Source organism: Sus scrofa, chromosome 16 (genome assembly GCF_000003025.6).
Source record: "Sus scrofa isolate TJ Tabasco breed Duroc chromosome 16, Sscrofa11.1, whole genome shotgun sequence".
NCBI lineage: Eukaryota > Metazoa > Chordata > Mammalia > Artiodactyla > Suidae > Sus > Sus scrofa.
In genome coordinates, this window is record NC_010458.4 from 7,403,514 (window position 1) to 7,547,692 (window position 144,179).

Consider the following 144,179-nt stretch of genomic DNA (forward strand, 5'->3'; position numbering starts at 1 on the left):
TATATGTACCACTTCTTTCTTAATCCATTCATCTGTTGATGGATATTTAGTTTTTTTTCCAGGTCTTGGCTGTTGTGAATAGTGCTGCAATGAATATAGGGGTGCATGCATCTCTTTCAAGAAATGTTTTGTCCAAATATTTGCTCAAGAGGGGGATTTCTGGGTAATTCGGTAGTTCTATATTTAGTTTTCTGAGGTACCTCCATACTGGTTTCCATGTGGTTGTATCAATTTACATTCCCACCAACAGTGTAAGAGAGTTCCCTTTTCTTCACACCCTCTCCAGCACTGGTTCTTTGTAGACTGAATAATGATAGCCATTCTGATTGATGTGAGGTGGTACCTCATTGTAGTTTTGATTTGCATTTCTCTAATAATTAGTGATGTTGAGCATTTTTTCATGTGCTTTTTGGCCATTTGTATGTCTTTTTTGGAAAAAAAATGTCTATTTAGGTCTTCTGCTCACTTTTCAGTTGGTTTTTTTTTTTTTTTGTTTGTTTTTTTTTGTTTTTTTTTTTTTGCTGTTGTGCTGTATGAGTCGTTTGTATATTTTGGAGATTAAGCCCTTGTCAGTTGCATCACTGGCAACTATTTTCTCCCATTCCATAGGTTGTCTTTTTTTTATGGTTTCATTTTTGAACATCATACCAATGCTCAAGTTGGAGATAATTGCATTTAATGAATAAATCCAAAATTAGTTAGTTTTGTGTCTACAAAATTCCAGGCACTCTTTTTTGAGATGATGTTTAAAGTGGCTGGGGCATTCATAAATTCTTATGGGCTCTCCAGCAGAGTTCTCTGTTGTATTTCTAACTGGGTCAATGTGACATCATTGGTTTCCAATTGATCGTATTACTGCTAAAATGAACTGGTTTACTCGATTCTTCTAAAAGTTTGAATTGAAGATTAAATTAAGTATAAAGAGAACCCAACACAAGTTACGTGTCTTGTAAGTGATCAGTAAGCCTTAATTTTCTCTCTTTATTAAATACAGATATAGAGATATACATATATCTGGTTAGTTTTTAGCAGAAATATCTGGTTGGACTCTAGATTAGACTTTAGTTCTTGAGTTACTGCTTTTAAAACTAGTCATAAACACAATGGGAAAACATTAGATGAAGTCAAGAAGTGGTTGACGCTAAAGCTCAAGAATTTTATCTAGATAGTTACATCTGTCAAAGTTTCCAATGTTCTTTTTCCCTAGCTTGTCTAGTTTTTGTTCTTTTTTGAAAGTGGACCATTGGTTTGCAAAGTATCCCTGTGATTATTCCTTTTCTGTTAACCCCCTCTTGTTTTTTAGATGGAACTTCAGATCTTGCAGTGACAAAATTTCTTTAGAATTTCTAAAAATTTAGAGAAAGACTAATACTTTGTAAATGAACCAGATTCGAAAAGTGATATTTTAGGCCCATTGTCCAATATGTGTCCAATAAGTAAGTTTTCTAGTATTTATTTTTAAAAAAGGAAAAAAGAAATAAGTGATGTTAATAATATATTTACCTCTGTATATCAAGTTTTGATTATTTGACAACATAATCAATCTTAAAACTATTAAAAGGATAATCTACATTTTCTTGGCCATGCCTATGGCATGCAGAAATTCCTGCATTCTTGCAATGGCAAGACCAGATCCTTAACCCATTAAGCCACACAGGAACTCCATGGATACTTTCCACTTTATTTCATATTATTTTTCAAAGTCCAGCATGTATATTTCAAATAAAACTACCTAAATTATGGTACTCAAAAGCCACATATGGCTAAAGGCCTCCATACTGCTTATTTCTTGCAGATGAAAAATATCTGAGATCTGTTGCTTCTATTTAATTTTATCTATTTTGTTTTATTTTATATATTTTAATGGGAGTTCATTGGAAGATGTGTGTTTACACAGCATAGCCACATCTCCGGAAATTCTCTGGGGCATAGACAGTATTCATTACTATTTGATATCTTGAATAAACATTTAAATACCTCTATTTAGGTATGTCAATTGTGTACCTCATTATTTAAAATTTTGCATTTATTTTACATTTTAATTTAAATTTAACTGGAATCAGAGAAGCATAAAAGAGTTGTTAAATAATTGGGAGATGAGTTCCCGTCATGGCTCAGTGGTTAACAAATCCAACTAGGAACCATGAGGTTGCGGGTTCAATCCCTGGCCTCACTCAGTGGGTTAAGGATCCAGCGTTGCTGTGAACTGTGGTGTAGGTCACTGACGCTGCTTGGATCCCGTGTTGATGTGGCTCTGGGGAAGGCCGGTGGCTATAGCTCCGATTAGACACCTAGCCTGGGAACTTCCATATGCCATGGGTGCAGCCCTAGAAAATACGTTAATAATAATAATAATAATAATAATAATAATAATTGGAAGAGATGTGGTTGTTTCTACATCTCCTCTAACAACTATGACTAAGTGGGATCCTAGGGCAAGTATTAGGCAAAAGAAGATTCTCTTTTCTATAATTTTAGTTTTTGGCACAAGCAAGGTCATAGTTACCATAACATTATACCAGCTTGGATCAAATCACATCTTATAAAAACTAATGTTATATTAGATCCTTGTGTTCCCCAGTTTTCTCACCTTTCACATGTCAACTATTTTCAATTCATAAGTGAGTTGAGAGTCAGTTCCTGGTATTAATTTTTACTTCATATTTTACCCATAAATCCTTGACTCACAACAAAATACACAGACTCTGGTATCATCATAATTAGAATTGTTCTTTGAAAAAAATCCTGATTATGTAACTTTCAAAAATTGGAGATGAGGAATTCCCATTGTGGCTCAGCAGGATAAGAACCTGACATAGTGTCCGTGAAGATGTGGGTTCAATCCCTGGCCTCACTCAGCATTGCCTCAGGCTGCAGTGTAGGTCTCAGATGAAGCTTGGATCACACCCCTGGCTGTGGCATAGTATGGCAGCTGCAGCTCCGATTCAACCCTTAGCATGAGAATTTCCACCTACTACAGGTGTGAATCTAAAAAGGGAAAAAAAAAAAAAAAAAAAGTGGAGATGAGCCTTGCTTACTTTCTTTTTTAAAAACTCTAAACCATATTAGAACAATAATAGCCAATAGCCTCCCTACATTCACTAGCCATGTTATCTCCCTGTGTTCACATGAGCTTTTTCAAAAATATCTAGAACAATCCCACTGTCTAACCATCCCTTTTCTCTGTAATGTTGCTTTATAAATTTCAAAGAAAGTATACGCTGGAAATTGAGAATATTCTCAACTTCCTGCATCCAACAGGAGAACAAAGATTTTTTTTCCTGCATATTCTTTCTTGTATCACTCCTTTATCATTAGATCAAGAGACTATAAAGTCTCTAAGGTGATTTAATGTTTCTTGTATTTTGGATTTAGTGAGCATTAGCTCTTTCAGAAATTGTATTCACTCAATCATCCTCCAAAACCTCCAAATTTCCAAGTGGTTATTGCTTCCATTTTTAAAGTTTGCTTAAGGGTCTCATATCCTCCTATAAATTAATCAGACTTGAATTCATTTCATCACTTTTTACATCCACTCACTTTTCATTTTATTAATCTATGACTCACCCAGTATTAAAATAAAGCTTCTTGGAATGACATCTCAAACTCTTTATAGTTAAAGTTAACTGAGTATTTTTATCCACTCGGCATGTTGAAAATATGGGTACTCTGCCACTCTATTATTATTATTATTATTATTATTATTATTATTATAGTCTTTTTAGGGCCACACCTGCAGTATATGGAAGTTCCCAGGCTATAGGTTGAATTGCAGCCTTAGCTGCTGGCCTACACCACAGCCACAACAACACAGGTTCCTTTGTGCTGTATATTAGATTCCAGCTATAAGTGATATCATATGGCATGTGTCTTTCTCTTTATGACTTACTTCACTCAGTATGAGAGTCTCTAGTTCCAGCCATGTTGTTGCAAATGGCATTATTTTATTCTTTTTCATGTCTGAGTAGTATTCCATTGTGTATATATACAATGTCTTCCTAATCCAGTCATCTGTCAATGGACATTTGGCTTGTTTCCATGTTTTGCATATTGGGAATGCTGCTGCAATGAATATGTGGGTACATGTGTCTTTTTTAAGAAAGTTTTGTCTGGATATATGCCCAAGACTGAGGTTGCTGGGTCATATGGTAGTTCTATGTATAGTTTTCTAAGGTACCACCATATTGTTCTCCACAGTGGTTGCACCAGCTTACATTCCCACCAACAGTGCAGAAGAGTTCCCTTTTCTCCACACCCCCTCCAGCATTTGTTATTTGGGGACTTAATGATGACCATTCTGACTGGTGTGAGGTGGAACTTATACCCATCCTCCTTAAACTTTTTCAAAAGTTTCAAGAAGAAGGAACACTTCCAAAAACATTCTATGATGCCACCATCACCCTAATTCCAAAGCCAGACAAAGATGCCACCAAAAAAGAACTATAGGCCAATATCATTGATGAATATAGATGCAAAAATTCTCAACAAAATTTTGGCCAACCGAATCCAACAACATATAAAAAAGATTGTACACCATGACCAGGTGAGATTCATCCCAGGTTCACAAGGATGGTTCAACATATGAAAATCAATCAATGTCATACACCACATTCATGAAATAGAACTCAAAAACCACATGATCATCTCAATAGATGCAGAGAAAGAATTTGACAAAGTCCAGCATCCATTCATGATCAAAACTCTTACAAAAGTGTGTATAGAGGGAAAATACATTAACATAATCAAAGCCATTTATGACAAACCCACAGCAAATATAATATTTAATGGAGAAAAGCTGAAAGCCTTCCCACTAAAATCTTGAACAAGACAAGGATGCCTACTCTCACCACTGTTATTCAACATAGTACTGGAAGTCCTAGCCATAGCAATCAGAAAAACAAAAGAGATAAAAAGCATTCAAATATGAAGAGGCAAAACTGTCACTGTATGCAGATGACATGATACTATCTACAGAAAACCCCAAGGACTTAGCCCCAAAACTACTTGAACTGATCAACAAATTCAGCAAAGTAGCAGGATATAAAATTAACATTCAGAAGTCAGTTGCATTTCTGTATACCAGCAATGAAATATTAGAAAAGGAATACAAAAATACAATACCTTTTAAAATTGCACCTCAAAAAATCAAATACCTCAGAATACACCTGACCAAGGAGGTAAAGGACTTATATGCCGAGAACTATGAAACATTAATCAAGGAAATTAAAGAAGATGTAAAGAAATGAAAAGATATTTCATGTTCCTGGATTGGAAAAACTAATACTGTAAAAATGGACATACTACCCAAAGCAACCTACCGATTCAATGCAATCCCTATCAAGTTACCCATGACGTTTTTCACAGAACTAGAACAAACAATCCAAAAATTCATATGGAACCACAAAAGACCCAGAATTGCCAAAGCAATTCTGAAGAACAAAAACCAAGAGGAAGCATAACTCTTCCAGACTTCTGGCAATATTAAAAAGCCAGAGTCATCAAGACAGTGTGGTACTGGTATCAAAACAGACACACAGACCAATGGAACAGAATAGAGAACCCAGATACCTTTGGTCAATTAATCTTTGACAAAGGAGGCAAGAACATAAAATGGGAAAAAGACAGTCTTTTCAGCAAGCATTGCTGGGAAATCTGGACAGCTGCATGCAAAGCAATGAAACTAGAACACACCCTCACACCATGCACAAAAATAAACTCAAAATGGCTGAAAGACTTAAATATAAGACAAGACACCATTAAACTCTTGGAAGAGAACACAGGCAAAATGTTCTCTGACATCCACCTTAAAAGTATTTTCTCAGGTCAGCCTCCCAAAGCAACAGAAATAAGAGCAAAAATAAACCAATGGGACCTAATCAAACTGAAAAATTTTGCACAGCAAAGCAAACCAAAAAAACCCCAAAAAACCCAAAAAGACAACTTAGAGAATGGGAGAAAAATAATTTCAAATGGTGCAAATGACAAGGGCTTAATCTCTAAAATATGCAAGCAACTTATACAACTCAACAGCAAAAAAGACAACAACCTAATTGAAAGATGGACAAAGGACCTGAATAGACATTTCTCCAAGGAAGATAAGCGGAGGTCCAAAAAGCACATGAAAAAATGCTCAAAATCCCTGATTATTAGAGAAATGCAAATCAAAACTATCTTTTATTTTGATTTAATCTCCATGGTGCAAACACACTTAGCTAAGATAAACATTGATAAGATATTCCCTTTATCTGCATAACTTCAATAGTTTGGACCCACTTCCTCAAATAACTGGGAGGTTCTGAGCCTCAGTGCCATTTTGCTTAAGCATTAGGGCCAGTGTAATTTGTTTTGCATCTTCAGTTTATATAAGGAAGGTAGATCAAGGTTATGTCACTATTGCCCCCTGAAGATCAGGCCTCTATAACATGCTTTTCTCACTCAGCAATATTACCAGCAGTCCTTTTGTCAGATTTAGGCTTTCTAACCCACATCTCAGTTAATGATTCCCTTGACCTACTTAGGGGTGAATTCTTAGCTAATATCCTGTTTCTCAAGTACCAATTTGTACCTCTTGAGAGAGTAATAAGACTTTTAAAATACCTCTTCTGTTAGAATAAATAAGTTTATTCTATGGGGGAAGAAATATGCATTTCATGACCCCTCTCTGCTTATGCAATTGAGCATCCAATAATGCAGAGGTTAGGGGCACTGCCCGTGTGGTGGAATATCTGCTTACTATTTATACTGGTCCTCAGTATCCTAGTTTTTTCATATCTGCTATTCTGTAGCCACAGGTTCAACAAACCTTGGATAGTACAGAATACAGTGCTCATTTAATAAAAAAAAAAAAATCTCCTTAGCAGTGGACTTGCACAGTTCAAACCCATGTTGTTCAAGGGTCTGCTGTGTACAACACACTACAATTTCACCCCATGTTGACATGGAGATACTCAATAAATACCTCTCTACCAGAGCTCCATGTGGAAAGTGGAACACAAATAATTTTCTATTTATTTTTAATTACAATCTAATTGAATAAACTTTTTCTCAAATTATTTTCATCCACCATAAGTATTTTTCTTTCCAGGTGGAAGACTTTCTTATGAAAGTCTTTGAGTTGTGAGCACCTTACTTTATATCATCTCCTCTTTTTTTGGTGTAATATTTGTTTACATCATGTTCCTTGACACTTCTGAATATGCTGTCAAAATGAAAGTACCAGACAAAGTTAAAGAGCCAAGGAACATTTTATCCAAGGTTATTGCAATAGGAGTAAAAGGCCAGAGTTCAGCCTGGGCTTGGTCTGAAAAAAAGGACTGGAAAATTTTTAAGAGCTAGGATGGAGAAGGATCATAGGCCATCTGAGTTTGCTAATTTGCTAACTGCCACCCTCCAAAAAATTAAAAAAAAAAAAAACTCTTTCTCTTATCTTCTTGATGGAAGGCAGTTTTACAACTTGGAGCAAGATATCCAGAAAAGTTAGCTCCTATCCTCTAATAGAAACTGGGAAAATAGGGTACCATCTTCCTTGATAATTACATTTCAAAGGGAGAGTTACTTTGGGAAAGACATTCCTGCACTATAAAAGTTCGGTAAGGTTTTTACCAAGATTTATATAGCAAAGGGGAAGAAAAATTATTTATTTATTTATTCATTTACTTTTTTTTAGGACCACACCCACAGCATATGGAAGTTTCCAGGCTAGGTCAAATGGGAGCTGTAGCTGCTAGCCTACACCATAGTCACAGGAGCGTGAGATTCAAGCCATATCTGCCCCCCAACACAACAGCTCACAGTAACAGCAAATCCTTAACCTACTGAGCAGGGCCAGGGATTGAACCCACATCCTCATGGATACTAATCGGGTTCATTAACCTTTATTGGAAAGAAAAATATTTTATGATTACAAGTTTTCTGAAGTAAATGCTCTAAAAGAGAGCCTAGATTTATGAAGAAGCCCATCTACAGTTTAGTCTGACTGAAGGGAGCAAGAAAACCTTCTTGGTCAACATTGGTCATGGCTCTTTCTATATAAGAAAAAGGGGAATTTAGAAAGTAAGTTTTTCTTTGAACAAATATTTCCTTTCATATCTTGTAGTGAATTAAGTAAAAAAAAAAAAAGTATTTTCTTTTCATTGTTGTCCTGTATTACCAATGTAATTTCAATGAAAATTGGCAGATGGAGGGTGAGAAATTATATAAAATTGAGCAAAAAAAATGTATAGATTAAAATTATTATTTATTTATAAATGTCAAGTTGTTTCTATGCTACTTATTGTAATTACTTGTTCAGTAATCTCTCTTCTAATTCTTTTTTTTTTTTGTCTTTTGTATTTTTTGTAGTTGCACCATGGCATATGGGGGTTCCCAGGCTAGGGGTCTAATCGGAGCTGTAGCTACTGGCCTATGCCAGGGCCACGGCAACATGGGATCTGAGCCACGTCTGTCTGCAACCTATACCACAGCTCAAGGCAATGTGGGATCCTTAACCCACTGAGCAAGGACAGGGCAACCTCATGGTTCTTAGTCAGATTCATTAACCACTGAGCCACAACAGGAACTTCTCTTCTAATTCTAATGGTAAATTCTGTAAGGTCCAAACCCATCATGTCCATTATTTTTCAACTAACCCAGTGTCTTAAATAGAGTAGCTATTTCAGAAATATTAATTAATGAGTAGATGAATAAATCAGTGAATAGATAGAGAACTCCCAAGGGAGGATTCAATGTTAGATACCCATTTTGAACATATTTATACTCAAAAGATTGCCCTTCCACCCACTTTTTCTCAATGCTGTTGAAAACTAGGTTTCATTTTGATTAATATTTTGTTTCTAAAACACCAGAACCCTGGAAGCTTCATCCATTTATTTTCAAATTGTAATTTCTTCTTAGTACCCATTTCATGACAGATTGTTTGACAATATTTTTGACAAAGTAGAAGAACCTAACAATCTCACAGCTCCAAACACCTGTACTCTTGGGAATAGTGTCTTTCTTACCTCTCTATTTTAAATACCTCATAGCTCATTTATAAAGTTACAACAGAAGAAAACCTAACTTGTTCTGCCTTGAATGGCTGACTCCGAGATAGCATCCTGAGGAAAAAAAAATTAACAGGTGTCCTATGACAAACACGGAATATTCTAATTAGACATCATTAAGAGATTATATTGTTCCTATAGAGAATGTCCATGCAAATACTTATCAATTCTAAACATTCTTTTAGGATTAGGACTGTACATAACAAATAAAAACTGGGGACACCTATTACATCTATTTTTCAGATGAGCAACAAATAATATGTCAATGTAAGTACATTCCATGAAATATTTGGAATACTTATATTTCTTGGGTTGCTCCTTTTTTGTTGTTTAATCCTAAATTCAAATTTGCCTGGACGTCCTGTATTTTATCTGGCAACTCTACTTATGATGGATATTCAGTTAACCAGTTTTATGTGAAGTGATTTAAGTAGATGAGTAAAATTTTGAGAGTAAGATTCATACAGGACACTTTGATCCAGTAAATGGAAAATAATCAACTTGTTGATTTACAGAAGAAACATAAGAATTTTTTAAAATATCGTTTATTTTTATAAAAAAAACATTTCCAGGAATGCTGCTTATCCATCATTCTTCTGTTTGTACTGAATTCAGCTTAAGAAGAGGTATTGGGTTGTACTGAATAGGCTTGAAATCACTGCTGTTTTATTTCTATCTGTGCAAAATACAACTGATCAGTCCTCTATAAGAAATGAATCCCCCAATATCTTTTTTTATCCCTTTTCCATTTACCATTGTATTTCATATATATATATATTTATTATTATTATTATTATTATTATTATTATTATTAGGGCTGTACCAGTGGCATATTGAGGTTCCCAGGCTAGGGGTTGAATCCAGACCTGTAGCTGCCAGCCTATGCCACAGCCACAGCAATGCCAAATCCAAGCTGCACCTGCGACCTACAACAGAGACCACAGCAATGCCAGATCCTTAATCCACTGAGCGAGGCCAGGGATCGAACTCGCTTCCTCAGGGATCCTAGTCAGGTTCGTTAACCACTGAGCCAAGACAGGAACTCCTCAATATATTCTTGAGATAAGTAATATTTAATGGTAAAAAAAATATTTACTTCATAGAAATGTCCATAGTTTCATTAGCTGTAGAAGAGCAAAACATATAACAGCTATTAAAAGTAAACTATTCTATATAGCAGAAATTGACACAATACTGTAAAACAACAATTCTCTAAAAAACCAACAAAATACAAACTTTCAATAATTTACTACAAATTTTTTCTTTATTTTTAACTCAATTCAAAATCTTCATGTTAGTAACTGAGAGCATCAGAGATATAATGACACCTAATACTAAAGACAATGATCATATTCATTTAAATGTTGAGGTGTGTGTATGTATGTGGATGTGTGTTATGTGAACCTAAGACAGTGGACTAAATGTCAGAATAGTTTAATACTATCCACTTATATAGAATATAAACTTCTTTTATCTGTGTACCAAAGGCAAGTAACAATTTTTTTTGTGTGTTGTATATATATCATCCATTTTTAAAACTTCAATTTTGGAGTTCCCGTCGTGGCGCAGTGGTTAACGAATCCGACTAGGAACCATGAGGTTGCGGGTTCGGTCCCTGCCCTCGCTCAGTGGGTTAACGATCCGGCGTTGCTGTGAGCTGTGGTGTAGGTTGTAGACGTGGCTCGGATCCCGCGTTGCTGTGGCTCTGGTGTAGGCCGGTGGCTACAGCTCCGATTGGACCCCTAGCCTGGGAACCTCCATATGCCGCGGGAGCGGCCCAAGAAATAGCAAAAAGCCAAAAAAATAAATAAATAAATAAAATAAAACTTCAATTTTTTAAACATCCTTACTCTGCAACATGGACAGATGAGGCTTACTAATACCATGTAACAGAGTAAATTAACCAATCCTTTAAAATAAATTTAGCTAATTTTACCTCCTTTTGCTCTTGAGAACAAATAACCTTTAGATTTTCTTTCAAACTCAGGAAAGTATGAGCTATGATGCACTCCAGGATTAGAAGGTGGCACATTTTCCCCACAGAGTTAGATAATATTTATGGACATTTTTTTTCAATGAAGTGATATGCTCCCATTTATTGCCAGGTCAAGTAGTGCACAAAGCCCTGAGAAGTTACCCCGAAATTAATGTATGATTATATATATCCACTTAAGCATTATTTCCTCAATGATACCAGAAAATCTCCCTTCCACAAAAGAGCTTTCTGTTGTCTAGTATGGCACCATTAATTCTTTTGTGCTGAAAATATCTCCCTGGAGAAAATTTTATTTCAGAATATATGTACCTTCAACCCTACCACTCTATGCTCTAATACACTGCCAAGAACTATGAATTCTTACATCTTTGGAGAATTTGAGGTAATTCTCCTCAGGACTTGCTTAAAAAAAAAGAAGAAGAGGAAGAAGAAAAAGAAAAGACACAAGAGTAACACCAGGAGTTATTATTTAAGCAGCTATGATATATTGATGGCATTTGAAGATAAGAAGATGGGGAAAAGCATATTTAAAGACAAATAGAATCAGACATTCTGTTTTAGCAACGTTACTTTTGAGATATCTATTAAACATCTGGTATGGTTTATTTTTTCATTTTTGCTTGATCTTCAACAAGAGCTTAATTAAATTTCCTCCCACCCACACTGGAATAAATGCTTCAAATTTTTTAATCTGCTCCTTGGCAAAGATACCTTGGCAAAGATACTTTGCACTTTTGTTTGTTACTCTCACTGAATAATTTAGATTTTCCTACATTGATTATTTACAAGGTATTCCTATGGAGGGCAGGATTCCAAAGAGATTTTTCCAGTCTATCTGGGTTTCCCAACAAAAGATTTTCTTCTTTACAGTGGCCTCAAAGATAAAATGATCTTCAAGTGTCTTTTCTCTGTGAATATCAGCATAGGCTTGCCTTCTCTTTATCTGCCAATTTAATCAAGGGATTAGGATCAGAAAAATAGTCTTACTGTTATTTCCTAACATTGGATTCTCCACACTGAAATTTCTCTAAGGCTTCTCTCCTCTTCCTGACTACTTCTATGCAAAAGCAATTGCCTTTTACAATTCTAATATATATTTTACGGTATGTTTCTTAATCTTGTCCACAATGGAGTTTCTAGTTGGTAAAGTATGGCATTTTTTTTTGAGGGGAGAAAAGGGAAAATGCTTTGGTACAGAGTTTGCTTATGGTGAAAGTATGCATAATCATCTCTAAGTGAATAATATTGTGAATAAAAAAATGCAGCCTCTGTGCATATTTTACCAATCAATATGTTCTAAATGCCATTTAATGTTTAAAAATATATATGATATGGATTTTAAAAGCTATAATATTATACATTTAAAAAGACAATAAAGTATAAAAATCCTTCAAGATTTCTTTCTTGAAGCGATACTCTGCACAATTTTGACTTACTCTCATCTTTACAAGTCATTGTGGGTTTCTCTTGATAGCAAATCAGATTTTCATGTAATTCAAGAGAAGATGATACACAGTAAATACAAACTTCCAATTAAGAAACTGTAAATAAAATGCACATGCATATATGCACGCAATAAAAATATTAATAGTATGATATTATTTCAGCACATGGTTTGTATTCTGGCTTGTGATTTTTAACAGTTGTTTGACATTGAGCAAGTAACAGATTGAAATGTTAAAATGGTCTTAACACAGCATATGTTCTATAATAGAGAAAATAATGAATTTAAATGTAGGATAATTCCACATGTTATTACAGGTATAGAAAATGACACCTTTATGAAATAATCAACATTATCTATCTAAACTTCAAAAGTATATTCCTTCATGGATTCTTCCCAAGGGAAACAACCAAGACAAACATGTGATGGTAGCAATAATAGTAAGAATGATACATTTGAAGCAAATTTTCAGTAAGGCAATGACCAAATTATCTACCATACTATGGAATATCATACAATTATGAAAAAGACACTAAAGTTATATATATGTATAATATATATACAAATAATTTCATATAGTGTATCAATGTCAATGTAAAGCAAATTGTTAAGCATTGATCATTTTTTAAAAATAATACATTTGGAATTCCCAATGTGGCTCAGCAGTAACAAGCCTGACTAGTATCCATGAGGACACTGGTTTGATCTCCGGCCCTGCTCAGTAGGTTAAGGATCCGGCTTTGCTGTGAGTTGCAATATAGTTTGTAGACATGGCTTGGATCTGGTGTTTCTGTGGCTGTGGTGTAGGCTGGCAGCTGCAGCTCATGTTCGACCCCTAGCCTGTGAACTTCCATGTGTCGTGGGTAAAGCCCTCAAAAAATATAATAAGAATAATAAATCTGTTACGTTTAGAATGGATAGACAATGGGGTCCTGTTCTATACTCACGTAAGTATGTCCAATCATTTGCGATGACGAAAGATAATATGAGAAAAAGGGTGTGTATAGATGTATGACTGGGTCACTTTGCTATACAGAAGAAATTGACAGAACAATGTAAGTCAACTATAATAAAAATTTTTAAAGAGTTTTATGAAAATATAAGTAAATCTAAGTCATGTTTTGTGTTTTTTATATATACCATTATGTTTACAGAGGTATACAAAATGTCTGGAAATACACACTGTAAAATGACCTTTATTTCCTCTAATGTGGTTGAAAGCTCAGGATCAATGGGGATGTTTGTCTTACCTTGAATAGCAAGCTTATTTAAAGACAATGATATATTTATTACTTTAATTAAAAGCTGTTTTTAATACATGCAAAAATATTTATTTGAAGATCATATTTCATTGAATATGGGTGAAGATTGAAAGATATTTTGAATGCAAACCAACACATAAAGGCATTATAGCAATTTAAATACATGTAACTTAAAATTGTGTTAAATATCCTCTATATCTGTAACATAATCTTTTGATTTAATAGGAAATACTTCATGTCTTCAAAGTGCAAGCAAAATAAAAACAATGATTTGAGTTGAAGAGGAAACTCTTAGCCAATGGTATTTTGTGAAAGTTATTTAACAGCAGTAGTTTTCAGCCCTAATTATCAGAATTTTTGTTTTTATCTTTTCAATAAATTTAGTCATTATATGATGAGGAAATGACATCTAATATTCTACAGGATTTATGAGAGTCAATTTTCATTTGTAGAATAATAGCTTGTTTTCTATTTGGGGAGGAAAATGTCACCTAATTGTTTCAGTGTATTTTGTTTGTTTTCTGTTTTAGAAAAAACTCCCTTAAGCAAAGTGTTTCTGACTTGAGGTAAAATTATATCAACAGTAACCAACAGCCTGTGAGACCACCCAAAGGAAAGTGACCTCAGAATGAATCCTTTCTTGGTAGTGATGGATACTGGGCATACCCTATATGAGTCATGCTGCTCTTTAGCCATGGCTCCAGATATGTGTAGGGTAGGTTCCACATCACTGTTGGTTTTAGTTATTTTCTTTAGACTTTTCAGATACATTATTTAATTAATACCTTCCACACACTTATTTAAACATTATTATTAAAAACACCTAATATGTCATGCAAAATTTCTGGTACAGCCAGAATGTTTGTAAACACAGCTGCATAAGGGGCGGGGCTTCCCATTTGTCTAGTCAACAGAATAACAGAATAACAGTACACAACATATTGTAAATAGATCCTTATGAAACTCTGAGATGCATCAGGTGGACTGTGCACTTAAATAAACTGTTGCATTTAGAATGGGTAAGCAATGAGACCCTACTCTATATCACAGGGAATTATATCCAGTATCTTGGGATAGAACATGATGGAAGATAATATGAGAAAAACGATATATGTATGTATATGCCTGAGTCACTTTGCTGTATAGCAGAAACTGGCACAACATCATAAATCAACTATATTTCAATTAAAAAAATAGCACTTAGTAACAAAAAATTGTTTTCAATAAAGGTAAGACTTTTTGTATTTTTTTTTCTGAATTGATATTTGCACTGATGGTATGAAGTAATTGTAGGCAAAATGACTACTGCTTTAGCATGAATCACAAGGCTGAAACTATAATGAGTTAGTGGTCACTGGATGCTTCACTGGATACATCTGCACAGAAGGAGAAGAAAAAGAGGAAGTAGAGGATGCAATAGTAGCAACAGCAACACTGACACAGCGGATTACAACAGGGGATGTCTTTTTGTAGTAGGAGAAAAACCTTCAACTCGTGTAGACATACCTTTAATTTAGTGAGTGATGAAATGAAATGTACTATTAAGCACTCCTACAGCATTCGAAAGGTACAACTGTCTCTCAAGAAAAATGCATTTCTGTAATTGTCTTGATTGCAAACTGAAATAGCTGGATATATTTTTTTAAAATATTATTGAAACACATTTTGTTTGAAAGAATGACTCACAAACCATGCTTATTCATATTTTATATCTGGTTGTAGTTTCTTGAAAATAAACCCAGTGAGCATGTCAATTGTAAGAAAACAAGACAGTTCTTGCTGTCAATGATAAAATTTGAGCTTTCAAGTACAAACAGATTTTTGCAAACCTTATATTTGCCACCATGTGTTTGACAGCTTATCAAAAGAAAGAATTTTCTGATCAAATCAGTACAGAGAAGAAGGTTTTGATTTTTTAACTAAATAGATCAACATTTGGAAGTTCTGTAGAATTCATTGAACCATTACTTTCAAAACGACCTATGTACAATTTAAAATCCATTAAATTGCAAGAAAAAATATTTTTCAAATTGTAATTGGAAGGAATTCTCTGGGACAGAGGGTTAAGAATCCTGTGTTATCACTGCAGTGACTCAGGTTGCTTCTGTGGCATGGGTTTGATCCCTGGCCCGGGAACTTTCTCATGCCTTTGCTGTGGCCAAGTAAATAAATAAGTACTAAAATTATAATCTAGAAAGTCTCTTGATTTTTTTTCAGATTCCACGCTAAAACTAAAATTTAATACATTAACACGTTGAGTTTGGGTATAGTGTCAAAGTAATTCTCCGTAATTATCTGGTAAGGTTTTTAAAATCCTCCAACCTTTTACAGCTACCTATCTGTATAAGGTTGGGTTGTCTTTGTGTTCTACAAATCAGATAAGAAAAGTGCTCTTTTTTTTTTTTTTTTTTTTGTATTTTTAAGTTTGCACCCGCACATATGGAAGTTTCTAGGCTAGGGATCAAATTGGAGCCATAGCTGCTGGCCTATACCATAACCACAACATAGTGGGATCCAAGCCACATCTGCAAACTATACCACAGCTCACAGCAATTCCAGATCTCTAACCCACTGAGCAAGGCCAGGGATCAAACCTGTATCCTCATGGATACTAGCTGGGTTTGTTACTGCTGAGCCACAACAGGAACTCCAAGAAATGCAATATATTAGAACAAAAGTAGACATGGAACTCCAGCTGTCATGCATTAAGTCAAACATGAAAGAGATTTGAGAAAAATTACAGTTTGACCTAGAGATTTGACACAGTCAATTCTAACTGCTAGTTATAAATATTAAGTTCAGAACCAGCTGCTTAGATATTTCTGTATGCCTAAAATCCCCAGCCTGAACTGCATGAATTTTGGAGGGCTACTTCTGTGAGTCATACATTTCCCTTTGTTCCTATCTCAAATGAATTAATTTTATTTCGGAAACATGTGTTCAGCTACAAAGACCTCATAATTTATTTCTGTATGTTAATCAGTAGTACAATGTAAAATAAGGGCTAGAGATTGAGAAGGTGTGCTCTTTTAAGCTAGATGGACAGAAACTGCTTCTTCGAATAGGTGACAGTCGTGTGAACATCCTATGAAAACACCTGGGGGAGAACTCACCTGGAAAGGGAAGGCCAGTCCATGTTTGGCATGTTTGATGAAGAACAAGGAGGCTCAACTGCATATGCCAAAGTTAATTAAACAGATGGTTAGGAGAGGTTGTCAAGCAAGACATCATGAAAGTCCTCCTGTGGGCATGAAGGAAAATAGAAATAGAAATGTGATTAAAGTTAAGACCCAAGCCAAATTTCTTTTACTCAAATCCTAGCTATTATTGGGGTCCTAGGACCGGGTCTTCAATCAACCACATCTCCATCTTCTCATGTGTACTCCTGGGGATATCATCATTCTTAGAGAAAGAATATTGGCAATCAGTCAGTTAACATAACATATAGTTAATGTGTATATAATGATATAATGTGTATAATGATAGACACATTAGCTATAATTATTCTTATTGAATGTAATGGAGATTATTTGCTATTTTACTATTAATGAACATGATCTAGCACCATTAAAGAGTTTTAAACAGCAAAGTGTCATTACCTGATTTGCACTTTTAAATAAAGATCACTTGCTGGCTGTCATGCAGAGACAAGATGATGGGGAGAGGATAAGCGGTAAAGAGGATAAAGGGATAAAGAGAATGATGGGGAGAGGATAAGAGGATAAGGGACAAAGTTGGGAAGACACTTAAGACCACTATTGGAGCAATCCTTGTGGATGATGAAGGGAGTCCCACAGATGGTAGCTAGTGAGGGTGGTTGGGTGGTTAGATTCAGTAAATACATTTGAATATATAACCTCCCATTGAGGGGAAAAAAAGCACAATTTTACATGTGCTTGTTTGTTTGCTTGTTTTATTTTCTTTACCTTGCTGAATTCTATCTCAATTTGTTGGCCTACTTTTTTTTTAATGACAATTGACTTTAAACACACTATTTATATTTCAAAAAAAATGAATGTTTATATCTTATATTGAAATATCTTTTTTTTTTTTTTTTTTTTGTCATTTCTCGGGCCACTCTCACAGCATATGGAGGTTCCCAGGCTAGGGGTCGAATCGGAGCTGTAGCCACAGGCCTACGCCAGAGCCACAGCAACGCGGGATCCGAGCTGCATCTGCAACCTACACCACAGCTCACGGCAATGCCGGATCGTTAACCCACTGAGCAAGGGCAGGGACCGAACCCGCAACCTCATGGTTCCTAGTCGGATTCGTTAACCACTGCACCAAGATGGGAACTCCATATTGGAATATCTAATTGATCATATTTAACTTTTATGGTTGCTAAACTTTTGTTTCCAAATATTTGGTACTTGAGTAACTAATAATTCCCCAAATCACATGTGCTTCTCCTCATCATCAGTTGTATGTTTATTTCCCGTGAAATAAACTGACTTCCTCAGCTAGTATATGCTCTAGCTTTATATTATATAGGATCACATTTCCTGCTAAATACTATACAGTCCTTTAGAGGCTATACTCATCTGCTTCATCTGCTTAATACTTTTTTTTTTCACATTTTATGTACATATGAAACACCTGGAGATCGTGTTCAACTGCAGATTCTGGGGAGGGCCTGAAATTTTGCGTTACTAACAAGCTCCTGATTTACAGAACCCATTTTGGGTGGCAATGCTCTAAAAGGCTCCTGAATTTTTAATGACTTCCTAAAATATCAAAGTTCTCCATGCTGGTTTCATTTGTATAGGTTTTCACCTATGTACTCAAAGTTAGCTAATCATTACACAAGTCTTTCCTAATATAAATATGGAAGCCCAGGACAGCAAAATTCTGTTCTAGTTTATGCATCCATAGGATTTGTATTTCTTAAGTTGATTTTTAATGCTTCTCTTTGTTAATAAAAGATTCTTGGCTTTACATATTTAGTATTGGTAATAAAGGAACAGAGTGTTTAAATAGAATAGTAAAATTATTTTTGAAGACTGATCTTTGAGAATTTCATTGACTTTCCTGAGAATCAGACCCAGACATATATCAATCTGATAATAAAAAAGTGTCGATTCATTTGAAAACACTTGAAACAATAGCAGCATATTGAAATGAGAATGTAATATGGGATAAACTAAAAAATTTCAGATTTTGTTTCTTCTGCATTTTACTTTTTTTAATATTAGCAACCTTTTGAATATAACATACATACACACACCAGAAAGTATCATATACACATGTACTTGACTTCAGGTTAATCAGGAATGTTTTCATTGTTTTAAAAAAATTAAATGACTACTGTTTCTTCAGTGACTCACAGTAGTAAAATACATTTTAATGAGTAAGTTCTTAAATAGTTTCAGTACATGTTCCAGTTATGTTATAGGATTCAAGTCCCCTTCAAGGAGATTATACCCAAAAGCCTCTGGCCGTGTCTTACTGTAATGCCCCTTTCCCCACCTTGAACAACCTGGGCTGCTCACTCCCTGCTGGGGAAGAAAGGTCACCCATTCCTCACCTGCCTCTATGTAACCTGTTCTCCATGCAAATAAGCTATCCTGCCCCAAACCAGTCAGAAGATCAAATATGCCCCAAACAACAGTCAGCCTTTTAAGCATGGTGTAGGGGGCTGGGGCAGGAGAAATCGGGTCTTTACTCAGGTCTGGGCATGGGGTTATAAAAACAATTGTAAAGCGAAGCAGGCATCTTTTTTCCACCCCACCCTCTGAAAATGTACTTTCACTTTAATAAATTTGTAAAAAGCCTGCCATTTTAATGGTTTGCTATGACAGGGCAGAGACCGAGGAAACTACGATTCCATCGTTCTGGAAAAATTCTGTCATTTATACCTTTACACTTGGGCAGAAACCAATATTTCCTATGAAACTTGTCTTCCATTCTCTTCATTGCATTCAAACATGGACTCCAGCTTGGCCGTTTTGGTGTGTTTTAAATGCACACGTTTTATGATGCTACTAGTGCCTTGGAATATCTATAGAATCGCAGTGGGCATCACCATCTCCATCACCATAACCAATAAAAATAGCAGAAGAAAAAATAAAACCAAGAAAAATGTAATATTAAAGGTGAATCTAAAGACATAAGCTTCAGAGTTCCTGTCATGGCTCAGGGGTAACAGACTAGTCTAGCAAACATGGGGATGGGGGTTCCATCCCTGGCCTCGCTCGGTGGGTTAAGGATCCTGTGTTGCTGTAGCTGTGGTGTAGGTCGCAAATGCAGCTTGGATCTGGCATCTCTGTGGCTGTGGCATAGGCTGGCAGCTATGGTTCTGATTTGACCACTAGCCTGGGAAACTCCACATGCTGCGGGCGTGGCCCTAAAAATACAATAAATAAATAAAATAAAGATGTTAAGTTTCATACAGCAGTAATGAAGTCAAATTGGCATAACCACAGTGTTTTATTAGTTGCTACTAAACCCTTTACTTTTAGGTACATGAAAGCTAAATAATACAAAGGAGAAATAACATAATTAAAGTGATTCATTTAGTATGTTTAAATTTACCATCTGTTTTCCGGTTAAGATTAAGAACAAAAATTTAATTACATGCAATTATAAATACTTTTTGTTTTCTACTGTAATGGTTATGAGCTTGTCTGTTTTCACACTATCATCATTATAAATAGAAACTGAATGTGAAATATTTTAAATATTGCAAATACAACAAAATACTTATTTCTAAATATCTAGCATTTTAATGTTGATAATAGTTAAAGATTGGTCAATTTATTATTTTAAATGTCAAAAATATGAATTGTGTTAACAAATGCTAGTGTAATCAAGCATTTTGGAATGGGTGCAATGCAAGAACATATATTTGTATTATGCACATGTATGGGGAACATGCACATAACACAGCATTTGGAAAATTTATATAGGTTTTACATTATGCCCCAAATAACTATACTGCAGTAATTTAATAATATCAAACAGCACCTCTCTCATGGCTATAATGCGGAGATCTGTCAGAGCGGTGCAATGGAGCTGTGTTTAAAAGCACTAACTAGCAAAAGACCCACAATGAAAAATTGGAAAAAAAAAGAAAAAAAAAAAAGAAACCCTCTGGCCTGAAAGGTAAAACATAATTGAGATTAAAAAAAAAAAAATAGAAAGGGGACGGTAAAGTTACCACGTTTTGCTTAGAAAATTAGTGAGTAAATGGTTTAAAAGAGTCAAGCCAAAGATACATTCACAATTAGAGTTTGAAACTTCAAAACAGCCCTGTGAGATACACATGTTTAAACTAGTAGACCAAAAATCAGCAGAAAATAATTCCGATCAACGCAGTCAATGTAATTTACGTAGATATACAAAAAACAGAGATATACCCCCTTTTCAAGAGTCTATAGATTGTTAAATGACGTAAACCATAGCTTGGTGATAAAACAAAACTAAGCATTTCAAAAGAACTAGAATCATGCAGATTCTTATTTGATCATAATAGACCCACAGCAGAAATTAAAACCAGAGAAACAAGAGAAAAATATCTAAATAATTGAATTCAATAAATTCATTAAAGAAGAATTAACCAGTCTCACACACTCTCTTCCAGAAAATGGAATAGAAGAGAACACTTCTGTTATGAAGCCAGTATTGTCCTAATATCAAATAAGACAAAGAGTGTCAAAAATAAGAAAGATAAAATCCAAAATAAAAAAATGTCAAAACCAAAAGTTATAAAGCACACCTATAAGAATGGCAAAAACAAACACAATGACAATGCAAATGATGGTTCAAATGTAGAAAAGAAGAAGGATTCATACATTTCTGATGGTAGAACAACACTGGAAAAAATTTTGGAAGTTCTCTATTAAAACTAAATGTGAAATTTACCATTGAACCCAACAAATTCACCCTGGGACATTTGTATTTGATTATTTCTTTTTTTTTCTTTTTATGGCTGCACCTGCAGCATATGGTAGTTCCCAGGCTAGGAGTCAAATCTGAGATGCAGCTGCCTGCCTACGCCACAGCCACAGAGAAGCCAGTTCCAAGCCACTGCTGTAACCTACATCACAGCTTGTGACCACACTGGATCCTTAACCCACTTAGTGAGGCTAGGGATCAAAACCACATCCTCATGGATACTAGTCAGGCTCTTAACCCACTGAGCCATGGTGGGAACTCCCACCATTTGTATTCTTTCTTTCTTTTAATATTATTTCTTAATATTGCATGTGATTCTACAATTATAAAATTCTCAAAATGAATAAGGTAATAAAGATTGGAAATTTCCCCCCAAAAAGGAGAAACATGTGCTATAAAATTTATGATGATATATTAAAAATAAAATAAATTTGTTTAGAAGCGAACCTATAGCTAAATATTTATTCGTTATGTTAAAGATTACCATGTGATACATGAACAAACTTCAAATGATGCCAAAAAATAAGCCTTGGGATATAATAGACCTCTTCATTTTATATAGGTCACTGGATTTGGAAGCATAACATTTAAAAAAAAACAATTAACAAATACAATTTTTAAAAAGTAGGTGCTCTTAATGGAATATACCAGGGGACTGATGTAGTAGAGATACACAAGAGGGCTTTGTTTGCTCTGACTCCTCATTTAAGAAGAAACCTCAGGTCTCACTATAAGAATATGCCAATAACATTAAGATCTAGTCAGGCAGCAGGATTATTAAATATAAAGTTTACAAGCAGAGGAGTTCATAATAAACTTGGCAAATAGCAAAGCAAAGAGTGTGTATAGAGTTTAGAGGAGATTTAGATTTGATATTCTGATTTAAGCTTGAAGTTCAAATTTTAATGTGAATCTCAGTTATATGTTGGCAGAGAATTGAGAATGACATCACCGAGTGATAGATCACAGAGCAAAGAGAGAAGAGAAGCATGTGTGATCCCCAGGAGAGCGTCTTACTGTGATAAAGGAGAACAGACTAAAAAGTAAACTAAGAAGCAACTGGCAGAGTGGGGGGGGGGACCAAAAAACAGAAAAATCATGTGTCAATTGAAATGATAGTTTCTTAGATGGAACCTCCAATAGTGTCAAATTCAGTTAATACATAAAATACAATAAAACAGGCCATGTTCCAAATTTAGATATTATATATCATTGCTTTCCTCATAAAGCATTTTTTCTTAGGTGATAAGAACGTCTTTCAGAATAAAATAGGTTGAGATAATAGAGATGGGACAAATGGACAGAAAGCTTTGGAAGTGGATTGTGATAGAAAGAGTTTGATTTTTAGCTAGAAGTATGTGAGGAATTAAACGAGAGCATTTCTGTTATTTTTGCATTTTTTATATGGAAACATATTTAAAATTTACTGAGAAATACTCAGTGGAGAAGGAGTGATGGACTATTCAAGTGAGGAAGTGAGCTAATGGTAGTTGCTTCTTCACAAGGCAGGGGAAAAGAGATTGAAAACACTGGTGGAGAGATTTAGATTATGTAAGAAAGGAAGGGTGCTCCATATTGTAATAAAAGAAAAGAATTATTGGATGGCTTCAATTATGACTGGATGCTCAGAATATGAAGCATTTGTCATGGGATGTTAATATTTTCTAAATGAAAGTACTAGGTCAGATCGAAGGCTGAAAATAAAGAATTTGGGATTTGAAGACATTGGAACATAGTGCATAATTGTGTACACAACTGAATGGGAAAGAAATAGTGGATATGTCAGAATGGTACATGTTTGGTTATGTGCCCCGAATTTATAGAATTAAATTACCCTGCTGGGAAACTTGTTCTGATTGAGCCCAGCTTCTTTGTGATAGCTGTATGGAGTGTAGTGAGTTACACTCAGGATTGGATTATTTTAATGAATCAAATGAAAAGTTAAATGTGCAAAAAATGTAGTGGATGATTTGATTCAATATTCATTTTCTCAATAAATAATTAAGCAGCCAGTATGTGCCGGGAACACTTCTAGGAGACATTGATAAAGCAGTTAAAGTATAGAATTTTCTTATAAAACATATTCTGATGAATTGGTCCAAAGATACATGATAGTCCTATTATTTTAGTTGGTAAAAATTTCTGTAAAAAATAGGATAAGAAATAATGGATAGTTAGAATCATTTTATAGTATTCATGTGATGTTTGAGCAGAAAATTTAATTAAGCATGGGAACAATGATGATAAATGATGATAAAATAAATGATGACTGATAATAAAAGAAGGAGGAGGAAGATCAGGAGAACTAGTGAAAAGGTTTTAGTATTAGACGTGATGTGTTCAAAAGAAAACAGGGAAACAGTGTGACTTCAGGGAAGGAGTCAGAGAGAGGAAAGAAAGATTAAATGATTAATTGAGAAGTGGATCTTTTAGAATCTACTAGAAAATTAAAATAATTTTGGATTTTAATCAGAAGGAAATGGAAGGTCTTTTGGACAGTTTTAAGCTGATGGTTGACCTGTTGTATGTATATCTAGTGTCTCATTCCAGGTTTTATGTGCAACAGACATTTCACGGCCAAGAATGTATATAGAAAGACAAGTTGGAAGGCCATTACTGCAGTATTTAAGTCAAGACTAATTTGGTAGTGACAAGGAACATGTTAAAAAGATGGTCACTAGGAGTTTCCTGTGTTGCACAGCAGGTTAAGGATTCAGAACTGGGTTAGATCCCCAGCCAGGTGCAGTGGAATAAGGATCTGACATGGCTGCAGATGTGGTTTAGGTTGCACCTGGGACTCAGATTAGATTTCTGGCCCAGTAACTTCCACATGCTGCAAGTGCAGGAAAAAAAAAAGAAAAAAAGATGGTCACTAGACTATAAAAAATGGACATAATGGATGTAAAGAAAGGTAAGTAGAGAGCTTAATATTGGTGACTCAGAAGTTTCCCTGGATAGAAGTCTCAGCTTTCTTGATTCATAATTGCTGTGGAATCTTTTCCATTCTCTGTCTCTGTTGTTCATGTGTAAAAGTATATAAAGTAGAGTTTTACTTTACATAAGTAAGTAAAGGGCCATTAAGTATATAAACCTTATATTCTGTTGTGAAAATTAAATGGATTATTACCCATGAAAGACATTGAACAATAGTTGGCATATAATACATACTTAGTATATGTTTTATTATTTATGTTATTATTATGAGAGAAAAGACTGGTTAATTAGCTGGAGGTCCTGATGAGATCAAACACTGGGTGAAGTGTGGGTGATTCTAAAAGCCATCTTGATGGAGACATAAGGTTATTGTTAGGAGGTGGGATGCTTGCACTACAGAGGTTTGGAATGGGAGCTTGTTCACAGAGGTAGAAGCACCGTGGTGTTTCTGGTTCTAGATTCGGGCTTCTTTCCACATCTCTACACAGAGCTTCTTGCACCCTTCCAGGGGTGATAGTGCTAGCCTGACTGCATAGCCTCCTCAGAGGTCAGAGTGCCAGTCTTTGGAGTGTCTTCCTCCAAATATTAGAATAACTACAGTTTTATGCCCCCAAACTAGTGGTAGTTTCTTCCTGTGGTTACTAATACCGGATGATCTCAACATTCCTTTTTTGTTGTTTAGCCCTTCAATTTCTGTGTAAGCAATTCCTTATATTAAAACCTTCCTGTGAAATACCAATTGTTCTATTTTCCTGACAAGGCTTTTTGGTATATAGCATGTTTTCTTTCTCATTTATTTATACATATACGTAGATATCTATGTGACTAAAACCTTATATACATGAAATCATCATAATCCTGCATCTTTTTTTTTTTTTTTTTTGTCTTTTTTAGGGCCTCACCCATGGCATATGGAGGTTGATAGGCGAGGGGTCCAATCGGAGCTGCAGCCGCTGGCCTACACAACAGACACAGCAACATAGGATCTGAGCCACGTCTGACCTACACCACAGCTCACGGCAATGCTGGATCCTTAACCCACTGAGCCAGATCAGGGATCCACCCCATGTCCTCATGGATGCTAGTCAGGTTCATTTCCACTGAGCCATGACAGGAACTCCCCTGGAACTTTTTGTGCAGTTTTGATTTTCCTTTTACTTTTTGCTTGAATATTCAATTCAGTTCATGTTTTCTTTCTTCCAAATCACCTACCCAAATCCTAACACACATATGCAAACATAACTTATGGTAATATCTTAGAATTCATTCTTCCACAGTAGCCTATATTCATAAAATCATATTGTCTAGAGAGAACTAAAATGTATACATTTGGTCAAGTTTCAAGGACCAAATTAGGAAAGCAGTATTTCCTACTGAAAAATTACTGCATACTAGGTGTTACAGGTATTTGGAATTCAATTCAGGTAAAGAGACGGAATACTTTTCTTTTCTTTGGGAATATAAATATTAGCGGAAGATATTCATTCAAATCAATGTTATATCCCCCTTATAAATGTTCACAAGGAACACAACTGAACTTCAAGTACTTTGTTACAAGTGTGGACAAGATAGAGTTCCTGCTATAGTGCAATGGGTTAAGGATCTGGTGTTGCTACAACTATGGTGTAAGTCCCAGCTATGGTTTGGATTTGATCCCTTGCCCTGGAACTTCCATATGCCGTGAGTGCAGTGAAAAATAAAACAAACAAACAAAACCCAAAAAACAAAACAATACACGCGAAAAAGTTTTAATGGGCCTAAGAAACTAAAATCTTATATAATAATAAATATTGTTTATATTAACACTGGTAGATTATTACTATACTATAATAAACCATTGGCAATGATGAATGATAATTTATATAATTTGATTTATATTCCAGCAACTTGAAAGAAATAAGATATTGAATCAACACACTGAAATCATTGTTATCTTCTTCCTTCTCACACTATTGAGATCATGGTTTCATAATAGTTTCAGTTTGCCTTATCATTCTTGCAAGAGCATATCTAAAACAAGATGAAAGCATGAAGAATACTTTAAGAAGTAGAATAAAACTTGAAGGTTGAAAGTTGAGTGATATCCTTGGTAAGAAGGAGAATATATAAATTTGAAAGGTGACAGAATGGTGGTTAAAATAAATTTATGAAAATCAAGATTCCAGGTTGCTAGGATATATTATACTGTTTAGAATTGAAGTTCTGTGTCTGCCCTTGATAAAAATGTCTGGTAATTGGACATGAATATTTAAAATACCGTAAGGAAGTATTAGTATTACAAATCTTATAAAGAATTTCCGTTATGATTGATATAAAATAATGCTTTAAAAATTATGAGGGGGAGTTCCTGTCATGGCTCAAAGGAAATGAATCTGAGTAGTAGCCATAAGGATTCAGATTCAATCCCTGGCCTCACTTAGTTGGTCAGGGATCCAGCGTTGCTGTGAGCCATGATATAGGTCTCAGATGTGGCTGAGATCCTGTGTTGCAGGCCGGCAGGTAGCGCCGATTTGACCCAGACCCTGGAAGCTTCCAAATGCTGTGGGTGAAGCCCTAAAAAAAAAAAAAAAAAAAGGTTATGCGGTACAAACATTTAAAGACATATACTGGAAATTGTGCACAAAGTAACTATGACTGCATTTTCTTAGAATGAAGTCTCAATAATAATGGATGTAATAAACACTGGATGACCATGTTGAAATATTATGGAGTTCATCATGAGGCAGTATGCCTGATATCTGATCTTACCACTTTTCAATACTTACATTTTCATCTGTAATGATATTGACTTCTATATCTCCAGCATAGATCTGTGCACTTTAAGTATTTACCTGCATTTAAGATCAATTTTACACAACCTTTATTCTGATTTTCTTGAAAGCTGTATTTATTTTATGTTCATTATCTCCCTGAAATGGTACTGCCAGCTAAACATTCCCATGTTTGAAATCTAAGAAGTTTGTTTGACCTTCTCTCTTCTGTCACCCTATTGGGTAATCAAGCCCTTTATATTTTGCCTCCTAATTATACTAGTACCATGAATTTCTCTGTTTCTTTCTTGACACACTCCTCATCATGGCATTCTCCTCTATTACCAGGATCACCTACCAGTCCAATGTCTGGTATATGTGGATCCATAAGTATACTTTCCTCAATCCATTAGCCAGTGTGCTCAGAATTATCTTTCTTAAAGAAAAAAAAAGTGATATTGCCATTATGTTACTTAGTAGCTTTTCATAGTCAAACCTCTTCAACATATATCATGGGTTGAACTGCATCCCCTAAAAATTATATGTTGAAGTCTTAACTCTAAGGACCTCAGAATGTGATTCTGTTTGGAAGTAGGGCTTTTAAAGACATTAATTAGTTAAAACAAGGTCATTGGATTGGGCCCTAATCCAATCTGACTTGTATCCTTACAAGAAGAGAAGATTAGGAATTCCCCTCGTGGCTCAGCCAAAACAAATCCAACTAGTATCTGTGAGGATGCAGGTTCGATTCCTGGCCCTGCTCAGTGGGTTAAGGATACAGCATTGCCATGAACTGTGGTGTAGGTGGCAGACACAGCTCAGATCTGGCATTGCTGTGGTGGCTCTGATTCAACCCCTAGCCTGGGAACTTCCATATGCCACAACTTCAGCCCTGGGGAAAAAAAAAATAAAGAAGAAAAGGCGATTAGAAACACTGGGGGAGGGAGCTTACAGAGGGAAGACCCTGTGAGGACATAGGGAGAAGGCAACTCTCTATCAACCAAGGAAGGAGGAAACCAAACCCACCAGCATCTTGACCTTAGACCTCTATCCTACAGAACTGTGAGAACATAGATTTATGCTGTTTGAGACACCTAATGCAACATATATGTCAGGGACCTTTATCCTTTAGGAACTGCATTCTGCTTGCCTATTCAGTCCAGTGTTTGTTTTTTTTTTTTTTTTTCCCCTGCAGCATACGGAAGTTCCCAAGCCAGAGATCAAACCCACACTACAGCAGTGACAAGGCCATATTTAACCTGCTGAGCCATCAGGGAGCGCCTCTTCAGTCTCATTTTTACACCACCAGTAACAAGCTTCTTTAATGACTTTAGGGCCGCAAAAACTTTCTCTGGCCTTTCCCAGGTGGATTTACACTGTCTAGTAAATCATCACCTTGTTGACTCCACTGCTGTCATCAATTTACCAGGCAAATTTCTACATGCTCTTTTCTTAGCTCAAATGTCACTTCCTCCAGAAAACCTTTTATTACACCTTATATAAGGGCCTTCCCAGAGTTTCCATAGTTCTCTCTATTTTGCTTCTTGTTTTATGTTCGACTTTATTGTTATTATTTTTGGATCCCACTTCCTTGGTGGTTGACCTTTTTCTCTCTCTTGTTCATCAGAACACTATTTCTTAGATTTTGAACAGTGTGAGCTACTTTGTAGATAAAGTGTCAATTGAACAGGTAAGTAGGTACATCCATGCTTGGTTTTTCATGAATAAATACCCATCTAACTGAGTGTTTATTTCATAAAGAGTAAGAATATCACTATTGATATCAACATGTTATATTCTTTTGGGAAAAAAAAAAAATGACCAGGAGTTCCCTTTGAGGCTCAGTGGTTAATGAACCCAGCTAGGATCCATGAGGATGCAGGTCTGATCCCTGGCCTTGCTCAGTGAGTTAAGGATCTGGCGTCCGTGAGCTGTGGTATAGGTAGCAGACACGTCTCAGATCCCAAGTTACTCTGGGTGTGGCATAGGCCAGTGGCTGTAGATCCAGTTTCACCCCTAGCTGCTGGTATAGCCCTAAAAAAGCAAAGACAAAAAAAAAAAAAAAGACAAAAAATGACTAAATATGGCAAAATTGTTGAAAATGTGAACCGTTTAGTTTTTTAATACTCTATTATCTTGTTCTTTTTATTCCAAGTTTCTATCATCAACCCTCTACAGAGGACTATTATGTGATAATATAGCTTTATAAATATTCACCTTGTCAGCTATGTTATGTGCAATTTATGTTCCAAATAAACATAAATTGAGCTAATCAGATATATTTGGCCAACTAATGTCATAAGATGTTCTACATTAGATTTCTTGCCTTGAAATATTAAACAGAGCATGCCCATGTCAGGTAAATGTTCAACACAGGGTATTGTTGATCAAAGGGCAACAAAAATATCCCAAAGTTAAAATATAAAATTATTCAACTTTGTCTTGCATTTCTGAAATTAAGTGAAGGGGAATATAGTGAAAATGAAAATTGTTTTTCCCTCTGGAGGCGTCACATCAGAAAGTATGGCTGTTTGCTAAAGCACATCAGAGCTATTGTTTAGGAATTATTTCGATTGTTCCAAGAATTCCTACAGAAACTTGGTCTTGTTTTTTGATTGTTTGTTTTGCTTATTTCATTCCCCATAAGCAGGGTATTGAAATGTCATGCATCTAAGTAAATTTGAAGATTAGCTTAATTTTATCATATCCAAAAAAATATGATATTTGCTTTAGAGCAACTTACAACCCCAAAAATCTTTTATTTAGTATTTTCCCAAATTTAGAATAAAAGAAATGGTGAGGGAAATAGGGAACACACAATGCTTTTGATTTTAACTATAGTTTCTTTATTTATGGGGTCCAGCCTGAAAGCTTACAAATTTAAATGAACACAAAAAAGTGAATTTCACATATGTTGGGAAAATTAAGAGCTATAATTTTTCATTCAGCCATTCAGATGAAACCAGAAGCCAATCTAGAAAGTGATTTACATTTGAAAATTCACTTTTGTTGTCATTCTCTCTGTATGCAGAGACAGTCCTGATTGAATGAGACCTTCTTTTGAAGTAGACTACACCCGCAGTTACTTCTTTTCTTTATTCCGTTCCTATGATTTGGAAGCACTAATTCTGGAATGACTCCTAGAGAAAAATATACTCTTAATTCCTATCATTTAGAGAAAAATAAAATGTACTATGTATGGTGTTTTCATCTTATTCCATGTATAAAGTTTTCCTTTTTTTTTTTTTTTTTTTTTTTTTTTGTCTTTTTGCTATTTCTTGGGCGGCTCCCGCGGCAGATGGAGATTCCCAGGCTAGGGGTCGAATCGGCTAGTGGCCACAGCAACGCGGGATCCGAGCCGCGTCTGCAACCTACACCACAGCTCAAGGCAACGCAGAATCGGTAACCCACTGAGCAAGGCCAGGGATCAAACCCGCAATCTCATGGTTCCTAGTTGGATTCGCTAACCACTGCGCCGCGACGGGAACTCCAGTTTTCTTAAATATGATTGTAAAATTACAAACTACTTTTCATTGGAATTTCAGCTTTTAAATGATCAGTTAACTATTTCTTTAGGTGTAAATTATTATATGCCCAAATAAATTTACACTATTTTCCTTCAATTATTAGGTTGAAAATAATACACACTGAGTTCTTAAGAAATTCCTATTGCTTTTTAAATTTATTCAAAATATAAAAACATTTAATAGTTATTTATTTATAATTGTCCTTGTAGGTTAAACTACAGAATATGTCTCCCTTTGAGGTTTTGTACAGTTTCTTTTTTTTCCACTTTTCAGTGTTCAAGCCATAGTAACAGAGAGGAGTGTCATATATTTCTTAGTATCATAACCTGATTTTTTAAAAAGAAATAAATATAACTTCCTTCCTGAAAGTTAAGCTGAAATGCTGATTTCATCAGTACTTCTTATCAATAAATTTTGTCTATAATATTTTGGCATTTTTGTTGGAGTACAATTGACCTACCATAAAATTCATCAATTTTAAGTGTACAATTCATTTTTGTAATTTTAGAAAAAATTAGATTTTTGGTATATTTATAGAATTATGCAGTCATCACCATGATCCCATTTTAGAAGATTTCCATAAACACAAACATTCCATCATGCTTGTTTGCTGTTACTCTCTACTACCTCCTTTAGGATTAGGCAATTCTGATCTGCTTTCGATTTCTAAAATTTTGCATCTTTAGTACATTTTATACAAATGAAATCATATAATATGTAGTCCTTTTTGTTTGTTTTCTTTCACCTCAGCATTTTTTCATATCATGGCATGCATTTTATTCCTCCATAATGCTACATTATATTCAATAGTCTGGATACGCCAAACAATTGTTTATCTAGACAAAAGTTGATGGACATATAAATTGTTTCCAGTTTGGAGCTATCATGAACAACACTATTATAAACATTCGTGTACATGTCTTTTTGTGAATATATGTCTTTATTTCTTGAGTAGGTTTCTAGGAGTGGGATTAGTGGTCATATGATAAATTTATGTTTAAATTTTAAGGCAACTACAGAACTGATTTCCAGATTAGCTGTGCCATTTTTATCTTCTATCAGCAAAATTTTAGCATTCCTGTTTCTTTATTCTTTGTCAACACAATATTGTCTTTTTTTATCTAGTCATTTAAATTGGTGTGTATTGGCTCCTCATTGTGTTCTTAAGTTATCAATAGAAAAAGATATTGAATCTTTTCATGAGCTTTTAGTTATTTTTGTATTTTATTTAGTCACATGATTATTGAAATATTTGTCCATTTTAAAATTATATTGCTTACTTCTCATAAAGTTGTAATGATACTTGATACATTATTGTTTCAATATTTATCAGATACTTTAATACTGAACTTGCTAATTTGTGTTTTCTCTCTTTTTTTCTTGGCCAAGATAGCTATGATTTGGCAATTTTTTTGAACTTTAAAAGAACCAGTTTTTGTTGTTATTAATTTTCTGTATTGTTTTCCAATTTTTTTTTTTTTTTTGCGTTTTCTAGGGCCGCTCCTGTGGCATATGGAGGTTCCCAGGCTAGGGGTCGAATCGGAGCTGTAGCCGCCAGCCTTCGCCAGAGCCACAGCAACGCAGGATCTGAGCTGCGTCTGTGACCTACACCACAGCTCATGGAAATGCCAGATCCTTAACCCACTGAGCAGGGCCAGGGATCGAACCCACAAACTCATGGTTCCTAGTCAGATTCGTTAACCACTGCGCCACGACGGGAACTCCCCAATTTTTTTATTTCATTGATTTCTTCTTTAATCTTTATTATTTTCTATTTGTACATGCTTTGGGTTTAGATATGCTTTTATTTCCACTTTTATAAGATGAGAACTTAGGTTATTGATATGAAACATTTCTTCTTTTCTGATATGAGCACTTAAAGTTCTAAATCATTCTCAAAGGCTGCATTAGAGGCATCTCATCAATTGTGATTTGCTCTGTTTTTATTTCCATTTAGTTGATAGTTTTTTCTAATTTATTTTGAGGTATTTTCTTTGAATTATGGATTATGTAGAATTGTGCAGGTTTATTTCTAAGTATCTGGAGATTTCTTTTCACTTTTGGTTTATAATTTCATTTTATTGTGGTCAGTCCTTTTAAATCTCTTGAGACTTGTCTTCCCTAAAATAACATCTATTCAAACAATATTTCCAAATGCTCTTGCTAAGAATATACATTCTATATTCCTTGGATATAGTGCTCTATATTTCAGTTTGGTTGATTTGATTACTACTGTTCAAACTTTCTATATCCTTTCTGATTTTCCCATCTAGGTATGCTATCAATTATTTAAAGTGAAATATTAATATATCTAACTACTAATGTTGAATTATTTGTTTCTCCTTTTAAAACCGTCAGCTTTTGCGCTATTTCTTTGTGGATCTACTTCACAGGTTGATACTTTATTATTGTAAAATATCACTCTGGTTACAAATATTTTGTGATTTAAGGTCGATTTTGTCTGATCTTAACATATAATAATATATTTACTGTTTACATTATTTTGTCATTATTTTACTTCAAATGATTGTTTTTTTAGAGTGTGTGTGTACATATATATAGCCACCCAACTGTTGTGAAATGATAATGCAGAATCATCACTTTGCATTACCCTGATGATTTCTGATATTGAGTATCTAGTCATACATCTATAGGCCATTTGCAAGTCCTTTTCCCAGTTTTCAAGTGGGTTGAGATTATTTTTGTTCATCTGGCTACTAAGCTGTAGGAGTTCCTTATATGTTTTGGATATTAAGCTCATTTGGTAGATCTGGTTTTAGGCTTTTCTTTGATGGGAGGGTTATAATTACAGATTCATTTCATTACTTGTTATTGTTCTAGTCAGTCTTCTATTTGTTTTCATTATTCAGTGTTATAGTTTGTATGTTTTTAGGAATTTATCCATCTTCTCTAGATTGTTCAATTTTTAGGATATAATTATTTACAGTACCTCTTAGGATCCTACTTATTTCTGTGGCATCAGTTGCAATACCCACTCTTTTATTTCTGATTCTGTTTATTTAGTCATTGAATCTTTGCTCATTTTTTTTCTTAGTCTAAATAAAGATTTGTAAATTTTGTTGCTCATTTCTGAAAACTTACTCTCATTTTCAATGTGGGATCTTTTGTAGTTTTTCCTATTCCCTTTTTCTTAAAGTTTCTGCTCTAGTCTGTGGTTTTCCTTTCTCCTGCTAATATAGGGATTTGTTTGCTCTACTTTTTCGAGTTCTTGAGGTGTAAAATTAGGTTGTCTGTGATCCTTTTTAATGCACTATCACTATAAACTTTCTTCTTAACCCTGCTTTTATAAAAATACTGCTATTTCCCATAAGTTTGGGTACACTGTATTTTCATTTTCATTTATTTAAGATATTTTCTAATTTCTCTTTGCATTTTTTTCTTTAAAAATGGTATGCATAAACACACCTCTGCTCTTGTCAACAGCAAACATTTTGATTACAATGGAACTTAATTGAGTTATCTTCATTTGGTCTGTGAAGGGAGGTCCAATGTTGTATGTATTAAATAACTTGAAATGCTGGAAAGTCATAGAAGAGCACACACTGAATATTTCATAAATATTCTACTAGTATAATTTGAATTGTTGATTTAAATGTAGTTATAAGTCATGAAGTCATCTGGTTTTCAGCAGACCATTTTTTGTTTTGTTTTGTTTTGTTTTTTTCTTTTTTGGCTGCAAGTGGCCTGTGGAAGTTCCTGGGCCAGAGATTGAATCTGAGTCACAGCTGCAACCTACACGACAGCTGCAGCAATGCTGCATCCATAACCCACCTCTGAGACAATGCTGGATCCTTAACCCACAGTGCCACAGTGGGAATTCCATCAGGATATTTTTTATAGTGAAGCAAGTCTTATCTTCTGCATATGGAATTGAAGGATATACTGTTAACCATCTTTCTACCAGGCAGCATAAACAAACAAATTAGATAATTTGTTGTGAGTTAAGAAATCACCTGTGTACAGACACATGGGTAGTGTCTGGAGATCACCATTTGATGGTGCAGTACTTTAATTGAAAGGGAAGAAATCTACTAATGCAGCCTGTTCATAAAACTCAGAACAAAGAAGGATAAATGTTGGGTCCGAGGGACCAATCAAAGATAACTAGCACCGATGTCTACTAAGATTTTTACTTTTTAGCTTAGATAAATATTGTCTTATTAATTCCTATTTTAGCTAAGCAATTATACTCTGATCATAAGTAAATTTATTCCCCTTCAGAATTTCTTTGTAGTTTTATCAATATCTAGTGAAGAAACTACTCATGTTACCAAATTGCTTTTAAAAACAGTTCTTTAGATATGTATTGTAATCAGGCATTTTGGCACTGCAGGTTTACAGGTATCAAAATAAAAGCAGTAAGTGGAAAATGACATAATTAATAAGTTATTTTTATATCAGGATAAAGGATAAATCCAATTATCCTCAACCCACAGAGAGAAAAAAAAAACTATAATGAACAAATTCTAAAATATGCAATAAACTGTCCTAGAGGAAAGAAAATTTTTCTCCACAGCACTATGCGATGTAACAAATGTTACTGAAAAACATTGCATGTGTTTTAGGTATTTATTTTCAAATTCACTGTCATATGTTTTGCTTTCATAAGTGTACCCCAGAAATATTACATGTGAAATGTGTCTGGCTAAAATTTAAGCTTGATATATCATTGTGTGTTTTTTTTAATATTATATTTGCTTATTTATCTACTATTTTTTTTCCACAAATATTTAGCAAGTGATTTCTATGAGTCCAAAATTTTTTAGGTGCTCTTAAAAACAAAGTTCTCACCTTCAAGGAATTCATTTATTTTCAAGTTTTTCAAAGGTAAGGAGTTATCTGAGTATCAGTTTAATAAACCTTTACTTCCTAGCGCTTCAATTGTTAAACATTCCTGTGTGCGTGTGTGTGGGTGTGGGTGTGGGTGTGGGTAGGTGGGTGGGTGTGGGGGTGGGTGCATGTGTCTGTGAGAGAAATTGAAAGACAGAGAGTGAACTCAAGAACCCATCAATGGATATGTTCCTTATGGTGTTTTGCTGAATGATTTTCACTAAGGTTTCAGGTAATTTTATCAATACATATTTTGTAACATAATTAATTTGTAACTGCTTAAATTGACCATCTTTATTGCCTATAGAGCCCATTACTTTGTGACCTATTAAGCCCAAGGATTATGTTTTTAAATCAATTTGACTCATCGTATAATATGCCACTAAATAGGTTAATTTCAAGGATATATGTTAAAATGATTACAAAAGTTTTTATTCAAAATGTCATAATCAACAAAAATAGTTCTCTAAAAGTTATTTAATTCATAATTTATCAAAGATGTTAAACTTCCCTGTTCCTCCATTGTTTCTGATATTACTAGATGACCATCTCTTATAGTACACTGATCACCTGTTCTATATATATATCTATGTTTTTGCATATATAATTATTTTATTATATACAAAAGAGTTAAGAATAAATTAAATATTAAAACATTAAAGTCATTTACTTAATTATAATTAATAATAAATTAAAAAGTAATCATGCATAAAACTAAAGAATGTTTTTGGAAACTCCTAGTTGTTTAAAAACTTGAGAAATTTGATACTGATTCTAGGTAACATGTGGCTTACAAATGAGTTTACTCAGCATTATGTACACATGATGTTGCATCTATTCATCCTTCAAGTTAGAAGAGACTCAGAATTATGGAGCAATTGGTAATGACCAGAAGGAAGAAGACAAAGCGTTATTTAAGAAAACTTGTTCAAAAGAAATGCTTGTTCTCACTTTCTCCAAAGGATTTTTTTTTTTTTTCCTCCAAAATCTGGCTAAGGGGCATTGTAATATCAGCAGTCCATTTTAATTCAAAAATAAATAGTGGGAGTTCTCTCTGTGGCTCAGTGGTTAGGAACCCGGCTAGTATTCATGAGGACGTGGGTTCGATCTCTGGCCTTGCTCAGTGGGTTAAGGATCCAGTGGTGCCCTGAGCTGTGGTGTAGGTCCACAGATGAGGCTCGGATCTGGTGTTTCTGTGGCGTAGGCCAGCAGCTGTGGCTCCAATTCAACCTCTAGCGTGGGAACTTCCGTATGCCAAGGGTGCAGCTTTAAAAAGCAAAAATAAATAAATAAATAAATAAATAAATAAATAAAAATAAATAACAACACACCTTTCTGGTAGATTTCCACCTTGGGGTACTTCAGTCTTTTCTAAACAGGGTTCAGTTTCCTTGAGATGCTTTCAGAATGGGATCTGAAGGTTGAAATAATCTTGCAAGTCTACAAGAAAAATTATACAAGACACAATTATAGCAAATTCTATTCTGTGTTGTTATGCCTTTAATAACAAATTGTCTGCTATAGAGAAACATGTTTTAAAATAAACATATGATATAAATATGTTAGGAAGCTCTAGACATATCTATATTTTACTTTCAGAACTCTAATGAGTTCTGAAACTCATTATGTAATGTTTCTTCATTAAGTAATGTTTCTTCTGAATCCCTTTCTTATATAGCCCAACTCTGAGGAAAATAATTATTGCTATAAGATGATCATATTCATAAACAAATTGATGAGAACACTTCTGTTAATAGAGTACACATATGTTTTCTTTGGAACGCCCACTCACCTGAGAAAGCTTTTGTCGATTCTGAATGGGTTAAAACTTGTCAAACGCTTATGGTAGTCCCTAGTAAATGAAAAAAAATCTATGTCCATGTTTTTAAGTTACTTACATTGTTATTGTTTGGATAGTTATTGAGACATTCAAGAGGGCTTCCAAAGTGTTCTGTTTAGTTTAGTAGAATTTTCCTTCTGGAATTGAATCCAAAATTTTAGCTAATTACAAATTATTGCTTTCTCTTAATATGTTCTTGTGCTTTCATTTTCCTCTAGATCTTAGCATAATTTGAATAACTTAATATAATGATCCATCAATCATATAAATTGAGACCTAAGGAAAATAAAAACATTCTTCATTCTCATGGAGGTATACAATTTCAGATTACATTGTTAAGTCATATATAACTTTTAGGATAATTGCAAATTCTTTCTACATTAGGAAAATGTCTTTATTTACATTTTTTTAATATATTAGATTCTAACACTTAGGATTCCTATTACCTAATATATACAATCTTTTACAATTTGGTCTTAAATACAACTGGCATACAGAAGAGTGCACATATTACAGTTATTTTCAAAATCTGAATATGCTGTGATACCTGAAACTAAATAAAAAAACTGAAGATTAACAAAACTGAGATGCCCCACTCTCCCTTTATTTTTCCTTCTAGTCATTAGACCCACGAGGAGAGAAACCATTGTCCTGATATCTTATAGGATACATCAGTTTCAACTGATTTTATATATAGTCAACACATACTGTTTATTCTCTGTAAGTAGAATCTTTAAGGACGTACTTTTATGAGTCAATGATACCTCTGAGTTTCATACACATTTCTGCATGCAGTTATGGTTTATTTTTTCTTATTGTTCTGGACTCAGTGAAGGGCTTTTACAATAGAAAACATGTTGTAAACATTTTAGCACACATTGGTATGTGGAATATTCCTCGGAAAGGAATTATTACAGGATTTCTCAGTCTTGGCATTACGGGTATTTTGGGCTGTATAACTCTTTGTTTTAGGGTTCTCTCCACTGTTACATAAAATGGTCAACAGCATCCCTGACCTCTACCCAATAAATTGTAGTAGCACCCCTCTATTCTGGTACAACAAGAAAATGTCCTCTGATGGGAAAATTATCCCCAGTTGTAAACTTTGAATCACTGGATTGTAGGATGTGCATAAATTTAGATTTAGTGGACACTGTTAAATCATTCTCCAAAGTTAAGGTACTGATTTACAACCCTACTAAGGGTATATGACAGTCCTATGTGAAATACAATCTTGCTATAATCCAATATTTTCCATTTCTTTTTATATAATTTTAGCTGCACAAGTTGCATATGTAGTAGTGTGGTAATTTTTTTAATGACTGACAATAGTGAGTGCCTTTAGGGATTGGATTTATTAGTCATTTGATTAAACAATTCTGTGAAGTGTCTTTTTGAAGGTTTTACCTCTTTTCATGTTGAAAAATTTGCCATTTTTAATGAATTTTTAAGAATTATTAATGCATTTTGGAAATGAAGTAATTGTTAGGAGTTTGTATTATGAATATGCATACATATCTCAGTCTTTGATATGCCCTTTTAAGTTCTCAATAGAGTACTTGTTGAGCACATATTCTTACTTTTAATAAAGGTTAATCAATTTTTCTGTAATGATTAAAACATTTTATGTCATTTAAGTTATTCTGCCCTTAAAAGTGACAAAGCTATTCGATTACTTCTTCTAAAATCATAATGGTTTTACTTTTCAAATTTAGATTCCAGATCTGTCTGGAATTTATTGTTCATAGTTGGGAAAAGGGTGTTTAGATAATTTTTTCTTCCATTTGGATATCTAATTAAACAAACATCATTTATTAGAAAGATTATGCTTTTATTACAGTGCTTAAGTATTGGCTTTGTCATAAATCAGGCAATCTTATAGTTCTTTATGTGGACTCTATTCTGTTCCTTTGGTATGAAATTTCACAAATATCACACTGCAATAATAATTTAGCTAATAAAGTAGGGTAAACTCTCCATAGTTATGCCTCAAGATGAAATTTAATATTTTTGTATCTTTTAATTTATAAGAATTATAGAATAAGATTCTTAACTTTTAATGGGCATTTTGGTTGGGACTGTATTGAAATTATAGCTGGGTTAATGGAGAACTGATAAAAGAGAGTTAATCCACAAATAAAACATGTACATCCATTTTTGGTCTGCTTACCTTTTTCAATAACATATTGTAATTTTAAGTGAAGAGTTATTATTTTAAGGTTTTTTAATGTATTCTTTTTTTTTTTTTTTGTCTTTTTTGCCATTTCTTGGGTCGCTCCCCCGGCATATGGAGGTTCCCAGGCTAGGGGTCGAATCGGAGCTGCAGCCACCGGCCTATGCCAGAGCCACAGCAACGTGGGATCCGAGCCGCGTCTGCAACCTACACCACAGCTCACCACAACACCAGATGGTTAACCCACTGAGCAAGGGCAGGGATCAAACCTGCAACCTCATGGTTCCTAGTTGGATTTGCCAACCACTGCACCATGATGGGAACTCCCTAATGTATTCTTGATTCTGTTGAAAATTATTTATTTACATATGTGTATGTATCTATTTACTCATATTTACTTTTGTACTTATGTTAATGTTTGTTATTGTCAGGTAAGATAATTTTATACCTAACAGTCCACCTGAATTAATTTGTTAAGCAAAAACCTTCTATCTGAGATCAACATACTAGATCTAATGGAGATTTTGCTGCATATCTACTGTTTCAGTTCTGAAAACACATTTTTTAGTTCTGAATATTTAGTTCTGGCAATTGTTTGACACTATACACTTTCTAGACTAATTATTATTAGTTTCTATTCCTTTTTCTCAAGGAATGGATTTCTTGTAGTTTATTCTAGTTCCTTAATAGAGATATAAGCTTTGAATGTATCAAGATCTTTCTCCTCTCAGTTATCCTTGTTTATAACAGCATTTGTTATCCTCTAAGTTCTGCTGGGAGCTCTCTTCATCACTAGAAAACTAATGTTGTTTGGGGACTAAAATTCTCTAATATTTTAATATCTGAAACTTTAAGGGATTTTCTTAAATATACTTAAGAATTCCTCAAATTCTAAATGAAACAGAATTGTAACGTAGGTAGTTATATATCTTGGCACTCACAGTTAGTACGTTTATTAATTTTTTTAGTATATTGTGACAACCGTTAAAGTTTATGAGTGTCAGGTTCAGTTTTATAGCAAAAAATTATACTTTAGCTTTTATTCAAATACAATAAAGATTTCCTGTGAAAGCAAGTCTTGAAAAATTAGTTCTATATTTACTTACTAAATTTCTCTGCACTTGTTTACTTTTTTAAAAGAATTTTTATTAAAATATAGTTGATTTACAATGTTATATTAGTTTCAGTGCAGCAAAGCGATTCAATTTTATATAAAATATATATAACTTTTCTTGAAAAATTGGTCCTAAGAGTTCCCATCGTTGTGCAGCGGAAACGAATCCCACTAGAAACCATGAGGTTGTGTGTTCGATCCCTGGCTTCACTCAGTGGGTTAAGGATCCGGCTTTGCCATGAGCTGTGGTGTAGGTCACAGACGTGGCTTGGATCTGGGGTTGCTGTGGCTCTGGCGTAGGCCGGCAGCTACAGCTCAGATTGGACTCCTAGTCTGGGAACCTCCATATGTGGTAGGTGTGGCCTTAAAAAAAAAATTAGTCCTATATTTACTTACTAGATTTCTCTGCACTTGTTTACTTTTTAAAAAAGAATTGTTATTGAAATATAGTTGATTTACAGTGTTATGTTAGTTTCAGGTGTACAGCAAAATGATTCCATCATTATAATATATGTAACTATATATTTTATATATACTTTAAAAATACATATACATTTTACACATACTATATATATTCATTTTAAACTATTTTCCTTCATAGCTTATTACAAAATACTGAGTGCAGTTTCCTGTGCTATACAGTAAGTCTTTGTTTATTTTATACATACAAGTATGTATATTTTACTCACACACAAGTATGTGTATTTTAATTTACCACTCTCTTCCCTTTTGGTAACCATAAATTTGTTTTCTATGTCTGTGAGTCTACTTCTGTTTTGTTCATTTATAACATTTTTTAGATTCCAAACATAAGCAATGTCATATGATAGCTGTCTTTGTCTGACTTACTTCATTTGGTATGATAAACTATAGCTTCATCCAAGTTACTGAAAATAGCATTATTTAATTCTTTTTTATGGATGAGTAATATTCCACTGTGTATATATACCATATATTCTTTATCCATTCACCTGCTGATGGACACTTTGAGACTGCTCCCATGTCTTGACCATTGTAAATAGTGTTGCTGTGAACATTGTGGTCCATGTATCTTTTCAAATTAGAGGTTTTTTCCAGATATATGTCCAGGAGCGGGATCACTGGGTCATTTGCTAACTCTATTTTTTTGTTTTTTGAGGAAGCTCTATACTTCATAATGTCTGCACCAGTTTCTATCCCCACCAACAGTTTAGGAGGGCTCTCTTTTCTCCACACCCTCTCCAGCATTTATTATTGTAGACTTTTTGATGATGGCCATGACCAGGGTCAGGAGATATCTTACTGTAGTTTTGATTTGAATTTCTCTAATAATTAGTGATTTTGAGTATCTTTTCATGTACCTGTTGGCCATCTATATGTCTTTTTTGGAGAAATGTCTGCATTTTTTTAATTATACGAGTAGAGTTTGTAAACCATGAAATGTTTCTTAAGTACAATAAACACATTATAAATTATATATTGTTTAAATAGGTCAGTCTTCCATATTTCATATTTAAACATGGGTGCAATTGTATCTAAGCCACCTTAACATTTACAATAAAGATACTTTTAATAACATATATTAAATCACAAATTAGTATCTTACTGGTCTTTGTAAATTCTCATATTTTTTACATATCTTAGTGCTACTAGTTGTTCAATACATGGACACATCTAACACTGTGACAGGTAGGGCCCTCCAGCTTGCTTAAATTATTTTGCTGGTAACTGTCTTTTATCCATGGCATTGCTCTTGCTTGTGATTTTATATTTTCTTTTATATGTGAGCTGTGAAGTTTTTCAATAAAAAGTTCAAAGCTCGCACAACATAAAAAACATGAACATACATCCTTTTAAGAATTTTTAAGAGTTTATATCCAAAGGTACTTTATAATATCATTTTTTCCTACAGACTACCTTAATTTATCAAACATTTCAACTGATTTTTAAAATATTACTGTATAACAGCATCTCATTGTTTTTTGCTTCAGGAATCGACCACTTATGACCAATAATTTTATATATAAACATAAATGTATATCATAATACCTTTCAGAGTTGAAGGCAGAAAGCACCTAAACTAAAAAAGGATAGTGAGAATATAAAAATTGCTTTTTTTTTTCTTCAAAATGAGAAGATACACATCTTTGGTTTTACTTTAAATAAACTTGTTATTGCTTCCGAATAATATATCTTTCTTCAAACATGATTTAGACCTCGATAGGAAGAAATGAAAATTGACATGGAACAAGCGCTGGGAACTATGTCTAGTCACTTATGATGGAGCACGATAATGTACAAAAATAGAATGTATACATGTATGTGTAAATGGGTCACCATGCTGTACAGTAAAAGAAAAAAATTTTATTTGGGAAATAAATATTCAAACTATATCTATGTGTATATATCTATGTATGTAATATTATTTCAAACCTCGGGAGTTCCCGTCGTGGCGCAGTGGTTAACGAATCCGACTAGGAACCATGAGGTTGCGGGTTCGGTCCCTGCCCTTGCTCAGTGGGTTAACGATCCGGCGTTGCCGTGAGCTGTGGTGTAGGGTGCAGACGCGGCTCAGATCCCGCGTTGCTGTGGCTCTGGCGTAGGCTGGCGGCTACAGCTCCGATTCAACCCCTAGCCTGGGAACCTCCATATGCCGCAGGAGCGGCCCAAGAAATAGCAAAAAAAAAAAAAAGACAAACCTCATGATAATAGTTTATATAAACTTAAATAGAACCTATATCCTATCTTAGGTGTGACTCATATTTTCTATGAATCAAATATAATTTCCAGGATGTTCTTTTGTCTTCTAATTATGACACATTACTTAGTCAATCTTCTATTTATTTTATAATAAGATATTTATAAATTATATACCTCATACATGATACTAAACTTTTAGTTTTTTTGAGTAAATATCTATTTATTTATCTATTATAGAAAAGATTTTTTTCCTAAATTATGTATTGAAGATTGTTTAAAATATCTTTTTAAAGATGTCTGATGTAAAGAAAGTTTTGAATGATCCTAAGGTTCAGCAATACATTAGGGTGTTTCATTCATATAGCACAATGTTTACGTTTTGGAAACAGAGACCAGCCTTTTAATTGAGTCAGTTAGTGAAATGCCATTCTGATTCTTATTTGACTTGTTTCTTTGTCTGATATTTCAGCCAATTAACTCCATTAAAATATACTCTGAGGAAAGTTTTCTTTGTTTTCACCAAAAATAAGTATCAAGTGATAGTCATTTAAATGTACAATAACTCAGTCAATTAAAAATATGTTTTAAGGAGTTCCTGTAGTGGCTCAGTGATTAACAAATCTAACGAGGAAGCATGAGGTTGCAGGTTCGATCCCTGGCCTTGCTCAGTGGGTTAAGGATCCAGCGTTGCCGTGAGCTGTGGTGTAGGTTGTAGATGCAGCTCGGATCTGGTGTTGCTGTGGCTGTGGTGTAGGCTGACGGCTATAGCTCTGATTCGATCCCTAGCCTGGGAACCTCCATATGCCGTGGGAGCGGCCCTAGAAAAGGCAAAAAGACAAAAACATATATATATATTTGTTAGTAGAACAAGAGACAATAATTTTTTTTTTCTTCTAACAGTATTATATCTTTTAAATATGTGGAAAGTACTGTAGAAAGTTATTTTCCAAAGATGCTTATAATTTTGGCTGTTGGTGAAATTCTTTATTTGATTTACTTGTATAGAGTACTTCTATAGCTCACTCACTAATTTTTTAATTCAGGAGTAATTAATATATAACACTATCTTAATTTCAAGTGTACAACAAATCATTTTATGTATGAACATATTGTGATATGGTCACCACCATGAGTCCAGTTAGCCACATATATTTCAACCTTTTGTTTATTGTGATGATAAAGTTTTGGTTATTAACATATACTTAAGATAATTAGAAATTTTATTTTGCTGCTACCTCATAGTTTGAACTACCTCATTTAGCGAATTCTTCAGTATGCTCCGTAATTTTAGTTTGTGATAGGATAAAATCAAATCTATTATATGCTCAGCTCTACGTATACAGTTTTACTGGCATATATTTTGCTGCAGTAAGGGAAAGTCAAAATAATACACTGAAAGACAGTCTCAGTTTGAATATTTATATGGCCAACATTTTTAGCTTTATTGAGGTGTAATTAACAAATAGAATTTGCAAGCACAAATTGCATGCCATTGCACAACTTGTTGTATTGATACATGTATACATTATGAAATGATCAGCATAATCAAGCTAATTACCATATCCATCACCTCACATAGTTACCATTTTCTTTCTTCTTTCTTTTTGTAGTGAGAACACGTAAGATCTACCCTTTCAGTAAAAATCAAGTATACAACAAAGTACTGTTAGCTGTAATCGCATTGCTATATATTAGATCTCTAGAACGTATTCATCTTGCATAACAGAAACTATATGCCTTTGACCAACAGCTATTCATTTCTCCCTCTCCTTAGCCCCTGGAAACCACCATTTTATTATCTGCTTTCCAGGACTTTGGTTACTTCAGATTCTACATGTAGGGGAAGTCATTCAGTCTTTCTGAGTTTGGTTTTTTTAACTTAGTGTAATATCCTCCAGGTTAATACAGATTGATACAGATGGCAGGATTTCTTTTTTCTTTATTTTTATTTTTTGCTTTTTAGGGCCACAGGGACAGCACACAGAAGTTCCCAGGATAGGTGGCAAATCGGAGCTGCAGCTGCTGGCCTGCACCTTAGCCATAGCAATGCCAGATCCTAGCCGTGTCTGTGACCTACACCACAGCTCATGTCAATGCCAATCCTTAACCCACTGAACTAGGCCAGGAATCGAACACATATCGTCATGGATACAAGTCAGGTTCATGACCTCCTAAGGCACAACTGGAATTCCAGGATTTCCTTCTTTAAGGCTGAATAATGGAATAATATTTATATATATTCCATTTATATATATATATACACACACATACATAAACACACACGTAATAACATTTAATCATGGAAACTTAGGCAAGTGCTATTACTACAGGCTGTGCTATATTTTTCATGTTTGTTTAATGATAGTAATGCTTAAGTCAAATAGCATTATATATAGAAAGTTTCCCCATATATTGTGCTATTTGACTTAAGCAAAAAAAATATATAAATTGCAAGTTAAATGAAATGAGTATTACCTAGGTTTTACTTGTGACTATGTTGAATCATCTCAATATTCTTAAGTGGCATCTCAATTAAAAAAAAAAAGTTATGGTGAATACACACTGAGTGGCATATAGAGATCTGATTATCCATGCATTTATCTTCTGCAATTAACTGACTAGGAGTATCATGAAGCATCTCTAAGGACCCTGTGACTGAAAAGAATAATTTAAAATTCACAATTACAACACACTTACATTCATTAAATTCTGGGCACATGCCATTATGCCAGTAAGGAAGTAATTGCAGTTAAAAGGGTATGTCTTGTGATTAACAGCATGATATAGCCTCATTCTAAGTACATGGAAACCATTAAGAGGAAAAAAATGAAATAGCAGAATTGAGGGTACAAATAAAAGTGCGCAAAACATTCCTTTATGATTTGTCTATATACAAAATGGTGTGTATTATAGGATTCCATTTTTATAAATTTCAAGAACTATTGAAACAAATCTGTGGTGTTGGATTACGAATAATGATCTTTCTGAAGATAGTTGACTAGAAGGGAGGTAAGAGTGTATATTGACTTCTGGTTAATTGTACTTATCTTTACAGTTACCCCTTTGACAACTCAGTGGTTAAAGGCAACAACCCTCCACATATTTGAAAATCTGCGTATAACTTTACAGTTGGTCCTCAATATCCTCAATTCTGCATTTGCAGATTCAATTAACCACAGATTGTGTACTTGTGTATTATTTATTGAAAATAACAATCTACGTATAAGTGGATCTTCACAGTGCAAACCCCTGTGGTTCAGTGGCCAACTGCATGTGGGCTCTATTCATATGTATATGAACACTCTGTGAAAATACATTCTTCTTTATTTTAATTTGCTCCTTTTAGAGTACAGTATAATTGAAAAAAACTATATAAACACTAAGTAAATCACCTATTTTCAAAGTAGGGAAGATTTTGGTTTTTTTTTTTTTTGTTTTTCTTTTTTTTTTTTTTTTTTTTTTTTTTGCTAAAGCGTAGTTGATTTACAATGTTTCTTTGATTTCTGTTGCACAGCAAAGTACCCCAATCTCACATAGTTCCCTGTGCTATACACTAGGACCCATTGCCCATCCATTCCAAATATGTCAGTTTGCACCCAAAAATCCCAAACTGCCCTCTATCCCATTCCCTTTCCCCTCCCCACTGGGAACCACAAGTCTGTTCTCCTTGGCCATGATCTCTTTCTATTTTTTTAGATAGGATCGTCTGTTCCATACTATAGATTCCACAAATAAATGATATCATACGGTATTTATCTTTTTCTTTCTGGCTTATTTTATTTAGTATGAAAATCTCTAGTTCCATCAATGTTTCTGCAAATGGCACTAGTTTGTCTTTTTTATGGCTAAATAGTATTCTGTTGTATATATGTACCACATCTTCTTGATCCATTCATCTGTTGAAAGAGTTAGGGTGTTTCTATGTCTTGGCTTTATGAATAGTGTTGCAATGAACATAAGGGTAAATTTATCATTTTCAATGAATGTTTTATCTGGATATATTGCCAGGAGTGGGATTGCTGGATCATATGGTAGTTCTATATTTAGTTTTCTGAGGTACCGCCATACTGTTTTCCATAGTGGTTGTATTAGTTTACATTCCCACCAACAGTGAAGGAAGGTGTTCTTTTCTCCAAATCCTCTCCAGCATTTGTCATTTGTTGACTTGTTAATGATGGCCATTCTGATTGGTGTGAGTTGGTATCTCATTGTAGTTTTCATTTGCATTTCTCTAATACTTAGTGATGTTGAGCTTTTTTTCATGTGCATATTGGCCATCTGTATGCCTTCTTTGGAAAAATCTCCATTTAGGTCTTCTGCCCATTTTTCAATTGGGGTTGATTTTGTTGTTGTTGAGTTGTATGAGCTGTTTGCATATTTTGGAGATTAAACCCTTGTATGTTGCATTGTTTGCAAAGGTTTTCTCCCATTGTGTGTTGTCTCTTCATTTTTTTAATGGCTTCCTTTTCTGTCCACTTTCACCACTATTCAACCTAGTTTTGGAAGCCCTAGCCATGGCAATCAGAAAAGAAAAATAAATAAAAGCAATCCAGATTGGAAAAAAAGAAGTATAATGATCACTGTTTGCAGAATGCATGAGACTATACCTAGAAAACCCTAAAGACAGTGCCAGAAAAATTGTAGAACTCATCAATAAATTTGGCAAATTTGCAGGATACAAAATTAATACACAGAAACTGATTGTATTTCTATATACTAACAATGAAAGAGCAGAAAGAGAAATAAGAGAAACCATCCCATTTAACATCACTTCAAAAAGAATAAAATACCTAGTAATAAACCTGCCTAAGAGACAAAACACCTATACTCTGAAAACTATGTGATGCTAATGAAAGAAATCAAAGATGACATAAGTAGAAGGAAAGATAAACCATGCTCTTAGATTGGAAGAATCAATATTGTCAAAAATGACTTTACTACCCAAGGCAATCTACAGATTCAATGCAATCCCTATCAAATTACAAAGGACATTCTTCTCAGAACTGGAACAGACTATTTTAAAATTTTTATGGAAACCCAAGAGACTCAGAATAGCCAAAGCAATATTGAAAGAGGAAAACAGAAATGGAGGAAAGAAGCTTTCTGACTTCAGATAATACTACAATGCTACAGTTAGCAAAAGAACATGGTACTGGCACAAAAACAGAAATATAGATCAATGGAACAGGATAGAAAGCCTAGAAATAAACTGAAGCACCTATGGTCAACTAATCTATGACAAAGGAGGACAGAACGTACAGTGGAGGAAAGATAGTCTCTTCAATAAGTTGTTCTGGGAAAACTGGAAAGCTACATGTAAAAGAATGAAGCTAGAACACTATCTGACACTATACACAAAAGTAAATTAAAAATGGATTATAGACTTAAATATAAATCCAGATAGTATAAAAAACCTAGAGAAAAACAAAAGCAGAATGCTCATTTACAGAAATCACAGATAAAACACAAATAAAACAATGGGACCTAATTAAACTCAAAAGCTTTTTCATAGTAAGGGAAGATTTTCTTAATAAGACAAAAATTACAAAACTGGAGGAAAAAAACAATCTTTATGACATCAAAATTTAATCTTTCAGTATAAATATACACAGTAAAGAAAACAAACATAACTATTATACTTTGTAAGAGATATGCTCTCAGAATAGATAAAACGTATATAGTATGTGATCTATCTCTCTCTGTCTCTCTCTTTATGTATATGTGTACACACACACACGTATAAACTCAATAAGAAAAATGTGAAAATGGGGAAACATTCCTCAGGGAATTATGTAAATTCTATGAATGGGTAACTCACAAAAGTAAATACCTAAATGCAAAAGAAGATTACGGAAAATATAAAGATGAGATTAACAAGTGAAAAAAAATCCTAAATTATTGACTTCATTGTCAGGATGATGTGTGCATATAGTATAACTCTTTCTTTATATGTCACATACCTACGACCAATTACTAAAATAAATTTGTCCTAAATAATTTCATGTACTTTAGAGTATCTCCTAGAGGTAAGTGATGATAGAAAATTAATTTCTTCCATCAATGATTTTCTTTTAATTTGAACTAAAAAATTCTTCTTCTCAGAAACTGCACTCTTCATTTCTATAATTTCCACTTCATTCTTGTTATTAATATATTAAGATTCTTGCTGACATTATCATTTTACTTGGCTTCTTTAATATATTAATCACAGTTACACTAAATTATGTGCTAATTTACTCTTGCTATGAAGTATATTCTCTCAAATGTAGCTTCTAGAAATAATACCGACTAATTTCATACTTCTATAGGTCAGAAGTCCAGACACAGTGTGTCTGTGTCCTCTGCTCAGGGACTCAAAAGGAAAAGTCAAGATGTCAGCCGGCCTGCATTCTCATCTGAAACATGGAGCTCTCTTTTAAGCTCATGTAGTTATGGAAGATTTTGGATCTTGCAGTTTTAATGTGAGGTCCCCATTTTCTTGCTAGCTCTCACCTACTGGCTAGTGCTCCCAGAGGCCACTCAAATTTCTTGTTACATGTATTCCTCCATCTTCCCAACCAGAAAGAGATAAATTATATCCCACTGGGAATCTATCTCAGATTCAAAAGCTATTCTATCAAAAGTAGCCTTGTCCTAGGGTTCACTCAATTAAGACAGTCATTTCAAGAATAATTTTAATATCTTATGGTCAATTTTGGGTCTCATATACATCTGCAAAATCCCTTCACAGCAGTGCCAAAATTAATGTCAACGAATAAGTAAGAGAAGTTTGTTTAAACTGGAGCAGGGACATTGTGGATCATCTTAGAATGTTGAATACCACAAAGTTACTTTAAACTAACTCCCATATCTGGAGCATGTATGGAAGTCTTATTACAATCAAGCTTTTGTCACCTCACCATCATCTTTGGGCATGGTATTATGTTTTCTGACCTGCCTAGTAATTTTTTCTTTTTTTCTTTTTAAAGGCCATAGTTGAGGCGTATGAAGGTTCCCAGGCTAGAGGTTGAATCAGAGCTGCAGCTGCCAGCCTATATCTATGGCAACAGCAACACTGGATTTGAGCCACAACTGTGGCTTCCCGCAACATGGGATACTTAACCCACAGATCAAGGCCAGATATTGAACCTGCACGCTCACAGATATGACATTGGGTTCTTAACCCATTGAACCACAGCAGGAACACTCTGCCTAGTAATTTTTGATTGAATACTAGTCAACATACATATTTATTTGACAAAAAAATTGTAGGGGCCACAGATAATAATGCCATGTCAGATAACCTCCCTCTTGCTGATCACTTTAATATAATCAGTGCTATAGACTGAACTTCATCCCTCACAACATTCATATGTTGAAACTCTAAACTCCTATGTGACTTTATTGGAAATAGGGACTTTAAGTTAATTTAATGTTAAATGAGATCATAAGGGTATAGCTTTGATTGAATAAAGCTTATGTTCCTATAAAAAAGGAAGACATAGCATCTGTCTCTCTCCTCTCTCTTCATCTCCCATGTGAAGATGCAAGGAGAAAACAGCTTTTGCAGGCCAGGAAGAGAGTTCTCACCAGGAACTGAACTCTGCTGGAAGCTTGATCTTGAACTTTGTAGTGTCCAGAATTATGAGAAAATAAATTTGTTACATTTAAATTATCCAATCTGTAGTGCTTTGTTTTGGCAATTTGAGAAGACTGAGACTATGAGGTTTGTGCTGGATGGAGACTGATTTGCATTCTCATTAGAGGTCAGCTCTTCTTCATGATTGGCACTTTGTTTTTTCACTTAATAGCTTGATATACTCTGCAGAACTCCTCTCTCCTGGGGCTTTAAAGACTAGACTTTATTTCACAGGTTTGTAAAAAATCCACGTTTAGTTTTGCAGTCTTTGAACATAAGTTTTTGTACTCCTGCTCCACAGACACCCATGAATAAGCAAACCTCCTGAGGGGAAATGTGTTTGAGGGCCCCCAGGTTTCTATCATCAGTTATGTTGAATTCTCTCCTGATGCACATGTTCTCAAGGCAGTTCTCTATAAGTGTTTTCATAGAGCCTTACAACATGCCCAGCATCCTGTCTGAATCAGCACATGCCCCCAGGGAAAAAGTGGCTGCATAATCCAGCTCACCTCTCTGAATTCCCTCTTTCTCTGGAGTTTTACTCTCTCTCTGCTTTAACAGGAATTCATTACTTTCAGATATGATTTCTCTATTTTACCTGTTTTTTACCATTTTATAGAATGAGACATTGATCTTCTGCCAGGTACTCCATTCACCAAGAAGTGAAACCAGTTTGGATATTTTATTTGTATTTTATTTTATTTTATTTTGTTTTTTTTTTTTTTTTTTTTTAGGGCCACATCCTAAAAACACCTTTAGGAGATTCCCAGGCTGGAGGTCCAATCAGAGCTACAGCATTGGCCTCTGCCGCAGCCATAGCAACATCAGATCCAAGCTGCATCTGCAGCCTACACCACAGCTCATGACAATGCTGGATCCTTAACCCACTGGGCAAGGCCAGGGATCAAACCTGCAACCTCATGGCTCCTGGTTGGATTTGTTTCTGCTGTGCCACATAGGAATTCCTATTTTAATTTTAATTTTTATTTATTTTGCCTTTTTTTTGTGGGGGGGCATACCTGCAGCATATGGAAGTTTCCAGACTAGGGGTCAAATCGGAGCTGCAGCTGCTGGCCTATGCATCTGTGACCTACACTGCAGCTCACAGCAATGCCTGATCCTTATCCCACATATCTAGGACTGGGATTGAACCTGTGTCCTCATAGATACTGGTCAGGTTCCTTACTGCTGAGCCAGAATGGGATCTCCCAAATATTTTTATTTACCCTGGATAACTGAAACATATTTGTTTTTGTACTTAATTCAAATTCTTACTAATTATAGCCTTAATATGCCAAATCCAGAGGTATTAATATAGATGTTCAAAGATCATGTCTACTTATATACCCATCAAAATTACACAGCTTATCCAATTTAGAGTTAAAAACAAATTTTAAAATTTGGACTTCCATCAGTGACTGAAGATATTTAAGAAATATAGTCGAAATTCATTTTATATATATACATATGTATGCACATATATATATGCGCATATATATATAGAAATTATTTGTCTATTTCATAGCCGATCTTGTTTAATTTTATATTAACAGTACTTGGGTCATTAAATGGTAATATGACAATAATTTGAGCATAGGCTGAGTTCTAGTATAAATCTCCTACTTTCTAACTGTATGGCTAGCCAAGTGAAAATCTCTATACCTGATTTTTCTGACCTATAAGGTGAGAAAAAAATTTCCTCCACACATTAGATTGTTGTGAAAATTAAGAAAGTTAATGTTTTAACTTTAGTGAATGTCAATATATCCCCTCCATTCATATGTTGAAGGAATTGGTGGAATTTGGAGATGGGACCACTGAGAGATAAATAGGTTTAGATGAGGTTGTGAGAGTGAGGCCTTCATAATGAGATTAGCACTCTTTTTAAACAGGAGATACCTCAAATCTCACTGCTCTTTCTTTCTCTCTTCTCCCTCTTCCTGCCACATGAGAACAGAATGAGAAAGTTGAGTTCCCATTGTGGCACAGTGGAAATGAATCCAACAAGGAATCATGAGGCTGTGGGTTTGATCCCTGGCCTCTCTCCATGGGTTAAGGATTTGACATTGCCATGAATTATAACGTAGATCTCAGATGCGGCTCAGATCTGATGTTTTCATGGCTGTGGCATAGGCTCCCATTCGACCTTTAGCCTGGAAACCTCTATATGCCATGGGTGCGGCACTAAAAAAAAGCAAAAAAAAAAAAAAAATGAGCAAGTGACTGTCTACAACCAGAAGGTGAGGCTGCTCCAGAAAGTGACCATACTGGAAACTTGATATTAGACATATAGCCCCAGGAACTGTAAGGAAATACATTTCTATTAAGTCACTTGGTCTGTGAGATTTTGTTTCAACAGCAGGAGCTAAGAGAGTGTCTCATGTGCATGAACAGTAGATGTAATCATAGCACCTGGCTCTCCAGAAGCACTAAAAACTCTATGGAAGGGAAGGAAATACTGTTTTCTCTTCAGAATGGGTCCTCTAAAATTTTGGATGAGTTATTAATGCTGCAAGTATATTTGATTAGAACAGTTTGTTTTTTATACAATTTCTTGCTTTATCTTTACTTTTAGGTTTCAAAGTGAAACCCACTGTTGCAAAGAGTATAAATTTACCATTTTTTAATGTCAATTTGCTATCATCATATTACTCATTAAATCTATATCTCTTGAGATCTTTGCTCTTAAACTTAAGGTGATTTTCTTGACCCTGAGAAAATGTAGACCTTTCAGCTCCTACTTTAATATGCTTGAATTTTGAAAGCAAAATAATCTACTCAATTATACTTTTTTTCATAAATCAAATACTTACAGGTTAAATTCACCCTTAAAAAGTTAGTTACTGAATTTCTTTAATGTTACAATTTGAATATCAGAGAAAAATATTTTCTGGCTGGATAGAATCTGTAGTATAGGTAGATTTCCTATAACCTTACCTAAAATAAATTTGCCCCTACAATTCAGATCTTGTGGTTAATTGAGGACAATGTTCCCTTAGAGTAACTTTTTGATAATTATTAAATAATATAATTATTGTTGTATTTAAGAAATATTTAAAAGGACATGTTTTAATTATTTAGATGTATAATGAAAAAGCAAGGTGTTGATAATCAATTTGAATTATACCATAGAAATATTGGAGACTAAAGCATAGAAACATTAAAATTTGTATAAATTTGTATACAAAATTTGTATAAATTATTGAAATTTAATGATTCATACAAAGTGAAATAGATGCTAATGCCAATTTTAAATTTCTTAAAAATGAAATTACTAAAATTGAAGAAAAATATTTCTATAGGAAAGGAAAAGCTGTGCTTATGACAAACAAAACAAGGCAGATTTGAAAAATTAGAATTGTACAGACTATGCATAGGACAAGTTCTTACAGGTTATACTGAAGTAGTAACTTTTCTTCTTTGGTTAAGAATAAAGTTCAGTTGGAGCTTCCTTGTGGAACAGCAGGTTAAGGATCCAGCCTTGTCACTTCATTGGCCTGGGATCACTGCTGTGGCTTGGGTTTGATCCCTCACCTGGGAACTTCCACAAGCTGCACTCTGTAAAATTGCCAAGAATACATTGTGAGCCAGCAGAAACTGGTGTTGAGACACTGGTACAAAGCAAAAGATATAGTGGCCACCAGATTTTATTGACCAGAAGTTTTATTGCTTTCTATTTCCTCATCGTGACTTAACTTCTTTACTGGGAAATTGATTTCTTTGTTTAAGTAAATAGTTATTTTTCTTTTATAAAGATTAGGGTTTTCTTGCATTAGTAAATGTGCATTAAATTTATATTAATGGAAGCTGTGGATTAACACATTTATCTTATACTCAATTACTTCTGGAAAATTCAATTTTGCAAAGAAGTTAGATAAAGGAACTAATTTCATTTTTACAATGATGAGATACCCTGGACAGGAAAGAACCTAATATAGACTTTCTTTGTGGCTCAATTCTAGTAGAAAAGGTAATGGAAACAGCAATATAGTGTGACTATCAATATTTGTTACTGTGGGAGTAATTATCAAGTTTAGTAAAGTTGTGAGATAAGAAAATCTTATCTTAAATTTTATCTAGCTTTATTGAGATACAATTATTAAACACTGCCTAAGTTTATGATGCCCAGTGTTCATAAGAAACATTTGTGTATTCTGAAATGATTATCACAGTACAGTTAGCTAATCTCTTCATTATCTCACATAACTATCATTTCTCTTTTCTGTGTGGAACATGTGAAATCTATTCTCAGCAACTTTTAAATATATATAGCATTTTAAACTGTAGTTACACTGCTGTGTATTAGATCCTTGGATCTTCTTCATCTTACAGCTGGAAGTTTGAAAACTGACCAAAATCTCTCCATTTCCCTCTATACCCATCTCCTGACAATTACTCTGTTTCTATGTGTTTGGCTTTTGTAGATTCCACACATAAGCGAGAAATAAAGTATCTGTCTTTCTCAGTTTGATTTATTTCGCTTAGCCTAATTCATTCAAAGTCCATCCATGTTGTCACAGATTGCAGAATTTTCTCCTTTCTCACGGCTGAATATCACATTTTATATATATATATGTCTGTATGTGTGTCATATCTTTACCTGTTTATCTATAGATTAAGTACTTAGATTATTTCCATATCTTGGCTCTTGTGAATAATGCTTTAATAAATATGGGAAAAATTATTGACAGTGACCTTGGCAAAGATTTTTAAAATATGACACAAAAAGTACAAGCAATAAAAGCAAAAATAAATAAGTGGGACTGCACCAAATCAAAATCCTCTACAGAGCAAAAGAAGCAATCAACAAAATAAAAGAAATCCTGCAGAATGGGAGAAAATATGCTAAAGTCACATATGTGATAAAGGGTTAATATCCAAAATATATAAAGAACTCATATAACTCAATAGCAAATAAATAGTCTGAATTTATTTTTTAATTTACTTTTATTTTTAATCTTTATTTTTTCTTTTTAGGGCTACACTTGAGGCACATGGCATATGGAGGTCTCTAGGCCAGTGGTCCAGTTGTAATTGTAGCTGCCGGCCTATACCAAAGCCACAGCAACACAGGATCAGAGTCTCGTCTGCATCTTAGGCTGCAGCTCCACACATTGGATCCTTAACCACCCACTGAGTGAGGCCTGGGATTGAACCCACATCCTCATATATACTAGTCATGTTGTTAACCCACTGAGCCACAGCCAGAACTCCAAAATAGTCTGATTTTAAAAATGGGCAGATAAACCAAATAGACATTTCGTGACAGGAAACAGACAATTGGTAAATAGGCTCTAAAAAGAAAAAAATAAAGATTAAAAATAAAAGTAAATTAAAAAATAAATTCAGACTATTTATTTGCTATTGAGTTATATGAGTTCTTTATATATTTTGGATATTAACCCTTTATCACATATGTGACTTTAGCATATTTTCTCCCATTCTGCAGGATTTCTTTTATTTTGTTGATTGCTTCTTTTGCTCTGTAGAGGATTTTGATTTGGTGCAGTCCCACTTATTTATTTTTGCTTTTATTGCTTGTACTTTTTGTGTCATATTTTAAAAATCTTTGCCAAGGTCACTGTCAATAATTTTTTTTCTCTATATTCTAAGAGTTTTATGGTTTTGGGTCTTATAGTTAAGCCTTTAATGCATTTTGAGTTAATTGTTTTGAGTTAATTATTGTAAGTTAATATAGGGATCCAATTCTACTTTTCCCATGTGATAATGCACTTTTCTCAATGCCATTTATTGAAGAAACTCTTATCCTAGTGGGTATTCTTGGCTTCCTATTCAAATATTCATTGATATACATATGAAGCTTCATTTCTGGGCTGTCCATTCTGTTCCATTGGTCTATGTGTGTGTTTTTATTCTAGTAACATACTCTTTTGATTACCATATATTTGTTGTATAGTTATCTTAAGTTGATTTTCTGCAAGCTATCTATATTTATAGCATTCCCTCTTGAAAAATTCCAAAGATGAAAACAAAATGTTCATAATGTACATGTTACATACAGCTTGGCATATTAGCTTTCACAGATCCTGTTCTATTTTTTAATTTCATTCAATTAAAATAAAGTAATTATAATTTATAAATATTTTATTTTCTAAAATTTTGATAAAATTAAAATAATATCAACAATGTCTTTTAGCACACATCCAAATATATGATTATTTCAAAATGATTTATAAAACCATATGTTAGAAAAATAAATGAAAAATAAAATAGTGTAGTATTTCACAAATATAGTTAGTGGTATCTATCATTTTTGTGGTACTTTCTCTGGTGTGGGGTTTATTTTTCATACTCTTCAAAATCTTAGGAAAAAATATCTAACTCCTAAAATGTATAGAAATAATGACTATTTTTAATTATCTAAGTCTAGAATGATAGAGTCTTTCAAATAAATGACCATAAAAAGGGCCATAGATTCTTTTTTTTTTTGTCTTTTTGCCATTTCTTGGGCCTATGGAGGTTCCCAGGCTAGGGGTCGAATCGGAGCTGTAGCTACAGGCCTACACCAGAGCCATAGCAACGCGGGATCCGAGCCGCATCTGTGACCCACACCACAGCTCACCGCAATGCGGGATCGTTAACCCACTGAGCAAGGGCAGGGATCGAACCTGCAACCTTATGGTTCCTAGTCGGATTCGTTAACCACTTCACCACGACGGGAACTCCGGGCCATAGATTCTTACTTCACATATTATATCATTCCATGGCCTCCTGTCTGTATGGTACATTTCCTTATTTATGGAATATTTTCTCCAATCGTCTCTAGTTAGTTCATTTCATTCTGAAATGTTGCTGAAATATGGCTTAATTTAGGAAGACTTCAAATTATTTTTACGACTATATTCACTAGTCTACTTTGATAACTGTAATTTTTAAAAAATGTGAATAGGTTACCCATAACCTAAAAAAACTGCAGCGTGCAGATATTTGGGGTATATGTTGAACTGGACTATTGCCCTGGTAAGTTCAGCAGTTTCTCATTGACATGGTTAAGAAGCAGTTCAAGGTCACTAGTGCACACAATAGATGCCGTTTGAACAATGGTTATTTTTTTAATTCAAATTTCCTGTCCTAAAATTGTGTGTTTGTGTGTGTGTTGTGTATACATCCTTGAGTACAAAGATTATTCCTCAGGTAATTTGAAAACATAGGATTAGAATCAGAGGCACTATCAATTGCAAGCTTTTTACCACATTTTAATTCCTATATATCAGCCCAGTATTGTGTGAATAAGTCACTTAAGGTTTAGAATCTCATTAAAAATCTTTCATACTGGGAGAAAGAAAAATCATTGATTTGTTTCAGTTTTAAATATAACTTTTAAAGTTTTACAGATTTTTTTTCTTTCACTAAAAGTATAGAAAAGTATAGACTTGATAATTACACTGCTTTTCACAAATTATCAGAAGGATGTAAGATGTATTTACTGACATTAAAAAGCTACTCTTTTGGCATTGTTATTTGCTAATGAGCTTGTTTTGGAGTGTTTGCAAGCTTATGTGACAGGATGACATTTTATTATATGAATAAGGTCAGCTCCCTTATTTAATCTATGAAAGAAAAAAAGAAAAAGTCTTCTTGAAAGGTGAAGCTATTAAATACATTTGACCCAAAGCTTGCTTTAAAATCAAAAATGGCACCTCAAATTCTTGTATCTGCTCTAACCTATGAGGTGCAGTTTCAGCAATTATGAGGCTATGTCAGGAGGTAGATTGAGGATAAGGATCAGCCATGTTAAAGGTTACATTCAAGCTAATTTTTGAATGGCACAGTGGCTATTAGTGTATAGAAAAAGCATACAGACTTAAGAGTTGAAATGTAAATCCCATTTGTGACTTCCCTTCCTTCATTAACCATTGTCATTAAAAATATCTGGATTGCCATAAGCAGGGGCTTTAAGGAATAATTATACACTGTTTTAGGTGCTTAGAATGCCAAAAGTGTGGCTTGGATTTCAGCTTTTAAGAAATGAGAAGGTTTGGGAGTATTTGAATAAATCTCTGAAATGGTTAGATTTACTTTTTACTGTTAATCTTGTGACTTTAGGATACATAGGAATGGGAAAATGCACTTAAAGAAAGCAGAACTCGGTAAAAAATGAAATTTTATAGTCCACAGTTACAACAGTATTCCTTTTTGCCAAATGCATTTGTCTCATAAACATTTTCAGGTTGATTAAGCTGATTCTTATGATGCCATATAATTTGTATTATAGTTGTATGATGCCACTTGGAACATGAGAAGAAGTAAAGAAGTTAGCATTTTTCACCGATGATTATAGAAAAGCAGTATGGAGTAAAATTAATGTAGGCATTGTCCTGTAAGTAGTATTTTGAAAGATAAAAATATGGAGTGTTATGTTTTAACTCTTAGTGATTATAAGAGCCCAGTTGCATTCACTCCTGTCCCCTTCACAAGCTTTGTGAACAGTAAGCACAGTGAAGTTTATTCCCACAAATGTTCTCTTTCCTTAACAACACATATTTTCAGTGAGTTTTTAAGTATATGATGATTAACTTATTTGATCTCATTAATATAAAATTATGAGACTTTAAGATATGATATAGTAGACAAAAGGAGATGTAGGTGTATAATTACCTCAGACCAGCTTCCATTCTGTTTGCCATGACCTATATGAGTCATAACTTGATTAAGCTAACATGAGAATCATGGCTACAGAGAGAGGAAAAACATTAAGTAACTAAGCAGAGAGAATGCAGCCTATTTGAGTGTACATGAAACATTGCTGGGAGGAAAGTTGGAGATTAGCAGAGGGCACTATCAAACTTCAGACTTACCAAACTCAGTCATCTCATTTTTCATGTTTTCATCTCAAAGTTGACTTTTCAGGTATGAAAGGTGGAGGTGCAGCATAAGGACTATAGCAGCAAGCAACAGCGATGAACAAGCTTGGTGAAGCGAGAGCTGAGGTCTCAAGTGAAGGGTAGAATGCTTGAGTCATGAAGGTGATTCAAGGCAGCCCAGAGATGACTAATGGGACTCAATAGAGGAGGAGAGATTAAGGACTGTGATGACAATGAGAAAGAGCAAAATAACAATGTAAAAATCACCACCAATTGAGTGAACAATCAAAAGTTCATCATTAGTGCTTTAGGAAAATATTTTTCTTTTCAGAAAATTCAATTCCGTGGGGGAAGAGGCATTTTCTTTGACACTTGCACAGAGAAGAATAAATGAGGAGGAGAGTGCATTTGGAAATTGCAATTATGATTTTTGTAATTTTTTACATATGTAGGTTTTCAAATTAATATGTGTATTGTAAATAGTTTGGCAAGTACAGACTGTGTTTGAGAACAAATGTCTAATGTCCTTCTTAGCCTCAGATAGTAATTGTATGTGTGAGAGTATGGAGGGATGTAAATTACAATCCATTGCTATACAGATGAGTATTAATAAAATCTTGAGGGTTTTAATTAGTAGACTTAAGGAAGGAAAAGTATAAAAGAACAAAATAGAAAAAAAATCAATAAAGCACGAATGATTAATTTCTCAAACATGGATGAAGACCAAGACACACACCTGGTGACATACACAGTAGATCCTATGGTGTGAAAGGATAAATATTTACACAATTTTGACAACTCTGAATCAAATTATATCTTCAAGGTTTTGTAGATTTAGAGCTAGTGTTACGTGATTAGAACCTGGTCCCTAAAATCGTGTTTTAAATAATAACTTCTATTTGATTTTCAGTTCCTAGTGCTAATTTAAAAATATTTCTAAATTAACTTTTTATTTATAAATGAGTTGGATGTGTTTAAGGTGCACAATATGACAATATAAATATGCATATGAAAACATTACTACAATCAGGCTAACTAACATATCTTTTTGATGTCAGAACTATGTTACCAGAATCCGGGTTCTTGTTCATGCAGCTGAAGAATGAATTTTGCTAACACACAGGAAGCAAGCAAGCGAAGTCTTTATTACAGGAAAGCATATAGGTCCCAAGACTTTTGAAAGGAGAGAGAAGAACGCCTGTTCTCTGTTGTCCTATAGGAGTTTTTATCGCTTAAAGATGGGGGTACTAATGTGGGGTCCAGAAAGATGTGGTTTTCTCCCATTGGCCTTGCCCAGTCACCTATATCCATCCTTGTCCATTAGTGGTCTTAGGGGTGTAAATGTCACTTAAGTCTTATGTTTTTTTTGCCCTTATCTTCCCTTAGACTGAGTCACCATTCCTCTCATTCCTTTTCTATCAGTTGAGGAGTGGGTTAGATATTAAGGTCCCTGTGGGCATAGGTACACTTCCTATGATAAATAAGGCCTCTGGGCATATTACTCTGTGGAGCCCTTAAACCACAAATGTTAATCAACCGCCATATCAAAGAATGCATGGAAGTTCATGCTCCTACACTGACTACCTGAGTTATTATTCTGCCTCATTTTCCACACATAGTAACTATTTTTTTTTTTTTTTTGATCAGAGCACCTGAAATCTACTTTAAAATATCTGTAGGAAATGTCAATGAGGAATTTTTGCCATACTTGAATGTCATAAACTAGGCATATCAAATAAATCTCTTAGAACAATTGTATGCAATCACCAGTACATGTTTTTTAAATATTATTACCAATATAAATTATGAATATTCTACATCCTTAAGTAGAATATTTAAATATTATATGTTAAAAAATGATGTTATTTTTTAAATGTAGGGGTCCATTTGACATCACTGTTACAAGTACATTTACTCACATTTCCATATGGTCTATTCTAACAAGAATTGCCTACTCTGACTAGGCAAATTCATGTTTTTCCATGTTAAACTCAAAGGTGCTCTCAGTGATAAGTAGCTGTATATCCTTAATCTTTTCACTTTAGTGATCATGGCCACAGATTTTTCTCTTGAAAATCAAGTTGCTGGATTGATTAGTATCTATTCCTTGTCAAATCTGCAAAAATCTTATGCTCAAGACAAGGTGTTTGGTGATAAATAGTGTCTCTTAATGGAGAGCTACAAACCCAAAGTAAGAAAAACAACAGATGGCCATAAAATGAGCAAACCACAATCAAGAGAAGGATTATGTTTGAGGCTAACAGAAATCTAATTCACTCTGGCTTGTTTATCTTTCTATCTGCAAATCTTAGCATGATGGCAAACACATGACAGGAGTTCAGTAATGATTGCGAAGAGATTTATGCTACTAAAAAAAAAGATAACTCACAAATGGCCTTTCTAAAATAATATTCATCCCCAATATTCATGCTATTGTAACTGGGCCGGACACTGTGGGGCCTTCCTAGGTACAGGCTCTTTCCCCATATCCTTTGTGTTAGTTCCACTCTGAAGTACCTAGATAACTGTATCTGATGCACATTTCCTGAGTTGTTTTTCAGATATGAACCCCCACCATCAACAAGTGGAAGATGTTAATTAACTACTTGATGATCCTGAGCACTAGTCCCCAGGCCTCCTGGAGTGTAAGGACTGATAGGGTTAACCCCAGGGACATTGCTCTGTTACTCACCATCAGCCAATCAATCAGAAAATTCTTGTCACTTACCCTGCAATCTCCCTCCTTCACCTGGCTTTTAAAAATGTTTTACAAAAACCTTTAGGGAAGTTCAGGCTTTTGGGGGCAGGGAGGCACAAGCCACCCATCTCCTTGCAAGGCCTGCAATAAAACTTTCTCTACCCCAAACCCTGATGATTCAGTTTGTTTCGCCTCACTGTGAGTCCGGCACATGAACTTGTGCTAACACTTTATAAGATTGTTTCTTAATTGGTCACCAAATTAATAAGTACACATACTATAAACATTAAATGTCATTAAAGAGTTACAAAAATAGCTATGTCTTCACTGATCACATTCTACTTTCCAACTTGGCTTCTCTGAAACAATTACTCCTACATCCTTTTACTTTTTCTTTTGGTTTTCATCCATTTTTTGAAAGGTATGTTTTATGACTATTTCATAGTTTATTGATGTTGATCATTACCAAGTGCGCTAGTATTATTATAGTGCTACCCTCGATAATGCAATAATCAAAGGAGATTCCCTTATTACAAATATGTAAATTTTGTTCACAGCCGATCCAGAAGTTTTTTCTTTTGCACTGTAACAAACTTTTCATGAATTTTATAATAGCCTTTTTTGTAGATATTTTATGCTTTTATTTTTTAATTTCTTCAAATCTTCCAACAGATATATAGACACTGAGATGTAGTCTAAGCACTTAAAAGAAATTTATTTTATTATTTTCATCTCTTTGATATCTGATTTTCAACCTCCATAGTTTGTATGTTGGCCATTCTATCATATCCCTTACTTGTTTTATCTTTTTTCAGTACTTTCTATTTTTTAATTTTTATTACATTTTCTGAGAAATTTTCTGTATTTATCTTCCATATGATGAAGAATCTATAAGTACATATTTTTAATGGCTTTTTCTTATTTCCCTTCATAGCATATATTATTCTAGTTGTGTAGCTAGAATTTTTTTTTTTAATTCACTGAGAATATTTCTTGCTTTTCTTTTAAAATTTTATTTCATTCCTGAATTGTCTGTTTCCTCAAATCCCTTGACACTCCCAGCTCTTTTTGTTTGGTTATTTGTTTTGATTCCTCCAATATGGAAGTCTTTCCTCAAACACATGACATCCTGACTTTGTACTATTAAATTCAAGCAAAAAAAATTAATTGGCAACATTGTGTGTATGCATGTTATTTACTGAAGTGTGATCATTTGGATGGGCTGCTAGGATTGTTTTAAATGCAATTGTAAGTATATGAAATGCTTTTTTTCTGGGATTTCCCAAATCCTCTATAGAAAAAATATTCTAGATTCCTATTTCATAAATATAGATAGTTAAGTAGAAACACTGAGATATAGTAATCTATTATTTTCTAGCATTTCTGATACTTAAATACAAAGATTGAGTTTGGAGGTTCAAATGACCAAATATATGTGTGTGTGTAGAATTTTTTTTCTTTTTCTATTTTCTTTTATTTTCTTTTCACTGCCACACCTGTGGCATATGGAAGTTCCCAGATTAGGGGTTGAATCAGAGCTGTAGCTGCAGGCCTACACTACAGCCATGGCAACACTGGATCCCCACTGCTTCTGCACCTACTCAACAACTTGCCAGGAATATCAGATCCTTAACCCACTGATTGAGGCCAGGGGTCAAACTCGCATTATCACAGAGACTATGTGGAGGTCCTTAACCTGCTGAGCTGCAACAGGGACTCCCTATGTTCTTTTTTCTAATTCTTTTCCAGTATAAATATAGATTATTGCAAAGTATTGGATAGAGTTCCTTGTGCCATATAGTAAGTCCTTACTGTTTAGTTTATATATACTATGCATATCTGTTAATTTCATACTCTTAATTTATCCTTCCCTCCTTCTTCTTTGGTAACTTAAGTTTGTTTTCTATTATTTTGGAGCCTGTTTCTGTTTTGAAAATCTCTATTGTGAAAAGATACATGTACCCAATATACACAGTATACCCAATATACACAATACCCGAGAAGTGGAAGAAAACTAAGTGTCCATCAACAGAAGAATGGATAAAGATGTATTATACACATACACTGGAATATTACTCAACAATAAAAAGATTGAAATAATGTCATTTGCAGCAACATAGATGGACCTAGAGACTACTATACTAAGTCAGAAAAACAAAAAAAATTACATAATATCACTTATATGCAGAATCTAAAAAAAATGTTCCGATTTACTTTTGCCTCATGTAATGATCATGATTTGGAGATAACAGAGAATTTATGTTTCCATAATATCTACTTGGGCATTTAAAAGATTTTTGTTCACAGCTAAGTTGATTTTGTGACTTTTTAGCTAGGTTCTTTTTTAGAGAGCAGGGAGTCTTTTTTTTTTTTCTGTAAAAGAAAATTTTCATTTTTGTGAAACTTTCTAGCCGGGTGATATTCTGTTTCAGTCAGAATTATCCCAAGAAATAAATATCACCCTTAAAATAGGTAATGTGAGGCCAGCTGGAAAAAAATTCTCTCTTTAAAGATGTTGGTAGGGGAGTACCCATTGTGGCACAGCAGAAATGAACCTGACTATTATCCATGAGGATGATGGTTCTATCCCTGGCTTTGCTAAGTGGGTCAGATATCCGGCATTGCGGTGAGCTGTGGAGTAGGTCTCAGTGGCAGTTTTGATCCTGCATTGCTGCGGCTGTGGCATTGGCTGGCAGCTGTAGCTCTGATTCAACCTCTGGCCTAGGAACTTTCATATGCTGCAGGTGCGGCCAAAAAAAGAAAAGATGAGTGTAGGATGTGAAGCAAACTGGGATCTCTGAGTACTCCAGTGATATGAGCTTTGCAAATCCCCTTCTTCTTGAAGGTGCTGGTTAAGGGACTGTCCATTGGAAACCTGAAGGAATACAAGAGCTGTGCAGAGGTTCAGATAACAGAAGCTGTTAACTTTTTTCTTTCTCTTCCTTTATTTCTTTCTTTCTCTCTTTCTTTCTTTCTTTCTTTCTTTCTTTCTTTCTTTCTTTCTTTCTTTCTTTCTTTCTTTCTTTCTTTCTTTCTTTCTTTCTGTCTCTCTCTCTCTCTCTTTCTTTCTTTTTTTGCTGTACCCATGAATGAATAAGTTCCTAGGCCAGAGGTCAAACCTGTGAAACAGAAGTGACCCAAGCCACCACACTGACAACACTGATCCTTAACCCACTGAATGACAAGAAAACTCCAGGAAGCGATTAACTTAAAAAATGTTTACGTGATTCACCAGGATCTATGACTGTTTTAAAAAGATGAATGTTGCTGGATAACTCCTTTTTTCTTTCTTTTTTTTTTTTTTTTTTGGTCTTTCTAGGGCCACACCCACAGCATATGGAGGTTCCCAGGCTAGGGGCCCAATTGGAGCTTTAGCCACAGGCCTATGCCTGAGCTGCAGCAACTCAGGAGCTGAGTCGCGTCTGCGACCTACACCACAGCACACAGCGACACTGAGAGAGGCCAGGGATCGAACCCGCAACCTCATGGTTCCCAGTTGGATTCATTAACCACTGAGCCATGACGGGAACTCCAAGGATAACTACATTTATATTTTCAAAAACATTGTGATTATTTAGGAATTTGAGTCTGTTCACAATATTCAGAGATATTTCTAGAGACATTTCTTTTAGTTTGATGTTATTAAATTGGATACAACTTTTCTCCTTTTACTTTGACCTGGAGCTCATGGATGTCTATTTTTATTTTCTTTTTATTTATAAAGATCTTACTTTGTTTTTCTTTACAAAATGATCATAATTTTAAAATTTGAGCAAAGAAAAATACATTCACTACAGGTACACTTAAAATAATCACTTCATGCCAAACTATGATTATTTTCAATTCTTTTGAACAAACGGTTTATTCTCATCTTGATTATGTAAAGAGGATTTTTTTTTTTCTAAAACATTATAGCATTGTGATTTTCTTTTTGGTTATTTGTTGTCATTGCAATATATTTTAAATACAACTTTAATGACTGTATAAATCTTACTATGTAGCTCTTTTAATATATTTAATTATTTCTCTTTGCAAAAGCCATTTTGGTATCTGAAGAGTGGGCTTTCCAGAAAGAATAGAAATGTGGATTCCACTAGAGAGTCCCCCACTTCCCCACCCCAGAAAACTCAAGGTAGCCAGCTGAAGCATCAGGAATGCATTGGTTTGGAAATGAGTAGTAAATGAGGTCAAAGAGGTAATATGAACTGCTATACACTGCAGCTTTTACTTAAGTTTACCCTGGCCTTGAATACACAGCATCTAGAAGTTCCACAGCTTCATGCAAGGGAATATATTCTGCCAACAGCCACATAAGTATAGAAATGAGCCTGGGCTCCAAATGAGATTTTAACCCTCGTCTGATATGATGACTTCATTCTGGAGAGACCTTGAGAAAAAGATCTGGCTAACCAATGCCTGGAATATTTACTCTTGGAAACCCTATTAATAAATTTGTATTTTTTTTAAAGATTCTAAGTGTGTAGCACTTTTTAAAGAGCAATAAAAAATGGATTCACAGCTCTAATAGCTTTCACTCAATTGTTTTCAATTCTTCTCATATAAGACATTTTTGCAAATATTCAATTCCCCTTATCTAAATTTTTTATACAGTGTAAAAAATTTTCCATAACTAATCAGTTTTCTCATTACCTAGATTGAAGATAACACCTTTAAACATAAAATGTCTCCTAATTGAAGTTTAAAGCTGCTGCTGTATGACACTATTGCCTGTGATTTGGAAGCACAACCTACCAGCTTCCTATCAATAACATCAGAGCATTTACTTTCCATATAGGACCAGAGACTCTCATATTAAGTGAAAAGTCAGAAAGACAAATACCATATGTATCACTTATATCTGGAATATAATATTTGGTATAAATGAACATTTCTACAGAAAAGAAACAAACTCATGGTGGTTTCCAAGACTTGTGGTTGCCAAGGGGTAGGGGAGGGAGTGGGATGGAATGGGAATTTGGTGATAGTAGATGCAAACTATTGCATTTGGAGTGGATAAGAAATGAGATCTTGCTGTGTATCACAGGGAACTATATCTAGTTACTTGTGATGGAACATGATGGAGGATAATGTGAGAAAAAGAATGTGTGTGTATGTGTATATATATATATATATATTCATATGACTGGGTCACTTTGCTATAGAGCAGAAATTGACAGAACAATGTAAATCAACTATAGTAGGAAAAAAAAAACCTAAAAAATGGTAGCATGAACATAGTCAGGGCTATGTGTACACAAAGGAGGAAGGAAGACAAATAAGTGAAGGTAGTAAATAATACTTGCTGCTGGTCTTGAAAAAAAAAGTGCATAAGGACAAATGTAGAATTAAAATCTTCCATTTGCTTTGTTCCCATGAAAGGTATGTTTTATGGTGGCATATATTTATGATCACTACACGGTAGTATATAGTCTTGAATGTAGTAATATATAAAATGTTTGTATAAACACATATTCTTTGAGGCTTAGTCTCTGGCCTGACTTCTAACTAAATACCACCCACTATGAAGGATATTCAAGTGCGATGGAAAGCTAACATCCTATTGCATAAAGAGGACTAAAGATAGACCAGTTTTTAGAGCTTTATTGTTGCTATTATAAGACAGGAAAATGTTTTCTGAAGTTTGAATTTTACCATACATTTACATGTAACTACAAATCAATTTACAAAAATTTTGATAGGACAAAGTCAAACAGTTTGAATTTACTTAAGGATAACAGCTTTTGGAGAAGGGGGACACAGCTATCTCAGCAAAGGCAAAAAAAAATCCGTAAGGCAAATAATGAAAGAAGAGAAGAATGAAAATCCATAAGGCAAATAATGAGGGAAAATAGGAGAGAAGTAAAATGTCAGGAAAATTTTAAGCATTGAGCTAAGCTTGTGGTTTTATAATATACTATTTACCTCTTAATGAATTTCCTCATTTGTTCTCTCTCTCTTTCCACACAAACATATACATATGTTTTATTCTCTAAACGACTTAATATTAAGTTGTAACTTGCATGGACCCTTACCCCCAAATACTTTACATGTAATTCCTAAGAACAATGACTTTATCCTTTATAACCACAATACCATTATCATATCCCAATATTTATCATTGGTATGATAACATTATCTAATTTAAAATATACAAATTTACCTAATTGTCAAGCCCTTCACAGATTAAAGGTACACACAAAACAAAGTCCAATCAAGAATAACATACAGCATTGTGATTTTATGTTTCTTTAATCTCTTTAATAAAAGCATTTTCCTATTCTTGTTCTGTTTTTCAGCCCATTTATATATTGAAATATCTGGGCTACTTGTTTACTAGTATTCCTATTACTGGGATTTATCTAATTGCTTCCACTCAATTTTATTCAACTTTAAATAAAAAACAATAGAGCTAGTGTAGTTTATTTCCATTGCAAAATTAAATAGGTATATATTGTCATTTTTCTGAATCAAATCATTTGGTTTAGGCAGTTTCTGTGAAAACTATCATAAAAGTACTACCTATTTTTGATAAATAAATGTAGTTGTTATGAATGCTCTACAGACCTCTTTCAAATAATTTTTCACCAATTATTTTAGTATGAATTGATATCATATTACTGGGATATCCTAGAATCAATTACTTTATTGAGAATTCACTATTATTTTCTAGTCTATGATTTATTCGAAGTTAATTGAGAAGGGGCTTCTCTTTACATTCCTTTTTTTCTAAATCCATTAAAAATTCACCATATTAATAGATATAAAAATAACAATTAATAAGATCATTTCTCTGATGAAAATTTCTTCAATAAAATTCTATAAACTACCTCATAAAGTGAGAATTGTTTGTCTTTTTCAATTGTTATATGCTTCACTCCTTTGTCATAGATTAGTTGAACATATGTGCATGGGTTTATCTCTAGGCTTTCTGTCATATTCCGTTGATCTATGTTTCTGTGCCAATACCATACTGTTTTGATTACTGTAGTTTTGTAGTATAGTCCAAAGTCTGAGAGCCTGATTCCACCAGTTCTCTTTCTTTTTCAAGATTTCTTTGGATATTTGAGGTCTCTTGTGTTTACACAGAAATTTTAACCTTTTTTGTCCCAGTTCTGTGAAAAATGCCATTGGTAATTTGAGAGGAGGTTACATTGATTCAATTTCATATAGATTTTCTACCCAAATGACAAAAAAATGCATGAAATTATATTATTTTTCTATTACTATTGTCTGAAGTATTGACGGTAAAATTTCCTTTTACATTCCTTATAGTATGTTTTCCCTCTTTTCTTCTCCTCTCTTTCCTCTCCTCTAGCTGGTTACCAAAATTCTAAGAATAGAGAATAATGGAGTAGAAATATTAAATAAGCCCAGAAAAAAACAACTTTAGAATACTGACTTTGTTCTGTGGTAGGACTTGGAAGTCATTCTGTTTGCCAAGATTATTTATAATGTTCTGGTGAGAGGGGTAGTGTCATCTTTCATTCCAGGGATACAGCATAAAAATAACATTAGCATCAGCAATAAAGATCTAAAAGATGCAAGGGGTAGTGATCTCATTGCTGTCTCCACTCAATTTACTAGAATGAGTCCCCAAAAACTGATCATGGTAGATGAGAGTGGACAATTTCAAAGTCACAGAAGCAGCTCCACTTGCAGTTTCTGTGTAGATGTTGCATCTTTGGTGAATTAGGTTAATATGTGTTTATATAGTCTTTGCTCAGAAAGCTCTAATGTGCAGAAACATGGATATTTATGAAACATTCCCTCCTAACAGTGGTATAGAAGGACAGACAGGAGATTCATATCTAAATAATTGACAATTATTATAAGGCATACATTAATTATTAATTTACATGTTCATATATATTTTCTGCATTCTTAAACAAAAATTTTACTATTAAAGCATAAAATTATTCTAAAAAGTAAATAAAATATCAAGTCCAGTGAATAATAATTGGTAAGCTATAATAAGTTGCTTTAGTCTTACATTCTTTACCTTTCCTTTTTTCTTATTTTTATTTGATAAATGTGTGAATATACATATATATACATATAGAATATAGTAAATGTATATGAATATATGTACTTAAATATACATATACATTGTACTGACTAAACTGTCATGTTATTGGAATACAATGTTTAAAAATGCCACTTGAATTCTTTTAAGAATAATGTAAAATTTTTTGGCCAATAGCATCTGGTTCTGAAGAGAAAAATAATTGCTATGGTATATTAAGTTTAAATCTTACCTGATATCATATATTCTATATAAGCTACCCCTCAAACCATTTGCAAATTATGCCACAGATCATCATAATTACTTAACAAGATACAAAGATTATAATAAATTTAGTATGTACTTGTGCTACTTAGAAAACACAATATCGATATGAAATAGATGATCATAAATTGATAGAGAATTGTAGAAACACTTATTACTGAAAAGACATCATTCACATCTGCAAATAATCCTTCTATACGATGTGATGCAAGAGTAAAAAATGATCTTCTTACAAAGTGTTACATCCCCTAATGGCCTTTATTAGATTGGATTCTATCTGTAATTTATCAAAGGGTCACTTCTTACCCAAGTGAGTGATTTCAGCCCTTCAGATTATGAACCTCATTCTAAATGTATGCCTATTCAATTGATGGTAGAGCAGTTCTTGTTGAAGTCCAAAAATAACACTCAGTTGAATGCACATGGACTGAGGAGCTAGATGGGGTATAACTGGCAGAGATTCAGAAGAATCAATTGCTCTGATTTTACCACTTGGTAAATGGACCAAAACTGATGGTCTAAATTGAAAGTAATAGTTGGAATGTTCTACAATGGCTCTGCTCCAGAGCATGTAAGACAACTTTACTGAACAGTTTAAACACCAGACAATTACATCTCAAAATTCAGTAACTATCTTCCTGAAATATCTCTGCACTTTATATAACACATTTCCACAACACAAATGCATTGAGTCACACTTTGTGTAGCTAATTGAGCCAATGTTATTGATATTTTGTCAAAAATGCCGTAATGATTGAAAAAAATGCTTCTAGCAAAAGCAATTACGACACTAATTATAGCCTAGGATAATAACCTCTTCCATTTCACATTTTTATGTTTAGACTCCAAATTGTCATTGTCATATGTTAGTCTTTCTACTGTTGGCTGACTTATACCAAGAAATGTAGAAGCAGCAGAGACACTTTCTTGCATAGTTTTATTTCTACATGTAATTACTTATCTATTCAATCTAACCATGAAATTCTGTTTGAGTATTTTAACATATAGAAGTTCAATGACCTGTGATTTATCTTTGGTACCATTTATTTTTTTTGGCTTACATGTGAAATTAGTTATATGGGATATGTTTACAGAGTTATTTTTTCTCTTATTTGTCATCATGTGGAGACTTTTAATATGATTTATGTAAATATGGTATGTGATAAATTTCCTCAACTATAACAAAGATCAAGTGGTTTTCTTTAATTTTAGTATTTTGAAAGAATGTATTTTGTAAACAGTGTGCACATAATTGGTTGTTTCAAAAATGTATAATTAAGAATTTCCCATTGTGGCTCAGTAATTAACAAACCTGACTAGAATCCATGAGGATGTGGATTCTATCCCTGACCTCACTCAGTGGGTTAAGGATCTGGCACTGCTATTAGCTGTAGTGTAGGTTGCAGACACAGCTCAGATCCTGCGTTGCTCTAGCTCTGGTGTAGGCCAGAGGCTACAGATCCCACTGGACCCCCAGCCTGGGAACATCCACATCCTATGGATGCAGCCCTAAAAGAACAGAAGGACCAAAAAAATGTATAATTAAGTCTATGAGCATCAAATCCAATACACAGTGCTTTAGAACCAGAAAATCATAATTCTTTTAACTGAATGCAAAGAATTCTATGTGAAGGATCATATTTTTCTTGGTGTTTGCTGTACACCCAGTGCTTATCCCATGTATGGTATGTAGAAGGCATCAATACATATTTATTGAATGCTAAATGAATAAAGAGAAAAGAAAAATATAATTTTCTGATAATTTAAAGATAGAAATAGTAATACTCAGAGCTTCCAGAAGGCAAAACTAGGCTGATTTATTTAAGAAGAATCTCTGATTACCTAATGAGCGGCAGACTCTTTGGGAGGGAGGTTAAAATCGTGAATATTGTAAATCACTGAACTAAATTTTCTTCAACTTAATGATCAAGACAAGTATTTACAAAAAATAGTTATGGCAAAATTTCTGTAGATTTATAACATTCTAGCTACCATTACCAAATATTCTTACAACCAGGGTATGTTTGAACACAATAATATTCTCTTTCAACTTCATATCTTCAATATTATCATTTCTTTAAATATGTGAAATATTTTATAAATGCATGCAAAAATGACTTATTTTCCAGGTAAATATTATGACTTTATGAAGAGGCACTTTTGTGACAACTAAAAAAAATTTCTGTATCTATGACTCTCTAGATTCAGAAATTTTCCCTAGAAAATTTGGCAAAATGCTAAGATGATGACAGATAATGAAAATTTAGCTGGATTGTGGTGGTTATTTCACAGTGTTTTTTGTATGTCAAAATATTAAATTGAACACCTTAATAAATAAAATTTTTATTTGTCATTTTGCCTCAATAAAGCTGAAAAAAATAAAATTAAGCCCTTTCCTTGCATTGTCACTTTATTGGCCACTTGCACAACTTCTTTAGAGAAATGTTTTTTGAAGTCCTTTTCTCATTTTTTGTTTGAATTATTTATGTAAGTTGTTTTCATTATCACATATTTTTAAAAAAATTGTCCTTTTTACGCTGAGAACATTTAAACTATCTGCTACTAATAAGACGCTAAAACTGACAGAGAAATAATCCTAGCTCAGTTTTCAATAAGCATAGTGTCATGAACAAATTAGCATTGTTATTGAAAACTCTGTTGAATGCAATATTCTAAGATAACACGCTACATGATCCTATATTGTCAGGTCCTTGTCTAGTACCCTCCCCTTTAATGTAAGATGGCTTAGTGACATGCTCTTAACCAATAGAATGTAGCAAATGTAATGAGGTGCTTCTTCTGTGCTTTGATTATAAGTCTTTGATTTCTCTCTTTCCAGTAAACTTTTAATATATTTCAGTCTCTATGCTTTGATGAAACAAGCTACCATTTTGAAGGGACTTTTTTTTTTTTTTTTTTGTCTTTTCTAGGGCCACACCCATGGCATATGGATATTCCCAAGCTAGGGGTTTAATCAGAGCTGTAGCTGCCGGTCTAGGCCATAGGCATAGCAACAGGGGATCCTTAACCCACTGAGGGAGGCCAGGGATTGAACCCACAACCTCTAGTTCCTATTCGGATTTGTTAACCACTGAGCCAAGACGGAACTCCTGGAGGGACTTTCTATCAAGGAAATGAAAGCAAACTCTTCTTGTTTAACAATACTTAATTGAATTTTTGCAACTACTGAGGGAGCTCAGAAATCATCAGTCAAGTCTTCAGATGAGATCTCACTCTGGGCTGACACCTCAGTTTCAGCCTTATGAGAGATCATAATGCAGCCATGTCATATATAAATTTTTGGCCAATGGACTGAGATAAAATAAATATTTATGTTACTGAGTTTGTTGTAATTTATTATAGACATTTCTTTCTCCTAATGAATTTGCAATAGGTGTTGAAATGATCAGGAAATGAATAACCCTTTTAAAATAATTTTAAAATATCATCTACTTAATATAAAATATCTAGAAGATTTATTTATGTATCAATGGTGAAATTAATCTAGACTAAATGTTTTAAAAAGATAGATTAAACAGGACTCACAATGAAGCTATGAAAAAATGTATAATAATATAAATATGCAGGGATGTGAAAATAAACAAAAGTAATATGCAAAAATTATTTTCAAAATCCATGTAAAATCATGTTAGCTGATGACTCACAAAGAAATACCGTTTGTTTCTCAAAGTATATGTAATACTGAACAAATTGAGTATCAAAAGATTCAAGAAAGTTTATTTTCTTTGGTAAAAGTCATCATGGGCAAAGATGCAAGGCAAGAGGTAGCTCCATCTATTACCTTTGCCTTTGGGGATGTATTACTTGGTAATCACATTCTGGATTTGTGCCTGCCCCACCTGTGATTAATTTCATCTTTAGAATCATTACATGCATCCATGTTGCTGCCTAAGGTAGTCAATACATCCTTTTTCTTTTTCTTTTTCTTTCTTTTTTTTTTTCTAAAGCTAAAGGAGACCTTACTAATCCATATATTGGAAGGAACAAGTCAAATTGTCTTTCCTAAAAATCTGAATTTAGAGTTTCAAACAATGAGAGAGTGGTAGATTTGAGAAGAAAGCAAATGAATCTGGCAGCCAAAGTCAAAGACAGGAAAAAAAGATAAACTGAGAGAGGAAATCCTACTTGTTCTCCTGAAATATCTGCTCTGAATAAGGAAGAGAGGGGTATACACAGAAGAAATACAACTAGCAACAACAATACACACAAGAGAAACTCAAGAAGGGAGGGTAGCCTGTTGAGTTTCCACCAGACAGGAGCCTAGGGCACTGCCTGTAAATTAATCTGTGTCCTTTTTTAAGTATCTCCTTTAGTATCTCCCTCTTACTACTTTAAAAAATATTTAGCGGATTCTTTATTTAATATATTAATATTGTTTTTTTTTTTATGAGTCAAAAACTTTTTTTTTAAATTGTTATTTCCCAATACAATTTTTTTTTCCTATTGTGCAGCATGGTGACCCCTTTACACTTACATGTATGTATTCTTTTTTCTCCCATTATCATACTCCATCACAACTGAATAGACGTAATTCTCAGTGTTACACAGCAGGATCTCATTGCTAATCCATTCCAAAAGCAATAGCTTGCATCTATTAACCCCAAGCTCCCAATATATCCCACTCCATCTCCCTCCCTCTTGACAACCACAAGTCTATCCTCCAAGTCCATGATTTTCTTTTTTGTGGAAAGGTTATTTGTGCCTTGTATTAGATTCCAGATATGTGATATCATATGGTATGTGTCTTTCTCTTTCTGACTTACTTCACTCAGTATGAGAGTCTCTAGTTCCAGCCACGTTGCTGCAAATGGCATTATTTTGTTCTTTTTATGGCTGAGTAGTATTCCACTGTGTATATATACCACTTCTTCCTTATCCAGTCATCTGTCAATGAACATTTGGGTTGTCTCCATGTCTTGGCTATTGTGAATAGTTCTGCAATGAACATGTAGGTGCATGCCAACAGAGATCCTAAAGGACACAATGGAAAAGTTAGACTTAATAGACATTTTCAGGACATTACATCCAAAAAAGTCAGAATATATATTCTTCTCAAGTGCACATGGAACATTCTCCAATCTTTTTCTAGGAATCAGTCTTTAAGACAAAAATTGACATTTGGTAGTATATGATGAACCAAAACACTGGAAACAAACTCAACTGCAACAAAATTTGGATCGTTAAATATATTGTAATTTTTTTTTTTGGTCTTTTCTAGGGCTACACCAGCAGCATATAGAGGTTCTCAGGATAGGGGTCTATCAGAGCTGTAGCTGCCGGCCTATGCCAGAGCCACAGCAATGCAGGATCTGAGCTGCATCTGTGACCTACGCCACTGCTCATGGCAATGCTGGATCCTTAACCCATTCAGTGAGGCCAGGGATGGACCCCACAACCTCATCGTTCCTAGTTGGATTCATTAACCACTGAGTCACGATGGGAACTCATATTGCAATATTTTAATTAAGGTTATAACATGATGTTTCATGTGATTAGTATTTATTATACTAATAAAGTATAAGTGATTGAGACAAAATATTAAGGAAAGGAAAAACTTGAGAGAGAAGGAAAGATTTAAAGTTTAAAAGGTATTGCCAAGGAGGAAGGAGTGAGATGGACTGAGAATTTGAGATTAATACATGCAAACTATTGCCTTTGAAATGGATAGGCAATGAGATCCTGCTGTACAGCACTAGGAATTATATCTAGTCACTTATGATGGAGCACGACATAAGATAATGTGAGAAAAAGAATGTATCATGTATGTGTGACTGGGTCACATTGTTGTTTAGTAGAAAATTGACAGAACACTGTAAACCAGCTAAAATGGAAAAATAAAAATCATTTAAAATTTTTAAAAAAGATTATTTATTTATTTATTTATTTATTTGTCATTTTAGGGCCACACCCATGGCATACGGCGGTTCCCAGGCTAGGGGTCTAATCAGAGCTACAGCTTCAGGCCTAGGCCAGAGCCACAGCAACTCAGGATCCAAGCTGCATCTGTGACCTACACCACAGCTCACAGCAAAGCCAGATCCTTAAACCACTAAACAGCTCCAGGGATCGAACCTGCAACCTCATGGTTCCTAGTCGGATTCATTTCACTGTGCCACAGTGGGAACTCCATAAAATTAAAAAAATAAGTTTAAAAGATAATGGTAAAATCCCATAAGTTTAGGTATCAAACTGGCATTTTTATTTTATTAGTATAGTATGAGTTTTATTAGTTTTATTTACAAAACTCATGTAAGGTCTAAAAGGGACTAAAGTGTTTTCAAGTTTATGCAAAGAGATATTTCTGTAAGCTGGATGTAACAGGTTTCAAGGAAGAATTTGAATTTTGAATGAAAGCAAGAATTTTTACCATTCTTTGGTAATTTGCATTTGTAGATGATTGATTACAACAATATTACTCTTTTTCTCATAAGTATTATATATAATGTACATATATATAATATACAATACATATATGTAGATAATACATATATGTATATACAGTAAATTGATAAGCATGGTTCTATATAGTATGCTAGGCAGAGTAATATAATCTACCTTTTTTTTGGTCATTAAATAAAATATAAATTTTAAAATTTATGTGAATGTATATAAATATATGATTTATTCAGTGGTTGAATAAGGTGGAATAAATCATTCTCTTAACTAAATAGAACATTTTCTCATTCATTTAATTGTACTTGTTCCACATCAAAAGTAGAGTGACTCATGGCTGGGTTTTCTGTTCTTTAGCTCATGTCCATGGTGTGAAAGTTGCTTACGGTACTCATACATGGACTTTCATCAGAGTTTTACTGTGACATTTCTCTTCCACAGCTCCATGTGTTATCCATAAAAAATCAAATCATTATTCCATAAAAAAAATCAATCAAACATTTCATCTCTGAATTTCAAACATAAACATTACTACCTGAGAAACTGTTTCACTTTTTAGGCCTTTATTTTTGTTTATTTACTTATTCATTTTTCCTTTTTAGAGCCACGCCTGAAGCATATGGATCTTCCCAGGTCAGGGGTCAAATCAGAGCTGCAGCTGAAGTCTGCTCAGAGCCATAGCACGGCCAAGGCAATGCCATATCCAAGACACACCTGAAACCTATGCCACAGCTTGAGGCAATGCTGGAGCCTTAACCCACTGAACAAGGCCAGGGATCGAACTCACATCCACCGGGTTCTTTACCCTCTAAGACACAAAGAGAACTACTTTTTAGGCTTTTTAGAATGACATTTATTTGTTGTTGTTTTGTTTTGCATCATTATACTTCAAATAACTCTGGGAAAAATTGATGTTTTCAGGTCAAAAGCAAATCAGTATGGCCAAATATGGTATATATATCGCACATGTATACTTTGATAATAGAACTAATGACTCTCTAATTTCTACTCCATTATTCCTAGAAAATACTTACTGCTTATATGATGAAAGAATTTCGATACTGACTACTTAAGGAAAGTCACCGTCAAAACAGCACCACATAAAGTTGAAATTTTAAAGATGCGGCAATGGCTTTTATTGATGATTGCATCAAATTATCTTTGAAATTTCTTTATTCAGTCATGAGGAAAGAGTAAATTGGTCAAATTTAGTATTGTCAGTACGAACAAAAACACCTCATGAAACTAGCATAAAAGACATATGGGAGCATATAGACAGAAATTATCTGATACAGTCAGATAATGCTCTGTAAAGAAACAACGAAAGCACAAAAAGTGCTTTTCAGTGCCTAGAAATGAAGTATTTTTCAAATATTTATTTCAGAACTAAAACAATATAATTTCCTATTATCATAACATTGCAAAGAAGAAAAAGAAATGTCATGTTTTAAACATTTCAAAATCAATAAAATTAGATTTAGTAAAATTAGACAGATAAGCTAAATAAACCATTGTCACATTATTTCCTGAAATGAATTAATATAATTAAATGCAATATTAAAATAATCAAAGAGGCCTGTAGGTGAAGACTTAATTGGGATATTATTTAAAACATGTAAGAAAAATCTCCTATAAATATACTACCAAAAGATTTATTTTCATGAAGGATCATAAATTCAATCTCTAAGGAGAGAGATGCAAATTCAGAATATTAGAAACATTTCAGAATATCATGAATCTTATGAATAAAAAGAATCGTAAGGAAGAACTTATATAACCACCGATTTAGATTTCAAATGGCTTTCATTGCAGAGACGGGATTGTTTAAATGGGATAAACGTTAGTTGTGAAGACCTCCAGACAAAATCTACCAGGAACACACCTATAGTTGAACAAGTTAGATTTATTACTCTTTGTCTGAAAAACTCATAGGGAACTGTGGGTCTTCTCAGCATGACAGTATTAGACTTATTACAAGAATGCACTTTGGGTAATTCTTGGGAGGGTCCAAGGAAATCAGGTTTGGCTCATAATTGGATGCTGTCAGGAAGTGGGACAACTGTGTGATTGAGTATCTCAACAAATCTTAGTTATGGGAAGGGCGAACTAGGTGAGGAAGCAGCTGTCACTTATTTTACAGAGAGAGAGGGAGATTTGATATTTCCTGGGTTTTGTGGTGACCTTGTTTTGTCTCATTTATCATTTACTCAAAATGACCTGATGTTGGTATGTTCTGCGAGATTGTTTATGTCACCAGGATAACATTATGGTCCAGCTGTGAGCATCAAACCAATTTTTCATAACACTGAGCTCTACCTTTAAGCACCTGTAAGCACCAGACAAGTTCTGGAGTGTTAGGGACTGTTTTCTTTATCAGTGTTTAGTACAGCAGCCACAGCAATTAATTTAAAACACAGGGGTTCATAAAAATATTTAGTGACGGTTCTGTACATGATGTTGATTCCATTGGATAATTTGCTCATATTTCAGATGATGACATTGTGTCTCAAAGAGTTTAAGTGAGTTGGTAATAGATCATTTCTGATTCCAGACAGAATCAAGAAGCAAACTCATTTCTTTAACCTGAGTATTATGTGATATCTTCATACAAGGTTACTCCCTCAAATGGCATGTTATGTATTCTATTTCCAGCTTTATTGAAGTATAATCAACAAATTAAAATTATATATTTTTACTGTGTACAAGCTGATATTTTGATTTATGCATAAAATGTGTAGTAATTAACAAAGTCAAGCTAATTAACATAACTATCACTTTATGTAGTTACCATTTTCCTTTTTGGGTGAGGCCAGGGTGAGAACACTTAAGATCCACCCTTTTAGCAAATAACAAATACACAATCCAATATTGTAACAGTTTTGTATAGTCACATTGTTGTACATTAGATCTCTAGACCTTATTGATCTTCCCTAAGTGAAAATTTGTACCTTTGACCAACATCTCCCCCTCCACCCCTCCCCACAGTGTCTTGTGATCACCATTCTACCCTCTGCTTCTGAGTATGACTATTGTGATTACATGTATAATTGAGATCATGTGGTATGGATCTCTTTGAATCTAGCTTATCTCACTTAGTGTAATGTCCTGAAGGTTCAGTATAGGGAAAGGACAGTCATGCCAGTAAATAAAGCTGAGAAAATTGGATACTTACTATAAAAAATGAAATTGCACTCTTACCTTAGATCATACACAAACGTCAACACAAAATGGATTAAAAACTTAAATATAAGACCTAAAACTGTAAAACCTCTACAAGAAAGCATAGAGGAAAAGCTTTGTGACTTTGGACGTGGCAATGATTTTTAGATAAGGCACCAAAAGCAGAAGCAGCAAAAGCAAAAATAGACACATAGGGCAACATTAGACTAAGAAGTTTCAACTCTCAACCTCTTTTTCAAAAAATCAGTATAGTTTCTCCCCTTCACAACTGGTAATAATTCCAATCTTCAAGGAAGATAACCTGATGTATTTACCAAATATAATATATTATATTGGAAAATCTTGGGAGCAGAATATCTAGTTGAGCCAATAAAATCTGACAAGGCATTAGAAAATAAGGAGGTAAATACATCAGTAAATTGTATTATTTCTGGATAATATAATTTAATATTTTAAGTGAACAAGAGCCAAGCCTGAGAAACTATTACTAGCATGAAGATAAATTAGTAAGAAGATCGACTGCTTTGTTTTTCAAAAGTAAACAAAAGGCTAAAAGATTTTACAATCTAAGTGGATGGATTTGGAAGTGAAACAATTAGATGCAGCTAGGGAACATAATGTAATTTTTTTAACAAATATTGTGCAATGTCTTGGAGAGAAACTCAACATTATAATGACAGTTCTGTCAATATTAATCTATACACAACAAAATTACAATAAAATAGAAATAAATATGCTTTCACAATCAAGTTAAATTCAAATGATGAAAATAATCAAGAGCAGCTAAAATAGTTCTTATAAGATGGGCATTCGGTAAAACCCAAATGAACTAGATAATAAAATATAAAAACACTAAAGGATTTTATTTAGATTAGTAAAAATTAATAGGATTTTATAATCCTATTTCTATTTTAGTAAAATCACATTCTGTAATGTATGGAAAGGGCTATGAAATGGCAGAAACAGAAATTTTTTTCAGTAATATTTGCAAAATAATAGAATATTGGGAAATAACAATGAGATATTTGATAGATGGTATCAGTACACAACTATAGCTGACATGTGTATACTACTTATATTGTATCATATTATACACACACACAATTATTAAAGCTACATAAAAACACTCTGTTGAGTTCCATTTTAATCTCAATTTGGCAAATGTGGGAATTAAGGCACAGAGTGATTACTAATTTGCCCAAGTTTACATAGTCAGAAAAAAGAATTTTGGTGGCAGATTCTGTGCTCTAATCCACAATGATGCACTACCTAAGTGCAGCTGTGACATGTTTGGCCGAGAGCTATGACAATGCCAGTGGACATGACCCTGTGACCCTGAGTTGAATTGTGGTATTATGGCAAATAGAAAGAACTAGGTAATGGGGACCTGCTATATATTCTGTGACATCTACTCCATATTCTGTGATAACTCATATGTGAATGGATATGTGTATAGGTATAAGTGAATCACTTTGCTGTACAGTGGAAATTAACACAACATTGTAAATCAACTATACTTAAAAAAATTCAAGAAAAGAAAGTTAGGAATGAAAGTTCCTGGGCCATATTTGGAACTGAGTCCTTTAAATGATGCTTTATAAGCAGTTGTGTCTATAGATGCAGCTGTTATTAGGAATATCTGAGTTGGAGTAAGAGACCTGGGAATAGTCAGTCCATCAATAATAATCATACTCATGGAAATAAGGTCGAGAGCAGTAATGGTATAATCAACTTGACCTGCAATCACTCTCTCACAACAGACACATGTAAAGAATAGGCAGAAGAAATTGAGTCAAGAGAAACAAAGAAAGCAAAGCGTATCTATGGAGAGAGGGAGAGACATAATGAGAAAGAGAGGGGAGGAGAGATACCAACTTAGGAAGTATGGTGTTCTATATGACATGTGAACAGAGCTCACTAAAATTCAAATATATAGCTCCTATCTTCACTCTTACATAATTTAACACATTTCTTTATTAAAATTCCCAGAATTTGACCCTGTCACTTTCTCTCTCTCTCTCTCTCTCTCTCTCTCTCTCTCTCTCTATCTCTCATCTATGGCAATCCTATGTTCCCTTTATATTAGACCTATGGAGTGCCATTCTGATACCGATAGAATCTAGACCTCTCGAGCAGTACTTTCTTTAACACTCTTTGTCATTTTTGGTCTGAGACATAATTTCTGGATAATATCAAATTGTAGTGAATCCAACTTTTCAAATTCCTCACATTTATATCCAAACGTCTCAACAATGCTGGAATAAATAACTGAAACTGGTCAAGTAACTTCACTGCATCGTGATCACCAATACAATGGGCCCTTAATGCTTCTTGGGAAATCTTGTATACTTGGTGCTTAGGATGGCTTCTTACTTTCAGGGAAATGTGTAATTATTCTTTAGAAATAAAATTAGCATCGATCCTAAAATCAACATGAGGAATTGTGCACAACATATGCTACCATCAGAGAGAAAAACACTTTGTATCCTGATACAAACTGAAAATGGAAGAGCTTCTGCCCTTTCCTATAATTGACACAGACCATAATAAAACACATTAATCTCTGACTTTTGCAAAATTGATGACCCTGTGCAATAAAAAAGTGATATAATATCCATAGAAAATATGATGATCATGAAAGAAGTCCAGTGTTCTTTTCCACCACGAACACACTAATTATATGGCAAATGATTTTGATGCTGTGTATGATGACTCCTTGGCCTACTTCTTCTTGATTTTGGCTGCATCTGTGCATGCTGCCGGCATTTTACTTATGGGCCCACTTCAGATTATTCTCTTCATTACTGCTTTGGGATTTTTTCCATAATTGCTCAGCTCACAGAAGCCACAGCTTCAAATAAACACCATTGAAGGTACCTCTCAACCAGTTCAGTATGTGAGCAAAAATGTAAATAGTCCATCTTCCCAATCTTTGGATTGATAATTCCAACAAAATGTCTTAATCTTTTAGCAATTCCCAGCAGAATTACTAGAGCAGCATCCTCAATATTGCATTCAATATTTGACTTGTTCTCAGTTCTTATGTCTTTGGGTAGGTTGGTTTGATAATTTTTGTTTAAAAAAGTTCCAAGGGAATAGATTCTTTACACATTCTCAAAACATTTCCCCACAATTTACTAATTGAGAGTAGATTTGCATTAGAAACTCCTGGTTCACACACTTTACCCAAATGATCAACATAAGCATCCCCCCTGTTGGTAGGAAGTGATTTCTTGTGACTCATATTACAATGCACTGAGCAAAAATAACATGACACCTGGGATGTTCCTGTCAAAAACGCATAAGCTAAATTTAATCATGGGTAAAATAAGAAAAAAAGATTAAAAAATTTACATACACCCTACATAATAATGGCCTGTATTCTTCTGTACTCCTGGACTACAAATCTTAAAGTAAAAGAAAACAAAGTAAAGTTGAGAAATCTTTTCAAATTAAAGGATACCACAGAGATATAGCAACTACAGTGCATGACCCATGCTGGATATTAAACTAGGGAAAAGTAAATACTTGGAAGTATACTTTTGGATCTATTGACAAAATCTGAATATGGATGTGGATTAAATACCAGCCAAGATAATACAAGGTCAAAACACAGACAACCCCTTGGCACATGAACCAAGCCAAGATGAAGAGAATCACCAAGTGGAAACCCAGATACCTGGTACATACTTGTTTATGGTTGCATGCCTCTGAGTTTGCCATTTTTTAAAATTGTCATATGTAAAAATAAATCTGGAGGAAGGCTGTTCCAGAGTGGACTTCAGTACTCAACAATATCTGGATATGAAGCAGATGTATTTGTACAGCTTTTGGTTGTAAAAATGCAAATTCTCCAGGCATCATTTCCCAACAGAAGAACCTAAAACAGGAAGACAGGAAACAGTGGCACAAAAGAAGCTCATCTCTTGTGCAGCCCTCCACTTTTCAAAAGACACACATTTTCTAGTAACTAGATCCAAACAGTTACCACGAGGTTTCAAGGTTTTCAAGGATTACCTCCACACGATCTTTCCCAAACTAGATCAGTATGATTATCACTGCTTGAGATCAAGTGAATCCAGATATTCCGTTGGATCTGGGAGAGCCATTCTGGAATCTGCTGTCATCTCGATACCTATACAGAAGAGCAGATTTGGCTAACCAGGAAAAAGGGTGTGATGATGACTGTCTGCCACAGAACTTTGAGAAATGGTCTTTTCCTGCATTTTTTGACAATCTCCACTCACAGTTTTCCCATCTTTTTCTTTTCCATACTCTTTCTTCAAAATTTTCTTAAGAACTGCCAATATTCTCTAAGTTCTTTGGTCTTTCTTTATACCATACAATTAGTTCTCATCCATATACAGATGACTCCTGAAAATCTATCATGTGCCCAGATTTCTTTCTTGAGAACTAGACCTTTATGCTTAGTTACTTAGTGAATAGATCACTCACTGCTTTAATCACACTGTGCCTTTCCAATAGTTTCCTAATGAATTTAAACACTTGGACCTAGCAATACGGATAAGTGATGATCAAACTTTTTCAACCCCTCTGGACATTTGTTCCGTAGCCACCTCCCATTCATGCCCCGCCAAACATTTTGGTCCATTCACAGTCATTTTTTAATTTTTTCATTAAATTTTTTTTGGATAAACTCCAGATTTTATTTTTTATCCAGCTTTATTGAGATATAATTGACATACAACTCTCACTGTCTCTCTCTCTCTCTCTCTCTCTATATATATATATATATGTATATATGTAACTATATATATATAAACTTTTATATAAAATTTAAGCTGTGCAGCATAATGACTTGATTTAAATACATCTTCAAATAATTAGCACGACTTTAGTGCCATCATCTCCTATAGACACAAAATTAAAGAAATTGAAAAAGGATATTTTTCCTGGTGATGAGAGTTCTTAAGATTTCATTTCTTAACAACTTTCATAGGCATAATATGCAGCAGTGTTAATTATATATATTTATCATGTTGTACATTACATTTCTAGTACATAATTATCTTATAACTGAGGGTTTGTACTTTTTGACTACCCTCCTTCAATTCCCCTTGCCCCCACCCACACGCAATTTCTTGTAGTCCCTTAAACTATCTGGGCAAGCTCTTTCTAATATCTGAACTTTGAATTGACTCTTCTTGAGAGTACAGTGTTCTCATCTGATTAATCCTGATGGATCTTTCAAGGACAGTTTAAATGTATTTCCTCCCTCCCCTTACCTCCACCGCTTCCAGAAAACTTCCACTTCATGTTTCCTTCTATCAAGGTGATGTGTGTTTCTTTTGTACTCTTCTAATACTTAATGGTTTATACTCTTTTTAGTGCCTTTCACAGTATGTTGCAATTTTTCATATGTCTCCTGCACAAGACAGTAAGATCTAAATGACTTAATCAAGCCATTAATCTCTCAGAACCCACTCTCGTTTTAGCATTCAACAACTTATCGTTTGAATTAAAGATGATAGTACAGTAATGTTTGTGACTTCCTGGTCAAAGAGATATAAATAATGAATGTACATTTAAAAACAACATATTGCATAATACCTAGTTTAATTTGCATTAACATATAAATATAAAAATAAATTTGATCTGAATAAAAGTTATATTAATTGTGAACCATCATGTCTATATTACGAGAAATAGAGGTTTAAATAATATAAAATTGGTATTTATGAGGAGTAAGAACTCCCCAAAACAGCACATATGACTTGACAGAAGCAAATGAAACAGACTAGAAAAGTGAATATGGCCCAGCTAAGATAAAGTAAAATGATTCAGCTGTTTGTTACTGAGCAATCAACAGATAAGCCAGTGGAGTACCTTCCCCAGGCTAGTACTTAATAAAGGATGTACAAATGAATTGATCAAATTTGTGTTCGATGTGCATCTGTGTAAGCAGGTGCTATAAAATAACAGCATTAATGAGAAGCCCCAAAAGTGACCATCAGTAAGAACAGGCAAAATAAAATTTTACTTTCAGCATCATGAAGTAGAAGAAAGTTTTCTATTCCCATTGAACAGGCATTGTGAAATTTTGAACATAAACTGTTTATAAACATAAAGCTTCTCAATCACAAACAAATAACTGTCCAGTAAGGAAAGAGATATTTATTCAAATATGGTTATAGGTGATAAAACATGCCAACTGATCCCAAAATGCTGCCTTATTTATCATCCCAGAAACAAAGCTGTTTAAAGCATGATCCAAGGTGGGGCTTACTGAGACAGTAGAGGATTCTTAGTTACCAGTGAAAATTAGCTGGATAAATATCAAAGAATATTGGAAAGACAAGTGATCTGAGAATTAAGTGAATACCTCTCCCAATTATATACATTCAAGTGCTGGAAGAAAAGATATTTCCAAGAAGAAAGGATTTATTTAACCAAATGTGTTAATCAAAGAGATAGGATTAAATGAAATGTTCATCGAACCCTACTCCGTGACAAAATCTATGCTTACTTTGGGCCAGGATCCAAAAATATTACCAAGAATGTCATTATCTCAAAAGCTTAAAGGCAAATAATATATAAAGTTGACTTATAGATAATGACTACAGTATATAGATGTCCTGGACACGAAGCTGTTAAAATACAGTGCAGGTAAAAGAATTAACTAGAATTATTAAATGTAAAAATCTTCATTTTAGCATCAGTACTTTCAATAACTATTTCTTTTAAATTCCATATATTGGGAGGATATTATTTATTTATGTAACATTTATTTACTGCTTATCATGTGCACTATTCTAAGTTTTGTTTTCATGTATTTTATTTTTTCATTCAGATTTTACTCTTTTAGAGAAGCTTTAGGTTCACAGCTATTCTAAGTTTTGAAGTCTACATGAAAAAAACAAACAAACAAACCTGACAAATATCTTAGAGCTTTCATTCTAATGGTATAAATAGTAAACATGATAAATTAATAATTTATGTTAGAATCTGATAAGTGCAATGGGAAAAAAAAATCAGGGTAACGGGACATAAGGATTGCAAGAGAGAGACAAAGCTTCCAGTGTAAAGAAAATGATAGAACAGGTCTTGCCTAAAATAATTTTGTAAAGAACTTTGAAGGAACTGAGGAAGGTAACAGATTGATAGCAGAGAACAGATTTTTTTTCCAAAGCAGAGAATTCTAGTATTCAAGTAGTTCAAGTCTTACTGTTCTATCAGAATATCTATAGATAAATGGCTTGCATGTAACTGAAGTCTTAAAGAAACAAAAGTTTACTCTGCCTGAGGTAGTGGTTTTTGTGCTATTGTAACACCTGCCCTTTAAGTGTCACTAATGAGAAATCTTAATTGATTTTTGTAATTTATTTGTAAGGCAAAATATTGGAATTTCTGTTGTGGTGCAGTGGAAATGAATCCAACTAGTAACCATGAGGTTGCCCTTGGGTCCCTGGCCTCACTCAGTGGGTTAAGGATCCCACGTTGCTGTGAGCTGTGGTGTAGGTTGCAGACACAGCTCAGATTCCACATTGCTATGGCTGTGGCTGGAAGCTACAGTTCTAATTTGACCCCTAGGCTGGGAACTTCTATATGCCATAGGTGCAGCCCTAAAAAAATAAAATAAAATAAAATATTATTTCAAGTAGCCAAGTAAAATTCATTAAGTCAATAAGAATCACAGAGCCATCTCAAATCACATTATTAGAATGTTTTGCTTAAATCTTTGCTGTTGCCATAGCCTTGCCTTCTCAGACAACCCAGAATAAATACCCGAGTCAGCTGCTCAACAGCTATATCAGCTGTCTTATTTCAATATCCACAGATGGCTTTGGATCTTTTACGAAAGGGTTACAGGAGCCATTTGTTTCAGGAAAAATCTGTGTTTTTTTTTTTTAATTTCAGTGTCACAGAGGTCAATGTAATGGGAGATAACCCAAAGTGATACCTGGATATGAAGTTTTCTAATTTTGAATTTACAAAGATGCTTAAGTATATTTCTTGGGAATATTAAGTCTCAGCTCCTCATTGCCAGGCTATGGTCATTCTGAAAAGCATTCAGTCCTAACCCATAAAAGATGGCCATAAATTTTATGTTGAAGTACCTGCTCCAATGCTTCTGAAAACCTCCAAAATGTTATAATGAGGTTATGGTGGCATATGCTATTTCAATGTTTCATATTGTGCCTTAAAAAACACGATGAAGAAAAAAATCATCAGTAGCATATAAGTTGTCAAGTCTTTTATCCGCATGAGATATGAAGGGTCATACGTTTTAAGACTTAATCCTAACGGACTAAGTTTTGTATCAATATTTATATCATAAAAGAGTCTTAATTTGGTATATTCAAATATGTTTCTTCTGCCTCCCCTTGGTAAGTGAAAATATGTAATGAATTAAATATCCCACACGTTTTCAAAGTGAAGGAACCAGTTAATGTTACCATAATTAATTACCATGGACAATAACTTGTGATTTTTACTATAATATTTATATAATTTACAGAGAAGCTATATCAATATATTAAAATTATCATGTTGATACATATTATGAATTTTTTAGATCCCTAGTAATTCTTGTACTATCAAAGTACACTGCCAAGGTATTTTTGGTATATCAAATTACTAGAAGTTAGACGCACACACACACACACACACACACACACACGCAAAGAGAATATTGGGCAACAGTTTTTGAAGTTGTCCCTCTGAAACTCACCTCCTTTTAGGGTGGTGTATTGCAAAGTTCACCAAAGTCATTTGAAAGAAATAGCCACATTGTTACATAGGAAAATACATGATAAATGGTCAGATAAATCTGTAATAACGTGGAGTTCTCACTGTGTCGCAACAGAATTGGCCGCATCTCTGCAGTGCTAGGATGCAGATTCAATCCCTGGCCCTGCACAACGGGTTAAATGATCCCACTGTTGCTGCATCCATGGCATAGGTTGCAACTGTGGCTTACAACTGTGGCTCAGATATGATCCCTGGCCCCTGGCCTGGGGAATCCATACGATCCTTGCTTGGGAAAGCCAAAAAGAAAAAGAAAAAAAGAAGAAGTTTGCAATAACATGAGTTAAACTATTTCAACATTTTCCTCCTTTGTCTAGTTCTCACAGCCTTTGATGTAATAGTAGTTCTTTATATAACTCACGAGGGATTGAAATTTGTAGAACTGTTGTAGTTCTGATTCTTGGAACATTACAGTGATTCAGGTGCTGAAGACCATCTTTGGGAATGGATGCTGTAGTTGAATGAGCCTAGTTTAAAAGTGATGTCACCCAGGTGACTTATAAAGTTTATGGCAGGGACAATTACTTAAACATTTTCCAATCCTTAGTTTTGTTAGCTATAAGAATGTTGAGACCAGAGAGAATGATTTTATGCTCTATAACCTTAGACTTTATAAAATAATAAGAGTGTGATTAAACATAATATATAATATGGAAGTCAAAATGAAATACTAATTCCAGGACAGTCAGTAGATTGATTATTATTTTAGAAATTAAACCTGTGCTGTTCAAAATATTTCTTTTTATTCAATATTTCATTTTTAAACATATTCTCCTTGATGTGAGTTGTCTTTTCCAAAGTGACTAGATCATTCAAAGCAAAGGAAACAATCAAAGTAGCTTTGCTTCAGGCTATTTGAAGTTGATGTCACATTGAATTTTTTTTTTTTTTTTTTTTTTTTTTTTTTAATCTTTTTGCTATTTCTTTGGGCCGCTCCCGAGGCATATGGAGGTTCCCAGGCTAGGGGTCTAATCGGAGCTGTAGCCACCAGCCTATGCCAGAGCCACAGCAACACAGGATCCGAGCCGCGTCTGCAACCTACACCACAGCTCACGGCAACGCCGGATCGTTAACCCACTGAGCAAGGGCAGGGACCGAACCCGCAACCTCATGGTTCCTAGTCGGATTCGTTAACCACTGCGCCACGACGGGAACTCCTGATGTCACATTGAATTTAAACCACGAAGATATTTCAAAGAGAGAACATTTTCATCTCCTAATATGTAACCCAGGAGATAGGAAATCATGGCTTCCCAGGGGAAACACCTTTCAGTTATGTCAAGTTGGCAACTTGCATCTGCTTTCCAAGTGAAAAAAGAAAAGAATTTGGAGATGACAGTCTAAAAACCTGTTTCCTTAAACTTTTTACCTTCAACATTGCATAATGAAACATCTTTGCTCTTCGAAAGGCTATTAAAGGCTATTAGTTCTCCCACAATTGTGTTGGCAAAGTGAAAATAAAATGCTTTCTGACTTTCCGTATCTGACATGCATGCTAAGTGTCCCAGTTAACTAAAGTTAAAAACGTACTTGAAAATATTTTCTGTTCTCCTTGATTTACAACTACCTCTGCTCTGAACAACAAAAATAATTAGCAAGATCATCCAGTTCATGGCAAAGTAAATTAACCAAACATTATTGCTAATACTTCCAGCAAGAACCTAGCTATCTACCGAGTCTCACTTCTCATTTTCTTTTGCATGTACCTTTGTATAAAAAGGCATATATGAAAGTAACATTCTTTTTTTTGGAAATACATATTTTGAAGTCTCTTCTAATAAATTATCTGGTAATTATTCCATTCCTGTGTAACCTAAAGCATACATTTAATCATTCTATTACTTCCATTAAAAAAAAAATGAATAACTTCCATATGACTTTGGAACAGGAAGAGAAAAAGAATAAAAGAACGAAGACATAAGGTAAGACTTTAAACCTACTTTCAAGGAAATAACATTCTGATGGGGATGGACAAATACAAAGACAAGTGAAATAGTTGACAGAGAGATTCATTTCTGGAGAAGTTAGCTAAGGTTTCACATAGGAAATATTATTTTTGGTAGAACATAAAAGATATATTTTATCTTTTATTATGTGTGGAAGAGGAAATTGAATTGGATATTCTATGTAAAGGGAAGAGAACCTACGAATTATAAGGACACAGAGATACAAATCACTATATCTTTTTTTTTTTTCCTATTCTTGATGCATATGAAAGTTCCCAGGTCAGTGATTGAATCCTAACTGAGCCAACACAGAGACAATGTCAAATCCTTCACCTGCTGCACCATAGCAGGAACTCCACAACTCAGCATGCCTTTAAGGTGGAAGTAACAGAAAATTTAAAGCTGAATTAAGACATAAAATTTCTGAAATATGGAACCATTTGTGGTACACAACCACTTTGTGAAAGGTGACTACCAACACTTGGGATCATGAAGATGTATCTGCATACAAGACTGAGAAAAAGTGAGATATCATGGTAGAAGACCAGGTTTTCAAGCCCTCTTCAGGTGAGTTCAGTGGGTCTATTGAGATCCATGGCTGGGTCCCAAGTATCAGTAATCAAAAACCCATTTTCAGAAAAAACAACAGAGTTTCCAACTATTGCTTAGTAAGATATGATAAGAAGGCAGAGAAGACTTTAAGGTCATATTTAGGAGCAGATAAAGCACTAAAAGCCTTAGACTACAGATAAATGAGTAGAGGTTATTAATGTAGGGAAGCCTAAGTTCGAGTCAGACAGATCTGTGGCTTAAAGATGATGAGATAATCCATGAAGATTATCAACCACTATGCAGGTTAAAGAATATTGCTATGTAAGTGAGCAGAAGCTATGGCCACAGTGGAGACTCAGAAACACACACACACACACATATACACACACACACGCATATCTTAGCTTGTCTTGCTATCTTTGGAATTCTTCATATTTATGTGAATTCCCTGTGCACACATAATAAATTTAATTTCTCCTCATAATCTGCTTTACATCATTTTAATTGCCAGCCAAAAGAACTAAGAGGGAGAAAGGGGATATGTCCTTTCCTGGATAGAAGCCAATATAAAAAATCTATAAATTTTATGATTCTAACTAAGTGACATCATGGAAAAGGCAAAACTATAGAGATGGTAGAAAGATTAATGGTTTCTGGGGGAAAGGGAGAGAAATGAATAGGTGGCGCACAGATGGTTTTTAGGGCAGTGAAAATATTCTGTATGATATTAACATGATGGATACATGTCATTATAAATTTGTCCAAACCCAGTAAAGGTACAAAACCAAGAGTTAACTCTAAGATATACTGTTGACTGTGGGTGATTAGGATATCTCAGTGTAGGTGCATCCAATGTAACGAAGGTACTATTCTGGTGCAGTGATTTTGATAATAAAAGAGGCTATGCATGTGTGGGAGCAGGGGAGATAGAAATCTCAGTACTTCCCTTTTAATTTTATTGTAAAACTTAAAATTCTCTAAAAGACCAAGTCTTCAAAAATGTAACTTAAAGGAAACTTAATAGATTAAAAAGGGGAAAATGCCAATTTTGAAAAAGTAGACCAACTACTGAGAGGAAAAAGTTAGGAGAAAAAATATTTATAAGTAGATCAACTTCTGAAAAAATATGTAGAAATTTTTAAATCTTTGAAACAAGACTTCACAAACTATTGCTACCAAATTAAAAAAAAATGTTAGGTAACTTTGATGGAAAAAAGGAAAACTTCAATATTATATTCATAAAATGAGCCTAACATTGAAAGCTCAATTCAACAAAGATTGGATCAAAAATCTATCATACTAACTAATTTTAACAAAAAGTCCTAAAAAAAAGTTAAATAAAATCCAAATTTAGCAAATAAATCTATTTTTGTATAATCCATAATAGAATAATTCCCATGGCCCAGTGACTTTTATTCCAGTAATGTCAAAAATGGTTTAATGCTAAGTAAACATAATATAATAATTTTCATTAACTAGAGAACGTTAACTGTATAGGTAGATATAGAAAGTTCAAAATAGATATACATTTTTTAGGGAGTTGCATAGAAGATAAGATTTCAAACTAGAGGAAAAGTAGGACTGCTTAATAAATGGCATTGAAACAAATGGGTAAATATCTGGGGGAAAGGTATTTCCAATTTACATAAGAATAAATTGTACATGGGTGAAAAAATTTTCAAAAAACCCCAGAAAAGTACTTGAAAATGTGCATATTTTTATTTTATAAAGCCAAAGTAATTTAAGAATATTTCGCTATTTAGCAAAACCCTTAACAGAAATATTTAGAAATATAAGTGTATTATAAAAAACAAAATAAACAAATGAACAAAAGAAAAAAAAGTCTATATTAAAAAACACAACAAATTGGGCACCTATATGCAAATCTACAGAATAAAGTATAAACTTCTCCATTTTATAACATACTCATGCAAATTCATACAAACATAGCTTAATACAAAATGAGTAAATATTTAAGCAACCATTCTGCAGGAAGTGAAATGATGATAGCTTTTAAAGAGAAAAACATTCAGACTTCCTTAAAATAGAAGCAAATTAAATATAATCTGAAGAGCAAAATGTTTTACCTACTGTTTGACAATTATACAAAATTTTTATAACATGGTTTTAGAATGGTTGGGGATTCAGTATCACCTATTATTAGGAGTGTACTTTTCAACAGATCTTATGGAGAATAATTTAGTACTAGTAAGCAAAATTACAATATGAAAATCCTGTGATCAATAAATTTATACCTCAAAGTTCATGTATATGAGACAAAGAGAAAATTATGTATGTTAAGTGTTATTATGCATTAGCACAGTAGAGTTCATAGTAACTTAAACATAGTCTATTGGTTCAGAGCTGCCTAAATAAATTGTGACACATCTATAAAATGTGTCACAATTAGTTTAGAAAGTAAGCAAATTCTTTACATGGAAGTATCATCAAGATAAAGTGAATAAAGAAAGGGGCAGTATTATATATAATATGCTACTAGTTTGGTAACAGAAGCAAATTATTTATAAAAGCATTACCTCTTTATGCCTAAAATAATTGGAAACATGTTTGTGGGGTTAAATAATAGACTGGGAGGATCAAGGAAAATTTTCACTAAAAAACCAAATACATAAATGATATATAGAGAGATATGTATATGTATATATGTTTTTAATGTTTTAGATACTCAAAATTACACCAGAGAAAACTTATTCCAATGGGTAAAAATTGTTTAAATTTTGACACAAATATTATAGCTTAAATATTATTTGCTGATTAAGAGACAAAGTAAATGCCTAAAAATACCTTACTGTTCTCACAATATTTAGTTTGGGCAATATAAGGAAATAATTTAAAAAAAAAGGCAGTATCTAAAAAAAAAGTGTTGTGTGATAATATATAATTATTTGCTACTTAAACGTCACCACTTTAATTTTTATTTGTAAAGTTACCTACATTAATACTTGAATTTTAATGAAAGAGAAAGGAAGAGGAACTATTTGTCTCCAAATTATTCCTGTATACCTTCTTTGCTAATACACCAAAGTATCCAATTTATAACACTAGGAGTTATTGAAATTTCTCTATTTGACTCATCATGAACAATCAACCAGCAATCTAATCCTGATTATAAATAACCTCCATGGGACGTGTGTGTGTGTTTGTGCGCATATCAACTTTTAAATATTAGGTCGATTTAAAGAATTTTCCCTATTCTGCCAAGGTTGTTAGTTCATTAATTTAGTACGTCATTGTGTATATCTAATTGCAAAGTTTGCCATAAACATCTCTCTCCCATGATGCTTGCAAGCATCTTCTGGGACAGGACTGTGGGCTCTGCAGCACATAGCAGAGTGAGTGGCAACAACAGTTTGTTGAATAAATACATCAATATAAAATCTACATCATAAACATGCAAATGAATGTACTTTGAATATTAAGATAACATATCAGAGAGTCTGATTGTCACTCTTTCCTTTTTTTCCTTTCTTTTTTTTTTTTTCAGATTCAAATTCTTTCTTTTCTAACAATATCATAGAAAGGTCTAGTCCAAAATGCTTATCTCATATCATACCTATTACCCAACAACAGGAGGCCTTAAAGTTATGTATTTTCAATTACTCTATAATTACAAACATTTCATGATGGAGTTCAAACTGAGAAACATGTTACTTTCACGGATACAAAAAGTCATGGTACAATGGACTACAGTCAGTCCTGACAATTCAAGCTCTTTACAACAAAAAAGTAGTTTTTCACTTTCAGTCTAAGATGTTGAGAGGGGTAAAATATTAATTCAAGTGTTTTTCTTTTTCATTATGGTGATGATTTGTTGAGATGGAAGTTCAAAGCAGGCCAATAATTATCCCTAACAGAGATATATATGTATAGAAAACTCTGAGGCGTGAGAAAACATGAACATAGAGTTTTGGGACAAATGGAACACTTCAGCTTTACCCTCCACTTAACTCTTAAGGATCTGGATAAATACAAATAAAAATACCCATTTGCCATGCCACTTCTGCCATTCTTGTAAATCTGACTGCTCTCAGAAGCCCAGATTACTTCATTCAGATAAACAGACTTACTATAACTATACCTACATTATAAAAAGTTTCTAATTCTATCCTCCTCTAAGTATAAAACTATAGCACTCCAAGTATATTTCCTATTCCTGATATACTTCATTTGAAAGAAAGTGGAATTATGAAAAAGGCAGGAAATGGACTTCAAGCCAAGTTTTCTTGCATAACATTTAAAATCCATAAAGGGCATATCAAACTATTTGACAATTTCAATAATTTAAAATATTCTTGATTTTTAAATATACAGATATTATGTATTTTCTGTTTCTTCTTTAATCCCTTAAATATAAGCCTTTAAAAATAATGAAAGTAATCATCATAAGCATTTAAACATATGCTTTAAAAAGTATTTATTCTGGATCTGGTACTGTTCTGAACAATTTATGAAAACTAACTACATTTAACAAAGCTCTACAAGGTAACTCCTTGTAACTGGTTCTTGTCACCACCACTGTTTCTCACCTGTCAACTGTCTCTACATCAGCTTCCTTGCTTTTGACTTTGCCATCTTCATATTCAGTCCAGGAGCCATTACCATCATTTTCAACCATAAGAAAGAAGACATGATTCTTTTCCTAGGTACTTTTTCATTGCACACAGAAAACACATGCTCTATTATTTGTGGACCAAAAGCACAATAACACAGCCTTTATAAGTACAAGTTTATATGTTATTTCATATATATAATTTCATGTATTTCTTGCATTTCAACGTAAGATTTTTTTTTTTTTTTTTTTAGGGCCACACCTGTGGCATATGGAAGTTCCCAGGTTAGGGGTCCAATCTGAGCTGTAGCCTCTGTCCTACACCACAGCCACAGCAACACAAGATCTGAGCCACATCTATGACCTACACCACAGTTCACAGCAACACCTGATCCTTAACCCACTGAGTGAGGCCAGGGATTGAACCCGAGTCCTCATGGATACTGGTCGGGTTCTTTAACCACCGAGCCATGACAGGAACTCCTCAACATCAAATCTTGAAATTCTAAATTCTGTTTTTTGGTTTTTTTTTTTTGACATCAGTAAGCAAAAACAAGGACACTTTCATACTCATGTTTCATAAATAATTTAAGAAAAGAAGAAACAGCTTTTCAGATACTCCTGCTAAATTGCCAGGAATTTTTAAAATACTAACCTTTAAAATTCACATACAAATGCTAAGAATACTTAACCCCTTTTAAAATACCTGTATTTCCAGTAATTTCATATGGGCACATGAATATATGATTACAATATGGAGGGGTGGTAACTGAAACAACTCAAGCCATAGAGTCAGTAAAAGGCATAATAGCTTACACGTACTAAATATTTGATATGTGAATGACACTGCTTTAAATATTTGCATGTATTATCTCATCTAATCTCCATAAGAAGTATTAGAGCTAGTAGATGTAATTGTACTGATAATGCAAACAATGATCTTAACCATTGTGCAATCATCTAAAAAGTCATTGGTTTCAATAACAAATTGTTTTCTTCATCAAGTTACCGAATAACTATACCTCTTATTCTCTTCATCTGCTATAGGTGTATTATCATCTCATTGCATGAAGATTAGATGCATTAATAGATGGAGTATCTTGGTACTTGCAGTTTGAGAATGTAAAACAGATATAAGTGTTAAGGAGAAGGAAGGAAAAAAGAAATAAAATGTCTCATTTTAGTTTCATTAAACATCAGAGGTTATTAAAATTTAACTTATGCATGCATATATTTATAAGGAAGGAGGGTAGGTGGGCACATTGTAAATTAAGTGACTCTAATTAGAATTGTTAGAAAGGAAGGGTAGATTGTTTTCCTTTATCAGAGAATTGCAATACATTTTAATTTGTGAGCAGTCATGGCTTTATTTATGAATAATGTCAAGAAACTTATTTTCAGTCATTATAAAGGAAATTAAAAATAATTTAAAAAGAAGAGTAATCATTTACTTCAAAAAGCAGTTTTAAATGTATTTCATCAGCATTTCAATATCTATTTTGAAAGAGCACATCTCTGATTAACATAATACAAAGAAAAACGTTGATAATTAACAAAACATTCTCCGTTAAGAGTTTTTATTTTCATTTTTTTCCAGGTTGGGTTCTTGCAAGCTCTGACAAATTAGTGTTTATTCAAGATTTAATGGCAGTGTCATTTCAGATTCTTTAGCTAGAAAAGGCAAATCTTATTTACATTAACCTGAACACCTTAATAACTAATTAAAATCTCAGCCTCCTGGCCAAGTTCTGAGACATTTACTCTATTTAACTCAGAAACAAAATATTGTTAGTCACTTTCTTCTGAGAAAATTGGTTTTAATTTATTGGAACTAGTAGGTCATTTTATAATCTGCAAACTAATCAGCCTTACCAAAAGATTTTGTACTCAGCAGGGCTAAAATATTTTGCTCAATGACTTATTGAAAAATATCACCTTCCATTGCATTTCCGCCCTAATTTACTGCAGCGACTTCAAACTTGCACATACTTATTAAATTTATATGTTTCGGATTGAAAAACGTAAAACAAAGATTGCATAGGTAAATCTCTAAAAGTTGCTAATATATGTCATAAACTTAAATAGGTTATAGATTAGGGTTATTTCTAAATTAAAATGGATTAACAGATATATGATCTTAAGTCAACTCATTCTACCATTCTTAATAGACACATCAGATGATACTATGACTGAGAGCATGAGGCTATATAAAGGACGTAGGTCAAGTGTGCAATATAGTTTTCCTAAATTTCAATTTGAAACAATGTCAATTGAAAGAATGAAATAGATGGGATGCTACTGGATTTGGGACATATATCCCACATGTGATACTACTGAAGTGTTTAAATGATCACTCACTCTGTTTAACTGTATTTTTTAAACTTCCCAGCAGTATTTGCAAAATGAATTTACCATTAAGAAATTAGTCTTCTTAAAATACACAAAATTTATGTTCTCTTGCTTTAGTTCATCTGCTCTTTCAAAACAATTATTTGTCAATCATAAAGATCAAAAAAAGAGATAGTTTACAAAAGGATGCTTAGATATCTGTATTTGATGCTTCTGAGGGGCCCAGTAAGTTATAAATGATTTTGTATACAATCATGATTGTGATACAATATCATTTCAGCAGAGTAAAGAAGTCAAAATCAATTTGGATAAAATGTTATTGAGTTCAAACTCATACTGCTTGATGCACAACAGGGCAATTAGTCGAGATGAGTTGTTGCAGCAAGGAATAGTAACTTTACTCAGAAAGCCAGCAGTCTAGAATTCAGGCTTCTTTTATACTAAAAGGGGAGGGGTTGTGATTGGTTGTTACAAACTTCTTGGTGTCTGAATCCTTTCTTGTCGCAGCTGTCCACATAGGTCAGGTCATGATGTTCTCATAAACCTTCAACAAAACAAATGTTATTGTCTTTTCCGCAAATTTACTTTTGTTTGTTTTGTTTTTAAGGGCCGCACCAACATCATAAGGAAGATCCCAGGCTAGCAGTCGAATGGGAGCTACAGTTGCCAGCCTGAATCACAACCCCAGCAACCTGGGACCCGAGCCCCATCTGAGACCTACACCACAGCTCGCAACAACGCTGGATCCTTAACCTACTGAGAAAGGCCAGGGATTGACCTGCATCAGCATGGATACTAATCAGGTTTAATTAGTGCTGAGCCACAATGGGAACTCCTTTTTTTTTTTTTTTTTTTTTTTTTTTTTTGTAATGGATACTATTCAGATTCTTAACTTGCTGAGCCACAAAAGGAAGTCCTGACTTCATTTGATATTTACATCCTGGTCTAACCTGACAAATACAGAGTGGTCTATCTACTCTATGTGATTATTTTGAGCTGGACATGGACAAACAAGAGCACCCAGAGTCTGTCCCACTTCCCCAATGCCGCTAATCTGTCTCATTCATTCTGACTCCCAATGATTCCTGTCCTTATTTAAAAAATATACTCATTCTTCCCAAAGTCCACTCAAATCCTGTTTACTTACAACGTCAGCTCAAGGTCTCACAGTTTTTTCTTTCTTTTTTTTTTTTTCAGTCACTTTGATTGTGTCAAAGAATTCAATAATAAAATTAGAAATACTTTCTCATAAAAACATTGTTTTTTAAAAAAACTGTAATTCTTCAGAAAGATATGTGTAGATTACATGGCCAAAGGGCTTGGTTTTATCCTAAGTCAATCTCCATAAAAGATTGACTTAATCCATCCCCAATTTGAAGATCTTTTTGTTTTTACTTTCCTTAGTAAAATGAAAATTCTCTGTTTGTTTTCTCTACTTTATAATACTTACCTATATTTTGGCCAATTTTCAAATAAAGTTATACTTTTTATTCTATATTGTGTCATTCAAATATTTAAATAGTATTTTCTTGCTGAATAGGAATTAGCAATGGAGAAAATAAATAAATACCATTAAGTACATCCAAACTATTACATTTAGAATGGATAAGCAATAAGGTCCTTCCATATAGCACAGGGAATTATATCCCGTCTCTTGGGATAGAACATGATAGAAGATAATATGAAAAAAAATAATGTATATGTTTATATATATGACTGGGTGGCTTTGCTGTATAGCAGAAATTGATAGAACATTGTAAACCAACTATAATTAAAAAAATTTAAGAGTTCCCATTGTGGCTCAGCACAAACAAGTCTGACTAGCACCCATTAGGACGCAAGTTTGATCCCTGGCCTTGCTCAGTGGGTTAAGGATCTGTCGTTGCCGTGAGTGGTGGTGTAGGTTGCAGACATGGCTCAGATACCACGTTGCTGTAGCTGTGGTGTAGGCCAGCAGCTGCAGCTCTTTTTTGACCCCTAGCTTGGGAACCTCCATATGCCGTGGGTGCATCCCTAAAAGGACAAAATATAATAACAATTTAAAAATTATTATTATTATTATTTTTTTTTTTTTGTCTTTTTGTTGTTGTTGTTGCTATTTCTTGGGCCGCTCCCGCGGCATATGGAAGTTCCCAGGCTAGGGGTTGAATCGGAGCTGTAGCCACCGGCCTACGCCAGAGCCACAGCAATGTGGGATCCGAGCCGCGTCTGCAACCTACACCACAGCTCAGGGCAACGCCGGATTGTTAACCCACTGAGCAAGGACAGGGACCGAACCCGCAACCTCATGGTTCCTAGTCGGATTCATTAACCACTGCGCCACGACGGGAACTCCTAAAAATTATTTTAATACATATACTATGAGACTAGAGTGAAGAGCCCCATAATATTATTAATTGTTATTCCCAAATAATAAGAAACATTTTCCTCTTTTGACTTTAGTTTTACATAATTTCTTTTTAATGTTTACTGCACCAAAATAATAATTAAAACTATAAGTTAATGCATAAATGGAAGTAATAATTCCTATGGGCTTAAGAGAAACATAATTTGGCTTCCTAGTACATTTATGAAATTGGAGTTTGAGAGTAAATACATTAAAGGATGAATAATATAAAGATATATTATTATATTGAGATAATTTCTATTTTTTATTTTAAAATAATTAAACTTATTGGTTCTCAAAATGTGAACTAAAATATGACTTTGATGTTGAGAAGATTTTTTTACTTACTATTAAATTTATATTGAGAAAATTGATTTTATTTTAATGGGAAAATACTGGATTTTCAAATATTCTCTCTGAAGAAAATTAAAATAAGAAGCTTATTTGGCTATTAATATTCCTAAGGATAAATTATTGATTTTGCTTTTAATATAAAAATAGATTATTTTGGTATTTATCTTTAAAGTTCCAAAAACAATTTCAAAGTTAAGTTTATGTTTTTCTGCTCCAGGCTTGTAAAAAGTAATGAAAGCTCTACTGTTTAATGAAGAAAATATTTGAGAATTAAGAAGCCCCAGGCAAGTTAAAATGCTTCATTTAAATATTTCAAAGACTTTCAGTTAAAATAGCTCAAATACTACATAAAGTACTCTTTAGAATTTACCAGTTGTTTGAAATGAACTAAGGAAAAATCAACTAAAAGGGAAAACTTTAGTAGAAAAAAACTCTCCTCCCTGAGGCTTACAGAAGCTTATACAACTCATTCTATAGGCTTTCTTAGGGAAAATTCCTCCCAAAATGAAAGTAAGTTGCAGGTGTTTCTTTTGATACTACACATAAAACAGCAATCTAAAAAATCTGAACCCCAAAGTGAACTTAATACACTAAACCCTCCACATTAACACACAAAGCCGCCTAAGGTCTTGATTTGGCTACCTATTTTTTCTTCTCTTGTGCTTTTTTCCCAAATCTGTGTCTGGTGACTCAATCATGCCAAAACACATTTTGTTCTCAGTAAATTCCCTATTACTTCTCTCTTCTATGTCATTGAAAAGGAAAGGCTAATTTATTTCCACATTTTGCCCAGTAAAGTTCCAAAAATTTAATATAGGTTGCATGGATGGAGAATCTATGAATGAGCATGGCATGTCCCATTATTTCCTTAAAATTTTATATATAAATTTTTGCCTAGATGCATATATGTTTTTCTCAAGAAAATTTTCTTAGGCTTCTTTAAACTGTTAAAGAAGTCCAAATACTCAAAATTACTATCACTGACTTTCTTTATTCAGTTCAACTTTCTTTATAATATATGTTAAATACATTTTGGCTTAATACAAATATTTAATCCTCACCATATTATTTCTAGATCAAGTATATTACATGATAAATGGAAACGTTTAATAATTTTTTTGAATGTTTGAACAAATAAAAATCCCAGGAAATGGAATAAATAAATAAATAAGTATTCTCTGACCTTTACCTTTCTGCCTAAATTACCTGCTTCCTTTATCCTCTGCTACCCTCATCATAGCACATGATATTTCACTGCAATTTGCAATTTGCAGTGATGTGCATGAAAACTCACCTCTGCAAAGGTTTAGGTCCCCAGGATATAAATGTTCCTACACAAGTTGATTTGTAGCGACCAAAGTGATGTCATGGGACACAGAGCTCAGAAAATTGAACATGACCGGCTCACACCTGCTGTTAGTAGCCGGCTCCAGCAGATAAATGTGTGCATCTTAACTTCCACCAATGGCGTAATGCTTTATTTAGCATAAAGTGGATATGCCTTAATTGGATGAGAGTATAAAGGAGTAAATTTCGGTACATGTTTCTCAGATTTTAAGCACGAATATTTGTTCCTATTTAGGAAGAAGCTATGTAGGAATGTTTAGCCTACATTTAAATATGGGGTTTGTGGGTGCATGTATCTCTTTTAAGTAGAGATTTGTCCGGATATATGCCCAAGAGTGGGATTGTGGGGTCATATAGAAGTTCTATGTATAGATTTCTAAGGTATCTCCAAACTGTTCTCCATAGTGGCTGTACCAGTTTACATTCCCACCAACAGTGTAGGAGGGTTCCCTTTCTCCACAACCCCTCCAGCACTTGTTATCTGTGGACTTATTAATGATGGCCATTCTGACTGGTAGTTTTGATTTGCATTTCTCTTATAATCAACGATGTTGAGCATTTTTTCATGTGTTTGCTGGCCATCTGTATATCTTCCTTGGAGAAATGTCTATTCAGGACATGGAAACAACCCAAATGTCCATCAACAGATGATTGGATTAGGAAGATGTGGTATATATACACAATGGAATACTACTCAGCCATAAAAAAGAATGACATCATGCCATTTGCAGCAACATGGATGGAACTAGAGGATCTCATACTGAGTGAAATGAGCCAGAAAGACAAAAACAAATACCATATGATATCACTTATAACTGGAATCTAATATCCAGCACAAATGAACATCTCCACAGAAAAGAAAATCATGGACTTGGAAAACAGACTTGTGGCTGCCTGATGGGAGAGGGAGGAAGTGGGAGGGATCAGGAGCTTGGGATTATCAGATACAACTTAGAACAGATTTACAAGGAGATCCTGCTGAGTAGCATTGAGAACTATGTCTAGATACTCATGTTGCAACAGAATAAAGGGTGGAGAAAAAAAATGTAAATGTAATGTATTCATGTAAAGATAACTTGACCCCCTTGCTGTACAGTGGGAAAATAAAATTAAAAAAATAAATAAGTAAATCAATAAATATGGGGTTTGTGTGGAACATAGGTTTAATTCTAAAGATTTTCTAAATTCTGAACTCCTGGCTATTCAGTTAAATACAATTCTAGGTACTGCTATAAAGGAACTTTGAGGATGAAAAGACTGACTCATGTTTCTAATAGATAAAATTTAAAAAGAGAGATTATCCTCGATTATCTGGGTTGGCCCAAAGATAGAAAAGGGACATGTAAAGGCAGAACAGGAAAACAGAAGAGTCAGAGAGCTAAAAAGCCTAGAATGGAATTGACCAGTCAATGCTGATCTTGACTGTGAACTAGCAAGGGAGGCAGGTGTCCTCTAGAAGTTAAGAATAATGGCCTTCCAGTGAACAGCAAGGAAATAAGACCCTCAGTTACACAACCCCATGAAACTGAATTCTGTCAACACCTCAATGAGATTAGAAGTGGCTTCTCCCTGAGAGGCTCAGATAAGAGCCTGGGGTGATTGTCATCAAACTTCTGACACACAGAACTGTGCAATAATAAATAAAATTTATTTTAAACCACTAGACATGTAATTAGTTGCAGCAGTGACGAACTGATAGAATGAGTAGGAAGAAATAAGGTTTAGCGCAATGCCTTTGAAAATGGTTTAGGGAAGTGAAAAAAAAAGAAAACATGAAAAAGTATATATAACATCATTGCTTATCCATTCTAAATGTAATAGTTTGCATCTACTAACCTCAAACTCTCTATAACATTGGGAACCATATCCAAACTCTTGGGATAGACTATGATGGAAGATAATATAAGAAAAAGAATGTGTGGGAGCTCCCGTCGTGGCGCAGTGGTTGACGAATCAGACTGGGACCCATGATGTTGCGGATTTGATCCCTGGCCTTGCTCAGTGGGTTAAGGATCTGGCTTTGCCATGAGCTGTGGTGTGGGTTGCAGACGCGGCTAGGATCCCGCGTTGCTGTGGCTCTGGTGTAGGCTGGCGGCTACAGCTCTGATTCAACCCCTAGCCTGTGAACCTCCATGTGCCCTGGGAGCGGCCCAAGAAATGGCAAAAATGAAAGACAAAAAAAAAAAAAAAAAGAAAAAGAATGTGTTCCAAAAATGGAATATATATATGACTGTGTCATTTTGCTATACAACAGACATTGGTACAACATTGTAAATCAACTATACTTTAATAAAGTTTTGTTTTAAAGTGTATATATCTGGAGTTTGCTAAGGCTGGCAATTCAAGGCTTCAGCAGCAGGAGGGGCAGCAGCACATAAAACCAAATTTCCTTTTCTCCTATGAGGTAGCAACCACAGGTCATTAGAGGTAAGACTGAAGACAAATGCTCTGGCTTGATGAGTACAAATCTTTTGCTTTTGTCAAGTTAGCATGTTGGACCTCTTGACCAACTCGTTTTATTTTTTAGAAAAAAGTATTTAAACTCTAATATTAGTCTTCATTTGCAAATCAAACTTACATTTCTCCCAGGCTTGTTTAAGAAATGATAATTAAGATTTGTGTTGAGTCCACCATTGATAGATTGCAAGTAAATAAGCAGAGGAAAGCATAATAAATAAGCAATGTGCATAATCAGTAATCCTGAAGACAATTATCTTAAAGTGTAGGATGTATGGAGAAGTGTTTATCTTCTAGTCTGGTGTTTTAAAATGTTATGCTTAATTAGATTTTAAACTACTTAATATGAGTCTTGTGTTTTGATGCAGATAAATGTAGGTAGGAATTGTTTATGTAAAGACACACACATATTTCAAACTTTTAAAAAACAAGGGAAGGATCTTGCACTGCTCAAAATATATCACCTACCTGACATCTGCAAATGCTTTGTGGTGAATAAAACTTTTATGTTTCCATTAGGATTGCTAAAATGGAGATATAACAAGGAGAGATTGCACACTAAAGTATAAAGCAATTATTTTTCAAAAAAAAACCCTCAAAAAGCATATTAGAGGTGGATTATCATAGACCCACAATCGGATATTTCATACTTTATCACTTGGAACATTTATCCAAAAATATTTTCAAATAATAAATTAACAAGTTGTTACTAGGATTTTACACATGCCGGCCACTGAAAAGACTGAAAAAGTGGTATTAGATTTAGTTCCTATTCTCAATAATGTTACAATTTAATTAAAGAGAGATGACTAATGCACAGGAGATAATTAGCAAATAATGAAAAACAGTATGAATTTATGTGATATATGAGGAACCAACATTTAGTTCTCAAATGCAGCTCTACTTTATCTTAAGCACTAATATAAATCCTCATTGAAGAAAACAAAACAAACAAAAACCAAACAAAAACAAGCAAGAGACAAAAAGGGAAAGTGCGTATGTAATTCTTATAATATTAAGTAAAATTAGTCCTTCCTGTAGCTTCTTCCTACTGTTTTTAAGAATCAGAGCCTCTTCCATTAGAACTGGAATCACAATAATTACTATTTTTCTTCTCTGTACCATCTTGTTCTGATTGTTCATATGGATCTCAGGCTTCTGTTTAAATAACATTTTATCTGTCTGAAAAGAAAGCTTTCATTACTGAAAAGAAACCATGTACTCAGTAGGTTCTCAAAGACTGTTCAACTTCGCTCCTTTATTTTCAACTGATTAATCAGCTTCCACTTAAAGAGAGAAGCTTTCATTTTTCACATGCCATTAGAGTAAGTAGAAGTATAATGTGACTCTGGAAAGGAACCTATGCTTGTTTTTCAGATTTGAGGACTAGAAAGTGGGCTCTGATGCTTATTATGATGAAGCAATAGTTTTAATTTTGGCTCCACAAAATGATGAAAGGCTGATAGGTAATATAGCATTCATTTTTATATGACAAGAATAAAATATCTATAATAAGATTTTATTGTTCTAAGTATTTTTTTTTTTTAAATCTAGTGCTGGCATCCTTGTTTCATGTTTTTCTCCTAAGCCAGCACTTTTTTTGATTTACTCAAGTATGAGATCCATTAAGGACAATAGGCAGTTATATTCCTATTTTGGTCTGATTGCTCTGTGATTACTCCATAAACCCCAGTTTACCATGAAATCTATAGATTATAAGTTGGAGTCTCACTTAATGTTCTCCCTAGGAAGGACACGTGCTGAACAAAGAAAGTGTGTATTCATTCCCATTGGCAGTTGTGTTTCTCATTAAACCTCCCCTAATTAACTTTCTGGCACACGAATCATTCTATCTTGAATTGGGTTTCTTTTAAGATATTATTATTATCAAGATGACTCAGTCTCGGGAATTGAAATCATAGTATTTTGATATTGTGATTGTAATAAGTATCTGAATGTAATAAATTTAAGGATTTAATCCACTCTTGTACAGATGACACTTATCTGATGAGTCCCTATTTCTTTGAGGTCACATTCGAAATAAAATACTACCTTTTATTTTATTCCCTAAATCTGTACTCCCTCATTTCTTTTTCAGACAAATTGCTACCATTTTGCTTAGGGTAGAAGTAATAGTTAACTTGATTATTTTTTTTATATAAACTACATCCAATTTATTAGTTAATTCTGTTGACTGTGATTTCATATTTTTTTTTGTCTTTTTAGGGCCACATCTGTGGCCTATGGAGGTTCCCAGGCTAGGGGTCAAATCAGAGCTGTAGCTGCTGGCCACGGCCACAGAAATGCCAGATCTGAGCCCTGTCTGCAACCTACACCACAGCTCACAGCATCATTGGATCCTTAACCCACTGAGCGAGGCCAAGGACCAAACCTGAGTCCTCATGGATACTAGTCAGAGTCATTTCCACTGAGCCATGGTGAGAACTCTGATGACTTCATAGTTTAGCACAAATTTGTCTGTGTTCACCTACGTTGCAATTGTGCTCATCTAAGTCATAAGCATCTCCTCACTGGGGACAGTGACTTTTGTGTTTGCACACACCCACTTGCATTCTTTCTGTTGTTCTAAAATGTTCTTTTAAAAATATAAAACTTAAGATAAGACATTTCTGTTTAAATATTTTCTATAGTATCCAATTAGAATTAGAATAAAACCCATTCTGCTCAGTATACTCTACAAGAATACTTGTCTAATTTTCCAAATGTATCTCCTTCTTGACTAGTTTTATCAATTTCACCATATATTTCTCTTCTAAGATCGACAAATACTTTCCTGTCATATGGTCTTTGTAGTCTGTCTCTCTGAAATATGTTTTTCCTACAATATCTCTTTTTAATTGAATAATAAAATATAATCTGTGCTTCAGATTGCTTAAAACTAGCATACATCAGAAATACTCAAGAATAAAGTAAGTTAGAGAATTACAAAATTGTTCTGGAAATCCAGGATTACATATATTATATAGACTGGAGAAGGTATCTTAAATAACTACAATCATATTAGTATAAATATTTGATGTATTTTGACAATTAATGCTATGTGCTAATTTTAGAGTTTTTTCTCCAAAACATACCTCTGAGTAGTCAGTGCCAGAACAGACAGGAGCTGGTAGAAGGGCCCAGATGAAATTGTGTTAAGTAGTAATAAAATTAAGACAGCTATTTCTCACTTAGGGCATTCAGACAGTGTCGAGAGATAAAGATTTAAGTTAAGCAGAACTTTATACAGGAAAATTTGAAATAGATATGATATTCAGATGGACCTGAGATGAAAAATGAAGTTATTGCAATGAAGTGAAATCCAGAGGTAGCTAGCTCTGATAGAAATGTCCAAGATATTTGAAAGTGATTTCAATACCTTGCTAGTGCCCTTGGCTTTTCAAAATTGAGCACCAAATATTTGTTTCCTGACAACTGGAGTGGGAGAAGTCAAATGAAGCTAGGTATTAGTTATACAAAGATACATAAGAAAAATTCCTTTGATTTACATTTTGCTTATGATTAATGTATAAAATAGTAGGTATTTGATACTTTTTGTTCATATTCTAAATGCTAACTTCTTTTAATTATATTTTATACTTCATAGATTTTTGTTTTTCATCTGGATGTCTGATTGTTTTAGTGTCATTTGTTAAAGAGACTGTCTTTCCTCATTGGATTGCCTTTACTCTTTTGTCCAAGATCAGTTGATTATTTATGGAAGTCTATTTCTGCATTCACTGTTTGGTGCCATAGATCCACCCATCTGTTGCTTCGCCAATACCACACTGTCTTGATTACTGTAGCTATAGAGTTAGCATTGAAATCAGGTAGCATTGGTCCTCCAAATTTGTTCTTTTCTTACAATATTGTGTTGGATATTCTGGATCTTTTGTTTCTCTATATAAATTAAAATCAATTTGCCAATCTCTATAAAATAGTATTCGAATGATGTCTATTTTCCCAAGGTCATGGTATCTATTTACTTTTCATGTAAGGTCCATTCCTCTAAAAGTAACATCAATATGTCTAGTCTAGTTTTAATTTGAGAGAAAGAGTCACTGAAATAAAAAGAAGTCTCTTTTTCATACATGATTTTAATCAGATGGGAAAAAAATGATTACCCCGCTTGTCCTGTTAGCATTGTATTTTAAGGTTAAAGCAAGTGTAGGTAAATGCTAAACATATAGAGAAAAGTATGAATGGGAAATTTGTAACTGGAAAATGACATCGCCATTGACCAATCTCAACCTGACTAAAACTGATCCAGTTTATAAATACGTGCTTCCCTTCATGAAATACAACATGAGTTGTATTGCACATCCTGCATATTAGTATTACCAAAATGATTTTAACCTGTGTTTAATTAATATTTATTTCTACCCTCCAGTTTACAAGACATGCAATGTGTAGAACAAAATGTTGAATGACATCGGTAGGAACCACTCAGCTAAATATAGATAGAGGGGCTATTTAGTAAAACCTGCAAAAGTTATTTCTAGAAACTTATAGCATAGGAACAACAAATAAGAAAACCAAACAATGAAAATGTAATAGTAATTATAAACACGGGGGGTTTTTGAGGTTTTAGACCTTACTTTATTCTTAATTTAAATAATCCATCTATAAAAATTATTTTTGAAAAATCAGAAAAATGTGAGTATAGGCTCAGTAATAAATTATTTTAAGGAATTGTTGATAATCCTTAGGTGGGATAATTAAATTTTATTTAGGTAAAGAAATATCCTTGAGGTTTAGAAATGTCTAAGAGAAATTTATGGATATAAAATGTATTTAGAATTTTGCTTTAAATTACTACATCAATTGGAGTTCCCATCGTGGCACAGTGGTTAAAGAATCCGACTAGGAACCATGAGGTTGCGGGTTCCATCCCTGGCCTTGCTCAGTGGGTTAAGGATCCAGCATTGCCGTGAGCTGTGGTGTAGGTCGCAGATGTGGCTCAGATCCCGCATTGCTCTGGCTGTGGCGTAGGCCAGGGCTACCGCTCCGATTAGACCCTTAGCCTGGGAACCTCCATATGCTATGGGAGAGACCCTAGAAAAGGCAAAAGACAAAAAAAAAATTACTACATCAATTGGGAAAAAATAATGGGATATGTAAAATATGAGTGGCAATATATTAATTATTAAATGTGGATGGTTTTAGTACATTACATTATTTTCCCCTACATTTTTATGTTTGAAACTTTTTGTAATAAAACTGGTAAAACTTATAAAGAATAAATGTTGGTCATGACCTATCAATTTTACTACTTTTTGATGATTCAAAATCTACAGTGAGAAAAAAATCCTAATGGTCCAATAATTAGGTTGTGAGGGTGAATTCATTTCTGTAGACTTCCTCTGTTTCATCCATTTTTTTCTTTTTCCTTCAATGAAAGTAAATGCCCAACTTTTTTTTTTTTGTAGTACAATTTTGGTTTTAGTTGGCTTTATTCCTGAGACTATTAAGAAGTAGTGCACATCTGTAATTAATAATTATATTTCAGATACTTGGACTTAAAATATATGCATATTATTCTTCTGTGAAATATATTTCAATGTGATTTTCAGAATATAATAAGCCACAGATCACAATTAGAAAAATGTACCATAGATCTTACGAATTTATACTTATAACAAAAACCATCCTGTGAGAAAGCAAGAGAACTTTCATTATGTTAAACACTAGACCACTCGGCAAATAATGATTTTGATATGGAGAATGAAAGTGCAAAAAAAAATATAGCTTTATTCCCACACATATTACAGGAAGCACAGTATAATAGTTTCTCAAATTGAAGGAAATTATGAAATTCCAAAATTTAATGACAAGAGCCTGAATGTATAAGATACTTGATGGAAATTTCAACTTGAGTATCCCTCTCTAGGCAGCTGCTGTTAACTGTAGCGTCAACTTCTCTCGGCTTTTCCAGGCTCCCTTGCTAATTTAAATTTCAAATTTCTTTTAGAGAAACAACTTGGCTCACTGTGGGCCAGATAATTCTATCCCTGATCACTTTCAGTGGGCAAAGGCTGTCATGTAGTATATACACTAAGGTCATTGTGAGCTGGGGAAGTAGTATAATCTAATCGGAGGCCACTACTTAGAGTCTCAGTTATGCAAAGAAAAGGAAACTAATTATTCACCTTTTACTTTATTTCCATTATTAGCCCCTATTTGAAAATATGAGCAAGGATTAGAATTTCAAGAGAAGTTACATATTTCCCTCACTGTGTATGAATGTGTTGCATGGATGTCTCTACTTATATTTTCTTGGAGGAGAGAGGTTTTATTAATTTGAAAATGGGTTATATATTTATTACCAGTTTTGCCTGTTTCTGAATGGTTTTCATTTTGTACGTAATCCATGCATTTCCTTTACCTTTTTGTTTTTGAGACTTCTACAAATATGAAGACACTACACTATTCCTATCTTCCTATAGTGTCTCATGCTTGTGCATGTGTGGCGATTTGCTATGTCACAACCACCCAATATCTATACACTCAAATATTTTATCAAATGAAAGTGGTTCTGTAAACTTGACCTACCGTGATTAAAGAGATATGGGCTTAGCAGCTTCATATCAAGCGGTTATTTGTTGTCCCCCATATGGGTGATGATGTTACTTTCTTAGAAGCTTTGGGCAAGGTGGCTCCCTTCAGCCAAAGGTAATTCTCCTGAGATGGTTATAAGCATTAAGTGTCTAAGCCAATACCACATATTCTAGATTACTTTGTTGTTAAGTCAACATCTTACTTCTAGTTTCAAATTTTGTGTTTGTTTAGAAGACAAACTGCACCTAAACTTACTGACTTAAGGCAGAAATTTATTATCATCTTTGGGTGTTACTGGGCTCACACAAACATGGTTTACTTAGGCAGTTCTCATGAGGTTGAAGTAGTAAAGTGGTAGCAGGGGCTGTGGTCTTTTGAAGAGACAACTAGACCTCAGATCTGACAGAGCTCACTCATCCAGCTGGCATTACGTGATGGCTTTTGGCAAGGAGCTTGGCTGGGCCTTTCAGCTAGAGTACCCCCATAAGCAATCCAAGTGTCCTGGGCTTCTGAGGTCACTTGTATCGTCATGTGTATAATTCAGTGATTTCTAGTGTATTTTGAAAAGTCATGCAGATATTAACATGAATTAATTGTAGAATATTTTCCTTACCCTTGAAAATCTCTGATCTATTATCAGCTACCCTATTCTCTACTTCCAGCCTCTGTAAACACCAATCTACTTTCTGTTTCTATAGATTTACTTGTTCTGGACATTTCACTTAAATTGAATCATAAGATGTATGGTTTTTTAATCTCACTTCCATCACTTTAATGTAATATTTTTAAGGTTTATCTATGTTATATTACATCTCAGTCAGTGCTAATTCCAACCTCTGGGCTTCCTCAAGGATATCTCATATAGCCTTTTTTCCCTCTGTGAACCATACTTTCTTCCTTCTAACTATTCTGGAAATCAGATTCCATCCCCAGAGGTTTTGTTTTGTTGTGCTATTTGCTGCTATTATCTTCTCTTTTTTATTTAGTACTTTATGAAATAATTTTGTAAATTTCATGTTCTTTACCACATTGGCCACTAAAATTTTTCTTCAGCTACCTTAGTATGTAACTAATGTTTTGATAGAGATTTCTTTAAAACTCTTGGAACCATGGGCCTAGTAAGCCAGATAAATACAAATATATGATATCATTTATATGTGGAATCTAAAAAATATATACAAATGAACTTATATACAAAAAAATGATCCTTAGACATAGAAAACAAACTTATAGTTACCAAAGGAGAAAGGAATAAATTAGGAATTTGAGATTAACCTATACACACTACTATATATAAAATAGAAAATTGACAAGAACCTACTGTATAGTTCAAGGAATCATACTCAGTATTTTGTAATAGCCTAGAAGAGAAAAAATCAATTTTATGTATAAATATGTATAGCTGAATCACCTCGCTATACGCCTGAAACTAACACAACACTGTAAATCAACTACATTTAAATTTCAAAAAAAAAAAAATGCCTGGAAGCAGTGTCTCCCAGTGTTTGCCAAGGATCTCAATATTCATGTTGGAGTATGTCTTTAACACACAGGTAGGCAGTTACAACTCTGCCTTAACCTCTACTTCTTGCCTATGTAGGCTCTCAATATCAGCCAAAGGTGACAGCATAAGGCCTTCTTAGTTCTTTCCTGAACATTCTTACATCCTGGGCATGAGGATAGCCTTTGTGTATCGACAAGCTCTGCAATATCCAAAACTATTGGAATTTTTCAAACATCGCTATGGTCATTTAATTTCTCAACTTTCCATTTTAAGATTTCTGGTTAGCCTATTATTTTCCCTACAACTCTTACCTTCTGGAAGCCAAGATATTATGTAACTGCTTTTTATTATTATCACTTTTTTACTGCCCCTGAATAGAAGGCTTTTCACACTGCGTTAGTTTTGAGTCACATTAAATAAAGACAATGTTGCTAGGGAACAACAAGACAGGTCAAATAATGAAGGCATTTCAATTACAGTCTGCTTTAGCCAGTGACTGCAAGCCTGCTTGTTTTCATTGATTTCAGGCTGCTGAGTGTCATGGCTACCATGGGGCTCAAGAATGAGGATGACATTGGACAAATGAAAAAGATATGAGTTGCTTTTCTTAGCAAGATGCATCCTTTTCTGGAATAAACCCTCACTAGATGGCTGCATTGTTTGGTTAACTTCCAGAGTGCTAACAAAATTGACTGGACAATTTTGTTCAGTGTTCTTATCGCTTTTATGGAAAAGAATTTTTTCATTGGACCTGCTCTACAAATTTTTTTAAAGATTTTTATTTTTTCTATTATGATTGATTAAAGGTGTTCTGCCATTTTTGTTGACATCTGTCTACACTCATTTTCTTCTTTTAGATTGCTATCAAATTGTTGATGTACTTTCTAAAAAAAACAAAACCTCTGATGTTATACTAGTATTTTATAATATACTAATATTTATAGTGTCTGAACTTTCTGTTTCATTGTTTTGGTCAGTACTATATTTTTAAATTATCATAGGTCTCTTAAGAATTTTATATCCAATTGGATTAATCTAGTTTTAATACTCTTTAAAATACATACTTAAATAATATAGATATATAAAATATGTCTTTTTATATTATATTAAGATCTAGAATAGTCTTTAAAACATTGAGTGCCCAATGCAATAAATTAGGAAATAAAATGGCCAAAATTAGAAATAAGTTAGTGAAATTTCAGATTTTCATTAATGGCAAAAAGAAGATCCAAATAACTTGCAGAATGCAATATAAATCAATCACTGGTTATTAATTAATAAACATACTAGCACCACTGAATACTATAAGACAATGAGTAAGATCTCTCAAGGTAAAGAGTAACAATTTTAAACACAGACTTTTCAATTCAGTCAAACATATAGTCAACTATAAGAGAATAGAAATATTTTCACATATACAAACAAAGAAAAATTTTACTGAAAAAATATCTGAAACTACAATCCACTTAGAAATTACAATGGCACTTGACTAGTCTGCACCAGTAATGTAAGCAATAATTATAGAGCAAATATTTTAGAAAGATATCAAAAATGTGTACATTTGCATGATTATATTACTTATAGCAAATTTCTTTAAAAAAAAATCACGGATCAAAAAAAAAAATCACAGACCAAGTAGTCAAAAAATAAAATTAAATAAAATTAAATAATTAATATTAAATAGAATTCATGTTACCAAATAGACATATTTAATGTATTAAAGAAAGAATAAATCATCTCAAACACTCATGACATACATTTTGGATAAATATGTCAAAATAATCTCAATCACTTTAAAAATAAAATTTAGCCGGCAGTATTTTCTGCTTAAAGTACCACATACTTTTTAAATAAGCATGTTATGTGTAGATTAGTGTGTACAATATAATTAAATATATGTACTTCCTATCTTATTTGTTAGCTTTGGACTGTAAAATAAGACAAATAGCTTATTTCCTATAATCTATATTGTATCTATATCACCTATATTTATATGTGTGCCAAGTACTATGTGTGTGTGCATGCATACACATATATCTTATCTATAAATACACAGTAAATGTATTCAGGTATAATAAAAACTCATTGAAGAAATATGTATATTTCTTGCATTGGATAGATATGCAAATGTATAGGAAAATAATCTACAAATGGTTTAGTTTCATTATTTATAACCATAGTAAAAATATATGCTCTTGTTGTGTAGAAACTTCCATGGATTTGTTGAATTAAGTATCCTCTTTCTGTGTGTGTTCTCCAATAGAGAGATAAAAGAAAGCAAACATAAAAAAAGTCTTTATCATACATTCATCAATGCATATGCATGTGTGAGAAAGCATATGCAAGTTCAGATGACAGGTAAGGGAAATATTTTTAGAAACCCAAAATAATAATATTTGGTGTCTTGAGACATCTCTTATAAAAAGTTTAGAGATCTGAAAATGCTGTCATAAGAATTTCACTCAGAATCCACATTAAACGTATGTTTCTACTGTGGGGTACAAAGTCGCAAGATAGGTTTGACATATTCAAATGTATCAAGGCTAACATATGTGCAAGATGAAGACTGTGAAGTTATTAATATTTTGAGGAGGGATTCTATCAATTTTGCCAAGCTGAAGCAATGCCATATTTTTTGAAAGAATAAATATTCCATGAAATAGAGCTATCTTACTGTGAGTCAGAATGTTTTAGCTGACTTCAACAAAGCCATTGACCTCTATTTTAAAGACTTCTTCCTACCTGAACATCACATATTTTCTATGAAAGTAATCTAGAATTGGGCTTTCCAGACTGAAAAATAAATAAATAAATAGAGAAAGAGAGAAAGAAAGAGAGAAAAAGAGAAAGAGAGAAAGAAAGAAAGAAAGAAAGAAAGAAAGGAAGGAAGGAAGGAAGGAAGGAAGGAAGGAAGGAAGAAAGAAAGAAGAACTCAGTCAAACAAAATTTAAAGGCAAAGCACAAAATAAATGTTCTCAGGAGATTAATAACTAACACAGGATGAGGATGAAGGCTGTGGTCTCCGTCTTCTGTTTGTTTTCTTGGACTTAATGCATTTTTATATGCATTTGCCATTGGTTTGTTTCTACTGTTTGAAAACATATAAAGTTAAAATTTGGACTAGTGTAATAGGGAAGAACAAATCTGACTCCATATTATGTCTGTTACTTTAATCTTTATAGTTTATTGCTTTTGCCACAAGTTAATCACTAAAGGATGTTGCCTGTAGCTTAGACTATACATAATGGCCTGTCTCCAGGAACCCTGCCTCTCATGCCCAAAGCTAAAATAAGCTAAAATACCTTTGTTTAAGCTCACAGGCAACATCCTGACCAGGCTCACCTATGATTGGCTGAGGGAAAGATGAAATTAACACATCCCCTCCCAGAGTCTGCCTGAAACCAGGAAATATTTGCAACAGCTTATGGTCTTTTTCACTTTACCTCCTCATCTTCCCTCTTTTTTTTTTTCCTTCTTTTTCCTATAAAAGAAAGTAGCTTCCAAACCTGGGACAAGATGGTTCTTTAAGACATTAGTCCACCACTTTCTCAGTTTTCTGGCTTACCAAAGTTCCTATTTCTTGCCTCAACACCTCATTACTCAGTTTATTGGCCTGTAATGCAACAAACAGTATGAGCTTGGACTCAATAACATTAGTCCTTTAGACCGCTACTAGTGAAATATATTTAATCTAATAATTTTTTTAAAAATTATATGGCCTCACCTGTGGGCATAAGAAATTTCTCAGGGCAGGGATTGAATCCTAGCCACTGCTGTGAACTACAGCACAGCTGTGGCAATGCCAGATCCATTAACCTACAGCACTGGGCTGGGGATCAAACCCACACCTTCATAGCCACCCAAACTGCTGCAGTCAGATTCTTAACCCACTGCACCAGAATGAGAACTCTTAATCCAGTAATAGTGCTTTATATTTAGGTTTAAAAAATTATGTTGCTCTTGCTTAGACTCCTATTTATGATATATTCTCTTCTACTTTGTTCTATCACTCTATCACTCTACTCTTGTTCTTATTTTACTGCTAATAACATCTAAGTTAGCATTAGCATTTTATAAATGAAGTTCTTTTGTTTTAAAGTTTAATTATGTCACTTGAAAAACAATTTCTGTCTGCAAATTATGATTTGGAACATTAAGCAGAAATGTAAGCAGATGGCAGTAATTTTTATTTTCTTGTTATTATTTTGTTTTTAAATTTCAGATGTTTATGCAAGATTTTGATTGTCTAATTTCAATAGTTACCACAGTTATAAAACATATAACATTTTAAAAACATGAAGAAGATTCTCCAAATGGTGTGTATTAATCAATTATTTGGCACAAGGTCTTCCAATGCTACCTTATTTTTATTTTTTTAATTTAAAATTTTTTTTTATTTTTGGTCTTTTTACCTTTTCTGGGGCTGCACCCGCAACATACGGAGGTTCTCAGGCTGGGGGTCTAATCGGAGCTGTAGCTGCCAGCCTATGCCAGAGCCACAGCAATGTGGGATCCGAGCCGCATCTGCAACCTACACCACAGCTCAGGGCAACACCAGATCCTTAACCCACTGAGCAAGGCCAGGGATTGAACCTGCAACCTCATGGTTCCTAGTCAGATTCGTTAACCACTGCACCATGACGGACACTCCCCAATGCTACATTATTTTTAAAATAAATTTTCCGTAATTTAGATACATGTTTTTAAAAATTCTTTGGTGGGAAATATATACAAATATTTCTGGAAAATATACTTTGAACAGCATAATGTGTGTTCTCAGCTGTAGGCAGATAAGCATATAAGATGAAACTTGTAAGAGTGAAATAGGAGTTCCCCTTGTCGCACAGAGGAAACAAATCCCATTAGTATCCATAAGGGTGCAGGTTTGATCCCTGGTCCCACTCAGTGCTCAGTGTTTTGGGGATCTGGCATTGCCATGAGCTGTAGTGTAGGTCACAGACATGGCTCAGATCCTGTGTTGCTGTGGCTGTGGCATTTGCCAGCAGGTGTAACTCCAATTTTACCCCTAGCCTAGGAACTTCCATATGCCACCACTGTGGCCCTAAAAAGCAAAAAAAAAAAAAAAAAAAAAAAGTGAAATAAACACATGGATTAAGGGAGCAGGTGCTCATGCAGGATCTCAGAAAAGAGAGCAGAGCCTATGATCCTAATCTTGTGTTACCCAATGTCCTAAACAAGCTAACATTATTGAGCCTTAGAATATTAGGATAGAAGCACTGCCAAGTCTTCTGTTTTGCCCTGAATATGTTCTCCCAATATTCATATGTAGCTCTAGATCCTTGTAGCTGTATTTGGAGATGGGAACTTAAGGAAGTAATTAAGTTTAAATAAGTTCATAAAAGGGGGATCCCAATCCAATAGGGTAATAAGACCCCAGAAATCCCACCTTCTCTCAGTGAATGCACAGAGGGGAGACCATAAATTCAAAACACTAGGGATAAAAAAAGTCAAGCTGCAACAAAACTGTAAAGTAGATATGGGCAATTATATTATTATACTTAGAGATCTAGGTGGGTGTGTGGGACAGGCCACCCTTCCTAAATACATAAACATCAGGTTTGGACTTTTGGCCAATTAATTGTGAGAAATTACTGTTGCCATCTTTAAGAAGAAAATTCAAGAGCTAAAATATAGACTTCCATGCTCCGTTCTACTTTATTCCTTCATGAGTAGTCATGTGTCAACTTGAGATTGTCCTGACATTCTCAGGTCTGAATGGAAGGGAAATTGCTATTTTGTTCTCTTTTTTTAAATTTTCTTTTTTCTTTTACTTTTTTAACTTATCCACCTAGTATTTGGAACGAAGATAATAGAGGTATATACTCCATATACCTACATGCTAAGCACAACCTTTTAGTGTTCAATCTGAGAACAGAAACCAGAATGGGAATGGACATGATTTGAAACAGGATAAGATACTCAGCTTAATGGCACTGAGCATATCTCTTGTGAAAACGAGTTTCCCCATCACAAAAAATCCTCATCAAGTGGCCGAAAGGACATGTGACTTGCTCGACTGAATATTAGATGGTGAAACATTACTTCATAGATTTCATTAAGGTCTAGAATTTGTGATCCTTAACCAGAAAGCACTTTCTTTTTCTGAAACCATTTTCTTTGTCTAAAACCTCTATTTTTGTGTACAATATATACAGTTTCTGAAGTAGATACATTTTGAGCCTCTAATATTTCTGTGTAGACATTAAAGACTAATGTATATTATGTATGTTTAAGATAATCAGTTATGACAAGAAACACATGTACAGTCTCTAGGTGAGCTGAAGAGCACCCTATTTGTTTTGACATCTGCTTAATTAATCTTTGGCAACTTTTTTGTTTTTCATGAACCTCATATATTTCACTTGTAAAGTAGAAATGACTATATAGCATCCTTACAGAAGGGGATATATAATGATGTTTCAGTCTTCTCTATGGATATGATGTATACTTTTTTGCTCTAATGGGTATGTTTTGTTAAGTTTCTTTCATAACTGGGTAAGTCAGGTAGAGTAGTGTTCAACATAATGAGAAATATATTAATTTATATAAAATAATTTTAGAGAAAATATGAAAAGAGAACTAAAGAGCAAATCAATATTCTGTTTTCTGATGAACTTCTGTGGTTAATTCAATGAATACAATGGATCTCAAAACTCATTTGTATATCTTTGTAGGGTAAAAATTAGCATCACAGTAAAAAGCAGAATGCTCTTATTCTGAATGAATAATTTTTAAAAGCTTCAGAAATGTCTACTCATATATGGTCAATATAGGGCTTTACATATATATTTGACAACGAAGTCATTTCTAAAAGAATATCAATTTATATGAGTAATAAAATAAGGCAAAATGATATACATTTCATAATTATATATATATATGGAATGGGAAGAAATGTAATGTTTGGATGCTTATGTTATTATTTATGCAAAATTAATAATTTCTGTACATTCAAAAGTTCTGTCTTTAATGGAAGAATAAAGTCCAAGTGAATGGCTAAATTATTTTCCTGGGAGTTAACTTACATTTCAAACCAATATCTCATATCCTAAATTACTCAGTGGAAAAGTGAATTGATGGCATGAAATTAATTTCCACTTTTTAAAAAATCTACATGGATATAAATCACTACAACTTGGGGGAGGTTGAAAAATGACTGTATTAACAAAATTTCATGTTCAACAGACAAATAAACATCCTCACAAATCCAAGTCACTGCTGCATATTTACCCATCATTAGCCATAATCTACTTCAGATGATGATGATAAATGAACCAAGAATCTAGATCCCAGAACAATACCTATTTAATTATAACAAACAACCAAAGCACAGAAACACTCGCCTTCCCTGAAATTGGTACTTAGCCTGATGAGGACTTAACTGCTGTCTCCTCTGGCATCACAGTGTTCCTCTATTATCATAATAATATAATATCATAATTTCCCATAATATCATAATAATTAGCTTTTAATACTCATCTCTTCATGAGTGCAGTTGATTTTAATACACAGTGATAAACTTTCTGAAGGTAAGCACAATTAACTTGTACATGTAGGTAGATGGATAAATCAAACAATCTATGTATATAGATTGGCCATAAGAAAATGTTTGATATATAGTTTTTTCTTTTTTCAGATAAAGCTAGAAGTTTGACAATTTTGAAGTCATTGTAAAAGTTATCATACTTCCATCTTCTAGGCTTCTAAGCCTAGCTAGAAGAGAAAGCTTTAACTTTTTCACGTTTCTTGCAATAACCAACAAGGCCTAATAGGAACAATTTTTGGGAATCGAGGTATATGAAAAAAATGCCCTTTGCTTTGGTCTTCTTGTAAATTCAGGTTATAATAGTTTGAAGTTATAAGATCCATTTTGACTGGATGTCTTAAATTGTAGTTACAGTTTTTCATGGTCACACTTTGAAACTTCTTGTCTATGGGCATAAAACATACCATTTTCATTCTCATTTTTCTTTATATTATAAAATATTTAGTACAATATATTGATAGCTATTGTTAAATGATTTAAAAATAAGCAGAAATAACATATCAAATGGAACTACAAAAACAACATATAGCCAATAAAATTAATTCAAAGCACAAATGACAAACTGAGTATTGCTCTCATATAACATATACATTTTTAATGTTCCTACATATATAAGACAAATACAGAGGAAGGAACAATGATAATCTGTTCACATGTGATATATAGGGAATTGACTAGTACAAATAACATATGTGCTATGGTAGTTTAATTAGAAAGACTTGATCATCTCTTTGACTTAAGAAGAATAGAAATTGGAATCTGAGCTTAATCTTGGGATCAAAAGTAAATTGTATTATTGTGTATAAGAAAGAAGAAGAGAGAGAAGGCATAGAGAAAGAATTATATGGAGAGTCAAAAACAGAGATATTAGAGAGATTAACACTAGCATTGATGGTAAATGTTCCAGATAAGAACTGAAAAATTTGAGACATGATTGAATTTTCCTTGCAATGCCAGATCCTTAACCCACTGAGTGAGGCCAGGGTTTGAACCTGCATCCTCATGGATAATAGTTGGTTTCTTAATCTGCTGAGCCACAACAGGGATTCCTACTTTTAATTTAAAATGCTATTCTTTTCCTCATTTCTTATATTAGACTCTGAGGTTAATGATTTGAAGCATTTCTTTTTTCTTAATATTTATAATTAATACTGGGTATGCCCCTATTTGTATAGATGCATTCTACAAATATTGAAATGGTATGTTATTATTTTATTTAGAAAAAAATACCCTCTTTTCTATTTTTTTTTCTTTTTTCTTTCACTTAAACATCATTTAGAAATATATTATTCAGTTTCCACATATTTGAATATTTTCCAGGTCATCTGTTAATGATTTCTAGTTTAATTCCAATATGTCTGGAGAACATACTTTGTAAGATTAACATTCTTTGAAAATGAAATTTGTGTTACTAATTTGTATTGATTGTACTGATTGAATTTGTATTATTAATAGAGTCTATCTTAGTAAATATTCTTTCACATTTAAAAACTGTGTGTATATTGCTCTTCCTGTATGAGGTGTTCTGTGAACATCAGTTAGGTCAGTTTCATAACTTTGTTCATGATTTTTATATTTTTATTAATTTTACTTTAGCTGTTTTATTTTTTTCTTTCAATATCAAGAGAGTGTCATTGAGATCTCTGACCATAAGAGATTGTGGATGTGTCTATTTCTTCTTGCAGCTTTGTAAGTTTTTCCTTCATGCATTTTACAGCTCTGATATTAATGGCATAGCTGCTCAGGGACTTTATATCTCTCTTATGAATTGACCCCCCAACACTATGAAATGACTGTGGTAATATTCTTTGCTCAAAAATCTACATCACAACATTAATTTAGTCACTCTAGTTTTTTGTTAGCGTTAACATGGCACTTATATATAAATCTTTATTTTGACTCACTTATGTATTTACTTTTAAAGTGGATTTCTCCTAAGCAGTATTGGGGAGACTTAAGTCTTTCTTAAGTGTGATATGGCAGGGCAAAGACGGGAGCTGCTAGATGCAGAGGAACTGTGACTCAAGTGACTGAACTAACAAGTCCATGGATTCTAACTCAAGATATGAGACTCCGGGATCAGAGAGAAATAGCTTCATTATTCACAGTAAAAGCAGTAGCAGGAGCACTGGCCTTTTTTTTTTTTTTTTTTTTTGGTTCCCTGAGTGTTAAAAATCACAAGTTGACTCAGAGGGACAGGAAGATCCTGCAAGCACAGTGGTGTACTGGAGGTGAGATACCCCAGGCCCATTTTGTAGCAAGTGGAAGACAATCCTACTGTGCACGTGCAGGAAGGTAACTGTAGCACAAAACCCATAATGTATTATCTCTCTTTTTCAGGATGTCCAGCTACAAAGTAGTCCTGAAAAATGATCCAGATGAAAGAACAGCCAAAGTCTGGAGATTTGAGGCTCCTTGGTCAGATGAGTAAAAGTGCTGACTGGCTCAAAGTAGCACAGATTGAGTCCTGAGTTTTTATCCAAACTGATCATCTCGATGTATTAATCGAGTTGTTTATACCATTTCCAGCTAATGTGCATATTGAAAAATTACATTTAATACATAATATTTTTTAATCCAATCTGTGTTTTGTTCCCTTTTCCTTCCTTTTTTTTTTGATTTCTTTTGGATAGTGCATTTTTTATTATTACATGTATTTGTCTTGTTGGCTTATTGGATTAAATTGTGATATTTTGCTGTTTGCTTTAGGGTTATAATAAAATTCTTTAATTGAATATATTCCACCTTCAAGTAATATACTACTTTACACATACTTCACTCATATTAGAGAACCTTATAGCAGTACATGTGTTCCCCCTGCTATCTGAAAGTAGAGCATGCCTATGAAAACTTTCATCTATGGAAGTAGCCTAAACAAAGGGTATCCCTCTGCTTTATAAAAGTTTCTGTTAGGTCACTTCACTATTAAAAAGATTTATATTAGTACCTAATTTCACTGATAGAAATCAGAAAAGGATTTTAACTTTTAAAAAAGAAGCCCTCATTTTACTAATACAGGTCTTAATGCAAATTTATAGAGACCAGAGAATGCGTATACTTCCATTTTTTCCTTCTTTCTGGGCCTTTGGTTTTTGTTATAAATATCACTGCATGAATGTTATGAATCCCAACATATAACGTTACTTTTCTTAAATAAATTGATCTCTGAAGAGATTAAATAAAAAGCAAAAAGCAATGCCCAGAGGGAAATTCACAGCAATACAGGCCTTCCTCAAAAAATAAGAAAAATTTCAAATCAACAACTTAACACATCACCTAAATTAATTAGAAAAAGAAGAACAAACAAAATCTAAAGTCAGCAGAAGGAAGGAAATCATAAAGATCAGAGAGGAAATCAGTAAAATAGATATTCAAAAATCAATAGAAAAAATCAATAAATCCGAGAGCTGGTTCTTTGAAAAGGTAAACAAAATTGACAAACCCCTGGCTAGACCAACTAAGAAGAGTTGAGAAAAAACCCAAACAAACAAAATAAGAAATGAAAAAGGTGAAATAACAATGGATACTGCAGAAATACAAAAACCATAAGAGAATACTATGAACAGTTTTATGTCAACAAATTTGACAACCTAGAAGAAATGGACAACTTTCTAGACTTACAGCCAGCCAAAACTGAATCAAGAAGAAACAGACCAACTGAACAGACTGATCAAAGAAGTGAAATTGAATATGTAATAAAATCACTCCCTACAAACAAAAGTCCAGGACCAGATAGCTTTACAGGTGAATTCTACCAAACATACAAAGAGGAATTTATATCCATTCTCCTTAAACTTTTTCAAAAGTTTGAAGAAGGAACATTCCCAAAGACATTCTATGATGCTACCATCACCCTAATACCAAAACCAGAAAAAGACACCACCAAAAAAGAAAACTATTAGGCCAATCTCTTTGATGAATATAGATGCAAATATTCTTAACAAAATTTTAGCCAACCAAATCCAACAACATATAAAAAAAGATCATACCCCATGAGCAAGTGGGATTCAACCCACGTGAACAAGGATGGTTCAACATATGAAAATAAATCAACGTCATTCACCACATTAACAAAAGAAAAGTCAAAAAACACATCATCAACATCATCACCTCAATAGATGCAGAGAAAGCATTTGACAAAGCCCAACATCCATTCATGATCAAAACTCTTACCAAAGTGGTTATAGAGGGAACATACCTTAACATAACCAAAGTCATTTATGACAAATCCACAGCAAACATAATACTCAATGAATAAAAACTGAAAGCCTGCCCACTAAAATCTGGAATAAGACAAGGATGCCCACTCTCAACATTGCTATTCAACATAGTACTGGAAGTCCACAGCAATCAGACAAACAAAAGAAATAAAATGTATACAAATTGGAAGAGAAGAGGTAAAATTGTCACTATATTTAGATGACGTGATACCATACATAGAAAACCCTAAGGACTCAACCCAAAAACTACTTGAACTGATCAACAAATTCAGCAAAGTAGTAGAATATAAGATTAACATTCAGAAATCAGTCACATTTCTGTATACTAACAATAAAATATTAGAAAAGGAATACAAAAATACATTTTAAAATTCCACCCAAAAAATTGAATATCTGACCAAGGAGGTGAAAGACTTAGATGCCAAGAACTATAAAAAATTAATCAAGGAAACTAAGGAAGATGCAAAGAAATGGAAAGATATTCCATTCTCCTGGGCTGGAAAAATTAATGTTGTAAAAATGGCCATACTACCCAAAACAATCTACAGATTCAACACAATCCCTATAAATTACCCATGACATTTTTCACAGAACTAAAACAAACAATCCAAAAATGTATATTGAACCATAAAAGACCCAGAATTGCCAAAGCAATCCTGAGGAGCAAAAACCAAGCAGGAGGCATAACTCTTCCAGACTTCAGGCAATATTACAAAGTCACAGTAATCAAGACAGTGTGGTACTGGTACCGAAACAGACATATAGACTAATGGAACAGAATATAAAACCCCAAAATAAACCCAGACACCTACAGTCAATTAATCTTTGACAAAGGAGGCAAGAAAATAAAATGTGAAAAAGACAGTCTTTTCATTAAGTGGTGCTAGGAAAACTGGACAGCCACATGTAAATCAATGAAACTGGAACACAACTTCATACCATGCACAAAAATAAACTCAAAATGACTTGAAGACTTGAATGTAAGATAATACACCATCAACCTCCTAAAAAAGAACATAGGCAAAACATTCTCTGATATTAAGCTTACAAATGTTTTCTCAGGTCAGTCTACCAAAAAAATGGAAATAAAAGCAAAAATAAACCAATGGGACCTAATGAAACTGACAAGCTTTTGCACAGCAAAGGAAACTATATATATATATGTCTATATATATATAAAAGACAACTTACAGAATAGGAGAAAGTAGTTTCAAATGATGCAACTGACCTGACAAGGGCTTAATCTCTAAAGTATACAAACAATTTATACAACTCAACAGCAAAAAAGCCAACAACCCAATGGAAAAATGGGCAAAAGACCTGAATAGACATTTCTGCAAAGAAGATACACAGATGGCCAACAAGCACATGAAGAAATGCTCAACATCACTGATTATTAGAGAATACAAATCAAAACTATTCTGAGGTACCACCTCACACCAGTCAGAATGGCCTTCATTAATAAGTCCACAAATAACAAATGCTGGGGGCGGTGTGGAGGAAAGGGAACCCTCCTGCACTGTTGGTGGCAATGTAAATTGGTACAGCCACTATTCTAGAGTATGGAGATATCTTAGAAATCTATAAATAGGACTACCATATGACCCAGCAATCCCACTCTTGGGCATATATCCAGACAAAATTTTCCTTGAAAAAGACACATGCACCCGCATGTTCATTGCATCACTATTCACAATAGCCAAGACATGGAAACAACCTACATGCCCATTGACAGATGAATGGATTAAGAAGATGTTCTGTATATACACAATGGAATACTACTCAGCAATAAAAAAGTACAAAATAATGCCATTTACAGAAACATGGATGGAACTAGAGACTCTCATACTGAGTAATTCAGAAAGAGAAAGGCAAATACCATATGATATCACTTATATCTGTAATCTAATATACAGCACAAATAAACCATTCCACAGAAAAGAAAATCATGGACATGGAGAACAGACTTGTGGTTGCCAGGGGGGAGGGGAGGAGTGGGATGGGCTTGGAATTTGGGATTAATAGATACGTACAATTGCCATTGGAATGGAAAAGAAATGAGATCCTGCTGTATAGCACTGAGGACTATATCTAGTGAGTTATGATGGAGCTTGATAATGGGAGAAAAAAGAATGTATACATGTATGAGTGATTGGGCCACCTTCTTGTATAGTAGAAAATTGACAGAATACTATAAAGCAGCTCTAATAAAAAAATTAAAAAGTCATTATATTATTAAAAATAAAAAATAAACAACTATAGAAAAAAGAAGCAAAATGTCTTTTTCTTTCTGACTTGTTTCACTTAGGATGAGTATCTCTAGTTCTATCCATGTTGCTGCAAATGGCATTATTTTGTTCTTTAATGGCTGAATAGTATTTCATTGTTTATATATACCACATCATCTTAATCCATTCCTCTGTTGATGGACATTTGGGCTGTTCCCATGTCTTGGCTATTGTGAATAGTGATGCAATGAACATGTGGGTGCATGTGTCTTTTTCAAGGAGAGTTTTGTCTGGATATTTAACATTTTAAATAGTTCTTCTAATTTCTTGAATGGATGGAATACAATTACAGTGACTCCCAGTTTTATTGCTGATCCCATTTCTGCATCTATTTTGACTGATTGGCATTCTCCTCATGATGACTGTATTCTTCCTTATTTTTTAATGCCTGATAATTTTTTTAGATACTAGCCATTTTTAATTCTTCATATTGAATCCTGGTAATTTTCTTACAAGTAAGTAGTTTTGAGATTAGTCCTAGGACCCAACTGAGCTTCTTGAATATGGATTTTTCTGAGTTGTGGTTTTAAGTTATTTTGGGGCAGAACCAGAGCCACATTTGGTCTTAGGGTGTCACTAAGGAACCGTGACTCACCATAGTCTCATCCAATGCCTCATGAAGTTTTTCACTTTGATTGTTCAGAACAGGCATTGTTTTTTCACATTGTTTCAGCCCATTCAGAATACAACAAAATATAACAAGTGGGTAGCTTATAAAAAGCTGAAGTTTATTTCTCAGAGTTTGGGAGGCTGAGTAGTCCAAGATTGAGGGGCCAGTATAGTCCCCTAGGGGAGTGACATGGCCAGTCTTCTTTCTGGTTCACAGGCAGCACATTCTTGCTCTTTCCTCAAGTAGTAGAAGAGGTTAGGAATCTCTGGGGGTTCCTTTAATAATGGCATTAATCTCATTGAGGAATATTCTGCCATTGTGACCCGACTGCTATGCAAAGACTCCACCTATTGATGACATCACAATGGAAATTAGGATTTCAACATGTAAATTTAAAGGGGACACAAACATTCAGACTACATCCGATGTTCATTCTGTATATATGGAAATATAGACTAAAAAGTAGGAAAATTGACCTCTCGTCTAAGTGTTAATGTAGTATTGTTATAAGCTATATTTAGAACAAATGTTTATGTGACTTAATATTTTTGTGCTGCACTCTTATGGAAAAATTAAGCATTATTGAAATGATTTGGGGAATATCACCAAAGTAGGAAAATGCATATTTTAATCTCCAAAATATGAAAATAACTCATGCAGCTCGATTAAAAAATAAATAAATAATGGACATCTCTCCAAAGAAGATATATATGGATGGCCAAAAACATACACAGCATCAAAAATTATTAGACAAATGCAAATCAAAACTTCAATGAGGTGTTACTTCACATAGGGCAGAATGTCCATCATCAAAAAGTCATTTTCAGTAACATGGATGGACCTAGAGATTATCATACTGAGTGAAGTAAGTCAGAGAAAGACAAACATGATATCACTTATATATGGAATCTAAAAAAATTACACAACTGAATTTATTTACAAAACAGAAGCAGGCCCACAGATTTTGAAAACTAGTGATCACCAAAGGGGATAATTGGAGGGGAGGGATGGATTGGAATTGGCATATGCACACTATGGTGTATGGAATAGATGGTCAGTAGGGACCTGCTGGATAGCACAGGGAACTCTATTCAATATTCAGTGATAATCTATATGGGAAAATAATCTGAAAAAGAATGAATGTATGTATATGTATAACTGAATTACTTTATTGTGCAGCAGAAATTATCACATTTTAAATCAGCTACAATTCAATAGAACTTAAAAAAATAAAAGTATAGAGCTGACTAAAACTTCTTATATATTCACCTTTTTCCTTTAATATAAACTTTGATTCTTTTGTGTTTCTAGATACTTAAACATTCTTTCTCATGCCATTTATTTTTGAGTAGTTAATGAGATTTTTCTCATTAAAAATAAACCATTGTAGTTTATTGTTGGCTAAAATATACTCTGGAGATGATGTGAAATTAGTCAAACATAGTTATAAAGGGATCTTTTTTGGAAAAAGAATACTAAGTTTTTTTAAAAATAAGATTAATAAAAACCTAAATTCAAAATGAGAGTAAGGTAAGATACTCTCTTCCTCAAGGAAAATAAAACTTATGAAGTTTTGAATTCAATTAAATTTTAGGGTTCACTGGCAGTAGAAGATTACTGTTATTATAATTTCAAAGTTGTGTGTTTTTGAGAGTTTTTTACAAACACAATACATACATGAGTACTTTGAAAAACAGAAAAATTTTATGTTGTCACTTTCTTTTCCCCGTAGATAGAATAATAGTTTCATATCTTAAAATACAATATGCCATACATGAACTATTCTTTCATCTGATTCTTTGCATTAAATAATAGTTGATATATAATTTTGGTTTTCTTAATTCTTTATCGAATTAAACTAATAAGAAAGAAAGGATACAGAGAGAAAGCACAAAAGATAGAAAAATGGAAAGAAGAGAAGAAAGGAAGAAAAAATGAGTGGAAGAAATAGTGGATGGAGATACAAAAGGCAAAATGAAAGAAGCCCTACCCACCCCAGAATAAGACTCATTCAATGAAAATAATTCACATGATATGTAAGATATATTTAAGAACAAATGCTACTATACAAATTTGATTATAGCAAATCAAAGCCCTAACCATCAAATATAAAAGGATATATAGGACACTTCAATTTTAAAATATATATCACACTTGTTTCTCATTACAAATTTATAATTCATTATTATATTAAAATTCAAATAAGTAATGGTTGCTTCCATATTGTCAGTTGTTTTGGACAAATATTTCTACATACAAGCACCGTTTTTTGTTTGTTTGTTTTTGCTTATTATATGTGTGGATGACTTTGGTATTCTATATTCATTCAAATGAATTGTTTGTATATGGAGTCACTCTTTATAAAGCTTCCCACCTTTAATATCTGGTTCTCCAAAGAATAATTTTCTGTGAATAAATCAGTGTCTGGGCAATAATTAGTCTTTATCAAACAAAGAGCAAATATGTGAGGCAGTCTACAAATGATTGATTTATCTTTGGGAATTAAGAAAACTCTGTGAAGAGACCACATGAAAAAAAAAGCATAACTTGTCAAAAACAGAGAGCTGATCTTTTGCTGTAGAAAAACTTTACCACTTTTGCTTTCACTACTACCACTAATTAATATTTTGCATGAATTTGTTTAAATTAGTCCACTAGGGAGTTGGGTTTCATGTAGAAAATTAGAAAGCCAAGTATACAGATACTGACCCAAGGCCAGCAAGCAGTTAATCAAAGGGGCATTAAAGCTGTTAAGCTTATTTTAGACTTGGAAAAAATAAGCATAGATTTAAAAAGAAATATAATTTAACTGAACAGTATTAAATGAATTTCTTGAATAAATAGAAACTTTTTCACAAAAAATTGTTTGTTTTCTTTCAAAATTACAAAATGTTCTTGACACTTTTTTTTTGGTAGAATTTAATATCATTTCTTTTTTGTTTTGTTTTTTATTTTGTCTTTCACGCCTGCACCTGCGGCATATGGAAGTCTCAGGCTAGGGGTAGAAATGGAGCTGCAGCTGCTGAGCTGCTGGCCTAAGCCACAGACACAGCAATGAGGGTCCTGAGCTATGTCTGTGACCTACACTGCAGCTCATGGCAGTACTAGATCCTTAAACCACATCCTCATGGATACTAGTTGGGTTCTTTACTGCTGAATAGCAATGTGAACTTCTCATTTCTAATATCAGGTAAAATATTACAAATTCATGCATTAAAAAGATGGGTGAAGAAATAATTTATCTAGGAGTTCCTATTGTGGCTCAGCAGTAACTAACCCCACTAGTATCCAAGATGGTGCGGTTTCCATCCCTGGCCTTGCTCAGTAGGTTAAGGATCCAGCACTGCTGTGAGTAGTGGTGTAGGTAGCAGATACAGCTGGGATCTGGCATTGCTGTAGCTATGGTGTAGGCTGGCAGCTGCAACTCTGATTAGAACACTAGCCTGGGAAACTCCATGTGCCATGGGTGTGGCCCTAAAAAAAATCCATTTATTTAATTAAATATCTTACTTTTGTAATGTTTTACAGTTACATTCATATATATTTGCACAAATCAACTTTTTACTTTAATAAATTGACTAATTTAAATGGTGGAAGCAATATTAAAACAGCAAAAAGCATAGCCTTTCAAGCAGGACTTTCTGGGTTCAAATGTCATTGCTATCCGGTATTAGCCATATAATCTTTATTACTTAAAACTCTTTTACCTGATTCATTTTCCTAATTGGTAAATGAAAATTATGAGATAATTAATGCAATTAATATGGGGAATCACATTAGGAGATGCAAATAGAGCAAGTTTTTAATAAATATTAGTTGCTTTTATTATTATCATTACCCTCATCAATATCATCATTTTATTCAGTAAATCATACTGAAGTATTTTCTTTTTTTTATTTTAATATATATTTTTTTTATTTTCCCACTGTACAGCAAGGGGGTCAGGTTATCCTTACATGTATACATTACGATTACATTTTTTCCCCCACCCTTTGTTCTGTTGCAACATGAGTATCTAGACATGTTCTCAATGCTATTCAGCAGGATCTCCTTGTAAATCTATTCTAAGTTGTGTCTGATAATCCCAAGCTTGTTTGTATGTTTCTCTTCTTAATTTTAATATAGTAATGAAGTGTTTGAATTTACAGGACCATCAGGCTAAAACACACAATTATGGGAAGGGGTTAGCATACTTAAAAAACAGGGCAACCACAAGCCAAAACCAAATATTGCATTTGCAAAAAAAAAAAAAAAAATACACTCAAGCAGATAACTGAAGTATTTTCTAAGGTAATCATTCTTTAAATAAAAATAAGGGTATTAATCAACATCTCCTATTTTAAGAAAAACTGGTTTTTAGATGATCTCGTGTCAATTGGAAATCACAGCTAAATGAAAGAGTTAAAAAAAGAATAATAAAATTTTTATTCATTCTATTTAAGATAACATTGAAAATATATAAAAATTAATTTTCCAAAAAGTCAAGATGACATATGTCCTCGTGTTCTTTATATTCCTTGCATGAATTTGATTTTAAAATTTGCTACAAATTCATTCAAGTAATGTATTCATTACTTAGTGGGAAATTTTACATCATGGATAGTTCAACCAGAATGCCTCAAGGACACTTTTCAAATATGAGCTAGTGAATCCAAAATCTCACTCATCATCAATCATAGATTGACAGCTTTCTTGGGAGTTGGCTGATTTGTCAGTAAGCTGGATATTTAAACTACTGACTTACATTCATCCTGTCTCCTTGGCTCTGAACTTCTATGCTCCCACGTAAAAACTCTTTGACTGTGAATGTGGTGTGTGTGTGTTTGTGTGTACAAGTATTTTGTATTTGCACTTATTTTAATTTCATTCTTTGATGTTAAGTCTCATACTGTGTAGAGGAAAAAAAAAGTGAAAGGTGCAGAAGAAAATAAAATTATTTTCTCCATGACTTAACATCAGTAGGGATAAAGTTCTCAAATATTTTACTTAGTCCTTACAAATGAAAAGGAAGAGGCTACAAAATTGCTGAATACACCTCAGAAACAAATGCAAATATGACAAAAGTAGCAAAATCTGTAGTTATCATTGTTCTCCTTTTACTTTATCATTTCTACAACACTTAAAAATTTTGCTTTTATGAGTGCTGCCAATTTTTTTTCAACTATTATTCTTTAATGTAAGAACAAATAATAGATGTATCCTATTTATCATTTCTGTTTGAGAGTACTACATTATGAGTGTGATAAAAAAAACTTACATGCCAGTTTTCAAAAAGGAAAATGTTGGAAAAATTGTATCTGAGAAAGAACAAGGATTCTTCAATGGTAGATGATGATAAGGGATGAAGATATCTCACATCCAGGATAATGTGTTCTCTTCTAGAGAAATTGGATTTTTAGATATCATCACGTGACCACAGGATCTTGAACAGGGGTTGACTTCTGAATATAAGAATAAAGATGAAGGTTATCCTTCCTCAGTTTCTCTTTCCCTTGAATGGGTACTATATATCCTAGAGTGGGTGTGAACCAACTTTGACTTTGCTGTTTTAATCCCCTCCCTATGAAGTAACTGTTGGCATATCTAGTCTGCTTTTCAGAGGTGGTAGCTTCTCTCTGTTAGCTAGCTTGCACAGTTTCAGAATTCTCCAAATATCTTGAGGAGAAAATGTACCTGTGTATTTGACTGCATCCAAAGCTCTGAGGTGCCTTTGATAACTTATTTTTGGCTCTTTTAGCTATTCCAAGAACAGGCTGTTAATTAATGCAAAAGACTATTTTGTATTTAAAATATGTCTTTTTTGAATTATACATACTAATTATACATTAGTTTAGTGCAGTCTTAACTTATAGACAAATGGAATGATACACTATGTATTTTTTTTTCTGTGCCTCTGGCCGGTGGAAGTTTCTGGTCTATGGGTCTAATCCTCACCAAGTCACTGCAATGACAATGCCAGATCCTCAACCCACTACACCATAAGAGAATTCCAATATGTATATTTTGTGGTTGGTTTATTTCATTTAAGTTTATATTCTTTTTTTAAATTAAAATTTAGTTGATTTACAATGTTGTGCCAATTTTTGCTGTACAGAAAAGTGATGCGGTCATGCATATATACACATTCCCTTTCTTATATTATCTTCCATCATGGTTTATCCCAAAAGACTGGACATAGTTCTCTATGTTATAGAGCAGGATCTCACTGCTTATTTAATATCATTTTTATAGGTTAAAGATAGACTTTCCTTCTTTTTAAGAAGAAAAATTTTCTCTAAATACCCTCTTATTTCTCTACTGCCCACTATCTGGTCTTCCAGGGTGAGGGTGAAGGTTTAGGTTGCTTCATCTCTTTGGTATATTTAAAAACCTAGACACATGTAGCTGAGCCCTGCCTACTTCCTATTGGGAGAAAATCTTTTTACAGGGAAAATAATTTCTCTCTATCATGGTTCTGTCTTATCTCAGTGGACTTTTCTTTCACATAGGGAAGCTTCTCTGTGACTAGAGGAATATGTGACTGATGTGGTAAATCTTATTTTGGTATTTAGGTATAAATTCCATTTGGACAACAGACTGAGTTATATCTTCCAACCACAACTCTTTCATAATACAATTGCTATTATGCCTTCCATCATTGTGTGTGTTTGGGATAAGATGGGAACAATTAGGTGTGAAAAATTCTGTTTCTTAAGAAAGAATGGAGATGTTTTTATATTTCTGAAAAAAAAGGTGTTTAATTATACTATAGTCACAAATCTCTCATATAATTGTATAAAATATAAGAATTAAATTTGAAATATAAGGTGCACATTTATGACATATGGGGGAAAATTCCATCTAAAAATTGTTCTTATGGAAAGCTTTAAGTCTGTGTTCCCCTCAGCTGTAAGGAGGAAAACAGATAAAAACCTAGAGTCAAAACCTTAGGTCTTTAGTCTACAAGAAAATGCAAACATAAACTCCTCCATATACCTTATTGACAGGCATCAATGCTGCACAAATAATTCCATGGGGTCTAGGAACCTACACTTTAGATTTCTTATATTTACCATAAAGGAATAAGTTTTGAGTGAATTTGGGGTAACAAATCCATGGTGTGTGCCACGGTTCTTAGAGAATCTATAAACTTAGTAGAAAAGTGACATTAATGTAGGCCTTATGAAATCTTAAATAGAGGTGTAATATCACAGAGTTATTCTACTTCTGCTGTCTCTAATCTAGTTTTAATAATATTCTTTTTAGGGGGAAATTTCAGATATGAAACATGATATTTTAAGAACAACAAAAAAGATATTAATGTAAAAACAGGGCTAAATGCTTCCAACATTTGAGGAAGAAATCTGGTCATTAACAAGGTAGTTAATTTGATTTTTAAGTAACTCATGCAAGTAATTTTGTTCTGCAATATGTTACATAAGATACTGTGATAGTGTCTGAGAAGGCATAAAAGTTTAAAATCTATATTTAAATTCTGACATATGCAAATTTACACATATCCAAATGAGATGATTAGACTAGTGTTAGAATATTTCTAAATTTCTATTTAAATTTATAAATCCTATTAAGATAAAAGGTTTAGAGAAACACCTGTGCTTTGATGTCAGCTCTGAGAACCTGTTTGAAATACAAGGTTGGCTTATGGGCATGTGTTAAAGGAAATTGTGAAGGAGGTGGTTCAATATTCCATTGCTATTACCATATAGTCCTTTTTTAATCTACCACTTTCCAGTTTCCAGTTTCCTCAAAGCTAACTATTCTATTCTTGAAAATAAATGATAAGACTAATAGGCTCTGGGGTAACAATGAGCAGTTGAGATGATCTTGGCAAAAAAAGAAAAGAAAAGAAAAGAAAATTGGACTTGAACTTGCTTATAAGAACGTATATTGATGTGACAGGGTGCTCTGATACTAGGCAAGCTCCAAACGTCCTAGGTTTAACCTCTTATTTTTTCTGTTGTCTTTCATACTGTAGTTTTAACATAGAGGGGAAGCTCTTTAAGTCTTTCTAGGTTTCTCATTCAGACCTTATAATGTCTACAGGAAGTCCTCTTGGGTTTCTTTCACAGCACAGAATCATGGACGCAATACTCAGAAGCGATCACCTAAGTCTTTCCTTCGCATCTCATTAGTCACAATCAGTCATCTCTCCTTCAAATTCAACAACTGACAGTAGAAATGAAGGTGCTGTGGTGATCTTGGACCAGTCAGCATATGTTACTGAAATCTGGTAAGCAGTCACCTTTTGTGGTGGAGTGGTGGACAAAAACACAAAACCAACATCTTATCAGAAAGGATTAAGGCAGTGAATTGTTCTTGGGGAGGCAGCCAACTGGGGCAGCCATTTAATTTAACAGATTAGAAGAACGATTTATTTTCTTAAAAAGGGCCATAAAATAATTGGATGAACTCACAAAGGTATAAGTGTTGTCCTTAATAAGAGACAAATTTGGGAGTCAATTTTGAGTCAGTTTTACAGGATCCTTTATATTACATGGTGAACGAAACCCTGTATTACACCTTTAAGCAAAATAAATGTTCTTTACATTAAATATCAATTTTTACTTCATTTAAATAGAAACAAGGAGAATAATTATATTTAAATAAAGTTGACATTTTTAATGTTTTTTAACCATTTCTTGTGTTAAAAATAGAAAATTTTGCAGGAGGTGAACATAGATTACATAGGTCATCCATATTCTATATGCTAGACTCATTGCTATTCCAACAGCATGATGATGTTTTATTCTAATTATAGCACTTTATAGGCTTATGTTGAGCAAAACAATTATTTGATAATACCATAAAAATGGCCAAAATCTACATATGTCTATTTATGAATCATATTTACAGCTCAGAATGAAACAGTGAATTTTCCATAGAAGGAACTCAAAAATTTTACTTGATGAATTGGTTAATGAACAAGGCCATTTACTGACAACTTTCTGTATGCCAGAAAGTTTATTATCAACTTATTTAATACTAACTACAACATTGCAAGAATGGTATATTTTCCCCATTTTACAGATGAGATGGAGTATATTAAATATTTTTCTCTGAAGACAAAGATTAGCTGACAGCCCATTTTCTTTGTGGAATGCTTCTATTTGGATTGACAGTTGTTGAAAGACACAGACTGAGTACCTACGTTTTTATAGTGACATAATCAAAGAAAATGTTATTGAAGAAAATGGTGGAAAGAATAGCTGTTTTACTTAGCAGTGAGAGATACATTTCTCAGTTCAGAGCATGCCGGTATACTCCATAACCTGTATAAAAATTAACATAAGTTTTTAAATTAACATGACAGAAGACTTTTAGTATGGCTAACAATGTATAAAACTTGTAGCTATGGCTGAGCAATGGCTTCACTTTTTCAACCATATCAGAATTCAAATTGGTTTAAGTTATCATGATACATAGTCTAAGTTATTTATACTAAATTGGAAGTGACCGCAGTCTCTGTAATAGCAGTAGGATATCTTTTATAGATCTTTATAAAGCCTTTATATAAAAGTATAAAATGTGTATACTTTGTAATATTTTACTGATATAATCTAAAGCCAAATGCACTTGAAACATCTTTTCCTTTCCTTCCTTTTAGTTTTCTTGTAGTTGCCTATGATCTATAAAAGGCAAAAAATCTCATTTGAATAGAGTAAAAGGATTAGTTATTACTTGTGCATAGACAAACTTTTAAGGATTCAGCTGTGTCAGTGATAGATGGATAGACTGCTGAGAAACCATTTGAGATTTCTGTGATTAGGTTAGACAGGTCCCAACTCCTATTAGTAAGTGTTGCCTTGTTCTGTTACAGAGAGGAGGCAGCTGTCTTCTTCAGTTTTCCCCCTGGTGCTGTCTGCTTTAACTGAGCCTATAACATTTTCGACAAGCAAATCAGGAAGGACTTTGCAGACAGATGGCGAAGCTGCCTATGCTGTCTCATTTACATGCAACTGTGGTTCCTAGTTGTACTTGAGCCATATGCAGGGGTTTCGTGTTCCCTTTGGATTGGTTTTAAGTGCTAGGCAGACAAGTCAAATCTACCTTGGTCTACATTTTCCTCACATGATTTAATTCAATGATGTTATGCAGAGTGTCTATCAAAAGAACTTTTGAAACTAAAATCTTGGCTGAGTGCCAAAATTGGTACCAAACATAGTTAGTGAGAATAGTGCCCTAGGAGACTTACTCACAGGAAATGAAGACCAGATTATATAATTTATAAGGTAAAATAAAATGAAACCATAAAGAAATTCTACTTGGGATTTTGAATTGCTGAAGTCTAATGGTAGTCTATCAAAGTACCTCTAATACACTGGGCAAATTATGTATTTTCCATTATGGGTTGATCTGAAGATAAACTAGTATTAAAAAATATGCAGGGAGTTCCTGAGGTGGCACAGTGGAAACGAATCCGACTGAGGTTGCGGGTTCGATCCCTGGCCTCGCTCAGTGGGTTAAGGATCTGGTGTTGCTGTGAGCTGTGGTGTAGATCTCAGATGGGGCTTGGATCTGGCATTGCTGTGGCTGTGTTGTAGACCAGTGACTACAGCTCCAACTGAACCCCTATCCTGGTAACCTCTATATGCCGCAAGTGTGGCCCTAAAAAGACAAAAATACCAAAAAAAAAAAAATGCAAACATTTTAACTCTTGCTTATAACATATGCTTTTGATAATATATCAAGTGAACAGCAAGTCCAAATTTTGTGGAGAAATTTTTGCCATGATAACTAAAACTTTGTTATTCATCAGAACAAGTAATGTCTCAGGAAATCACACAACTATATATTATATTTTATTTAAAATAAAAAAAATGAATTACTAGAGTTGAAGATGATAATAAATAATTTAAGTAATTATTATTATTATTATTTTTTTTTTTTGGTCTTTTTGCTTTTTCCAGGGCCGCTTCCCATGGCATATCGAGGTTCCCAGGCTAGGGGTCTAATTGGAGCTGTAGCCACCAGCTTACGTCAGAGCCACAGCAATGCGGGATCCGAGCCGTGTCTGTGACCTACACCACAGCTCACAGCAACGCGGGATCCTTAACCTACTTCCTTAAGGCCAGGGATGGAACCCGCAACCTCATGGTTCCCAGTCGGATCCGTTAACCATTGCACCACGATGGGAACTCCTAAGTAACTACTTTTTACCCTAAATTTTAAATTATGACAGAGTGCTTAAATGTATTTCAACATGTTCTGTTAAGAAATTTATTTCCTATAATTTTGTTGTCTTCTATGATTCATAATCAAACATATAAAAATATTGTATATATTATGTTTCTATAATAAAAATATCTCACTTTAAAAAATAAAATTATAGAATTTTGAAAATATTTGAAAGAAATCTACCTGTAATGCTATTAGCTCCAATTACTAGCATCATACACATTTCTTTCATATATTAAACATAATTGAGAGCAATCTGTATAAACAAATTATTGCCTTATATTTCTTATTAAACTCTAAACCACAAGTATATCCCAAAGCTAATTCAATTAACTTCAAAAAACTTTTTTTAAGCTGCAATCATTACTTTATAGATGCCACAGCATATGGAAGATGATTATCATTTTTACACATTTGCACTATTATAAATAATTCTGTTTTGAATATTTTGGGATAAATACTTGTTTTTAATTTAAGTGATTTCCTTAGGAAACATTTCTAGATTAAAATTACATTGAAGAGTGAGATTTTTTATAATTTTATTACATATTAACCATTGCCTTCAGAAAAATTTATGGTGATTTAGCCTATCACTGTTAGTGTGTACATTTATCAAACACTGCTATATACTTATCTGCTAGGATATATTTGGTAGTAAACAATATCAATATCAATCTGATTGCATAAATTTTCTCATAAGCAGTTTACTGGAGGAGCAGTGTTCATAAATGTTTAATTCTGTGATGTAGCAACATCTTTGGATGGAGATTACTGTTTTCCTTTTCTCTGTTAATGTCAGTGTTAAATTCATCCATATGTTGCTAGAATTCTGAGAACTGACCGAAATCTAAATCTCCAGCCATCATTTAAACGTGATAATGTCTGGAGGGCGAAAAACAGGATTAATCATTCTTTTCTATGGTTTTGTCTTTGGAGATAGCAAACTTTCCAAAAAAAATGAAAAAAAATACACTTCCTTATGACTCATGGTCTAGAGTTTGCTTAAATTCTGACTCATAGTTAGATATTTGTCTACCACTAATACATATTCAAATATGAAGAAAAAGATAATTAAAATAAAAAAAGATAGATGAGGGATAAATGGGTAAAATCCTATGTAGGTCAGCCTGTGCAACATGGACAATGGCTCTGTCTTCTGAGAAAAGTCTTCCTTCACTGTTTATTATCCTCTGTGTCCATACTGAAGATAAGCTTCACAAACTTAGTGTCCCACTTACTACTCTGTGTCTGGGAAACAACTCTGGTAAATGCAAAACAAGTGTTACCAAGTTTTTAGTTGGAAAATGTAGCATCCTCATTTCCTCTAGCCCAATCCTCCACTCTCAGAATTTCACATTTCAGTACCACTCTTCATTTTTGGGTATCAAAATCTACATGGGGATATTTTCTGTAGCAGGAATCAATATTATCCCTTAAACTGGCTTTAAAATTTAAAGACATATTAACAGATATAACAGTCTAAAGAGAGAAATCTTCAGAACTAGATAAATTACTAACTCAAAATTACCATCTAAATTTCTTCTGCCTCTATCAGTGTCAGTGGTGGCTATGTCCTGAGGTTGAGATAGGATGATTATGTTTAGTCCAAGTACTCCAGGCACAATAATAAGTAGAAGAGAGATTCTCTCATCGTGGATCCTCTAAAGAAAGTAAAAAGTTTTGGGGAGTTCCCGTCGTGGCTCGGTGGTAACGATCCCGAGTAGTATCCATGAGGATGAGGGTTTTTTTCTCTCTACAGACTTCTGATCAGGTGTCCACTGCTGTCATGTTTGCCAGGATCAGGTCGTGTGTCTATGTAAAAGGTAATAATATGTGGCTAGAATCAGGAGATGATGTTAGATTAAAAGTCTTTTGCTGGAATCGAAGATGAATTCAAGTCATTCATAGGAACATGGCTGTATGGGAGAGAAATGTATAAATGATCAAAGTCAGTGTTTGAGTAGGTGCGTGGGTGAAGGATAAGAATGTTACCTAGATAAAAAAGGAGTTTCACTTTTTGTTTCTTGATTGCACTGGCTAGAAACTCCAATACCATGTTGTAGAGACATGATGAAAGCAGATGTCCTGGTCTTGCTTCTGATCTGAGGTGGAAATTATTCATTCTTGCACCATTAAGTATAATGTTGGTTAGAGAGTTTTAAAGATGCCCTTAAGCATGCTGAGGGAATATCTTCTATTCCTTGATGCTGTAATTTTTAAAAATCAGGAATGGTAACCAATTTTGTCAAATGTATTTTGTCTCTAGGAATGATCATGTGTTTTTCCCTTTAGTACTTTAATATGGTGAACAAAATTGGTTTTCAAAAGTTATTCTAAATTTGTACACCTGATATAAAACTTGTTTGATCATGGTATACTGTTCTTTTCATGTTGTTGAATTCTGTTTGATATAGGTTTGCTTATAGTTTTGGCACTTATGTTCATAAGGGATTTTATTTTTTTCTTGGAGCGTCTTTCTCTGATTTTGATATCAGTAGAACTGTAATCTCATAAGAAAACTAAGAGCTGGTTCTTTGAAAAGGTAAACAAAATTGACAAACCCCTGGCTAGACTCACTAAGAAGAGGAGAGAAAGAACTCAAATAAACAAAATTGTAAATGAAAAAGGAGAAATCACAACGGATTCAGCAGAAATACAAAAAACCATAAGAGAATACTAGGAACAACTATATGCCAACAAATTTGACAATCTGGAAGAAATGGACAATTTTCTAGAATCTTACAGCCTTCCAAAACTGAAGCAAGAAGAAACAGACCAACTGAATAGACCAATCACTAAAAATGAGATTGAAGAAGTCATAAAATCACTCCCTACAAATAAAAGTCCAGGACCAGATGGATTCACAGGCGAATTCTATCAAACATATAAAGAAGATCTGGTGCCCATTCTCCTAAAACTTTTTCAAAAGGATGAAGAAGAAGGAATACTCCCAAAGACATTCTATGATGCCACCATCACCCTCATTCCAAAACCAGACAGAGATACCACCAAAAAAGAAAACTATCGCCCAATAGCATTGATGAATATAGATGCAAAAATTCTCAACAAAATCTTAGCCAACCGAATCCAACAACATATAAAAAAGATCATACACCATGACCAGGTAGGGTTCATCCCGGGTTCACAAGGATGGTTCAACAGATGCAAGTCAATCAACGTCATACACCACATTAACAAAAGAAAAGTCAAAAATCATATGATCATCTCAATAGATGCAGAAACAGCATTTGACAAAGTCCAACATCCATTCATGATCAAGACACTCGCCACAGTGGGTATAGTGGGAACATTCCTGAACATAATCAAAGTCATTTATGATAAACCCACAGCAAATATAATACTCAATGGGGAAAAACTGAAAGCCTTCTCACTCAAATCTGGAACAAGACAGGGATGCCCACTCTCACCACTGCTCTTCAACATAGTTTTGGAAGTCCTAGCCCCAGCAATTAGACAAACAAAAGAAATAAAAGGCATCCATATAGGAAGAGATAAAACTATCACTGTATGCAGATGACATGATACTATACATAGAAAACCCTAAGGACTCAACCCAAAAACTACTTGAACTGATTAATAAATTCAGGAATGTAGCAGGATGTAAGATTAATAGTCAGAAATCAATTGCATTTATGTATACCGGCAATGAAATATTACAAAAGAAATACAAAAATACAATACGTTTTAAAATTGCACCTCATAAAATCAAATACCTCAGAATACACCTGACCAAGTAGGTAAAGGACTTATATGCTGAGAACTATAAAACTTTAATCAAAGAAATTAAAGGAGATGTAAAGAAGTGGAAAGATATTCCATGTTCCTGGATTGGAAAAATCAATATTGTAAAAATGGCCATACTACCCAAAGCAATCTACAGATTCAATGCAATGCCTATCAAATTACCCATGACATTTTTCACAGAACTAGGACAAACCATCCAAAAATGTACATGGAGCAACAAAAGACCCAGAATGGCCAAAGCAATCCTGAGAAACAAAAACAAAGCAGGAGGCATAACTCTCCCAGACTTCAAGAAATACTACAAAGCCACAGTCATCAAGACAGTGTGGTACTGGTATCAAAACAGACAGACAGACCAATGGAACAGAATAGAGAACCCAGAAATAAACCCAGATACCTATGATCAATTAAACTTTGACAAGGGAGGCAAGAACATAAAATGGGAAAAAGAATGTCTATTCAGCAAGCATTGCTGGGAAACCTGGACAGCTGCACGCAAAGCAATGAAATTAGAACACACCCTCACACTATGTACAAAAATAAGCTCAAAATGGCTGAAAGACTTAAATATAAGACAAGACACCATCAAACTCCTAGAAGAGAACATAGGCAAAACACTCTCTGACATCAACATCATGAATAATTTCTCAGATTAGTCTCCCAAAGCAACAGAAATAAGAGCAAAAATAAATCAATGGGACCTAATCAAGCTGACAAGCTTTTGCACAGCAAAGGAAACCAAAAAGGAAAACAAAAAGACAACTTACAGAATGGGAGAAAATAGTTTCAAATGATGCAACTGACAAGGGCTTAATCTCTAGAATATATAAGCAACTTATACAACTCAACAGCAAAAAAAGCCAACCAATCAATAGAAAAATGGGCAAAAGACCTGAATAGACTGTTCGCCAAGGAAGAAATGCAGATGGCCAGCAAACACCTGAAAAAAATGCTCAACATCGCTGATTATAAGAGAAATGCAAATCAAAACTACCATGAGATACCACCTCACACCAGTCAGAATGGCCATCATTCATAAGTCCACAAATAACAAGGGCTGGAGGGGCTGTGGAGAAAAGGGAACCCTCCTGCACTGTTGGTGGGAATGTAAACTGGTGCAGCCACTATGGAGAACAGTTTGGAGATACCTTAGAAATCTATACATAGAACTTCCATATGACCCCGCAATCCCACTCTTGGGCATATATCCAAACAAAACTCTACTTAAAAGAG